The sequence below is a fragment of the Staurois parvus genome, unplaced genomic scaffold (assembly GCF_062004578.1).
Source record: "Staurois parvus isolate SC_StPar_1 unplaced genomic scaffold, SC_StPar_1.0 ptg002297l, whole genome shotgun sequence".
NCBI classification, from domain to species: Eukaryota; Metazoa; Chordata; class Amphibia; order Anura; family Ranidae; genus Staurois; species Staurois parvus.
Window position 1 is genome coordinate 1 of NW_028320093.1, and position 110,725 is coordinate 110,725.

Sequence of the window (110,725 nt, forward strand, 5' to 3'; positions counted from 1 at the left end):
CATCTACAATAAGGAAAACATTAAACAAGAATGGAGTACATGGGAGGACACCACGGAGGAAGCCATTGCTGTCCAAAAAGAATATTGCAGCACGTTTGAAGTTTGCAAAAGAGCACCTGGATGTTCCACAGCACTACTGGCAAAATATACTGTGGACAGATGAAACCAAGATTGAGTTGTTTGGGAAGAACACACAACACTATGTGTGGAGAAAAAAAGGCACAGCACACCAACATCAAAACCTCATCCCCACTGTAAAACATGGAGGAGGGAGCATCATGGTTTGGGGCTGCTTTGCTGCCTCAGGGCCTGGACAGATTGTTGTCATTGATGGGAAAATGAATTCCAGAGTTTATCAAGACATTTTTCAGGAAAACGTACGACCATCTGTCCACCAACTGAAGCTCCGCAGAGGATGGGTGATGCAACAGGACAATGACCCAAAGCATACACGTAATTCAACAGAACAATGGCTGCAACAGCACAGAAAACGCCTTCTGGAGTTGCCCAGTCAGAGTCCTGACCTCAACCCGATTGAAATGCTGTGGCATGACCTTAAGAGAGCGATTCACACCAGACATCCCAAGAATATTGCTACACTGAAACAGTTTTGTGAAGAGGAGTGGTCCAAAATGACTCCAGATCGTTGTGCAGGTCTGATCTGCAACTACAGGAAACGTTTGGTTGAGGTTATTGCTGCCAAAGGAGGGTCAACCAGTTATTAAGTCCAAAGGTTCACATACTTTTTCCTCCCTGCACTGTGAATGTTTACATGTTATGTGCAATTAAACCATGGCAACATCTAATGTTTGTGTAGTATTATGTTCAGCAGACTGTGTTCTTCTATTGTTGTGACTTAGATGACGTTCAGAGCACATTTTATGCCCAATTCATGCAAAACTCCACATAATCCCAAGGGGTTCACATACTTTTTCTTGCAACTGTACTTCTGGAGTCTTCTGTACTGGGTGGAGCGCTGAGCAGGTTTGCGTGTGTTGTGTGTTGGTTTTTTCGGGTTTTTTTCTTCTTTTAATTTGCTGTGAATCGTCCAGTTGGCGTGTCCCTCTGCTAGTTATACACTATATGTTCATAAAAACTTATGGAAAAGATGTGCAGATTTGACTTGCATAGAATATTTTGGGCTTGTTCACACCATGTGCAGACACGTATTTTTCTAAGGTAGGTCTCTGCAAGCACACACAGAATGCAGTTGTTTTCTAAGTGCCCTGTTAACACCATAATGTTGGTGTCATGAGGTTTTATTTTTTTCTGTGCATAAATGTACAACATAAAGGCCTCTGCGGGTGTACAAAGACATCTGTTTTTTTCTTTGTGCTGTGTTCACACCACAGCGTTGGTGTCGCATGTTTGTGTTTTTTTTTTTTTCCTGTGCTGATACATGTTGCATATTTCTGAGCAGAAAAATCTGCACATGATACCAGTGTTGTGATGTGAACGGGGCACATGGAAAACAACATTTTTATGTCTCTGCACATGGTGTGAACGAGGCCATGGACTTACCTGTGTGCCAGTGGTTTTTGTGATTCTGCACCCTGGTAGTGGTGATATCACTGGTAGTGGAACTGACACTGTTCAGCTTCAATGCCCAGCACAGTCAGGAATTCCTTGAAGTTTTCTGAATTTTGTATAGTTGCATCATCATCACGCAGTACCATCTAAGCTGCCATATCACCACACTGAATTGCACAGTGAGCAACAAAAACTACTACAAAGTCGCGCTCTTGTTTCAGCGGTTTCTCATGCCCCTTCCCAACCATCCCCCTGTTCTGTCACTCAGCTGTTATAGAGAATGATGAAACAAGTATGTATATTGTGCTCTCCAAAGTGGCAAATGGATGTATATACCTTATTTCTCCTGGATAAAGATACTCTTCCCAGCAGCCCATTACTGGTTCCTGACGCAAGAACAAGTATTTTCTTCCATAAGGTTGTCCTAAACCAGGGGTCTCAAACCTTCTAAACCAGGGGTCTCAAACCTTCTAAATCAGGGGTGTCAAACTGGCGGCCCTCCACCTGTTGCGAAACTACAAGTCCCATGTCTCTACCTTTGGGAGTCATGCTTGTAACTGTCAATCTTGCAATGCCTCATGGGACTTGTAGTTTGGTAGCAGCTGGAGGGCCGCCAGTTTGACGCCCTTGTTCTTAACAAAGGGCCAATTTTAAGCTATGATTAAGCACTGATGGCAGGATGATGGCTATTAGCTGGAGTGCTATGTTCCCTCTTTTGTACATTGTGGAGTGTCTTTTTTTTTTTTTAAGTATGTCCAAATAAATTTGATTTAATCGGATGTGTGAGCAACTGGATTTTTCTTCTTTACTATGATGCCTGCAATAAATAGAACTAGCACCTGCTAGTGTGCGGTGGAGGTGATACAGGTGGAGAGCAACCTTGAGCAGTGATTACTTTTCATTCAAAGGGCCAATTCACTGTCCTTCATTCTTTAGGGGGGCTGGACTGTGACCGGTAGGAGTAGAAAATGTCCTAATGTTGGAGCAAACAATACCCCGTCACTGGTGTGGGTGGGAGGGAGGAAGAGTCCCCCGTCACTGGTGTCGGTGGGAGGGAGAATCCCCCGTCGCTGGTGTCGGTGGGAGGGAGAATCCCCCGTCGCTGGTGTCGGTGGGAGGGAGAATCCCCCGTCGCTGGTGTCGGTGGAAGGGAGGAAGAGTCCCCCGTCGCTGGTGTCGGTGGGAGGGAGGAAGAGTCCCCCGTCGCTGGTGTCGGTGGGAGGGAGGAAGAGTCCCCCGTCGCTGGTGTCGGTGGGAGGGAGGAAGAGTCCCCCGTCGCTGGTGTCGGTGGGAGGGAGGAAGAGTCCCCCGTCGCTGGTGTCGGTGGGAGGGAGGAAGAGTCCCCCGTCGCTGGTGTCGGTGGGAGGGAGGAAGAGTCCCCCGTCGCTGGTGTCGGTGGGAGGGAGGAAGAGTCCCCCGTCGCTGGTGTCGGTGGGAGGGAGGAAGAGTCCCCCGTCGCTGGTGTCGGTGGGAGGGAGGAAGAGTCCCCCGTCGCTGGTGTCGGTGGGAGGGAGGAAGAGTCCCCCGTCGCTGGTGTCGGTGGGAGGGAGGAAGAGTCCCCCGTCGCTGGTGTCGGTGGGAGGGAGGAAGAGTCCCCCGTCGCTGGTGTCGGTGGGAGGGAGGAAGAGTCCCCCGTCGCTGGTGTCGGTGGGAGGGAGGAAGAGTCCCCCGTCGCTGGTGTCGGTGGGAGGGAGGAAGAGTCCCCCGTCGCTGGTGTCGGTGGGAGGGAGGAAGAGTCCCCCGTCGCTGGTGTCGGTGGGAGGGAGGAAGAGTCCCCCGTCGCTGGTGTCGGTGGGAGGGAGGAAGAGTCCCCCGTCGCTGGTGTCGGTGGGAGGGAGGAAGAGTCCCCCGTCGCTGGTGTCGGTGGGAGGGAGGAAGAGTCCCCCGTCGCTGGTGTCGGTGGGAGGGAGGAAGAGTCCCCCGTCGCTGGTGTCGGTGGGAGGGAGGAAGAGTCCCCCGTCGCTGGTGTCGGTGGGAGGGAGGAAGAGTCCCCCGTCGCTGGTGTCGGTGGGAGGGAGGAAGAGTCCCCCGTCGCTGGTGTCGGTGGGAGGGAGGAAGAGTCCCCCGTCGCTGGTGTCGGTGGGAGGGAGGAAGAGTCCCCACCACCCCCCCCCCCGGTCCGTCGGTGGGAGGGTGGGAGGAAGAGTAAAACCCCCCCCCCCCCCCCCCCCCCGTTGGCGGGAGGAAGAGTTCCTTTTATCATTTGTCAGTGGTGTCGGTGGGTGGGAGGGAGGAAGAGTCCCCCCGTCGCTGGGGGGGGTGGGTGGGAGGGAGGGAGGAAGAGTCCCCCCCACCCCCCCCCCCCCGTCGGTGGGAGGGAGGAAGAGTCCCGTCCCCCCCCCCCCCCCCCCGTCGGTGGGAGGAAGAGTAAAACCCCCCCCCCCCCGTCGGTGGGAGGGTGGGAGGAAGAGTAAAACCCCCCCCCCCCCCCCCCGTCGGTGGGAGGGAGAGTAAAACCACCCCCCCCCCCCCCCCCCGTCGGTGGGAGGGTGGGAGGAAGAGTCGCCCCCCCCCCCCCCCGGTCGGTGGGAGGAAGAGTTCCTTTTATCATTTGTCAGTGGTGTCGGTGGGTGGGAGGGAGGGAGGAAGAGTCCCCCCGTCGCTGGGGGGGGGTGGGTGGGAGGGAGGGAGGAAGAGTCCCCCCGTCGCTGGTGTCGGTGGGTGGGAGGTAGAGTTCCTTTTATCATTTGTCAGTGGCAGTAATTCTGGCTAATTTTTTTGTCTGTGGTTGGAATAAGTTCTCAAATAAATGGCAGAAAGAGTGCCCCAAAGAACGGACAAAAGCAAGCAAAGGGCCAGTTTTATGCCAGGAGATGCTTTTGCTGCTTTGGAGTTTTTACCTTTTGGCTGCGATAAGTATATGTTCTCTGTCTGGACTCCAGGAACCCCTTTCTCAGTGTCTTTGACCTGTTGGATAATGGAAAGGAGGAAGGACGGAGTTTTAGAATTAGCTCTCTTTTGTGTAAGGATGCTCAAAGACATGTAGATAGGACTTTGGACCAAGAGGTAAAGGAGGACACAGATTATGTGACTTTTCTTTCCTTCCACCATGAGTCCCTAGTCCCTTCTGAACAAGCCAAGATTCGATCCATCTATGGCTGGTTTAAGAATCAACAAATCCAGTTTTTTGAAGCTAATCTCTGTAAACCTAGAGATTTTAGGAGCAGTCTAAGGAGTATATAAAAGGATGAGAGCACCACAAGCCTAGCAGACGTAAAGGTTTTATTTTTCACAAGCAAGAGGTGAGAAAGTGGATCCAACATGTTCCAGAGGCTCACAAATCCCCCTTCATCAGGGCTTTATGTTGATATTTACAGATGTTTGTAGGTAATACTGGACAGGTAATTGCAGAACATGAAGAATACAGTGAAAGCTCTGTGGGTTGCCTGTCAGACATATACTTTTAAAGAATAAATATAATGTTTATTTCATACCGAACACTTCTCCCACTTGTTCTATGATTAATGATGACTATGATCAGGTATTGTTCCGTAATCTACAGTGTATTACTCATTCCAGGAATATTCCATTGTTCTGTGCATTGATGATTGTAAAAAAGTAACATTATTCCGCTAACACTGAGCATATGAGTAACCTGCCCTTGTTTTATGTAGGACTGGCACATAAGACCATGCTGAGTGAGGCTTCATAATGTATCCACTTTCCATGAGATGCATTGAAGTAAAAATAGACATACAGCAATTTCACAATGAAGTGTGTGGGGAGATGTCACCGCAGTTAATTTTTTTTTTTTTTTTTTTTTTTTTATCTAATTCCATGACACAAAAGAAGTCATGGAATAAAGGTTTTCTTTTTTTTCTTTTTTTTAACCCTTAATGGGTTATGTCACGATCACGGTGTCAGACCCCAGACCTTCTCACCCAAACTCGTGACCGCAGGACTAGCCGATCTAAAACCGCGTACGTGACGTGCGTAACAATGCCACACCCAGCTGCACCCTGCACAACGATTTTCCAGCTAATGGGCCACAATCAATGTACCGGCAGCCTGGGCGATTTGTTTCTGGGTCAGGTTAAATACGCAATTAACCCTTCACACTGCCACCACCTCCTTTTTGTACAGAGAAAGAGGAAACTCGGCGTTATCAGCTATAACACTATGATTGAGATAATCATCTGTATAAAACAGTCATAACACAGGCCTGTTATACAAAGGGTTAAGCAAACAGTAGCGTTCTCTTTAGAGGCAGGGATTTATAAATTGCAATACAGAGCTATAGAAACAGTTCAACACTTTCAGAAAGAAAGCGTTATTACTAAAAGGTCAAACGGGTGCAATAAAAATATTTACAGAAAAAGGATGTAACTAAGATATATATATACGCCATGGACCAATACCCCGTGTAGGCGTGGAGGTCTGGGTGTCGACCTAAATTAGGGCCAAAATCTTGTGTAGTTCCTATTTGGGCTCATGACTTTTCCTATGCACAAGTGTCTTTCCACCTGCGGGTAGATTATTATGCAGACAAGTCTGAGGATTGATTAGATATGAATTATGAAAGTGTACATTGAACGCTTTGCGAGATCTATTTTTCTGCTTTCCTGTGTGTCCGAGACAAGGCGAGTGACTCATCAAACTGGTCGCCTGCTCATCATCCATCTGACGATATGTTCGGTTTTTATGTCTCTCTCATATTCCAAGATATGAGACATAGGGGAAAAATGGTTTTAACCAAGGTTATCTGATTCTGTCACCTATTCTGAGTTTAATGAGGCTGGAATCTCAACTCTGGAGAAAGCTTGCCTTATCTCTTCTGAGGTGTGAAATGGTACAGCTTTCTTGGGACAGTGAGGCACCTCCTGGCTCCCTGCTGGGACACTTCTAACACACACATATACTGCCATATGTCACTGTGCATCTCACAGAGGGGGGGCGGGGCAGAATAAGGGAGAAATATATTTGTCAGGACAGTTAACCCCTTTGCCAAGATGGAGGTTGAAACCAAAATAGTTGAACCGCGTCCAATTCTGGGTATACGCTGTTACAGGTTATACTTTTACAACTGAAATAAAAATCTGAATATTAATAATCCCTTACAGCCCACACGTCATAAGAACTGTAAATGTCTTCCTCCTCCCCTTCTGTCTTTTATAAAATGGCATGAGAGGGGCTGTTACACTGCATGGGATCAGTTTACACCAGCCTGGAGTGTTTGCTCCGTCTTAAATGTCGGCAGGTCCACAGGGGGTGTGTGTGTGTGTGTGTGTGTGTGTGTGTGTGTGTGTGTGTGTGTGTGTGTGTGTGTGTGTGTTAAAAAAAAAAAAAAATTTTAGACCTGAAGATTCCTTCAAACCCCTTTTCTGTTTACTTAAAGCAGACACCCTGGAGACTAACATAGTGGTAGTGTACAATCCAAACGCACACGTTCCTGCGTTATAAATGGCGGTGTGTATAAGTGAGTGCTGCAGCGACTGTCGGCTGGAACCAAACCGAATCGGCAAGGGAAAATGTCACCAGCACACCGAGGATCACCAATATGGGTCCAAAAGTTTTAATGAACGATCACATAGTTACAGCAAAGCAACGTTTCGGAGTCTCATAGGACCCCTTCAATCAGGCATGTGATGGTCGCATGCCCGATGAAGGGGTCCTGCGAGACTCCGAAACGTTGCCTTGCTGTAACTATGTGATCGTTCATTAAAATTTTTGGACCCATATTGGTGATCCTCGATGTGCTAGTGACATTTTCTCTTAACATGATGGTAGTTCTCACATGATATTTGCACAATGTCCTATCTGGTGCATATTTTGGTAACAAATACACTAAAGTTCATTTTAGGGTACACAAATGCAATATATTGCTTAATTTGTTGTAAAACATAAAAAAATTAGGATGCACCGAGTAAATAGATACCCAACATGTCAAGCTGTTAAACTGTGCAATCCAGTAAAACAATGAACTTTCAGTGCCCTGTGTTTTACATGTAGGCAGCACTTTAGAGCTAACGGAGAAGGATCTACTTCTTATATTGATCACAGGAGTTCACTTTGTTCTGTGTTCCTGTGATCTGTTTTCAGCCAACAGCGGCTAAAGCCCATACAATTATATACAACAAATTAAAGCCAAACTCCAGCTAATGCTTTATAAGCAGTTACAGCAAAGTCTTTTTTTTTTTTTTTTTTTCCCCTGGGATAGTTTTTACATAAAGTACAGCCAATCATTGTAAGCAACCCAGTTAGTTTTAAATGGTTTGTCTCCTCTCTGTAACTGTTACATTCTGCTGGAGAGCATGTTCTTTTGAAAAACGACAGACTTACTTGCTGGATCGCCAGATGAAATTAGAAGGAAGAAAGCCTAAAAAGAAAATGAGCACAGCCATCTCATCTAGGAATTAGTAAGTTGCAGTATAATAAAATGTTTGCTTTTGGGGTTAATACTGCTTTAAGAGCCGCATGCCTTGTTTCCTTCCATTAGTAATGACTTGTAATACTTCCCTGTGAGCACACTGTGGTCTGCCTCATTTTCAGCTGATGGGTGTTTGGCCTTTGTGTAATTATTACCTTGTATACTGTACAGAGGACTGGAATGATTAGAAGGGTGCACTGGAGAGGTATGAAGCATGTAGCAATCCCAGAGAAAGTACAGGGTGGGGCGATGTCTTGGTTGCATTTTGGCATTCTTGCAGAAGAGACTAAGGCTCCATGTACACTGGAATACTTATTCTACTGACAGCAGAAAAACTCTAAACATGGCAAATATGTGTGTAAACGCAGTACCACGCTTAATTTCATCGCCCAGAGTACTTGCCTTTGAAATGAATAAATGCCCAAGTGCTAAATGCGGTTCACATGCGTTTTTTTGCCACGTTTTAGCGTTTTTTTAAATTTTTTTGGCCAAAACGTTCCTCTCCTGAACGCCAAAGAATTTAACTGTCCATAAGCTCTGCATGGACACTGAGCCCTGGTTCACATATATGTGACCGTGCGGGCCGCACTTTGCGCAGGCAAGCGAGCCCATTCATTTGAGTCCCTGCACTTCTTCTGAAAACGCAGCCCACACGGGAATCTCTGTTCCCAGTATGATTGCGTTTTCCAGTGCGGGCGGCGTGCCTTTAGAACTAATGGCACGCGCCCGCAGGACTGCATCCCTCTTGTGTGGGTGGTGCAGCTGCATGGATTTTCGTGCGGATCCACAGTGGCACCACCCGCACAGAATTGAACCCTGGTTTTAGGCTTTTGAGTTGAGTTCAGGGGCTTTGGCAAAAAAAAAACCGCCAGAAGCTCCTGAACTTGCGTTTTTAGAAGCAGCAGTGTGCATGAGGCCTTAGGCCCTGGTCACATTGGATGCGATTTGGTACACGATTTGCATGCCAGCAACTTGAAAATTGTATGCCAAGTCGCACCCTATTGCCCGCTATTAGAGCGGTCATATTGGTGCGGTTCTGACTTGGTCGGAGCCGCACCGATTTCTAAAGTGGTACATGCACTACTTTTGGTGCGATTTGCATAGACATCTGTGTCAGATGTCTTGCAAATCACAAGGAAATCGGCAGGTCACTCGATTTTGAAATCGTGCAACTTCATTGTTTCAAAATCGGCTTTGATGTGACTGGGTGTTATAGAATGAAATTGAGACTTGATTTGTGCATCAGGCAAGCCGTAACCCTCGGATCACATATATGAGACTGTGTGGGCTGCATTTTGCTTGGGCACGAGAGCCCATTCATTTGAATGGACGCCCATGCCCCGTGACACGCAGGGAAGAAGTCCCTGCACTACTTTGAAAGCCGCAGCCCACATGGTTCCCAGTATGGTTGCGTTTTCCAGTGCGGGTGGCATGCCATTAGAACTAATGGCACCCGCCCGCGGGTCCGCATTTCGTGTAGATCTGCAGTGGCACCACCCGCACAGATGTGAACCTAGGGTAATACACGATCCAGCCATCGTGTAGCCACTTCCAGACCAGGCCATTTCTTGCACTGTATACGTGTAAAGTCCCTTGAAAAAGTCTTCACACCCCTTGAAATTTTCCACATTTTTTCATGTTACAACCAAAAACGTAAATGTTTTTTATTGGGATTTTATGTGGTAGACCAATACAAAGTGGTAAATTTTTTTTTTTTTTTTTTCCAAAAAATTTCAAGGAGTGTGAATATTTTTTCAAGACACTAACAATCCGTATTTATTGCTGGAATCCGGACTGCGTTTTCTATGGTGTGGACCGGCCCTGAAGGATGACAATCTAGAACGTCTTTTAGCTTATCTTTTAACAGATGTTTGCTCTCTCCAGAGTCAAATGCCTTTCTGTTTCGGTGATATGACTCTGATACTGAAGCTTGCCCATTGAGAGTTGGCACGGTTTGCGGCATTGTTGGTACCAGACAGCTGGGAATGAGAATGTTGTGCTCATGTGACTAAGTGACTTCCCCATTCCCAGCTGTCAGCCACTAGCAGTGTCATGGACGGCCCTGGCAAGCCTATGAGATAGCTGCAGATTGTGGCCCCCCCCGTATCCATTACATTGGGAGAACCTTGGTACAGTAGAGTGCAGATTTGATGCACTTCACAATGTGTGCCGGACGTGGTGAGAAGAACAAAAACTAAAGTTGTGTATTCCTTTTAGAAAATAGAATATATATATATATAGTGGGTTCGAAAGTTTGGGCACTCCAGCTAAAAATTTGTATTAATGTGCATAAAGAAGCCAAGGAAAGATGGAAAAGTCTCCAAAAGGCATCAAATTACAGATTAGACATTCTTATAATATGTCAACAAAAGTTAGATTTTATTTCCATCATTTACACTTTCAAAATAACAGAAAACAAAAAAATAGCGTCTGCAAAAGTTTGGGCACCCTGCAGAGTTAATATCTTGTACTGCCCCCTTTGACAAGTATCACAGCTTGTAAACGCTTTTTGTAGCCAGCCAAGAGTCTTTCAATTCTTGTTTGAGGTATCTTTGCCCATTCTTCCTTACAAAAGTCTTCCAGTTCTTTGAGATTTCTGGGCTGTCTGTCACGCACTGCTCTTTTAAGGTCTATCCATAGATTTTCAATTATGTTGAGGTCAGGAGATTGTGAAGGCAATGGCAAAACCTTCAGTTTACGCCTCTTGATGTAATCCCCCGTGGATTTCGAGGTGTGTTTAGGATCATTATCCATTTGTAGAAGCCATCCTCTCTTTAACTTCAGCTTTTTCACAGATGGCATCAAGTTACCATCCAAAATTTGCTGCAATTTTATTGAATCCATTTTTCCTTCTACTCGTGAGATGTTCCCTGTGCCACTGGCTGCAATACAACCCCAAAGCATGATTGATCCAACCCCATGCTTAACAGTTGGACAGAGGTTCTTTTCATTAAATTCTGTGCCCCTTCTTCTCCAAACGTACCTTTGCTCATTCCGGCCAAAAAGTTCAATTTTAACCTCATCGGTCCACAGAACTTGTTTCCAAAATGCATCAGGCTTGTCTATATGTTCATTTGCAAAGTTCAAACGATGATTTTTGTGGTGAGGATGTAGAAGAGGTTTTCTTCTGATGACTCTTCCATGAAGACCATATTTGTACAAGTATCTCTTTATAGTGGAATAGTGTACCACAACTCCAGTGTCTGCCAGATCTTTCTGGAGGGATCATGCAGTCAAACGTGGGTTTTGAATTGTTTTTCTCACAATCCTGCGAGCTGTTCTGTCTGATATTTTTCTTGGTCTTCCAGATGTTGCTTTAACTTCCACTGTTCCTAATGATGCCATTTCTTAATTACATTCCGAACAGAGGATATTGACATCTGAAAACGCTTTGCTATCTTCTTATAGCCTTCTCCAGCTTTGTGAGCGTCAACTATTTTCAGTTTCAGTTTTCTAGACAACTGCTTAGAAGAACCCATGGTGCTGATTGTTTGGGCAAGGTCAGATGAGTCTGGGCATTTAAAACCTTTGAGATTGACATCACCTGGTCTTCCCAGACGATGATTGAGAACAATCCATGACACTGGCAGGTCTCAGCTTGGCAAAGGGGGCAGTGCATGCTATAAATTCTGCAGGGTGCCCAAACTTTTGCAGACGCCATTTTTTTGTTTTCTGTTATTTTGAAAGTGTAAATGATGGAAATAAAATCTAACTTTTGTTGACATATTATAAGAATGTCTAATCTGTAATTTGATGCCTTTTGGAGATTTTTCCATCTTTCCTTGGCTTCTTTATGCACATTAATACAAATTTTTAGCTGGGGTGCCCAACCTTTCGATCCCCACTGTGTGTGTATATATATGTGTGATATATATATTCTCTAATACTGTAGAGTTAAATAGTACTAGCGCCTGAATCCGTCATCCTGATGGCTTCAGGTCACCTCCTTAAACCCTTAATGGAGGAGTACAGCCAAAGCTCTTTTGGCTGTACTTCTGTAGATCACAGTAGTGCGGTTCATTCTGACCCATTCTCAACTGACAGTGGGCTGAAGCCTGCTGTAATCTGACGTCACTCAGCCGGCCCAGGCTGGGGAAAGATTCCAACTTTAAAATCGAGATCCACCCCAGAGTCTGGAACGGCACTTGGCTCAGCCTCTCAGCGATCTGCTGAGAGCCTGAGCCAGCTGCTACCTCCTCCACAACCCTGAACTCCAGTGAGCAACGGGGTGGCAGAGCAGAGAGCGGTGACTGACCGTCACCGCTCTCTGCTAAGAGCGGCTGTGAGAATTCAGCAATCATGAGATCGCTGAATTCTCACACTTATGCAGGCCATACATGGATCGAATTCCGAACAATTTTTCATCCGAAAATCAAACGTTCTCTCGGTAATCCGATGGTGCCATCAATGATTTCGAAAAGCAGCCGACCAAATTATAAAGTTTACCCCATATAACAGGCAAAACTTCTATTCCTTCCAGGTCACGGCTCATGCGCATATTCTTTTCGGAAAAGCGATCGTACGATTTGACCATCATTGAGCCGAAAATCGCTAGTTTTTCACAAATTTTCCAACATGTCCGATCACCAAAAAGGTGACGAACCACGAAAATTACCCGGTACCATTGACCCACTAACAGAACAAAAAGTGGCCGATTATTCTTAGGTCTGATTTTGGATGAAAAATCGGTCAAATTTCAACCCATGTATGACCGGCATTGGAGCCCACGGGGGACTGATGCTGTGGACTGATGCTGTATCCACCTAGGTAAGTATGATTTTTGGAGAAAAAAAAATATCCCACACTTCTCTTGTAAAGGTGAAACTTGTTTTTTTTTTTTTTTTTTTTTTTAAGTTTTGGAGGGGTTAGAACCCATGTCAGTTTTTATTGCTGTATGTGCCCCCTGTCAGGGAGATTCATCCTCTCTATTTGTCCTGTTTACCATCATCATTGAAAGTGGGGGGAGGAAGGAAAATCCCCAAATTTTGGGTTGTCCCCAGGAAAGTAAGAGGGGAAATCTTCCAATGGGGACACTTTCTGGTGACCTGAGGGTCTCCAAAGAATTGCCTTAATTTGCAGGGATTTCCTCACCTCCTGTTTGGCCATGGGACAAGAAGTGAGGGGAAATCTCCCCAATGGGACACAGCTGGCAAAAAAAAAAATCTGATGGGTTATAACCCTCCCTTACTCTATCCAAACTGGGGGGGGCGGAGAATGTTTACAAGTTGCTAAACTTTTAAAAATTGATTTTATATAGAGGTGTGTGTTTTTTTTAATAAACATGTCATACTTACAGTGAATGAAAGTATTTGATCCCCTGCTGATATAGAATGTTTGCCCACTCACAAAGAAATGATCAGTCTAAAAATCAAATGGTAGGTGTATTGTAACACAGAGACAGAATAGCAACACAAATTTCAAAAGAAATGCATGTCTAACAAATGATGCACTGATTTGCATGTTCATGAGGGAAATAAGTATTTGATCCCCTTCACAAAACATGACTTGGTGGCCAATCCCTTGTTGGCAATCACAGAGGTCAGACATTTCCTGTAGTTGGCCCCCAGGTTTGCACACATCTCAGGAGGGATTTTGGCCCACTCCTCTTGGCAGATCCTCTCCAAGTCATTAAGGTTTGGTGGCTGACATTTGGCAACTTGAACTTTCAGCTCCCTCCACAGATTTTCTAATCGGATTCATAGAGAGAGAGAAAATAAGCACATGCGGGTTGGGCTGTACAATGACTGATCACTGTGATAGCCAATCAGAGGCTATCACAGCGATCATGTGACCCCGAAATTGGGAGTCCTGGGACCCAGGGCTCTGTGACACAGCAGTCTTTGTGCTGGGAGCTTGCTGTGCGGCGTGCTCCCAGCAGAAAGACAGGTGTGCAAATATGCAGCCTCACAGAAAAAAAAGCCCGGTTCTGTGAGGCCACATATTTGTTATGTCAGCGTCAAGGGGTTAAAGCAAAACTTAACTGTATCTGAGCATCATGAGTAAGAGCAGATGATTCATCTAGCATTTACTTCATGGAATCCATCTGCCCCTACCTCAGACATGCAGGCAGGACGGTGTGCTTAGATGAGAAATCCTTTCATCCCCTCCTCTAAAGGAAAGGGAAAAAAAAATGCCATGAAGACTCCTGGGATTTGACATTTTGGTCTAGGCCAGAAACCAGAAAGCAGCAAAAATTAGGACAAGTAAATATAATAAACCTTCCTATTTACTAAGACTAGTAGCATAAGGCCCTTTCACACATGCGTTCCGTATGTCTGTTTTCATCTGTCCGTTTACGGATGAAAAACGGACCCCCGTGTATTTCTATGGACTTGTGAATGTAAACGGATGAACATCTTTTTACATCTGTTAATGTCCGCATCCGTTAACATCTGTTTTTTTGATGGAAGAAGACCCTATTTTTCTTCTGTAAAAAAAAACCCCATAATGGATGAAAAGCGGATGGTAAAAAGACTGAAAAATGGATGGTAAACGGACTGAAAAATGGATGGTAAATGGATGTAAACGCATCCATTTTTTTTCTTTGAAAAAACGTGACTGAACTGAAGAAAAAAAACAGAACACCCGTGTGAAAGGTCCCTTTAGGTTTAAAAGATCGTTAATGTTGATCGAGAGTTTAGTTCCTCTTTTTGGTTGCAAAATAACTTTAGAACATGTTATAAGACAAAAATGATACACTTGTTAGCATAAAAAATAAGCAACCAAAACCATCCTACCTTCCATTCAGGCTGTTCCCCATCTCACTTAGGAACGGGGCCAGACTCGCCACTGAAAATCAGGCCAGCTCTTTCTATATAAGGAGAGGGCTCTGAAAATAACCAAACTTCATTTTTATTAAAAACATAATGGAAAATACTGCCTCAACCGAAATAAGATCTGTCTATGGGAACTGCAAAGAGGACCAGTCACTCTAAAGAAAGTATGTACTGAAACAATATGTTGGCTGCCATTGCTGAACTTTCCTGCTGAAAATGCTAGTTATCTGGCTGGCATTTTGAATCAATCGGTGGTTTCAGTACTGAGTCATTGACCCGAAGCAAGTTTATAGACCAGGAAATCTGACTTTCTGGTTCTACACATGTATTGAAACCTGTGATCCAGCATGATAGCCAGGTAAGCTTGAAACATACAAAAGTAACCACAGAAGTCGTCCATCAAGTCTGCTTCCACTTTTTTTTCTTTTTCTCTTTCTTTTTCTTTTCTTTTTTTTCTTTCTTTCTTTTCTTTCTTTCATTTCTTTCTCTTTTTTTTCTTTTTTTTTTTCTCGTTTACTTTCTTTTTTTTTTTTTTCTTTTTCTCCTCAGTGTCTATAACTTCACATATTGTTTCCTGCGCTACCTCTGCTCAAAGTCTGCTCTAAGTAACCACTACACTTTTGGTAAAATAACACTTTGTGCTGTTAATTTTGAAAATTCCACCTGCTAGTTTGAGGTCAAATCCCTGCGGTCCTGACCTTCACTTCATATTTAAAATACTGCCTTCCTGAACTTAATGAATACCCTTAATAATGTATAAAGATTTCAGTCATATCCTGCTTTTTCCCTTCTTTCCCCAAGACTATACTTTTTAAAGATCAAGTCCAGGCTTGGGGGGAAAGTTTCAAAACTACAGCTTCCCAATTGGCAATTTTAACACAGGGCCACCAATGGAAGCCTATACACACTGCTCAAAAAATTAAAGGATCACTTTGAAAACACATCAGATCTCAATGAAGTAGAATCTCCAGCTGGATATCTATACTGATATGGACGGGGTAATGTGTTAGGAATGTAAGGATGTCCCATCGTTTGATGGAAATGAAAATTATCAACCTACAGAGGACTGAATTTATGATACCCTGAAAATCAAAGTGAAAAAATTATGCAGCAGGCGAGTCCATTTTGCTGAAATTTCATTGCAGCAACTTAGAATGGTCATCAGTGGTTTGTATGGCCCCCATGTGCCTGTATGCATGCCTGACAACGTCGGGGGAGGCTCCTAATGAGATAATGAATAGTGTCATGGGGGATTCCCTCCCAGATCTGGACCAGGTCACCACTGAGTTCCTGGACAGTCTGAGGTACAACCTGGCGGCGTCGGATGAACCGAAACATGATATCCCAGAGGTGTTCTATTGGATTTAGGTCCGGCTGCTCCAGCATAAGGTCTGACAATGAGTCCAAGGATTTCATCCCGATATCTAATGACTTGTTTCAAGGTTCTTATATGGTGAGTGGTTGCCTTTTCTTAGATTTCCCAATCACCGCAGGACATTCTCACACATTTAGGGGCACATGCAGATCTTAGTCTGTTGTTTTTTTGTTATAGAATACAATTTTACTAAAGTGTGACACATATCAAAATACAAAACCTATTGCAGCATCTTCAAGATAAAATGTTGTTGGAAGTAGTAGATATCACAGAGAATCATAAACAGATTACGTCAAGGATTTAAACAAATGGGGGCACTCACTGGTGGTGGGCTCAAGGGTCCACTTAGACGGCCTCTCGTAGGACTGTTGTATTTTTTTTTTTTTTCATTGTGCATTGTAATCATTTGAATGGCTTCAACCAGGGGTGGACTGACAACTCATGGGGCCCCGGGCAATAGGGGATCATGGGGCCCCTGTGTCCTTGCCCACACTCCAAGCACACCCAAAAAAGCCTATAAAAAGGTACCAGGGGCATTTCATGGGGCCCCCTACTGACCCCGGGCCCTCGGGCAGTGCCCGAGTGCTCACATGGTCAGTCTGCCCCTGGCTTCAACAATCTGGGCAGAAACTGAGAATTTGGGAGATTGTTCGGTTGTGATTTTCCCATACAGGCTCAGATTGGCCCAGGGTTGATTTGCTTTTCTATGGATGAGGGTTTATTTGAACGTTTTAGATTGTACACCCCTTGAGGGTTAGGGACTGATGTGAATGTACAATATATATGTAAAGCGCTGCGTAAATTGACGGCGCTATATAAGTACCTGAAATATGGGCAGCACAGTGGCTAAATGGTTTCGCCTGGCAGTACTCAGGTCGTTGGTTCGATTCTCAGCCACGGCACCAGAGTTTGCATGTGCTCCCTGTGCCTGCGTGGGTGTCCTCCAGGTACTCCGGTTTCCTCCCACACTTCAAAGACATGCTGGTAGGTTAACTGGATCCTGTCCAAATTGACCCTACTATGTGTATGTATGAATGTGAGTTAGGGACCTTAGAGTGTATGCCCCTTGAGGGTTAGGGACTGATGTGAATGTACAATATATATGTAAATTGACGGCGCTATATCTGAAATACTAAAAATAAAATAAACTTTTTTGGAATTTATAATTGCAGCTTAAAGCTTCTATTCTGCCACCTAGTGGATGCAGTGTGCTAGTGCAGCCCTAGGCATATGATCATACTGCAGAATATAAGAACTCTGACGTCAGGCACCCAGCGGCTCATGTGTACTTCAGTCATTTTTCAAGATGTTTCAATTTGTGTTTTGTAGCATACTTGACATTTTACAGTATCAGAAGTGGCAGTATACTGCAGCGCTGAGTATTCTAATCCCAGTGCTGGAGGATTTAGATTTAAAGTAAACCTTCCTGAAATAAACGCCTTTGCTTCCATTGCTGACCTTCTGAAGATGAAAGGTGCCTGGCTATTACCTGGACCCGCCGGTCACCTCCATATGGTCACTATGTTCTGAGCCCCTGACCTGGAGCAAGTATCCCGACCAGGACAGTCAGAGGAAAAAAAGAATTCTGATTGGTTTACTTCTTCTAGATCAGAGACTTGCTGAAGCCAGAGTCTCAGCATGACAGCCAGGCTACCGGTATTTTCATGATGAGGAAAGGCAATGGCAGCCTGTTTTTTTTTTTTTTTTTTTTTTTTTTTTTCCCCTCTGGAAAGGATGCCTTCATCTAGACCAGTGGTCTCCAAACTGCGGCCCAGGGGCCAGATTGGTGCCCTTTGCTTGACTCTGTCCAGCTCTGGGAACACTATTCCTCAAATTGACACCAATGATGAGGCACTATTCCTCCCACTGACACCATTTAATGGGGCACCATTCCTCCTACTGACACAGTCAGCGGGGCACTATTGTTCCTGCTAGGACCAATGGGGCACTATTCCCCCCACTGACACCGTAAATGGGGCACTATGCCTCCCACTGACACCATTTAATGGGGCACCATTCTTCCTGCTAGGACCGATGATGGGGCACTACTCCCACCCCCCCACTGACACCATAGATGGGGCACTATGCCTCCCATTGATACCAACATTGGGGCTCTGTTCCTTCTGCTAAAACCAACAATGGGGCATGGATTACTCCCTCTGATGCCGAGACATTTTCTACTCACACTTGCCACAGTCCGGCCCCCTAAATCCTGAAGGACATTAAACTGGCCCTTTTCTTAAAAAGTTTGGAGACCCCTGATCTAGACCCAAACTGGGCAACACGTATGGGCAGATTTATAAAGCCGTGAATGTGACTTTCATCCAACACTGGGGTTGATTTACTAAAGGCAAGTACACTGTGCAGATGCTCCAGTAGACATGTGCAAAATGAAAAAATTTGTTTAGTTTTGGCTCAATTTGTTAAGTTCCTAATTTCATTTCGTTGCATTTGTAACAAAATTAGTTTAGTTTAGTTTTTGACTGGATTCAGATTTTTTCAATGGATTCAAAGTATTTGAAATGACAATATTGAATCGATCCGAATGCATTGTGAAGAATAGATGGTTCTATTCTATTTGAAATTTAGAATTTCAGAAGACCGTAATATTCTTTCTATTCTACTTTATTCTAGTCTGTTCTATTTTTTTTCTATTCTGTTATTTTCTACTCTATTCTGATCTATTTTCTTCTATTATATTTTTTTTTCTATTCCATTCCATTATTTTATTCTATTCTTTTATTTTCTATTCTGTAAATTCTAAATTCGAATTATTGAAGATGGCTATATTCTTTCTATTTTGTTGTTCCTTTATTTTTTATTCTTTTTATTTTTATGTTCTATTTTTTCTATTGTATGCTATTCTGTTTTATTCTATTCTTTTGGAGTTTTGGAAGATGGCTATATTCTAACACTAATACACATAGTCTTTTAGTCTTTGATAGAAATCAACAATATTCAGCGATCTGTATATATTTTGAATTTTTATTTCAGTTTTATGTACAATTTCGTTTTCGAAGTTGATTCGAATTTCAGACCGTGTTTAGTTATGTTATTTCAGATTCATTTAAATTCATTACTATTGGAATTCGAATACATCTGCATAACAAAACTTTTCATCCGAATTTCGATTTGGAACAAAACCCAACACACAAGTGTATGCTCCAGTGCTTGGTAAATGAGGTAAAGCTTCACTTTGGAAAGGAATGTACAAGAGAAGAAAAAATCCACAGCTGTTTTGCTTGTATGTGATTGGATGATAGAAGTCATTCAGGGCTGTACACATGTTGTGGCCATGGAACTTGCAGCAAGAATTAAAGGGCATGTTGCAGTCGGTAGGCAGTGCTGCTGCTGAAAACAACTCATTCAAGTTAATGGGGCAATCACCCTGCAGGGGACACAGTTGCAGCACAGTGGGTCAGCATTTTGAGGGTTAAGTGTCCTCTTAAAAGCGATCCACTGTAGATAACTTTTCAGAGGTGTGGCAATAATAATCATGTAACTGATTCTTTAGTTTTGCTAACACACTGTTTTGTGGTTTTTTTTTTTTTTTTGTTTGTTTTTTTTAATCTTGCATCTCATGCTGATCTCCTTCAGCTTGTTTCAGTCCCTTGCTGTCCATGTGCGCACACTTGGATCATTGCCCTGGTCCGGCTTGCTACTAGGGACCGTGGTGGACCATGTTTCAGCAATGTGCCCTTGCTATAGGTGTAGGCCATTTACATACCTCTTGAGCACACCAAGAGATGGAGTCATCCCATCCTGCCTTGTTACTAGGATTCTCACCCCCACCATTGCAGAAGTGCGCTCTCAAAAACGCGGACGCTATCTCTTCTGTCACAGCTTTGCTGAGCACAGAACTACAGCAAGAGCAAGTGCATGTGAGGGGGTTTGAATCAGCCGGCAGTGTCTTGGCAACGTCCTAGCAACAAGGCAGGGTGGGAAGATGCCATCCCTGGGAGTTTTTCTGGCTAGGCTTCAGAAGGTACGTAAATGGGCTACACCTATAGCAAGGGCATTATTTAACTTTGGTCAACGCTGTACAGTTTGTTTTTATCAACAATGTGAATGTGTGTGTGTGTGTATGTATATATGTATGTGTGTGTGTGTGTATATATATATATATATATATATATATATATATATATATATATATATATATATATATATATATATATATATATAAATATAAATAAATAAGTATTTGATCCCATGCTGGTTTTGAATGTTTGCCCACTCACAAAGAAATGATCAGTTTAAAAATGGAATGGTACGTGTATTGTAACACAGAGACCGAATAGCAACGTAAAAGGAATAGCAAAGGAAGTGAGGGGAAATCTCCCCAATGGGAAAGAGCTGGCAAATAAAAACTGACAGGTCATAACCCTCCCATACTCTATCCAAATTGGGGGGGGGGGGATGTTTACAAGTTGTTAACATTTTAAAAATTGATTTTGTGTGTGTTTGTTTTTTTTAACAAACATGTCATACTTACACTGAAGGAAATAAGTATTTGATCCCATGCTGGTTTTGAATGTTTGCCCCTCACAAAGAAATGATCAGTCTAAAAATCAAATGGTAGGTGTATTGTAACACTGAGAGACAGAATAACAACAAAAAATTCAGCAGAAATGCATGTCTAACAAATGATGCACTGATTTGCATGTTCATGAGGGAAATAAGTATTTGATCCCCTATCATTCAGCAGGATTTCTGGCTACCAGGTGTCTTTCATACAGGTAACAAGGTGAGATTAGAAGCAGTCTCTTAAAGGGAGTGCTGCTAATCTCATTTTGTTACCTGTATAAAAGACACCTGTCCACAGAAGCAATTAAACAATCCGATTCCAAGCTCTCCACCATGGAGAAGACCAAAGAGCTTTCCAAGGATGTCAGGGACGAGACTGTAGACCTACACAAGGCTGGACTGAGCTACAAAACTATCGCCAAGCAGCTTGGTGAGAAGGTGACAACAGTTAGTGCAATCATTTTGCAAATGGAATATATATATATGTATATATAGTGTAAAGCACTGTGTAAATTGACAGCACTATATAAGTACCTGTAATAAATAAATAGGTGCCTCTTATCTGCATACACAGTTTTTTGGTAAAGATGAATTAACCCTTTAAGAATATCTATTATTATTATTATACAGTATTTATATAGTGCTAAAGGGTTTGCTCAGCGCTGCACAGTAGCGAGGGGGACAGAACATGAGACCATACAGTAACAATACAATACACGAGGGGTTCGAGGGCCCTGCTCTTTCCAGTTTACAATCTAGGAGAATGAGAATATTATTAATTTTAAGAATAGAGGAAGACCTTTTCTCATCAAGCTGTAGGCTGGAGTAATTGTATCTGTGTAATATATTATGTAAAGGATGTGAAAAAGAATGCAACTATTTTGCTGATCTTTCTTTTTTCTTTTTTTTTTTTTTTTTTTATTAGACGAGGGAAATAAAGATCTGTTTCAAGCTATCATAGAGCTTATGTATCACTGAGAATTTTAATCCAGTGGGAGCAGAGCTGACCTTTTTTTAAACGTTGCCATTTAGTCCTCCAGTCTACACCTGTAGGTTTATAATAGGAAGCATTTTAGAGGAAGATCAGTTACCAGACCGCGGCCTCTCAACACGGACTGAAGTTGCCCTTGCCCATTGCACAAGCTGCTTCTTGTGTTACTGGCATGATTGAGAGCTTAAAGCTAAAGTTTAAATTGCATATATTCCCCCCCCCCCCCCCCCCCCCCCAAAATGCTAATGACTTTTTTTTAATAAAACCTTTTTTCGTGGCATACTTTATAGACCTAGTAACATAATCGCTAGATCTCATTGCTTCTCTATGCAGTGTAGGGGCCAGCATGGTGGTGGGAGGGGCCAGCTGGAGGGCTGGTGGGAGGGGTCAGCACAGTAAGTACATAGCTTCTTGACAATGGCACAATGTCTCAGTACTCAAACGGACTCAGGCTTTGATGCAAGCAGTTGGCTGGTTGTTGGGAGAGGTTATACAAATATATCCAAGTGCCTTGATTGGGAATGTTGGTCTTCAGAAGCTCCCAGTGTGCGGTGATATCTAAGTAAGCAATTTCAGCACAGGAGAGGAGCCTGTACAAACTGTAAGGTGGAAGGTAAAGCAGGGATTAAAAAAAGTGTGGATGCTGCATTTGTCCCCCATTGGGTCTGCAGTAAGAACGGAGCGATCAAACACCTCTGATCGCTCAATTCTCCCCTCCTCTCTGAGTAGAGAGCTTTAACTGTCAGTCTCCAGCTCACTGCTCTGCCACTCCTGTGCTAACTGAAGCGCTATGCTAATGAGGAGGTGGGAACGGCTATCAGCGGATTGCTGAGAAGCTGAACCAGGTGCCGGTTCTGGGTGGATCCCAACCATATGGTCGGGATGTTTTCATAGCCTGGACCTGCTGAGTGACATCAGCTGACTGCAGCGAGTGAAAACGGGTCACAGGAGGGACCTTTTAGGCTTTAGTTTATTACTTGGGACAGCCAACATTTTAAAGGGATCCTAAACAGAATGATACATACTAGACTAAAAATATTTTAAAGTGTTCATTTAAAAAAAAAAAATAATTGTTTGCAAACATGTCATACTTACCTGCTCTGTGCAGTGGTTTAGCACAGCAGCCTCAATCCTCTCCCTCTGGGATCCCTGCCTGTGCTCTTGAATCCTCCTTTTAGTTATACTTTAAGAATTTGGTGTCACTCCTCTCTCTCCTGCTATCAGCATGCTCCTTGCACTGCAACAAAACTTACTGGCTTCACAACAGAACTTGTGTTGCTTCTCGCTCTTCAAGTCTGAGCTTTGCTGTACAGGGACTGCAAAAGGTTAATAAAAAGTAAAATGTAAATGCTTAAAGCAAAGCTTCACCCAAAAAGCGACATTCTGGTCTCACATGCATGTGCAGGTGACAGATTCTCTTTGCAAAGACATCTTAGGGTCTATTCGATCTCCAGTGTCTCCTTTGCCCTCCACTGCAAACGTTTTCAGCACAGATCTGCTATAATAGCTGCATCCTAGGCTACACTAGCTGAAGAATGACAGCTGTGACCCTGGAAGTGTCATAACACACATCACTTCCAAGGTCATTTGTCGCAAGAGAGATGGGGTAACGGATGTTCTCTGAGTTCCTCTTGCTGGGGATTTAGTTTTCTGCTGTCCCAGGATCCCCAGTCAGGGAACCAATGCTGATACTAGTGGGGGGGGCACCCTTTTGAGAGCTCTGTAAAAGTAATTGGGTGGCTCTAGAGCCACCCAATTACTTTTATCTGAAAGCCCTTTTACTGGCTCTTGAAGGTCCACTTTAATCTTTTTATCCAAGAAGCACCCAGGTCTCAGTGAACACCTGCTAAAACCAGTCATTTGGAGGCCATTGGAATTACTGTACCTTACATAGTTAGTCTGGCTGAAAAAAGTCTAGTTCAACCAAAAAAAAAAGTTCTAATCCTATTCCTGCAATTGATCCAGAGGAAAGCAAAAAAAAAACCAGCAAAGCATGATCCAATTTGCTCCTTCAGTTGAAAAAATTCCTTCCTAATCCCCCGAGAGGCAATCAGATATTCCTTGGATCAAATTTACCTATAAATGTTAGTATCCAGTTATATTCTGTGTAATTTATCAAAGAATCCAGGTCTTTTTTAAAAGCAATCTACTGAGCTGTCCGGAACCAACTCTTGAACTCTTTTTACATTTTCACAGCTCTTACTGTGAAGAAACCTTTCCATATTTGGAGATTAAATCTCTTTTCCTCTAGATGTAAAGAGTGCCCACTTACATTTGTGGTAAGTGGAAAGATGTCCTAACTGTGGTGGTCAGAATGCCACCTGAAAAGAACTCTGGTGTCATGCCACTGGATTTGGTGGTGCTGGACCTGGAACTGTGTAGGCACCATCAGATGGGAGGTCAGTCATCCACAACTAATGGAACCCCTTTCCACCTCTGGAGGAGCACTGCCTGAGAACGGTTAACCCAAAGCTGTTTGAGAGTCGAAAGAGAAACCTCATTTAGTGCCAACACTTATTTTTATTCAGCCATGCGCTCTCCAAAGGGTTAAATGCCTCTGTACCTTTAGGACCCTTGCATACAGGACCACCCAGATGCACTATGTGCCTCTTCAATCTTCTGCCTTCCAGGACCTTGTCCCTGAACAGACGGCTCTAAACGCCGGTACCCCTTGGTACAACATTCAGCCCCCTCTAACTGCAACCTACCTACCTACCTATCAGCGTTTGAGAGGCTGCACATTGTGGACCGAGAGGGACGTGCTGAAACTGAATGACCCCATGTGCAAGGGGCCTTAGAGGTACGTTTTTATCATTGGCTATGACGAAGGCCCATAAAGGGCTGAAACATGTAAGTTGTTGGGACCAGTGATAAATTATTCGTCTTTGACAGGCCACAAATTGAAGACCAGGGGGGGACGTACTGCAGCTGAACAGCTCCATGTGCTAGGGGTGTTGGAGGTACCTTTTTATTAAATCATTACATTTTAAAGAATTTTTTTATTCATTTTTTTTTTTATTTACTTGGGTTTGGTTCCCAATGCCGCGACCCCAGTATCTTGTGACTTGCTTGTAACTTTTGTAATTTAACATTGCAGTCTATAGTGCTCAAGTTGCATAAAAGTAATTCTGGAGCCTTTTTCTTTTTTTTTTTTTTTTTTTCTGTTGCTGTGACTTGAGTCGCATTGATTAAAGTGATTGTAAAAGTTCAGATTTTTCTCTAATGACAAATGTCATATCTTTTCTTTGCAATGGTTTAGCACACAGCAGCCCCAATCCTTCTCTTTTATTATTATTATTATACAGGCTTCATATCGCGCCAACAGTTTGCTCAGAGGTTTACAATATAAAGGGAAACCATTCAGTTCAATACAAGAGGGTTAGGAGGGCTCTGCTCCTTGGAGCTTACAATCTAACTCTTCTTTCCCCACCAGCGCTTCAGGCTCCTTCCCCCTGCTGATTGCCCCCAGAGCAAGCTGGTTGCTCTGGGGGCACTAGTCTATGCTCACCTCCGATTCACCTCTGTGTGTCTCGGCCCCCCCACTCTCTCCTCACTGGCTGTGATTGATAGCAGCAGGAGCCAGTGGGCCAATGAGGAGGCAGAGACCTAGGATAGCTTCTGCACTCGTGTACAGCACTGGATCGAGATCAGGCTCAGGTGAGTGTAAGTGGGGCTGGTGGGGAGAGAGCTGCACACTGAAGGTTTTTTTTGTCTTCATGCATAGAATGAATGAAGGTAAAGAACCTACACCCTTTTAAAGCCACTTAAAGATGGCAGCCATCGAAATGAATGTGTTTTTTACTTGTCGTGTGACTGTTGCAAGCTGCATATTAAGTGTCAGCAGTGTTACCCATAGGGGTCACTCAGCCTGTCGTGTTTAATACAGATATATGCACCAACATGACGGAGAAAGGGGATCTGGAAAATGCATCTCAGAGGGGCAGTTGGAAGTTAGCTGCATACGTTCTTGGGGCTGGTACAGGAACCAGGGGGTATCTGCAGAAACACTTCTATGCAGGGCATATCAAGCTGCAAGGCACAAGTGGAGAATAGATCCATGCCATAAATGACCCCCCCCCATGTGTCCCCTGCAATTAATTGTGATCTGAGGCCAAACAAGTGCAGGGGATGCTTTGGGGACATCATTATGTTGACCAAAGCACCCCCCTTTATCACCTCTCTTCCGCAGTATTCCACTAGCTCTTTTACTTGATGTACTCTACCCAAACTTCCAGTGGGCCCCAAGCATCTAAATTCCCACCGCCAGCTAAATTAATTTCACACTTGTCATTTTTCTTTATGATCGATTTTTACAGTCCTATTTAGAATGTTCTGAGATTATTTATGTGTAACTTTGCTTTATTTTAGTCATTTTGTTCCTTTTTTAACTCCTCTGACTTTATGAATAAGCCCTCTGATTTATGATGGATTCTTCAGATGTCTCTCCAAAAAGGCGTGACACTTTCCGAAGGGTCGATGCAATTTAATATACTGATTGCAAGTCACCCTCCGGGTCTCCGGCCCTGGCCCACTCCCTCATGACAGGCCGATTTATGAGTCATCAGGGATTGCTGGCTGGTGGCACTTGTTTGGGAAAGAGGGAGGAGTGCTGTAGGTGACTGACATCACTGGGCCGAGGGTGGCAAAGGCGTCAGGCTGGACACTGCTATATTGGGGTCTCCATATTTAGTCGAGCGTCATGTGAAAGTGAGTGTGCGTGCTTAGTGTGCAGCTGCCACTGACTGCTCATCTTCTTTCTGCAGATTTGGAAGAGCACAGGTCTGTGCAGGTCTGCCTCTCTCCCCCTCCTCCTTTTCCTGAGGATCGTCTTCTGGCTGGAAGGTATGTGACTTGAATACAGTCTGCTGTTATGTAGGAAGCTCTGCACTTAGCTGGGGTGTCCTATGCAGTCGGAACCTGGGTGCCCTTTTCGGTGAGTTCTGTTCATCTAGGGGGTATGGGTTTAAGGTGCAAAGGAAATTGTCAATTTATGTACCAATGCCCAGACATGCATTTTGTGCAGTCTGAACTGTTCTGGGGTAGCTTTGCAACACGTGAAATCAAAGGAAACGCAACGAGTGTTACCGGTCAGGTCGTTGGTCCGAAGGATTGGTCAACGGCTGGCTGTTCTTGATGGCGATTATGCAAACATAAGCAGGAATCGCAAATCTACATCTCGGGGATCATTTCCGACATACACTATCCCTTGGATGTCGCATGAAGAACCAATTGCTCTGGGACCTGGTCATTCCTTGCAGAGCATTTAGAAGCTGTTCTGTATTGAGATATAAATGTCTCGAGGATTGCAATAATGTGCAGAAACCAGTTAGATTTTATTGTATTGGTAAAAGGAGACGATTGCTGATTGGCCGCTTTCAGGTATGCACCTTTCACATTGAGCATCATCCTGTTAATCAGGGTTATTACTTGAGGGTTTTATAATACATTCAAACTGGAAATATGTGAATCATTTAACAGTTTTTGCAATGTAATGGTAATAAAAGGGAACAAAGTACAATATATTCAAGTTTTGTATAACGTTGTTATAATATTTGTATTGAAGTGATACTTTAGCGAAAGTAATTTTTGATGTGACTTTTATATTTGATATTTTTTCTTGTGCGATATTCTATATTTGATTGTTTTTTCATAATTGTATAGTTCTTTCTCCAGTCGTCATTATCATATTATGAGATTTGCATGGCTACCTAATGCAAACCTCTCATGGCGTTCAAATGAAGGTGACAGCAAATATAAAAGAGAAGGTACCCTACAGTTCTGTGACCTATCGCCTTGGACTTTGCCCCATTGTGCCTCAGTATCCCCATCGCATTAAGGATAAGAAATAAAAAACTTGGAGCTTCTGTATATGGGGCAACGTCTTGACCCTTCTATACTTCCCACAATGCAACTCTGTGCTTGTGTAGTCTGTCTCAGGCCTAAGCACTGACCCATGGGTGGGAGGGGGTGCCTAGAGAAGAAAAGATACCATGTATGTATAGTATACAGCTACACAAGTTTCTGGGGATTTATTTATACAAGATGTGGGTTGGTTGGGTATTGGGGCCCAGTCCCTTGGTCATGCAGACCTGGATGATGCTTACTGCTAGGGCAGATAAAATGCAGAAGGGGTTCTTCATAATGTCCTAACCATGCTTCTGGTTTATAAGGGGTTCCAAGCAGCAAGCACCTCTACTAATCCCTGCTTGACCAGCACTGGATATATGAATGCCTCTTCCATTTCCTTTTGGACTGGAAGTGAAAGTTAGACTCTGTGGTCTTTCTCAACCAGTGTTCCATGAAACCCTGGGACGCCTCCAAAGATTGCTTGAGCAGCGGTGGATAGATTTCCCATCTGATGGTGCCTACACATTTCCAGTCCAAATATCACTCCAACATGAGGCATTACATTGGCCATGAGTGTCCACACTCCTTATTCCTTTATTGCCATGTCTAAAATGTACTGATCACGTTATTGTACTATGCTCTGTAGATTACGTTTTTAGCAGGGGTTCCCCAAGACCCATAACTTACAGAGAAAAGGAGGAGAAAGTCTGTTTTAGGGCAAGTTTGGAGTTGTGTGTCATCGTTTATCTATACACAGTGAATAATCTATACATTTGTTTTAAATTTATTACAGGTATAGCACTGTCAATTTACGCAGCTCTTTACATACATACATACATACATACATACATACATACATACACACACATGTTAGGGCCAATTTAGATCGGATCCAATTAACCTACGAGTTTGTCTTTGGAGTGTGGGAGGAAACCGGAGGAAACCCACAAAGGTACAGGGAGAACATGCAAGTGTGCAGGTAGTGGTATAGTTGGGATTTGAACCAACATCCCTAGTGCTACCATGGGGACGTGCTAACCACTTACCCACTGTGCTGCGTTGTGTATAATGTTGGTACTTGCATAAAGAAGATCTTCACTTTTCGTCACCCATCCCCTCTTTCCTGTATTGCTGGACTCTCATTGGAAAGCATTGGGAACCCTATGCGTTCCAACATTATACTACTGTGATTGTCTGATCAGGTGTCTCAGGTCCATGTCCTGCACTGCAATCTTGGTCCATTCAGTCATTTGGAGCCTGGCTACCTCTTCCATTTTCAGCCAGCCAAGTCTCCAATGACTTAGCCCAGGTCACTCTGAATGGGCTCCTACAGCCTCCTGGGTTATATAAAGAGGATATGCAGGAGTTGGGCATGTCATTCTCGCCTTGGGGAGAATGGTGGCGGGGTATGAGTTTCTATGAGTTCGGGGGGGGGAAGCCCTGTTTAGATTGAAAAAGGGGTGGCCAAGGTAGGACACTTTAAAATGTTCCCGCATGGGGCCCTTTGCTGACCAAGTCTGCCACTGTGCCTATAAATATGCAAATGTCAGTTTTTGCTTATTATATTTGAGGACTTCGGGGGGGGATTGGGGGGAGTGTCCAAGATTGCTGAAGGTGCTACATGGCTCTAGATGGGAGGCCTGCTGGTCATCCTTGGAAAGCGATGTGACAGGTGTGCATTAAGGACTGCTGGCATGAGCCAAGTTCATTTTATCCTCAATAGATGATTGAAGGACAGATATGCTCTAGCAAGCAAAAATAAAAAACAAATCTCCCACTGTGGTATCTTTTCACTGCACTACTTATAGCAAGATAGTCCAGAAACAGCCCACTACTTGCTAACATTAGCACGTATGCCTTTCAGATCTAGGGTCCTCTGTTTGAATCCCAACCGGGACACTACTTGCATGGAGTTTGCATGTTCTCTCTGTGCTTGCATGGGTTTCCTCTAGGTACTCCAGTTTCCTCCCACACTCCAAGGACATGGCATATTGGCTCCTGTCTAAATTGCCCTAGTATGTGTATGCATGTAAGATAGTGACCTTGGATTGTAAGCTCCTTGAGGGCAGGGACTGATGTGAATGTAGTAGGCCTCATGTACAAAGGGCGTTTTTGCAGCCACTTTTAGGGGCGTCAGGCAGTTTTGTTTGTTTTTTTGTACTGCTTCCAAAAGGCCCGTCATGTTATCTTATGTATCCATGTACACATAAACTTTTAGAAGCTTTTAGTAGCAGTAGCATTTACCAGCTGGAAAGAAAAACCCAGGGCCAGTGCATCTGGAAGCAGCAGCATTTTGGCAGAAAAAACACTTGACGTATGTAAACGCACCTGAACGCGTGATAATGCTAGGTGCCTGTCGTGCTTGAGCGGGAATTCATTTCGATGGCCAGAATGAATTATTTATATATTAAATTATTATTCTGGCCAATGACATTAACGCCCAAGTGCTTGATGATCGTAAACACTCCTAAATGCTTGTAAAAGAGTTACACTTTGACAAGCGTCAGGTGTTTTTTTTTTTCTGCCAAAACACTGCTGCTAAGAAGAGGAGTGTTTTTAAAATGTCCTGTGTGCTAAATTAATTGCTGGGGTGATTCATAGGGGTCCTGAACCAGTCTCGGGAAAGCTGGGCAGCACAGTGGCACTTCTGCCTGGCAGTACTCGGGTCGTTGGTTCGTATCCCAACCATGGCACCACCTGCCTGGAGTTTGCATGTTCTCCCTGTGCCTGTGTGGGTTTCCTCCCACACTCCAAAGACATGCTGGTAGGTGAATTGGCTCCTGTCTAAATTGTCCCTAGTATGTGTATGTATGAATGTGAGTTAGGGACCTTAGATTGTACACCCCTTGAGGGTTAGGGACTGATGTGAATGTACAATATATATGTAAAGTGCTGTGTAAATTGACAGCGCTATACAAGTACCAATAATAATATCAAGTGTTCTTGCATGGCAAGACCACTTACACTACATAGACAGTAATATACCGAATTGTCCGGATTATTCCCGATTGGTGTGCTATTACTTTGTGGAACGTTTCGCCGAATGGTTCACGAATATCGGCGTTTTTGTGGTGAAATTGGTCCCATAGGAATGAATGGCGGAATGTTCAAAACTAGAAACCATGTCCTGAAAAATCAGGACATGATTTCTAAACTGCCATCGCTCCCTCATTTTCAAGCCCACCCACACAAATCTTATATCAAAACGTTCAGCTATCCCTGCTGCCACTAAACATGTCCACGACTGGTGGAGGCAAGAACACTTCACACAATTTCCCCAGAAATTGTAGCTTTTCTAGTTATTATTATTATTATTACCTATTGGGGGGGGGGGGGGGGGGCTCTGCTGAAAACAGATGTTTACCTTCATGCATGTAGGCAAAAACCTTGAGCCTTTACAATAACCACTTTAAAGTGACACTTTTTTTCAATTTCAGAATCCAATGGCATCGCCTTATTTTCTTTTTTTTCTTTAGCAGTGTTGCCTTTTGATTCTGATATTTTGACTACTGACAGCCACTTTAAAGGGAATCATAGGTTGTTTGTGTGGGTACATATTAAATAATCGAGCTGATGTAAAACTACGTTTTAGTATGAATTGACATTTCTTATTTTTCATGTAGACAATTCAATTACAGCTTTGCAGGTTTTCAATTAATGGTTTTCAGAGAGTGTCAGCCAAACCCAGCAGGCTGAAGGACCAAAAAAACCCCCAAAAACCAGACAGCCTGTCCTACCAACATGAGTGATGTTTATACAGCGATCATCCCCGCTGTGGTATTGTATTCTGACAGGGAAACCCCCCCCCCACCAAAGACTGCAAGCGGAAATCGGGTGTTAGTTTTGTAGTATGTCCCTTCAACGAAAGCCCATTGTTGGACTGGCTTCTGTCGGACAGACTGCTGTGCACATTGACCGAAAGTCATCTGGCTCCTGCTCAACTGGACGATTTTTGGACCACTATTAGAAATTCTGTTTTTATTGCTGTATTGTATTGTGGAGACTTCACCTCTTGCCTACAAGGTCAGGCAGCCTGTTACACTTCACTAATACAGGGCCAGTCTTCATTTCTGTACATTTTTCTTGCACTTCTGTCCTATATATACTACCCCTGTCATACCCCTGTATCCCTCTGTCACAAAAACTGCCTGCTGTCGTACTATACTACGCATACTGCCCCTGTTATACCTATGCACTCCTTTCCTGTACATACTGCCCTCTGTCATACTCCTCTCCTGCACGCTCTGTCCACAGTCACACTTCTGCAATCCTTTCCTGCACATACTGCACTCTGGCATGCCCTACGTACTCCTCTGCTGCATATATTGTCCTCTAATATAAAGTTAGGTCCATATATATTTGGACACAGGCACAATTTTCATTCTTTTGGCTCTGTATGCCACCAGAATAAATGAAAACAAAACAATCCAAATGAATCTGAGGTGCAGACTTTCAGCTTTAATTCAAGGGGTTGAACATAAATATCAAGTACAAATTTTAGGAACTGCAGCCATTTTTATACACAGTCCCTCCATTTTCAGGGGCTCAAATGTAATTGAACTAGTTAATATAATCATAAAATGTTTAATATTTTGTTGAGAATTCTTTACTGGCAATGACGGCCTGAAGTCTGGAACCCATGGACATTACCAAAGACTGGGTTTCCTCCTTTCTGATGCTTTGCCAGGTTCTAACTGCAGCTGTCTTCAGTTGTTGTTTGTGGGTCTTTCTGCCTTTTTAGTTTTGCCTTCAACAAGTGAAATACATGCTCAATGGGGTTGAGATCAGGTGATTGACTCGGCCTTTGCAGGATGTTCCACTTCTTTTCCTTTAACCATTAGCCGCCCGGCCAATGGCCGTTTGGCAGCTTCAGATGTGCCTCTTCATTCCGAGTGCACGCCATTTGGCGTGCTCCCGCACATGCGCCGTTTGCGGTAATGCAGAGCGGCGCAGCAGCGGGATCTGTCACGGGCCGTGCACCTCGGACACGGCCGATGACAGATCCGAGTACCGATTCCCGTTGCTGGTTCCATGTGACCTGCTGTGACCAAATCACAGCTAAGCACAAAAAAAAAAAAAAAAAAAGCAAGCTGAATGAATCGATTTCATTCAGGTAAATGCTTGCTTATAGCAAAGTAACTCTTTGCTATAAGCAAATTGTGTAAAAAAAAAAAAAAAAAAAAAAAAAAAAAATACTGATCACTTCCCCAAAGTAGTACAGTGTTACTATGGTAACATTGTACTACTTTGGTCATAGTAAAATATGAAAAAAAATCTTAAAAAAGTAATAAAAAATTAAATATAATAAAAAAAAAAAAATTTTTTTTTTTTCATACTGTCACCAGTCAGTGTCCCTGTTAACCGCCATGCCAGTTATATGATGACGCTGTACTGCACTGGTGACAGTATGTAAAAAAAAAAGTAGTGAAAATAATTTTTTAAATTTTTTTCATTTTCCGAAAAATTATGACATAAAAATACAACTTCAAAAAACTCGCCATGCCTCTTATGAAGTACGTCGGACTGTCTACTCTGCAAAAAGGGGTCATTTGTGGGATATCTGTACTGTTCTGACATTCTTGGACCTCAAGAAATTAGATTGGCTGTCAGTACTTCAGGACTGATCAATATTCAGATCTATACCATAGTTTGTGAACTCTATAACTTTCCTACAAACTAAAAAATACATCCTAATTTGGGTTATTTTCACCAAAGACATGTAGCAGAATACATCTCGGCCTAAATTTATGAAGAACAATTATTTATTTGTAAACTTTTATAACCGAAACAAAGAAAAATGTTTTTTTTTTTTTTCAAAATTTTTGGTCTTTTTTTGTTAATTTAGCAAAAAATAAAAACCCCGGCGGTGATTAAATACCACCAAAAGAAATCTCTAGTTGTGTGAAGAAAATTATAACATTTTAGTTTGGGTACAGTGTTGTATGACCGCGCAATTGTCATTCAAAGTGTGAGAGCGCTGAAACCTGAAAAATGGCCTGGGCAGGAAGGTGTAAAATTGCACGGTATTGAAATGGTTAAAAGCTCCTGGGTTGCTTTTGCAGTGTGTTTTGGATCATTATCCATCTGTACTGTGACTCCGTGTCCAATCTTTGCTGCATTTGGTTGAATCTGGGCTGACCGTATATCTCTAAACATTGCAGAATTCATCCGGCTGCTTCTGTCTTCTGTCACATCAATAAACACCAATGACCCAGTGCCACTGGAAGCCATGCATGCCCATGCCATCACACTGCCTCCACCATGTTTTACAGATGACGTTGTTTGCTTTGAATCATGAGCTGTTCCAAGCCTTCTCCACACTTCTTTCTTCCCATCATTCTGGTACAGATTCATCTTAGTTTCATCGGTCCAAAGAATGCTTTTCCAGAACTGGTCTGGCTTTTTTAGATGTTTTTTGCCAAAGTCTAATCTTTCTTTTCTATTCTTCAGGCTTATGAATGGTTTGCACCTTGTGGTGAACCCTCTGTATTTGCTCTCGTGAAGTCTTCTCTTGATTGTAGACTTTGACAATGATACGCCCACCTCCTGGAAAGTGTTCTTCACTTGTCTGGATGTTGTGAATGGGTTTTTTTTTTTACTATAGAGAGGATCCTACGATCATCCACCACTGTTTGTCTTCCGTGGACGTCCATGCCTTTTTATGTTGCTGAGCTCACCAGTGCGTTCTTCTTTCCTCAGAATACCAAACTGTTGATTTGGCCACTTCTAATGTTGCTTCTATCTTTTTGATGGATTTGTGTCATTTTTGAAGCCTTACAATGGCCTGTTTCACTTTTATGGACAGCTCATCTGAACACATGATGTAGGTTCACAGCCATAGATTCCAAATGCAAATACCACACTTAGAATCAACTCCAGACCTTTTACCTGCCTAATTGATGAAGAAATAACGGAGTAGCCCACACCTGGCCATGAAACCACTTTTGATTCAATTGCCCAATTACTTTTGGTCCCTTGAAAAAGGGGGGATGGCTATTCTTAAGATCTGTAATTCCTAAACCCTTCCTCCAATTTGGATGTACATACCCTCAAATTAAACCTGAGAGTGTGCACTTTCAGTCCATATCCATTATATAACTATAACCGATCTTCGGCAAAATGGCGGCGGCAAAGTGCACACGCGCCGAGCCTATTTAAACCAGCTAAACTAGGCATAGCAGTGTTGATATTCCTCTGAAGACGTGCTGTTGCACGAAAGGCCTAAGGAATCAACACGCTGTGACGTCTAGCCGCCGGAGCCACGTGTTGGTCCGGCGGCCATCTTAACTACTGGTCAGTGCAACCTATTTTCACTTTTTGGCAATACTACACTATGGGCGCTTTTTTTATGACTCCTTTATGGAGCCTTTAAGCCTGCAGAACCTGGGAAGATCACCATTATCCAGAGAAGGAGAATTCCTGTAATCAGGTGGTGGACCCTGTTGATCCTTAAGGAGACCTGGAGCAGACATCATCCATTCACTGCAGAACTGCCCAATATTAGACAGATGTCCCAGATACATACATCACTATTCTGGAGTTTCTGTAACGGATATATTAATGCACATAATCTATGCGCTTCTGGTAAGCTCATAATTTTATCATTTCCTCGGAGCACAGATAGATTGATATTGGCACTATTCATTGTACTCCTACAGACTGATCTCATTCAATTTAAGCGCTGCACTTTATTATTTATTATATAACTATAGTTTGAATATGTTTTGGTAAATAACTGAAAAACCTACAATTGTGCCTGTGTCCAAAAAATGTATGGACCGAACTGTACCAACCGCACTCCTGTCCTACACATACTGCCCCCTGTCATACCCACTGTATTCTGTCCTGCACAAATTTCCAGCTGTCATTCCCTTTGCACTCCTCTCCTGCACATACTCCCCACTAAAACACTTCTTTAGCTTTGTCTGTTATATCCACAACCTTTCCCTTTCTGGAAAAAGGCACATTTTTACTAGTGTACAATTAATTTAAAGGCAACACATCACTATCTTAAGCTGACCATACACATGCCAATTTTTAGATCTGTCATCTTCAGACCAGATTGATACCATCAATGTCATACAGTGCAACCCTTCTATGAAAGATCGCCACCAGTGAAATGGGTTTTACTCATCTGCCAATCGTTATTTTAAAAAAAACGGCAAACTAAAGCAAGCTATAGATGAGTTGAGAATGGAGCGAAAATTATTGGTCCTTGGTTTTTGCAGCAATAGTGTGCCAGCTAAGACCAGCGATTTTTGTGTCGCAATCGAAAGTGCCTGATCCAACATGTTGGATTTTGTTTCATAAAACAGAACAAGTGATGGCACAATCCTATGCACCATTTTTGTTTTTTGATCGACAGAACGTTCTGTTTTCAACTTGTCTATGGCCTGTTATTGTAACATGAGAGACCAGTATCGGCATAGGAGGTGCAGCCTACAAAAAGGTCTGTTGGTTTCCTCCTCTTGGCTTTTTCAACAATTGAACATGGGCTTTGAAGACTGGCTTCAGGTTTGTTAGAATATAGAGCATTCTACTGGCTGGGTTTCTTTGCCAGACTTTGCAGTTCTTTCCAACTGCATCACCCAAAGCCAAGTGTTGGGGTTTCCCAGCTCTGATGGATTTTCCATAATGTAGAATGAACAAATAAATCCACCTGCCAGAACATTGCAACACGGCCATGATTGCCATGTGAGAAGGTAAAGGGATAAAGTGTTGGTCAAAAGTCTGCATACCGTTGGGGAATTGGTAACGTACCATTTTTTAAAGAAAACATGAGCGAGCTGACAAAACACATTTCTTATGAGATTCATATTCAACTGTAGGTCATAACAGAATGTTACAATTATAAAACATAAGTAAACAAATGAAATGCCCCCTATTCAAAAGTCTGCATATCCTTCGTTCCTAATACTGTGTATTTCCCCCTTTAGCATCAATGCCAGCGTGCAGTCTTTTGTAGTAGTTGTCTATGAGGCCCCGAGTTTTGCAGGTAGTATAGCTGCCCATTCCTCTTGGAAAAATGCCTCCCAAGTCATGCAAAGTCTTGGGTTGTCTTGCATGAACCACAGGTTTGAGATCTCCCCAGAGTGGCTTGATATTAAGGTGAGGAGACTGTGATGGCCACTCCAGAACCTTCACCTTTTTCTGCTGTAACCATTGGAGGGTCAACTTGGCCTTGTGCTTAGGGTTATTGTTCTGGAAAGCGCAAGAGTGCCCCATGCACAGCTTTCCTGCAGAAGAATGCAATTTGTTCACTGGTGTTTTCTGATACCATTCTGTGTTCATCTTGCCATCAATTTTCACAAAATTTCTTGTGCCTTTTAGAGCCCCCCCAAAACATCAGTGAGCCATCGCCATGCTTCACAGTGGGGAATGGTATTCTTTTGCTATAGGCCTCGTTGACCCCTCTCCAAACTTGGCGCCTATGGTTGTGACATCTTTTTATATCTTTTTCCATCTTTATAAAGTTCCATTACCTTGTTACACAGTTTTGGAGTTCTTTTCTTCTCCCCATGGCTCAGTATCTAACCTACTCAGTGCATCCACATTAGTGTCTATATAAATAGTCATTGAGTTTGTTAGCTCTAATTGCAATTTAAAAAGCCACAGATGTGGGGAAACTTGCCTTTTAATTGCTATTTTAACCTGTATGTGTACCAAGGCCAAACATTCCAGGGTATGTAAACTTTTGATCATGGCTACTTGGGGGATTTCTGGTTGTCATTCAAAAAAGGAGCCAAACAACTATGTGATAATAAATGGCGTCATATGATCACTATCCTTAAATAAAAAGATGATTTCTTCCAGGGTATGCAGACTTGAGTATTTGAGTACAACTGTATATCAGAATCGAACTCTCCACCATATAGGAAACGGAGTGGTGATCTGATTTGTCATCACTCTCCTGAAAGTGAAATAGTTGCTTTTGAACGTTTGATTTTGATCCGCTTGCACCAGGAATGAGCAAACTGGTTGTGTTGCTGTGAATCAGGTGGATTGGTTTTCAGTTTGCATATTTCTGAAATAGTAAAGCATAACCACCCCTATAAAACATTTTTGATGAGTCTAGTTAGGCGAGTTCAGATGAGCCATGAACAAAATAGCTGTTGCAGTCTTTGGCATCCTGAGTCCTTCATAACCCCGTAGCTCTGATCTAATCACCTGTCTGCAACTATTTTTAAAAACTAGGATATAGGTAGGTGATGTGCTAACTCTGGGTCAGAAATCTCCAGCAGTTCAGATGCCACCTCTCCAGCCTTAGGGAAGGGCAGGGGTTGGGAGAACTGAGCTACTACCTGCCATGGCAAACCTTGCTAAGTTGTAAGTTGAGGACACATGTTGCAATCTGACCATTAAACAGGATAATAAATTTGAAAAGTCCTCCAAATAAACCCATTTTATCCACCTTTAATACATCTATAATCTAGATCTCTACTCCCAGATGCAGACAGCTTATGAGGCCTCAATGGATATGGAAACTGGTGAAGCAATGGCACCCGTGTGCGTATCCGCCATAGAGCTGGAGTACAGACCCAAGCAGGTAGACAAGTTGCCTTTTGACAATTGCCAACCCTATGGAAATTCATAAGCCATGACCCTCCTCGGGGAGATTTTCAGTCACTTCCTGTGTTCGTGACACCTGTTCGACAAATGTTGGGGTTGTCAGTGGGATGAAACGGCACGAATGGAAAAAGAAACTCCCTCCACGCTACATTAAATGTGGATTCACACATTTGTGGTGTGCATTGAAGCTCCGTTTTTACAGCTGATTTACAAAGTAGTTGTTCAGGTCAGGTTTATATCACGATCAGGAGGGAAAACCGGCCTGAAATCATTTTTACAAACTCATGACATATGAGATTCATTAATGGATGCCATAGAAGCAAATGAACCTGTCATCCACACCTGAACCAGACTGCACTGCTCAGAAATTGGACAGGAGTTTTTTTTTTTTTTTCAATCTGCACTGCCAGTGCACCCGACATGTGAACCATACCATAAGAAGAAATGTTATTTCACACGTCATGTAGATTGGATTGGTTCTTTCTCTTGGTATGTCTTTCTTTCCCAAATGGAAAGATTTTCTATCACTTCTTGTCCTGAGGGACAAGTAAGGGAAACTCTCCCCACAGGGACACTAAAAATCTGATGGAGGCTCTAACCCTTTACTGCCTTAAGAGTTTGGAGTTGGGGTGGTAAAAATACCCATCTAGTAGCTCTGTAAATGTTTAAAAGGCAGCATCTGCTAAAGTCAACTCATTAGGTGATGATCACCTTTGGCAGCCATTCTCAACTGGGTTCTGTGAAACCTTAGAGTGCCTCCAGGGTTTGCTTGGGGATTCCTTGACCTGTAACTGATTGACCTCTTATCTGATGTTATCTGCATAATTTGGCGGTAGTTCTTCCCACTGAATGCTGATAGAAGGCTGGCCATACATTATTCTATGCAAATCGCTCAATTTCCCCATCAACACAATCTGTGCTGATGGGGGAATCCTCCCCGCTGAGTTATTCTACTGTGACAATGGGAGGTTTCCCTGCCATCAGAGTACAGTAATCACTGCTGCTGGCTATAGGCAGCATCCGTGATCATACAAAAAAAAAACCAGGCAGAATGGTTGTTATGAAATCGATCAATAGATCAACTTCAGTACAACCAGCCTGCCCAAATTTCGATCTGTCTATGGCTGACTTAAGCTTCCTGCTGACCTGCCACCAATGTAAGGGGCATTCTTCCCCCTGATGAATTAGTTTTAGCATGGGTTCCCTGAGATCTAAATATTATTTCAAGGGTTCCTCAGGGGTAAAGGCATTGAGAGAGTCTGGTTTAGGGTGTACAATATGTAATTTTGACCTTTGTACCAGTTCCCTCAAGGTGTAGGCTTGCCTCTTCGTATCTCGTGTAGACTACCGGACTCCTTTTATAGGGAGTGGGGGTAATGGAGGGCTCTGTGTCATAGCTGGCAGCAGGTGCTGATATTTTAGGCCTGCGTTCAATGTTTATTTTGGGAGTGAGAACAGTTTCCGTTCTTGGATTGTCTGAGCTTTTAATAACGTGTTGGGAAGGGGGCTGCTGAATCCTCTTATTAGTGAATGTGAGCACAGTCATTCTTTGGTCTGACACATAGCCATGTCTCTGGGGGTTCTGTGCATGCCTGCCCAGCGGGGGTGCCATCAAACAGATCCCCCCTCCCTCATTACACGCAAATCACACCAGGACTCAAGATTATATGGCCAGGCGTGACTAATCTGATACCCTATATACAGTACTGTTGGATGCCCAAGTTTGCAATGTCATTTCCTGCCATGAGTTTGTTCAAAGTCGTAGCTATCCAGACTTGGTTTTAGTATGGATTGAGTGGGAAAGAATTAGAACCTCTGTTGGGTTTTATTTAGTAGAAAGTGAATGTCCGGCACCAAGTCATCTTAAAATAAAATCTTGAACTTTACTGAAGACATAGAATCAATTTCTGCAGTGAAAATAAATGTTTCAGCCATATAGACCTTAAAAAGAATTTCCTACAGTGAAAATAAACTCATTTCAGTCATATAGGCCTTAAAAAGAATCAATTTCTACAGTGAAAATAAATGCGTTTCATCCAAGTAGGCCTTAACAAGAATCAATTCCTACAGTGAAACAAACGAGATCCCTGTGCTCAAATCCCAACAGCTAGTGCATGCATTTATCCATCAGGTGCTTAAAGGGGTGTAACCACATATTAACACCAGAAATTCTGAAGGACCCTCTGCACACTGCTATATACCCTTTCAAGCAGACTATGCAATAAATAGGGATATTTAGTTCATACATATTGCAATACATGCTTAAGCTGGCCAACTGCATCAAAGTAATCCCTCTGTCCAGTCCTACTCTGCCCTGCCTACGCAAATGCTACTGTGGACACAATGCTAGCATAGGGGAAAAGACACAACGGGGAGATGTGTGAACTAAATATCCCTATTTATTGCATAGTCTGCTTGAAAGGGTATATACCAGTGTGCAGAGGGTCCTTCAGAATTTCAATTCCTACAGTGAAACGCGTTTCAGCCAAATAGACCTTTTAAAAAGAATCAGTTCCAACAGTGCAAATAAACGTGTTTCAGCCAAATAGACTTTAAAAGAATCAATTCCTACAGTGAAAATAAATGCGTTTCAGCCATATAGGCCTTCGTCCTAAAATGTTTTTCACCTGCTATGGGGACACCCGAGCAGGTGCACTCTTGGGCCGTTACTCTGCGTGTCCATTCACACGCAATGCTCAGCTTGGCCCCGTCCTCTCCCTCTCCTGATTGGCTCACTGGCTGTGATTGACAACATTGAGAGCCAGTGTCTCCCACTGCTGCCTCAGCCAATCAGGAGTGAGAGTCCCTGGAGAACCGAGGCTCTCGTGGACATCGCTGGATCAAGAGGGGGCTCAGGTAAGTAATGGGGGAGGCTGCTACACACAGGAGGTATTTTACCTCATGCATAGAATGCATGAAGGTGAAAACTTTGAGACTATATTACTACTTTAAAGCTGATCTCCACCTTTTTGATATACTTTACATAGTTTGTTTGGGCCAGCTTGGCCCAAACAAATTCTGTCCCTCACTAACCTGTAAGGCTGCTGGATGTCCGGTATAAACTGTATACAACATACCGCACTGTGTTCTGGATTCGAGCCGAGACTTACAGTCTCATACCCAGAACACAGTAAAGTCTATCACAGTGGTGCTCAGCCATTCAGAGTAAGCAATGTATTTTATCAATGAATACAAACCTTCATCTGACTGGCTTAGTCAGAGAGGCAATAATAAAATACAAAAATCCCCCTGCGCTCCACAGAACCTAGTGAGTAAGCTGCTATCACCTGTTCTTTATACCGCAAGATGTGTGAAATCAAATCATATAAGTGGTGAAGCGCTCAACTTATAATTACCTAGTGAATACACAAATCATAATAATACAAATAATAATTATTATTATATAAAACTAGTGCAATATCTTCATACACATAACAAATATATATCCCTGGTGATATAGTGAAAACTTATATCTTTTAAACTGTGCAGAAAGTGAAAAAAATACAATAATTAAATAAATGGTGATGCCACACTGTGAAAATAATGGCAAAAGTGTTCAAAATAATGTCACTCCATGCTGCAAATAGTGCTTTTCGTGTAAATCTTGACGTGACTCCCCTCAATAGCAGAAATGCCCCCTCACCTTCCAAATTCGACCCTTGCGGGTCACAGAGCCTTTTTATATATATCTCTCTGTTAGATGTCCTCCACTGCCTCCACCGACCATGATCCACCTCCAGGCAGTAAGTACACGAATTTAGATATATCTATGGATATGTCTAGGTGGGAGGGGAAGTATTAAGAGTAGATTTATCCCCTGATTTTTATTGTGTTTTTATGTCAATTACAATATTGAACTTATGGGGTTTTTTGGGTCTAGTATATCTACCTATGTGGTGTAATAAAAGGTTTTTATGGGGAGTTGTTTATATTTTTGAGCAAATTGTCCTATATACAGGGGGTCCCACGAGAGAATATATATGCCCCATGTAGTTTTCGTATATATGGGTAATTCTTATGCCCTTTTAGAGTTTGTAATTAGGGGAATCAGCGGCGGATCGCGGCTGTCTCTGTATAATGGGCTCCATGAAAATGGAGGTATTGTACACGCCCCTTGTAGATTATGTAGAGGAGTTAAAAGGAAGTGCGGCCATCCAATACGGTATCCTGAAGAAGCCACGTGACAGTGGCGCAACGCGTCGACGTAGGGGTGACGTACTTCCGGTTCCGGGTTCGGACGCCATCTTGGGACTCCTGTATACACCCATAGCATATGGGAAACTGCTTGTCAAATTGTGAGGACATGTGAGTGCAATATTCCACTGTATTGGATTAGCTTAATAAAGCGATGTTACACTATGGAGGTCTGTTTTATCGTTTTATATGAATCGCTCTGAGCCTGAGTCCATTGTGTGAGGGGTATTGGATAATATTTACTGCCTGGAGGAGGAACTTGGTCGGAGGTGGCAGTGGAGGAGAGGTTTACCTGGCAAAGTTCGGTGCATGAGGGGAGTAATTGGAGAGGTACTTACTGCCTGGAGGTGGATCATGGTCGGTGGAGGCAGTGGAGGACATCTAACAGAGAGATATATATAAAAAGGCTCTGTGACCCGCAAGGGTCGAATTTGGAAGGTGAGGTGGCATTTCTGCTATTGAGGGGAGTCACGTCAAGATTTACACGAAAAGCACTATTTGCAGCATGGAGTGACATTATTTTGAACACTTTTGCCATTATTTTCACAGTGTGGCATCACCATTTATTTAATTATTGTATTTTTTTCACTTTCTGCACAGTTTAAAAGATATAAGTTTTCACTATATCACCAGGGATATATATTTGTTATGTGTATGAAGATATTGCACTAGTTTTATATAATAATAATTATTATTTGTATTATTATGATTTGTGTATTCACTAGGTAATTATAAGTTGAGCGCTTCACCACTAGTCAGAGAGGCAGGCTGATGATGTGCCAACCTCTCAACCTTCATGGATGGGAATGAATCGCTTTGAATGGCTGAGCACAGCTGTGGTAGACTATGTTCCGAGTATGAGACTGGAAGTCTCGGCTCAAACACAGAACCCTGTATGTAGCTGCAGCTACATACAGTTTATACCACACATCCAGCGGCCTCACATGGTACTGAGGGATATTGTAAATTTTGGCCAAGCTGGCCCAAACAAACTAAAGTATATCAAAAGGTGGAGATCCATTTTAAATCTAGAGCAGAGTGTCTCAAACCTTTTTACCCAGGAGGAACCCTTAAAATAGGTCTCTGCTAGAGTTAAGTCAGTGGGAAGAATGCCCCCCCCCTTAAAGCCAGCCATAGATTATGCAATTATCTTTCCTGCAACCACAGGTTTCAGCAGCCAGCATCATTCTGTTCACCTAAACACCCTTCTTTATGCAAAACCGTTCTGCCTCTGCAGTAGCAGATTGGGCGATGCATACCTAATGCTGTTTGGTGCTTGGAGACTCCCCATAATGTGTCGTCCTTCTGCTTCAGGTGTAGGGAATGTGCTGATGTGGCTGCTTCATACTCAGGAATTTTCTTATTCTCCTTGGGCGATATTTTATATAGACATTAGTGAGATTGTTCCTGCTCATGTCACATAGGTAGACATTCTTTATTTTACAAGTATGTAGGTCGTTTGATGATTAAAAGAAAAAAAAAAAAACTTGTGATGTAACAAACCTTTTCACCAGTGTCTCTCTCTATTACAGTGCCAGGCTAATCTGCAAAAATTCTGTGCTGCAAGAAATCCGCGGTAATGACAGACGAGGGAGGGGGGCCTGCCAGCGGCAGCTTCTGGGAGGTGAGTGCTGCAGACTTTTTCCTCCTCATCCTTCGGTGAAGGAATAACGCTTTATGCAAGCAGACACCGCTTACACAATCTATACACCGCTGAACATTCTGGACGAGCTGAGCCAAAGCGCAGATGGACTAAGTCGGGTCATAAATACCCGAGCAGTCTGGATAGTAATAGCATTGTGTTTGGCTATATGTATCTGATTGATTTATTCATATATTATACAGGATTTATATAGCGCCAACAGTTTACGCAGCGCTTTACAACAAAAGGGCAGACAGTCCAATTACAATACAAATGAATACAGGAGGACTCAGAGGGCCCGGCTCGTTAGAGCTTACAATCGAAGAATATTCATGGTATTATTGCACTATGAAGTCATGATCCTTGTGGCACTGGATCCAGAAGAGTGCAGGTTGTTTTCAGCTCCCAGTATTGGTTTGTTACAGGTGAATAGGTTTGCATGGAGTGTTTTGGGCACCACAATGCAATAGCAAAAAAAAAAGGGAGGCTGGTATACTGAGTCACGAGGTTCTGTACACTTCATCTTACTTGGCAGTTGGGGAGATGCTGAAAATGCATGCTAATTGCTCTCAGGGCCAATTTACACCCTTGCATTGCATGTTACATGCGTTGCTGCATTGTGGTGCAATTCATTGACCGCTCAATGAACTACAGTGCAAATGTGATACGTCGTTGCTGAGCGTCGCCTTGCCAAAAATGGTGCATGTCCGATTTTCAACACATATGGGTGCACTGGCAGCACCTTAAATTCAGTGTGCTGCTTTAAAGCTGAATTCCAGGAATTGGGCAAAATCTACCCTTGTTGTAGGCCCCTTCTAGCTGTGGCATCTAACAGTCCATAGTAGGGGAGTATTTGTAAATGTTTTGCAGAATGGATCATGCAGTGCAGCATTTAGGTCCAATTTTGTGGCTAAATTTTTTCATTTTGCTATTTGCAAAAAGCGGTGACCCATAAGGTTACACTGTGTCCATACATGTTAAGGTTCCTGATCTTATTTTAACTGGTCAGATCGTACAAGGTTGATCTCTTGTCTGTAGCACCTCTTTAGAAATATATATATACTGCCAAAAATGGTGTACGCCCGATTTTCAGCACATTCAGGTGCACTGGCAGCACCTTCATTTCAGCGCGCTGCTTTAAAGCTGAATTCCGGGAATTAGGCAAAATCTATCCTTGTAAGCCCCTTCTAGCTGTGGCGTCTAGATCTTGACTGCCACTAGAGGGTCAAGGGGCTATGGTCAACAGACAGGAAGTATGTTCAGGCAGAGCCATTGATTGGTTGAAGGCTGCCACATGATCCCCCACTGTGACTCTAGCCTAGCAGCCTGGAGGAGCCAGACTGTTAGTAGGGGAGTGTTGTAAACGTTTTGCAGGAGGGTGCATGCAGTGCAGCATTTCAATTACCTCTTTCTCTCCCACGCCCCTCAACCTTCTTGCTGTTACTGAAACCTGGCTCCAGGACTCTGACTCTGTCTCCTCAGCTGCACTGTCCCATGGCGGCCTCCTCTGTACTCACTCGCCGAGACCCAGTGGACGAAAAGGGGGCGGAGTCTGACTTCTTTCCCCACAATGCACGTTCCAGGTTCTTCCTGCCCCCCTGTCTGTCCCCCCACTCTTTCGGAATGCACCGTATTCGTCTCTTGTCTCCCATTTGTCTGAGGATTGCAGCCATCTACCAGCCCCGGGGCCAGTTTCATGCTTTCTCGATGACTTTTCAGCATGGCTACCGTACTTTCTCTCCTCTGAGGTGCCATCCTCGGCGATTTTAACATTCCAGTCAATGCTCACACTCCTTCCACCTCTCAACTACTCAACCTAACTTCCTCTTTTAACCTAACACAATGGTCACAATCCACCACCCACAGCAATGGCAACACCCTTGACCTTGTATTCACCCACGTATGCACTCCCAGTAACCTCTCTAACACCCCTTTTCCTCTCTCTGATTACAACTTTATCAGCTTTACACTCTCCCTGCCTTCTACCCCCCATGCCTCCAACCTGCAAACCGTCACCTGTAGAAACCTCCACCACCTCAGCCCTGACCTTCTTCACTCCGCTACTGAGCGCCTCTATGATGAAATTGCACCCCTGTCCTGCCCAGAGCTGGCCACATCTGCCTACAACAACTTTCTATCATCCTCCCTGGACGCTCTTGCTCCTCTCTCTACACGCAGAACCAGGCCTCGTCTGTCTCAACCCTGGCAAACAGATGACACCAGAAGTCTCAAGAGACGCAGCCGCACTCTTGAGCGAGCATGGCGTAAAACCAAATCCCTGAAAGACTTTACCCTCTACAAATCCGCTCTTAAATACAACTCCAGCCTCCACGCTGCTAAGCAAACCTACTGGAACACTCTCATCAAGACCCCCTTATCCAATCCTCGTTAACTCTTCTCTACCCTTAATTCCTTACTCCACCCCCCACTGCCTCCACCCACCAACTTACTTACAGGAGATTGCCAGTCACTTCAAGAAGATCAACACAATTTGTGATGAGATCTCCAGAGCCAAGCTTCCTCCTCTAACCAATATACCAGGCTCAACACTCTCCTCCTTCGACCCTGTTTCCTCCAAGGAAGTTACCAATCTCCTTTCCAGGGCCCATTTCACCACCTGTCCCCTGGATCCTGTCCCCTCACGACTGTTGCAGCCTCCTTCCTGCTCTATCCTAAACTCTCTAACCCACATCTTCAACCTCTCACTCACCATAGGCACCTTTCCCTCCCCACTCAAACTTGCACTGGTTACCCCCATTCTCAAAAAACCCTCGCTGGACCCCACCTGTTTGAATAACTTAAGACCCATCTCTCTGCTCCCGTTTGCCTCCAAGCTTCTCGAGCACCTTCTACACAGCCGTATGAACTGGTACCTCACCGACAACAACCTTCTTGATCCCCGACAGTCTGGCTTCAGCCCACAACATTCCACAGAAACTTCCCTACTAAAACTCACTAATGACCTACTAACTGCTAAAACCAATGGCCATTACTCCATACTCATACTCCTTGAACTTTCCGCTGCCTTTGACACAGTCGACCACCCGCTCCTCCTCAGTAAACTCTACTCCATGGGCCTCCGTGACTCTGCTCTCTCCTGGTTCTCCTCTTACCTTTCTCAGCGCACTTTCAGTGTCACATATAACTCCTCCTCCTCCGCTCCTCTTCCTCTTTCTGTTGGGGTACCCCAAGGTTCTGTCCTTGGGCCCCTCCTTTTCTCTCTATACCTCCTCCCTGGGCCAACTGATAACCTCCCATGGCTTCCAATACACCTCTATGCTGATGACACCCACATCTATCTTTCCACTCCCCAGCTCACCCCCTCAATCTCCTCACGTATAACAAATCTACTAAGCGACATATCAGCATGGATGTCACATCACTGCCTCAAACTCAATCTTTCAAAACTGAGCTTGTAATATTTCCTCCTCCCCGATCCCCCACTCACGACTTTACCATTAAGATCAACTGCACAACCATTGGTCCTTCCCCTCATGCCAGGGTGCTAGGCGTAATCCTAGACTCTGACCTCTCCTTTGGGCCCCACATCCACTCACTGGCTAAATCCTGCCGCCTCAACCTCCGGAACATTTCCAAAATCCGCCCCTTCCTGACCAATGACGCCACAAAACAACTTATTCATGCCTTGGTTATATCCCGCCTCCATAACTGCAACCCCCTCCTCACCGGTCCACCGTTACACAGGCTATCCCCCCTTCAGTCTATTATGAATGCTGCTGCTAGACTCCTACACCTTACCAACCGATCAGTGACTGCTGCCCCTCTCTGCCAATCCCTTCATTGGCTTCCACAAACCCAGCGTATAAAATTCAAAATACTAACCACAGCTTACAAAGCCATCCACAACACTGCCCCTAGCTACATCACCGACCTCCTCCACAGATATTGACCAAATCGCCCATTCCGCTCCTCCCATAATATCTTCCTCTCTAGCTCTCTCATCACCTCCTCCCACGCTTGCCTCCAGGACTTCTCCAGAGCCTCTCCCATCCTCTGGAACTCCCTACCACAGCATGTTCAGTCAGCCCCCACCCTGTCTGCCTTTAGGCGATCTTTGAAAACGCACTTCTTCAGGGAAGCCTACCCCACCTCCACCTAAGAACTGTCCTTGAATCACCTCCACCAGATCATCCCCAGCAGCTATCACCTTTTGTATCATCTCCCCCTTCCTTTAGATCAGGGGTGGCTAACCTGTGGCTCTCCAGCTGTTGTGGAACTACATTTCCCATGAGGCATTGCAAAGATGGGAAGTTACTGACTTGCAGAGGCATGATGGAACTTGTAGTCCTGCAGCAGCTGGAGAGCCGCAGGTTGGCCACCCCTGCTTTAGATTGTAAGCTCCATGAGTCTTCACATTCCTTCTGTACTGAAATGTATTGTAGTTGTAATTTCTCCCTTATATTGTATAGCGCTGAGCAAACTGTTGGCGCTATATAAATCCTGTATAATAATAATAATTTAGGTCCAGTTCTGTTTCAAAATTTTTTAATTTTGCTATTTGTAAAAAGCGGTGACCCATATCAAACTGGCGGCCCTCCAGTTGTTGCAAAACTACAAGTCCCAACATGCCTCAGCCTTTGGGAGTCATGCTTGTAACTGGCAATCTTGCAATACCTCATGGGACTTGTAGTTTGGCAACAGCTGGAGGGCCGCCAGTTTGACACCTGTGGGTTACACAATGTCCATACATATTAAGGTTCCTGATCTTATTGGTCAGATCGCACAAGGATTATCTATTGTCTGTTGCACCTTGTGTTTCTTTTTAATAAGGAAATAAAAAAAGACATTTTCAAATTACCATTTCCAACCTTGTCACGAGAAAAAGAATCCCCTTTCTCTACATTATTCTACAGCTGTGAAAGAGACTTGGTTAGCAGGGAGATAAGATTACACAGACTGTAGTTAGTGAATAGGGGTACACCACTGCTGTGTTAGAAGAGACATGACACCCCTATGGTCCATACACACCATAAGAAAGTCAAACGTATGAGGAGCGATCAGCCAATTATCCGATCGTTAGTATAGTGTTTTCGACAGCCAATTTAAACTTTTCGGAGGACCGAGGATGCAAGCTAGAAATCTGTTATCGTATGTGAACACAATGTCTGATTTTTATTCAATGCAAACCGTGATCATATGTAAATGATTGAATAGAAAAAAAACATGCATAAAGCTAAGAACGACCCTACACTTCCTCTTCTTCTACACTAGTATGCACCTTTGTGAAAAATCTATTGTTCGTCTGATTTTCTCATAGTGTGTAGTAGGCTGTAGTCCGTTATGTTCAGTGGCTTAAAATGTTTGTAATACCCTTACATATACCAAGTGCAGTGACTGGTCCCAGGTGATACACAGAGATGAAACAAATCCTCCCACATACACTATTTTGCCAAAAGCATTGGTCGGCCTGCCTTTACACACACATGAAGTTTAATGACATCCCAGTCTTTATCCGTAGGGTTCAATATTGAGTTGGCCCCGCCCTTTGCAGCTATAACAGCTTCAACTCTTCTGGGAAGGCCGTCCACAAGGTTTAGGAGGGTGTCTATGGGAAGGTTTGACCATTCTTCTAGGAGCACATTTGTCAGGCACTGATGTTGGGGGAGGAGGCCTGGCTCACAGTCTCTGCTCTAATTCATCCCAAAGGTGTTCTTTCGGGTTGAGGTCAGGACTCTGTGCAGGCCAGTCAAGTTCCTCCACCCCAAACTCGCTCACCATGTCTTTTATGGACCTTTCTTTGTGCACTGGAGCGCAGTCATGTTGGACCAGGAAGGGGCCATCCCCAAACTGTTCACACAAAGTTGGGAGCATGAAATTGTCCACAATTGTCTTGGTATGCTGACGCCTTAAGAGTTCCCTTTACTGGAACTAGGGGACTAAGTCCAACCCCTGAAACACAACCCCACACCATAATCCCCCCTCCACCAAACTTTACACTTGGCACAATACAGTCAGGCAATTACCGTTCTCCTGGCAACCGCCAAACCCAGACATGTCCATCGGATTGCCAGACAGAGAAGTGCGAGTCATCACTCCAGAGAACACATCTCCACTGCTCTAGAGTCCAGTGGCGGCGTGCTTTACACCACTGCATCCGACGCTTCGCATTGCATTTGGTGATGTAAGGCTTGGATGCAGCTGCTCGGCCATGGAAACCCATTCTATGAAGCTCTCTACGCACTGTTGTTGTGCTAATCTGAAGGCCAGATGAAATGTGGCCAAACTACAGACAGTTGGCGCTTCAGCATGCGCTGACCCCGCTCTGTCATTTTACATGGCCTACCACTTGGTGGCTGAGTTGCTGTTGTTCCCAGTTGCTTCCACTTTGTAATAATCCCACTAACAGTTGACTGTGGAATATTTAGTAGCCAGGAAATGTCACGGATGGACTTATTACACAGGTGGCAACCTATCACGGTACCACGCTTGAATTCACAGAGCTCCTGAGAGAAACCCATTCTTTCACAAATGTTTGTAGAAGCCGTCTGCATGCCTAGGTGCTTGATTTTATACACCTGTGGTCATGGAGATGATCTGAATCCAATGATTTGGAGGGCTAGCCCAATACTTTTGGCAATATAGTGTTAAGTTGCACCTGGTTATCTGCAGTCTTCTCTTCTCTACATCTGTTCAAAGTCCAAAATGTATAAAGCTTGTCTGAGCTGTAAGAAAAAAAAAGGGTGTATAGAACTGACAGTTCAGTGTGACAAGCTTTAAAAGCTGATTGGAGGGAAGAGACAGCCCCCCCACACAGCACAGAGGAATAGAGCTGAGGCTGTCAATTAGCTGGAAATTTTAAATTGTGAAATCTAGTGGGCAGGAAAAATCCCCTGCTAGCAGTCACAATGGGAAGCGGGGAGGAGCAGGGGCCGGTCCGTTCATAACATGTTACACCCTGAATATGGTTGCAACGTAACCTGTTACAAAAAGTGAACTTATCCTTTTAAGGCAACCAAATATTAGCTGTGCTCAACCTGTGCTGACGGAATTTATTTACATTGTTCCCAGCTATCTTTGTGGACTACAAAGCTCCCCTTTATGTTCTGGAGATAACAGGTGGAGCCAATAGTCTTAACACACTTTTGTCCCATGGAGAGAATGCTGCGTCTCCCATACACCTCCAGCACAATGAGTGTGTTTTGTCACCTAAGGACAAGAAATTGTGCAGAATTGCTAAACAGGGAGCAGAAAAATGCATACAGGCGTACCTCGGTTGACGAATTGAATTAATTCTGCGGGACTTTTTGTATTGCGAAAAATTTGTAAACCAAAACAAAGTTTCCCATAGGAATGCATTGAAAACCAATTAATCCGTTCCGAAGGTCAGAAAAAAGTAAAGAAAAGTCTTTTATCAGCTCAAAGTGCACTTCAAAGGAATAAATACTGTACAGGGACATGATTAAAAATGAATTTATAAATGCATTGAAAACCAATTAATCTTTTCCAGAAGTCAGGAAAATTTAAAAATAAGTTTTATCTGTTCAAAACTTCTCATAAAGTGCACTTTAAAGGCATAATACTGTACAGGGACATGATTAAAAAAAATTTTGTAAATGCATTGAAAACCAATTAATCCGTTCTGGAGGTCAGTTAGTCTTCCGTTCAAAACTCCTTATAAAGTGTACTTTAAACGTATTGTACTGTACAGGGACATGATTAAAAACATGTGTAAATGCATTGAAAACCAATTAATCTGTTCGTATTGCGAAAAAATTTCGTAAACCAAGCCTTTATTTTCAATGGATTTTCATTCGTAAACCGAAAATTAAGTTAACTGAGGCGTTCGTAACCTGAAGTATGCCTGTATTTAATAGGTTCCTACCTACCATGACTATATAATTAAAACTATATATACTTTTTATGATTTATAAGGGACATCCTGTGCTCTCTGCTTGTGCTGTAGTTTTGTTATGGAGACAAGGGTAGAGGAAGAGGCTGCAGTCCTAACGCACTTTCTGTCCTCGAGTGACAACACTGCTACAGTACATTGAGTTAGTGTTGTCACCCTAGGACAGGAAGTCTGTTAATGGTAGGATCACCATGAGAAAATTAAAGGCAGAGTGCCTGAGATTAGAAACAATTGCAGCCATCTCAACTAAGGACTTGTATGTTGCAAAATATTATATTTTTGTTCTTTTGTTTAGGTACACTTTAAGCTGGTCATTGTCAAATTCTTGAATGCCCTTCCTTTTCCGCCCCGACGTTTTGGTATATATGTGAAATGTATTTGTTGCTATAAATGATTGTGACATTTATACATTAACGAAAGAGGCACAATGCAGAAATCAATGGAAAAAAAAAAAAATTGTTAGTCCTTATTTTTGACATAGCGAAAACGGAATCGAGTTGCTGTGGAAAACTGCTAATTATTTCTCTTCTCATGCTCTGACATAAATGAATCCCCTATGTTGTCATCTTCTTTATCCAGGCTGGTAATTATCGGCGCACGGTGAAACGAATTGAAGATGGGAACAGACTATGCAATGACTTGGTCACCTGCTTCAGAGAGAGGGCCAAAATAGAAAAGGCCTATTCCCAGCAGCTGACTGACTGGAGCCGCAAGTGGAAGAGCAACCTGGAGAAGGGTACGTGGCTGTTCACAGCAGCCAATCAAATCCTTTTTCTGTATTTTCATGATTAGAATTAATTTATTAAAAATGTAACAGTAGAAATGTGACCAATCTAGCAATCTAAAGCAAGTACAGTCTATGGTTATAAAAAAAAACACACATATCAGCATAGGGTATTATTATTATTATTATTATTATTATTATTATTATTATTATTATACAGTATTTATAAAGCGCCAATAGTTCGCTCAGCGCTGTACATTACAAAGGGGGACAGAACATGTGACAGAACAATACCAATACAATGCAAAACATGAGGGGATCGAGGGCCCTGCTCTTTCAAGCTTACAATCTAGGAGGGAGGGGATAGTGGCACAGGAGGAGATAGCTGTGGGGGATGGAGTGGTAGGAAGAGTGGAGGAGGTCGGCAAGTTAGCAGGGGGTGGGGTAGGCTTCCCTGAAGAGATGGGTTTTCAGGGTGCGTCTAAAGGAGAGGAGAGTAGGTGATAATCTGATGGGTTGGGGCAGGGAGTTCCAAAGGATGGGCGACACCCTGGAGAAGTCCTGGAGGCGGGCATGGGAGGAGGAGACCAGGGAACTAGAGAGAAGGAGGTCTTGTGAGGAGCGGAGTGTGCGTGTTGGGCGGTACTTGGATATTAGGTCAGTGATGTAGTTCGGGGCAGTATGGTGGACAGCTTTGTACGTTAGCGTTAGGATTTTGAATTTGATCCGTTGCGCAATCGGAAGCCAGTGGAGGGATTGGCAGAGGGGGGTGGCGGAGATGGAGCGGTTGGAAAGGTGAATGAGTCTGGCAGCCGTATTCAGGATCGACTGAAGCGGGGATAGCCAGCGGCGAGGCAGGCCAGTGAGGAGGGAGTTGCAGTAGTCGAGTCGTGATATGATGAGGGAGTGGATGAGCTGTTTAGTGGTTTCTGGGGTTAGGAACGTGCAGATTTTGGCGATGTTGCGGAGGTGGAGTCTGCACGAGTTTGTAAACATTGGACTTGGGGTTGAAAGGATAGGTTGGAGTCCAGAATGACACCCAGTACTCTGGCCTGCGGGGCGGGTTTGATGGTAGCGTTGTTGGATGTGACGGAGAAGTCAATGGGGGGTGGTGTCCGGGCTGGGGGGAAGACAAGAAACTCTGTTTTGGAGAGGTTCAATTTAAGGAAGTGGAGTGACATCCAGTCTGATATGTTGCTCAGTAGGTGTGTGATTCGGGCTGAGACCAAGGGGGTGAGGTGGGGGGTTGAGAGATAGATTTGTGTGTCGTCGGCATAGAGGTGGTAGTTGAAGCCGTGAGAGTGTATGAGTTGGCCAAGGGAGGAGGTATAGATGGAGAAGAGAAGGGGCCCAAGGACAGAGCCTTGAGGGACCCCAACAGAGAGGGGGAGTGAGGGGGAGGTGGTAGCATTATAGGTAATGCTGAAGGAGCGTTGTGACAGGTAGGATGAGAGCCAGGAGAGAGCAGAATCTCTGAGGCCGAGGGAGTGTAGTTTTTTGAGGAGGAGGGGGTGGTCGACTGTGTCGAAGGCCGCAGAGAGGTCAAGGAGTAGGAGCACTGAATAGTGGCCATTAGCTTTGGCGGTTAGCAGGTCGTTGGAGAGTTTGAGTAAGGCAGTTTCGGTGGAGTGTAGGGGACGGAAGCCGAACTGTAGGGGATCGAGGAGGTTGTTGTCGTTGAGGTGAGAGCATAGGCGGGTGTAGACTAGGCGCTCGAGGAGTTTAGATGTAAATGGGAGCAGGGAGATGGGTCTGAGGTTGTTTGGGTCATTAGGGTCCAGGGAGGGCTTTTTAAGTATGGGGGTGATGTGTGCATGTTTCAGAGGGGAGGGGAAAGTGCCGGAGGAGAGGGAGAGATTGAAGATGTGGGTGAGGGAGCGTAGGATGGAGGGGGAAGGAGGTCGTAGGAGTTGTGAGGGGATAGGGTCGAGGGGGCAGGTGGTGAGGCGGGCATCAGAGAGGATCTTGGAGACTTCCTCGATGGTAGTAAGGTCAAAGGTGCGGAGTGTTGGGGGAGCTTCAGTATGAGGAATGTAGGGTGGGGTGGAAGAGGAGGTCAGAGCAGTGGTGGGGCCGTAGGAGAGGGGTGATGAGGGGGTAGCTGAGTGAGGGTGAAGGGGGTTGGAGAGAGTTTGAGCAGTGACGAAGTCCCTGCAGGTTATGTCGAGGGGAAGGGGGGATAAGGGGGTAGCTGTGTGAGAGGGGACGGGTTGAGAGGGCGTGTGAGTTGCGGTAATGTCCTTGCGAATTGTGTCAATCTTGTTTTTGAAGTGATTGGCAATCTCAAGCACTATTGTGAACTCCAGGTCTTGATTAATACTTATCAGCTATCCCAGGACTCCCTCTCCTCTTTAGCTGAGACAGCAGCAGGAGCCATTGACTGTCACTGCTGTCATCACAGCCGGTGAGCCAATGAGAAGAGTGAGGGGGCGGGGCCAAGCCTCGGCTCCGTGTGTGAATGGATACACGGAGCAGCACATGCCCCCCCATAGCACACTGCTTGCTTTGGGGACACCCAACAGAGGGGGCAGGAGCACCGGTGGGGGACCTGAGAAGAGGAGGATCTGGTCTGTTCTGTGTATAACCAGTGCATTCAGCAGGTAAGTATAGACATGTTTTGGTGTGTTTTTTTTTTTTTTTTAACCACTTTACAACCATGCAATAGCCGAATGACTGACTACTTCAGATCGGTTGTCCAGTTCTGGGAGGGCGTCATGACATCCTCCCAGCAGCTTGCACCCGGCACTGTCAGTTCCGCCCATCAGTGCCCATCATTGCTGCATATCAGTGCAGCATCATCAGTGCCTCCTTATCAATGCCCATCAGTACTGCCTATCTGTGTCACCTCATCAGTGCAGCCTCATCAACGCACATCAGTGAAGGAGAAAAATTGCTGTCTGCAAAATTTTATAATAAACAAAAAAACTTTTTTTTTCCAATTTCTTGCTATTTTTTTGTTTATAGTGCAAAAAATAAAACCCCCATTGCCAGTTAAACACCATCAAAAGAAAGCTCTATTTGTGTGAAAAAAATTATGAAAATTTCATATGGGTGCAATGCTGCATGACTGCGCAATTGTCATTCAAAGTGCAATAGCACTGAAAGCTGAAAATTGGCCTGGGCATGAAGGGGGTAAAAGTGCCTGGTAGGCAAGTGGTTAAATACAGATTCTGCCCAGATTCTTCTTTAAATACACAATAATATACAACAAACTGCAGCCAAACTCCAGCTAATACTTTATAAGCAGTTACAGCAGTCCTTCTTCTTTTTTTTTTTTTTTTTGGATAAAGGTTTTACATAAAAGTACAGCCTATTATTATACAGTATTATACAGCCTATCATTGTAAGCACCCCTTCTAGTTTTAATTGGTTTGTCACATCTCTGCATCTGATGCTGAAGGCTGAAAATTTGTCTGGGCACAAAGGGGGAAAAGTGCCCGTTAGGTAAGTGAATAACTAAGCTTTTTGAATCACTTGAAGCAATTAGGATCAAGCCTAAAATTTAGCTTTAAAAAGAAAAAAAAAAAACCTCCATAGGAATGTCCTTAGTTGAAATTCGTTGGCAAAGACATATTGACTAAGATTCACAATTTAACTTCTGCATTTTCCTTTTATCTTTGGCATTTTGATAGAATTTTGGAGGAAAAAATAATTACTTTTCGTGTTGAATGAGTTCAGTTTCACACCCAGATAATTTTCTAACCCTGCAGTTTAGTGGTGAGGATTTGGTGCCATCAGCCAATCAGCAGGGGTTTAGATTACATCATCTGTTACTTCTGCTGGCTCACCAAGACCTCAGAGGAGTGGAGGTCTTTTCTTAGCAATGACCTACCACACACACACACACGAAAGCTTAAATTGTCTCCAGGCGAAAATAACGATGACAGACATGAGGTATATATCAGATGTTCAGCAGGCCACTTGCTAATGGGAATGTTAGAATGTCTTTATTTTTATTGAAGATCTTTAACCCCTGTTGGTTCATTTTGCCCTGCAGGCCCTCAGTATGGCACACTGGAAAAGGCTTGGCAGGCATTCCTTACAGCTGCGGATGCCCTCAGCGAGATTCACACGGAGCTTCGGAATCAGCTGTGGGACGAGGACGGTGGGAAGGTGCGAGACTGGCAGAAGGAGGCCTTTCACAAGCAGATGATTGGAGGATTTCGGGAAACAAAGGAAGCTGAGGATGGATTTAGTAAAGCTCAAAAACCCTGGGTGAAGAAGCTGAAAGATGTAAGTATGTCGTGATAAATTACAACTAGGAATAGACAACATCTTCTCAGAGCTCCACCTCCACAAATTAAAAACTTCAACGTAAAGCTGAAATGAGAAAAAAAAACTAAAAAAAAGTAAACGGTACCCTTCACCCCAACCCCAGTGCACTAGAACCCAAATCCTGTGGGAAGGCGTGCTGGCACAGTACGAGGCGGCATACTTTAGGGATTTGGGATACTCTGCCAGGGTCTACTTTTTCATCACTTCCTGTCCAAAAGACTTGACAGCAAGTGAGATGAAAACTCTACAAAATGAGGGGAAACCCTCTCGCGGTTGGTTGTCATTGGAACAGGGGATTGGAAGATTTACCCTTACCTCTTGTTTTGGTGACAACCTTAAAATGTTTGGTTTTTCCGTCTTTCTGTCTGTTTGACCATGGTCCCCAGAACAAATAGGATGAATCTAGCCAACAGAAAGACAGCAATAAATTCTTTCCAACTCTATTCAAAGTAAAAAAAAAAAAAAAAAAAAAAGGTTGGGCTATACATGGTTTGATGACCTTCTCCACTCCCATGTGACTTCTTTCAGGCTTGAATATTGGGTGCTCATGAGCACTGCTTCCTGGGAGTAAGGGGGAAAAGGGCACAGGGTTCCCCCATACTCCAGTATTTCTGAGAGCTCCAACAAGAGCTGAGTGATGATGGAGAATGGCAGAAGATCAGGCCCTCCCATGAACAGCTCAGTTTACCTGACCTTCCCATATTCTCTGTTTATTAGAGCTTTCACCCAAAAATGTGCTACCACAATTTTTTATTTTTATAGATAAACATGCAGACAATACATGCAAAGATATTTTTTTTACCAGTGTTGCAAAGGAAAGGCTTGTGCTATCTAGCTTCCACAAGGATCTGGACTGGTTTCATTCCTAAGCGACAGCACAGAGTGCCTAAGGACGCAGCTTGTTTCCTTTCCCTTGCAAAATGGGGCTGATGATTGGCGACTGGGCTCTGACACCCAATGCGGTCATATAGGTTCAAGAGGAGAATTCTGGACTGTATGGAAGCTCCAAAGCCCAACAGTGCTTTCTCTCCATTTCCTGCACCTGAGGGAGCAGTTTTAGAGCAAAAGAACGGCAAGTGTAGGCTGTTGATGGGGCCACCCTTTAAAGTGATGTATTTTTTTGTCCTGTGTGGACAAGTGATGTATTTTTTTTTTTTTTTTTATGTGGACAAAGCCGAGTTTTACTTTCAATGTAAACTGAAACTCAACCCTTAATGTACCAGAATTCGATATCTTTATTTGTGTTGCCAGCCTAAAAGCTATACATGGCCTGTTCTTGGTAACAGACAAACTCAATTTGAGTTTCATTTGCGACAACTTGAAAAGGAGGACCATGCCATGCAGGGCTTACCTATTGCTATAAGCAGCATTTAGTGGCTATATTATTATTATACAGTATTTATAAAGCGCCAACAGTTCGCTCAGCGCTGTACATTACAATGGGAGACAGAACATGAGACAGTACAATAATACAATGCGATATACGAGGGGTTCGAGGGTCCTGCTCCTTGGCGCTTACAATCTAGGAATGGTTGGCATTCATGACTTTCAACAGTGACTCAACCACCAAGGACTATCTGCATAGAATGTGTAGGTTTTCCCCATGTATGCAATATGGATTTCCTCCATGTGTCTAATCTGCCACAATCTTAACCACCAAGGACTAACTGTATAGATTGTGTAGGTTTTCCCCATGTATTCGATATGGATTTTCTCCATGTGTCTAATCTGTTGCCACAATCTCAACCACCAAGAACTATCTGCATAGAATGTGTAGGTTTTCCCCATGTATGCAATATGGATTTCCTCCATGTGTCTAATCTGCCACAATCTTAACCACCAAGAACTATCTGCATAGATTGTGTAGGTTCTCCCCATGTATGTGATATGGATTTCCTCCATGTGTCTAATCTGCTGCCACAATCCAAAAACTATTTGGCAGGGTAATTGACTTCTGCTCACACTGACTTTACCCCTGCGTTCTGGTACATATGGCAGTATATCTCAACTCAAAGCTCCTTCAGGGCATAAACAGAATAAATTAGTTTTCTTTGTAAAGCAATATGGATAAAGTTTTGGCTACATACATGAGTGATAGACCTAACATAAAAAGTGTTATCATGCAGAGATATTCAAGTTTGATGAGGCTTTATTGGTCATGCTGTTGTAGTTGTTCCCCTTTTCTGTTTGTCTGGGTTGGGGAACAGCGACTGGGAACTGGCAAAATTCCCAGCATCTGACATCCTCTGAGTGAAGGGTAGCCGTAGATGGCAGTTGCTCAGCTGTTTTTAATAGTGTGACAATCCAATGGTTAAGGGGCTTCTGCATAATGACACATAGCAGGAATAACTAATAGGACAGATTAGAACATTTGCTCTGATTTGTTGTTCCTCCCTCTCATAAACCAACTTCCCATTCTTTCCTTTCCAAACACACACACAGCTATGAGGCAAGCTTGCTGCTATGCTATGGTCAATTTAATTTTTTCAGAGATTGGTCAGATTTGAGTGCAGCCACTCACTTTCAAGCGGACTTGGACAAAGTAATCGGCTCAACTAGGTATATGACTAAATGATGTACATGTACTTTCTTTCCACCCATTGCCAGCCTGGTCACTATTCCAGGGGGGACTTTGAGTTGATGAGCATAAGTTGAAACTTGCATAGGGGTTGTGCACACCCCACCTGTCCCTACTTAGGCCCCAGTCCCTGCATTTGGGGGATGCAGGACCATTGAAAGTTTTTCCTGCAGCTGGCAGTAGATTATTATTATATTATTATTATACAGGATTTATGGCGCCAACAGTCTGCTCAGCGCTTTACAATATAATGGGAGACAATACAGCAATACAGTTCAGTACAAGAGGGTTAGGATGGCCTTGCTCTTTGGAGCTTACAATCTAAGAAGATGTTTGTTTTCTGAGTAGGCCGATCAACCGCATCCGGGTAATTGGTAAAAGGAACGTACCTACACCTTATACCCGAAAACTGCCCAGGCTTGCATAAAACATGTAAACCCAGTAACAAAAATGAAATATATTGCAGCTTACCAGGCTTTAGATGTCCTGGCTGCATTCGTTTTTCCCCTTTTATTGTCAACTGATTGTCCTGCCAGTAACACACTTCCTCTCCTAGGGTGACTTGTGACTAACCTCACTCATTGTATACAGCAGCAGTATTGTCACCTTAAGAACTGAAGAACCCCCCCCTCCTCTTCCCAAAACATATGGGGGAGCTGTTGTGTAGTCTAGACAGAGTGCTGAGAAAAATGTGACTGATAACAGTGCAGTAGAGGCAGAAAGCACAAGTTATAAGCTCACTAGATTTCTGGCAGATCAGTAGGTATATTTATTTTTCTGCATCCTGCAAACAGAGGATTTCCCAGCAACACTTGCCAGCCAGTCTGCAAAGCCACCAATCTGGCCCTGTCTAACAGTTTGCGTTAAAAACAGAGGGTTTTGTTTGCACACATTTACAAATAGACATGTAAGCTACGTTCCCGGGGTCAAGGGTCCCCCTATATACTTTGAACCGAAATAAAATTTCCAAAGCCTCCATAGTAGGAGCACATGTATCAATGGATGGGTTAAGGGCAGGTGTGCCTGGAGGAGCCCAGGGACGCACGTGACGTCCAGCCATACCAAAATGGTAGCAAAGGCATCCAGTGCATCCCTGCATCTAAATTAGCCAACTACACAAATAATGGCAACCGCCCCAACTTATCCTAGCCTAGCCTTAGTAGTAAGGTGCACATGGAAGGGCATGCACTTCGCCAGCAAACCAGGGATGCACGTGACATCCAGCTATACAGGTCCCTGTACCTTCAGCCCTGGTTCACACTGATATGGTATGGAATTTGCAGCTTTTTCTGTGCGAATTCCACACCGCATCATAATCGCACCCCATTCATGCAGGTGTGCATGTTAAGTTATCAACACCCCGAAAGCGGTCCGAAAAACACGGTGTGATGTGCAGAATCGGATCGCATAGGTGTGAATACCCATGCGATCCGATTCTAGTGCGGACCGAAAAAAGGGTCCTGCATGTTTTTGGTGTGGTGCGATTAGAGCCATTCAAAATATATGGCTCCAATCGCACCGCACACAAATCGCATGTGATTTGCACAGGAATGCGGTGCGGTTCCTGTGCGAATCACGTGATATACCGCACCGCATATATGTGAACCCAGGCTTAAGGAGGGATGGGCTCCTCCAGACACACCTGCCCTTAACCCATCCATTGATATGTGTTCCTATTATGGAGGCTTTGGAAATTTTATTTGGGTCCATAGTACACAGAGGACCCTTGACGCGAGTCTGTGGATTATGTATGTGTTTGGAAATGTGTGCAAACAAAACCCTCTGTTTTTAATGTAAACTGTTAGAGCCACTTTGGTTGTTTTGCAGGCTGGCTGGTAAGTGTTGCTGGGAAATCATTTGTTTGCGATGTGCATTGCCCTTCCATGTGCACCTTACTGCTAAGGATGGTTATAGGTTGGGATGGTTGCCATTTTTTGTCTATATTTATTTATGCATTTACCAGACAGATATAACAAAATACTTTTAATAGTATAATTTAACAGACCAAAATGGAACCGCAGATAGGATAATTGTGAGGAGATCCAGAACTCCACGGCAAGCATTGATCCCAAAACAACCACCAATCACAGGAGCTGGTTCCCTGTAGTCGTCGGCTACTCAGAATGTCCACAAAAGCTCCAAAAGAGAAAAAGGGGAATCGCTCCTCATATTTAAAAACAGTTTTTTGATCCCTCTTTGTACATACCACTCCTAGTACAAACACTAATGCATTTCACTCTGTTGAGCCCTTACAACTAAGGATCGCAAGCTCCCAAGGCCAGTGGTGTATTTAGGTTTCGTGCTGCCCTAGGCAACACAAAAATCAGTTCCCCACCACGAGAGATCCTGACACTGATAAACACCCCCCTCCCCCACAAGAAGATCCTGACATTGACCAACAACACCTCACCTGAGAGATCCTTCTACTACCACTTTCCCCCCATGCACTGGCAACCCCCCCACCACCACGGTGAGAGAGAAGACACTCACCTTCACATCTCCGGACATCCCCGGGAGCAAGAGTCAGGCTCTGCATACACCATCAAGTAGCCCTCAGCCTCCCTCAGATTCCACCTGGTGCCCATGATGTGTGTGTCTTTTCCTCCATCCCTTCTTTCAGGGGGTGGCACTGCCCCCCTGAAAAATGCTGCTGCCCCCCCCCTGGAAAACAAGCTGCCCTAGGCAAGTACCTTGTGGTAAATAGACCCCTGCCCAAAGTAGTGAAATGCATATGAAGTGATTGTACCCGATGGAGTGATCTGTATATTAGATCACTAAACAGACCCTGAGGGTTTTAATATGGCGGGCGGTTCCCCTTTTTCTTTTTTTTGGAGATCCTTTCTAGGCCTTATGCACACTTTGATGCTTATAGCTAGCTTTAGAGCTTTGCAACTTCAAGCTATTTTCTAGCAGAAACAGAATTGCTCTTCGTAGTGTTTATGTTCCCAGGAAAAAAAAACTGAATTACAATCAGTGACAGGTCTCTGCTGCAGCACTTACGATGATTTGTAGCTCAGTCGCTGAGCAATTGACTTTTTGCAGCATTTGGAGTTAGCTACAGAATCGCTGGCTTCAAATAGCTACTCCTTTTATCCAATTCATCTTCAAGTGCTTGCAGCATACAAGTGATTTGTGCCTGTATAGGGAAGGAGAGTAAGCTGAGAAATGTGTAGTTGCTGCAGATCTCTGCTATCTCTGTAGTTCCTGCTATGGTGTGGCTCTTCTTTGAGACTGGGACACAATGGTGCATTTTGCAGGAACTTCCACCAATCGTTCCCGCACTTTCTTAGGTCACGGTTTTTAGTAAACAGTGACTTCCCGATGGTATGAAAATATTTATGGAAATGCATTGAGCAAAACAGTTGCTCTTGAAAAGCAGGATGCCATTGGCTTGGAAAAGATTTCCTGAGATATTAAAAACCGGAGACTAGTTATTAGTTTATGACTTTCGGACATAACAGCAAGGTTCCAACCTTTCCCCAACTCCAGAACGTGACTCCAAAATGTTTTGAGTTCAAAGTGTCCAAGATTTTCATCTGCTTATGTTCCGGCGACACACAGGGTGATGCTGTGACTTAAACTTGTTCTGCTTCTCCTTGGGATTGTATCCCATATATTTATCTCTAGAGCTGCCTTTCTCAACAGTTTTTTACCCTGAGGAACACCTAAAATACACATGTCAAACACAAGGCCCCGTGGGATGGAATCAGCCCGCCAGGCCATTTCGTTCGAACCCACCCACCTCTCCTGCAGCTACCCTCCTTTACACCCCCCCCCCTTCTCTAGTCTCTGCAGTTGACAGAGAAAAGTACAGAAATCCTACAGATCCTGCACCTCTCTGTGCAGCTTCAGCACCCCCTTGCCTGCACCTCCCCTGGTCTCAGCATTTGTCAGACTCCTACTCTCCTCTGGTCTCTGCATTTGTCAGACTCCTGCCCTCCTCTGGTCCTCCTCCAGACTGTGCACTTTTGCTTCTCAGCTTTGCCCCCAGCTTCTTCTTGCCAGCAGCACATGGTAAGGGGGGAGAGGCGCACTGTGATGTAAGGGAAGGTGGGGGATCCTTGACTTCTGATGGTGGGGGTCCCTTGACTTCTGAAGGGGGGGGGGTTCTTGACATCTGTGATGTAAGAGGATGGTGGGATGCTCTGGACATGGGGGGCAACCATAACGCTGATGTGGCCCACGATGAAATTGAGTTCAACACCCATACCTTAAAATGATTGACTGTGGACTATGGGGAACCCTTACTAAAACCAGTTTATTGGGTGTCAGAAAGAATGCCCCCCTTGCAGCAATGGTCTGAATGCCACTCTTACGGAGGGCTAAAGATTTGTCATGCTGCTTGTTTTCCCAAGTGGCGTTGGCCTGGAGCTGTACCATCAGATGGGATGTCCATCAGCCACAGCTCGAAGAACCCCTAGCAACTGTATGGCTCCACGGAACCTTGGTTGAAAATGGCTACCCGAGAGAAACCACAAGGTTCCTGTGATACGGTTGCTGGCCCCGGTGGCTGCCTGATATGCTACCTTCATCAAAGTGTCTCAAATAAACCCTTTGCATTAGCTATACGACTCAAGATTTCAATCTCTGGTTTGTCATTTTACAGGGCAGGTTTGAATCGGATTGGTAGATCTGAGGCAGGGATGGTCAACCTGTGGCCCTCGGAGCCCTCTGATGTGGCCCTCCACCTCCAACCAGGGGAATTCATGCCCAGGGTTGGCAACCTGTTGATCTTGAACTGGGCATGATGATCCACCATCCCAGAGCATCAGAATGCATCAAGCTGGTGACTGCAGCAGAGGAAGCAGGCAGCTGCAGAGAGAGCAGAAGCCGCATAACACAATGCTTCCTCTGTAGCTAAATGAGATGAATAAAGTGAGCGCTCTAGATCAGCAGCTGAAACACTAAAGGTAAACCTTCAAATATACAAAAATATTTAAAGTGCAGCGCTAATATACGTGGATAAAAGGTATATTAAAATGTACAGGACATCCAATATATAATAGATCAGAAAGTTCATGTAATATATTAAATGGATGATCCTCTCAGCAGCAGATTTCTAACAAGCTTGTGACTGCAACCAATGATAAAAACTCACCGGAAGCGCATAGGTAATGCGCACGTAATTTATAGCCACCAGGATCTCTTAAGTAGGCGGAATATATAGGTGAGCTTCCTTCTATGGATTGGTCATCAAGTCTTGGGATAGTGTGGAAATCTGCTAGGTCCCCTTAAGGATGGATGGGTGCTCAGCCTAGATACAGGGCTCCCTTCCTCTGGATGTTGAAATTCAATGTAGGTAATCTGCAAGTTTTAAGCTCCTCCACTTCTATAACGCCAACCCTGGTGGCAACGTCTCCCAACGTCACTGGTCGTGCGCCATAGTGCCAATAGAGTGAGTGAGCGGGCGGGCGGGCCTGGAACAGACACTGCTTGTGCGTGCTGCATGCACAAGCAGCATCTGTTCCAGGCCCCGCCCACTCACTCTATTGGCACTATGGCGCACGACCAGTGACGTTGGGAGACGTTGCCACCAGGGTTGGCGTTATAGAAGTGGAGGAGCTTAAAACTTGCAGATTACCTACATTGAATTTCAACATCCAGAGGAAGGGAGCCCTGTATCCAGGCTGAGCACCCATCCATCCTTAAGGGGACCTCTGGACCTAGCAGATTTCCACACTATCCCAAGACTTGATGACCAATCCATAGAAGGAAGCTCACATATATTCCGCCTACTTGAGAGATCCTGGTGGTTGTAAATTACATGCGAATTACCTATGTGCTTCCGGTGAGTGCGCAATTTTATCATTGGTTCCAGTCACAAGCTTGTTAGAAATCTGCTGATCATCCATTTATTATATTACATGAACTTTTTGATCTATTATATATTGGATGTACATATTAATATACCTTTTTATCCACGTATATTTATTAGTGCTGCACTTTTATATATATTTTGTCTTCCTCTGTAGCACGGACTCCTGTCCCAGGCAGAGTGATATCAAGTGCACTTCACCTGGTACCTTTCTAGCAGCCAGAAGATGAAGAGAGATTCAAGCAGAAGCTGAAAGGGGAAAAGATCAGTATAATAAGCAATATATACACTGGGTATAATAGCTTTTGCGATGGGCATATTAGCACTTATAAAAGGGTTAACTATTAGGCTGCTTTCAGACTGATCTAGGGGTGCAGCGCAGTGCACTTGCGGCTTTCCTGCGGAGTAGCTGCACTGAGCCATAGATTTCTATTATATCGTGAAGCTTTGGTGCACTTTCTGAAAATGCTTCAAAATTCCTGCGCTTTCAGAAAGTGCATCTCACCCACAGGATTTAAGTCTATGGCAAAGTGCAACTAACCCTCAGGAAGAGCCGCAGGTGCATTGCGCTGCACCTGCAGATTAGTGTGAAAGCAGCCTTATAGAGGGCGCAGGACAGTAAGGGTTGTTTACATTTGCAGTTTGGGAGCGGTAAAACCCCATAGTTGAGACGTGTTTTACCCACCCTCAGCCAGCCTCCCTGTCAGATTCTGTTTCCCACTTGAACAAGAGGGAAAGCATATACTGTACAGGAACTGATCCTCCATTTTTCTCCTGCAACGCAGAAAGCTGGCTTCTCCCCTACTCCCTCCCATCAGCACTGAAAATGTTCGTTATGCTATTCAAAATTAAAAATGTTTAAATTATGAACCATTTCATTTCATGGTGGCCCTCAACTGGTTATTAAATCACTTAAGTGGTTCTCACAAGAGTGGGGGGTGAAAGATCATGTGAAGCTGGGAACACAATCTTTCACTTTCCATAGTACCAGCGACACCTAGTGTACATACATTTCATAGCTAGGCACACACTTAACCCCTTGATTTCCCTACATCTTAACCCCTTCCCAACCAGTGTCATTAGTACAGCGATCAGTGCATATTTGTAGCGCTGATCACTGTATTAGTGTCACTGGTTCCCACAAAGTGCCAGTTAGTGTAAAAATGTCCGCCCCAATATCGCAGTCCCGCTATAAGTTGCTGATCGCTGCCATTACTAGTATAAAAAAAAAAATTCTAGTGTGTGTATGTATATGTGTGTATGTATGTGTATGTATATATGTATATGAGTGTGTGTGTGTGTGTGTGTGTGTGTATATATATATATATATATTTATATATTGCCATTTATGTAGACTATAACTTTTGCACATATTAATCAGTATATGCTTATTGGGTATTTTTGTTTCACAAAACTATATGTAGCAAAATACATTTTGGCATAAATTTATGAAGAACTGTTGACGTTTTAAATTTTTTTATTGGATGTGTTTTTATAGCAGAAAATAAATATTTTTTTTTTTTTTTTTTTTTTTTTTTTTTAAATTGTCGGTCTTTTTTTTTGTTTAAAGTGCAAAAAGTAAATAACTCAGAGGTGATTAAATACCACCAAAAGAAAGCTCTATTTGTGAGGGGGAAAAAAAGAACACAAATTGTATTTATGTACAGCGTTGCATAACCGCACAATTGTCAGTTAAAGTAATGCAGTGCCGTATCGCAAAAATGGCCTGGTCGGGAAGGGGGTAAATCTTCCGGTGTTCAAGTGTTTAAAAAAAAGTGCGTTTTTGTTACATTTAATTGTCTGAGTGCGCGAGAAAAATCATTGTTGCAAGACAATGTTCACGAAAACAAACAACTTGTTTGTCCTTTAAAAAAAAATTAAATGTATGTTGTGTTTTACGTTTTTATCTTGCGTAATGACAAAATGATCACTGAATAAACGGGCCCATAACAGAAATTTAAAAATTGCTCTGCTCCATAGAGGATGAACAAGTGTAGGAGATGACGTGGTTAAAGTGATCATGTCAGGTGGAAAAGAAAATCCAAATGTAGCATCTCTATAAAAGCGGTTTTACACTCCCCCTCCCTAGTGGTCCTGGCATCTTCCACACACTTTCAGAGAGAGAGATCCAAAAATGCGCCTGTAACAAAAGCGCATTTGTGTTCAAGTAGATCTGCAGGTGATTTGCACTGCAGCTGCTCACTAGAAAACTGAATAAATTTTGCACCGTATATGTCTGAACCTATCCTTTGGGCCAAACCATGACTGCAGCCAATGTTTGGGTATCCTGACAGCTGTGGGTGCCAGCTGTCACAATATAATCGACAATAGGGAGATTCCTCCTTTGAGCTGTATCGTGTGGATGGGGGTATCTGTTAGATTTCTTTCATTCTGGATAATCTTTAAAGATCTGCATATAATACTTGGCTTCATAGAAAAGTCAGAATAAACATTTAAGTTAACTAATGTTTTTAAATCCTGTCACTGTAGAGTTGGGTATTCATTATTTTTTGCGTTGCTTTATTGCTTTTCTCTGTCCAGGTGGAGACGTGTAAAAAGAAGTACCATGGAGTTCGGAAGGATGAGCGCGCAGCACAAGTACGGGAGGATCACGCAAAGGCAGATGCATCGGTGTCACAGGAACAGCTTCGTAAACTACAGGAGCGTTTGGAGAGATGTAACCAGGAAGCAGAAAAGGTTAGAGGCAGGGGCGGGCTGACAACTCATGGGGCCCCCGGGCAATAGGAGATCATGGGGCCCCCGTGTCCTTGCCCACACCCAAAAAAGCCTATAAAAAGGTACCAGGGGCATTTCATGGGGCCCCCTACTGACCCCGGGCCCTCGGGCAGTGCCTGAATGCTCAAATGGTCAGTCTGCCCCTGGTTAGAAGAGAGCACAATTAATAGGATTTAGGAAAATAGCATATCAAATGTGTTTTTGTAAAGCTTTTTTTTTTTTTTAGTTTTATGCAAACAAATTCATTCATTCACTTCCCTAACCTGTGACTGGAAAGTGAAAGGAGAAATGACAGATGAGTTTGCACAACTGATTGGATCCTTGTGATGCTTCTACCTCCCCAATTTTGAGCTCTATACATTGAAAGTAGAACTATAGGCAATGTTTTTTCTTTTTTTTTTTTGGGTAGAGTAAAGGAGGTTTATAAAACCTGTGATGTCTTTTTCTCGTTGGGGGAGATTACCTTCACTTCCTGTCCCATAGCCAAGGTAATCCCTACAAATTAAGGCAATCCCTTAGGGACCCTCCAGGGCACCAAAAGAAGTGTCCCTGTGATGGAATGCCTGGCACCCCGCCTGGGTGCTTCCATCAGAGAACTGCTTCCTCATCGCTGGAACATTAGAACTAGATAACACTAGCTTAGGTGCAACTGGAACTCTTTATTGAGCAAAAATACAGAATTTTATACACGTAAAAAATAGGGGCAGTCCTCACATGAACAATAAAAACAATCATTGCACATTGGGATAAACCTCTCACACTAATTAGATAAGGATGTAAAGTTGACTCAAAATTAACCCATCCTGTTGGAACCTCCAGGAGAACTAGCCAACAGACAGAAACAATAGGTGACTCAACTCGATTAACAATGGGAGAAAGACACCATAAACACATCACACCTTGATAATCAGATTACAGCAAGAGACTTAAGTGCCAGGTTGTTTTGAGCTGATTATATTAACAGCTGTTTATAGTCTGGGAGGGGGGGGTTGAAGCAGTCAATGCTGGTTTGGGCACAGAGACCCCAAATCTGTGACCAGGTCCTCCAGTTCTGTGTGTTTCAGGGAGACCTGGACTTGAATCCTAAGTAAAACTACTCCAAAGGTCCCCCCAGGCACACATCTCCCAAAGTATAGAGCCCTTTCATATGTTTGGGCTCATGGTCAGTAGGCAAGAGGCTGGCCTGCGGTCCCCTCCAAGAGCCACTGTTCCGGTTCAGTCTGTCGCAGTCCTTATTGGAAGATTTCCCCTGTATTACATTTCTGAGGACAACCCAAAGTTTGGTATTGTCTTTTACATTCACTTTCAAGGATAATGTCAAACAGGACAAATAGGGTGAATCTCCCTAATGGGGACACACAATAATAATCCATCTCCACTCTGTCCAAAACAAAAAAAAAAGCTTTGCCTTTAGATATACTTTAATGAGGCAACAATAAATTACAGAGCTACGTTAATCTGTCTCTTTTTTTGTTTTAATATATATCTGCCTCGGGTACTGAGAGAAAAATATTTACTGCAATTGCTGACCTCCTTCTGTAAATGCTCATTACTGGCTTGTTTCTCGCTTAAAGTGGTTCTAAAGGTTTAAGGTTTTTTACCTTCATGCATTTCATGCATGAAGATAAAAATCCTTCTGTGTTCAGCACTGATTAACAATGGGAGAAAGAGACACCGTAAACACATCACAAGGTAAAAATCCTTCTGTGTTTAGTATCACCCCCCACCCCCCCCCAATATTCCCCTAAGCCCCCTCTCCATCCAGCAATGTGCACTGGAGTCTCTGCTATCCTGGGACTCCCCCTTCTCACTGGATGAGACAGAAGCGGGGGCCATTCTCCCACTGCTGTCAATCACTGCCAGTGAGCCAATGAGGAGAGAGGGCGGGCCCGAGCCGTAGCTCCATGTGTGAATGGACACACGGAGCAGCAGGTGCCCCTATAGGATCCTGGCTGCTGTATAAAAGCACTGTAAACAGCAGTTAAGTATAAACATGTTTGTTGTTTTTTTTTTTTTTTTCTTTAAAAAAAATAAACCTATAAAATCACTTTGAATTGAATTAAAATTTCCTGATTTGAATACTAGTCCTAGGTTACTGACACACATACTGGAAACAATGGATCAACATGGAAGTCGAGTAATTACCATTTTTAGGAGAGGAGGTCAGGAATGGAATGCATAGGTGTCATAGTAGCGGCAATGCATGCAAACATGCTCTTCTTGTATTACAATAGCTCTCTCTCGTTCGAGAGGTCCACTTAAACTTTGTATGTATTATACACACGCATAATACATACATACACGTATGTATGTATTATCTGTGTGTAAGTATCTATCTGTGTGTGTGTGTGTATACAGTGTGTATGTATGTATATAATATATATTATTTTTTTATTTATTTTTTTTCTATACACAGTTTATACATTTTATTTATGTATTTTTCAGGACAAAACTGCGTATGAGAAGGCTCTGGATGAGTTGAACAGATACAACCCTCGCTATATGGAGGACATGGAACAACAGTTTGAGAGCTGCCAGGAGGCTGAACAGAAGCGCCTCCGTTTCTTTAAGGAGATGTTGTTGGACTTTCACAAGCATCTCGATCTCTCCAGTAAGGACAGGTAAAAAAGAATTGGCATATCTATATGGCTGCTACTGATGGTCACAAACGTTTGCAGAAGAACAGAGCTTAGTTTATAATAGAGGTGCCCCCACTCCCATATGCAGCGGAGCTTTTGCTATGGTCTGCAGACGCTTGCTAGGATTGGGCTGGATTTGGATCATCAGGTTTACTTGTTCTCTGATCACGTTACCAACAACGAAGTCTATTCTCCACCTGGATCACATCCATCATGCTTTTTTCTTTTTTCCTGTTTCCCTTCCTGCAGCTTCCATGCTTTGTACAAAGACTTGCACCAAAATATCCAATCCGCTGATGACCAGCAAGATCTAAAATGGTGGAAAAACACCCATGGACCAGGCATGGCCATGAACTGGCCCCAGTTTGAGGTATGTACCGCAGTTGGTGAAATGAATCGTCACATTTTTCTTGGATTTTGCTGTTTAATACCAATATGCTTTTTGGCAGGACCAAACTGTAAAACTCTTTGCAGCGTTCTTTTTATTAATGTTATGATAGGGGATGTTCCATCAGGGCTTTTCTTTGTAGAGACTTTGCCGGTTTGCAGCCATAATAACATGATGCTGAAAATTGGGAAGCTGGGTGGGGAAGCTTGTCACACCATTGTATGATTTGTTCTTAAAGTGTTACTAAACCCAGGAGCCTGCATTCACTAGATCTGGTTCTCCACAGTACACAGAACATAGAAATGCAATTATTTAAGTAAATAGAAACTGCTAAACCTCTTTTCTCATCAGTAGTTAGAGCAGTCCTGTGACGTCTATCAGTGTCTGGTAGAGCACTGGTTAAAGCTTGTAGGAGGTGTTTTCATTCTCCCCTTATTGTCCTATGAGGCTGCACAACCCTTGACCCTCTGTCTGGACAGCGCTAATTGGCCCGGTGCTGATCACATGCTCTCTCCTAAGGAAAAAAAAAACCTCTCTAGTAATACACACCAAACTGAGTATGTGCAGCTTGCCACCAAGGCTCTGTTCTATCAGCAGATAGATTGTGGACAGTAGAAGGTGGGGATCAGAGAAGACAGGATCAAGCATTCTTTTTTACAGAATGCTGAGGATTAACCCCTTAGGTTCCACAGTGTGTATATATACTTTACTGCATATACAGACTGATTTTACTGTTGTTGATTTAGTAACACTTTAATATCAGTGTGACTGCATAAAATCTACAGTTGACATGACAGTGAAACACAGCTGATTGGCCAGCTGAACAGAAGTCATCCAATCCTTTCAGCTGGGATCATGAGACCACTGGGGAATTTGGCCAATTGACTAAAATCTGCTGCTACTTCTCTAAATATATTTTAGATGAAAAGTGGTAAAGCCTTACAAGGGTATGATTCTCTATTGCAGGGGTGTGAAACTATGGCCCTCCAGGTGTTGAGGAACTACAAGTCCCATGAGGCCTTGCAAGACTCTGACATCCACAGGCAAGACACCCAGAGGCATGATGGGACTTTTAGTATTTCAAAAGCTGGAGGGGCCATAGTTTGGACACCCCTGCTCTATTGAATACCCATAACAGACTGTATGGCATTTACAGTTGTGACCAAAATTATTCAACCCCCAATGCTGTAAAGGGGTTTAGGGACTATAGTGTACATTTGGAATTGTATTCAGAATCAAATCCTACAAGGACGTTGTAACTACCCAAATGCAACTAAAATGACATCAATTGTTTATGTAATACAGTAGTAAATGGTTCTTATGTGGTTTCTTCATTGCCACAATTATTCAACCCCTTAAAGACTACCACTCTGAAGAACAGAGGTTCATACAGGTGCTTTCCATCAGGTATTGAAAACACCTGTGGATGTCACCGAGCAGCAATCAAGCATAATAAGCACCAATTAGGCAGCTTTAAAATGACTGTGATACTCAGCTCCTTCTAGACATTTACTGGTGTGGTTACAAACATGGTGAAGGCAAGAGAATGGTCCAGGAAGACAAGAGAAGAGGTGATTTCTCTTCACAGGAAGGGCAATGGCTATAAGAAGATTGCAAAGATGTTAAACATACCAAGAGACACCTTAGGAAGCATCATTCGCAAATTCAAGGCAAAGGGCACTGTTGAAACGCTACCTGGTCGTGGCAGAAAGAAGATGCTGACTTCGACTGCTGTGCGCTACCTGAAGCGTAGAGTGGAGAGAAGTCCCCGTGTGACTGCTGAGGAACTGAGAAAAGATTTGTCAGATGTGGGTACAGAAGTTTCAGCCCAGACAATAAGACGCACACTGCGTAATGAAGGCCTCCGTGCCAGAACTCCCAGGCGTACCCCCTTGCTGTCTCCAAAGAATAAGAAGAGTATGCCAAAAGCCATGTGGACAAACCACAAAAGTTGTGGGATAGTGTTCTGTGGACTGATGAAACAAAATTAGAACTGTTTGGGCCCATGGATCAACGCTATGTTTGGAGGAGGAAGAACAAGGCCTTTGATGAAAAGAACACCTTGCCTACTGTGAAGCATGGTGGAGGGTCAATCATGCTTTGGGGCTGTTTTGCTTCTGCAGGTACAGGGAAGCTTCAGCGTGTGCAAGGTACCATGAATTCTCTTCAGTACCAGGAGATATTGGATGGAAACGTGATGCAGTCCGTCACACACCTGAGGCTTGGGAGACGTTGGACCTTTCAACAGGACAATGATCCCAAGCATACCTCCAAGTCCACTAGAGCATGGTTGCAGAGGAAAGGCTGGAACATTTTGGAGTGGCCATCGCAGTCACCAGACTTAAATCCGATTGAGAACCTCTGGTGGGACTTAAAGAAAGCAGTTGCAGTGCGCAAGCCTAAGAATGTGACTGAACTGGAGGCCTTTGCCCATGAAGAATGGGCGAAGATACCCGTAGATCGCTGCAAGACACTTGTGTCAAGCTATGCTTCACGTTTAAAAGCTGTTATAACTGTAAAAGGATGCTGTACTAAGTACTAAGATTGAATGTCACTTGGGGGTTGAATAAAACTGATAATGCTGTGAGCACAGAAAAGACATTTGTGGTTATTTCATTATAACTGTTATGTTATATTTGTCTGACCTACAAGTGCCTCTTTAATGTAAATGTAAGCAAGATGACTGAATGATCAAAAGCAATGTCAAACTGGCCAAAACACTCAATTTCAGTGGGGGTTGAATAATTTTGGTCACAACTGTACTTCCAAAATTCAGGAAAACATTTATGGTTGGTTATCCGTTCCTATTTATATTGGTTGGGTTTCCATCATTGAAGCTTGAAGGCCTACAACCTTCTGTGCCCAAAGTACCACTCCTGCTAAGATGGCCTTACTTACACGGAGCATTTTCACGTATGTTGGTCCTAACCTAGCTTGGCATATTCTGTACCTAGCTTTTTGTCAAAGTGATGCCCAGTTTACCATCTTTTTTTTTTTCTTTGCTTGCTACAGTGTGTACCTAAATCTGAACTCTGGGAAATTAACAAATGCTCATTTAGTCTAGGGGTTCAGCTATGCGTTGTATTATACTTACTCTACCCCTTGGTCCAGCCCCAGTGCTGTTCTCTTCTGCCCAAAGCTGTCAGGTGGGTTATCTCTTGACGTCATCGCGTACAATGCAGGGCTATTAACCCTGCATTGTACATGGCAAAGGTGAGCCTTTAACTGCAGGTGAGAGCACCTTAGAGAGCCCACAGTGCTGGACCAGACACATTAATGAAGGGAGCTTTCTGGAGTCAGGAATGGAGCAAATCTTGCACCTCATTCCTCTATTACTAGACTAAATAACCATTTATGCCTTGCAGTGTTGGATAGGGGGGGGGGGGGGCTTAAAGCAGAACTTTACCCATAACAACCGGACAAAAAATGTTCTTTAGCAAGGAGCATACATTCCACTTTAGTCATTTTGCTGCCACAATTAGTGCATGATGTAAATTGCCTCCAGCATTGTTCCGGTTTCTTCTTGCTGGAGGCTTCCATTTTTGCTGAAGCCCAGAGCAGCAGTAAATCTTTAGACTGTTAGCAGATCGGCCTCTATAAATTCAGCACAGTGCCGAAAAAAATACTAACCAGGGTGTGACAGTGTATTACTGGATTTTTAAAAAGATACACACTTCTTTTTAATAGTTTACCTAGCTATACCTGCGAAAGAGGCCAGTCTGAAGTGATGTAGCGGGACTTCAATTTCTGACTAAAGCTGGGGGACAAAAAAAAGAACATAACAATGGTGGGAAAAGCCACCCCTTTGACCCTTCCACATGTAGGCATTGGTCTACCGTGCCTAATGGTAGGTCCTGCCTTGTCCAAGCACATGCACCTTGTAGGAGTGTGGTAGGGACATTAAACTGTGTAAGGTAATTTGGGGTACAAACTGATGTGACCGACTAGGTTCACACCTATGCAGGTTGCGTTTGAGCCGTTTCTGCATTGCGTTTTTGCCGTGTTTTTGATGGGTGTTTTTTTTCTTTTCTCGTTGCTAGGCAGATTTAAAACACAAAATGAAAAACGCAATACATGCTTTTCTACAGCTTTTCCATTGAAGTCTATAGAACCAAAAATACAACTTTTTGCATTCAAAAAGTCCCTGACCCTTTCCAAAAACACACCGGGTGAAAACACGCAGATGTCAACATGTCCCATAGGAAATCATGTTAAATGAACTGTACTGCGTTTCTGCAAACCACGGCAAAAACCGCTTGGGTGTGAACCTGGGGTCAAGTACAGAGAAATATGTTATTTTTAAATAAAGGAAATAAGTTGCAGTGTTTGAATAGTAAATCAAAACCTTGACAAAGGTATTTCCTTCTAGCCAGTAACTGGAAATATAATGTTCGTTCTTGTACTAAAAAAAAAAATAGCCATTACAGTAATGCAGAGATAAACATCCTCCATTGCTTCCTGTGTTAAACTCGCACTGGGGGCCCTGAGAACTCCTAAGTGGGCTGAGCATTTAGAATTTTTCAGGTAACGAGAATCTCTTGCATTTACCCACAGAATATTGATATTCTTGTATTCTGTATGCAAAAGTAATTCTCTGTTTTTCTCATTTTTTTTTTTCTTGCAGTCTGTTGCATTTTCAGGAAGATATTTCATAATGCTCACCCTGAGGCTATGTTCACACTAGCTTTGTTAGCAGGCGTTTGTGAAGCGTTTTTACCGCTCCTCAAACGCCTATGAAAATTCTACACATGGCAGCACACAGTTCTGTTCACACTGAAGTGTCAGCGTCACAGCAAAATCGACGCTGACTTGCCTTGTAACAATCTTCAGGAGGACTGCCTTACAGGGAGCTAGTGTAGTTCTGAACCAGACCGCATAGCACAGAATAACGGGCAGGAGTCTGCAGTCCCATCAGAGGCTCGTTAAAGGCATATTTTATGGGCAGCACGGTGGTTAAATGGTTAGCACTTCCACCTGGCAGTACTAGGGTCGCTGGTTCGAATCCCAACCCCGGCACCTCCTGCCTGGAGTTTGCATGTTCTCCCTGTGACTGCGTGGGTTTCCTCTGGGTACTCTGGTTTCCTTCCACACTCCAAAGGCATGCTGGTAGGTTAATTGGCTCCTGTTTAAATTGTCCCTAGTATGTGTATATATGTTGCAAGTTTTATCTGTCTCAAATAAATGCTAAATAATTCATATGGGTACAGTGTTGCATGACTGCGCAATTGTCATTCAACGTGTGATAGTGCTGAAAGCTGAAAATTGGCCTGGACAGGAAGGGGGTGAAAGTGTCCGGACTTGAAGTGGTTTACTTATAAATAAATAATCTTAAAACTGCTTTTTATTCCCTCCAAAATCTGTACTGATAGGACACACTGGGTACAGAAGTTTCTTGGTACTTACTTGTGTTTCGGTTACAGGAGTGGTCTCCAGAGACGCAGAGGCCAATCAGCAAGAAGGAGCGTACCAGTAAAAATGTCGAAGAGGTGACACTCACTGGCATTGTGCCAGCTAAGGATGGAGTCTCTGCCGGGACCCCCACCCAGCAGCTGAACAGAGGGTAAGAGGTGATCTTTGATTCCTCATTTCATTTAAGGGTAAATATAAGGATTTTGGAAATCCTGCCATATCAACAAAGGGGGGGGGGGGGTTCAGAATGACTTGAGTTTTTGACACCAGGATTGCTGTACTGAGGCTGTTTTTCTTGTAAGGTAGGTATAAGCTTTTATGGGATTAATTTAGCATTAGACAAAAGGATAAGGTAGAACTTTGGATAACCCCTGTCAGTGTCCCCATTGGGTAGATTTTCCTTTGCTTCCTGTTCCATAGTGGGAAATGAGAGGAAATCGCTCCAAAGTGAGGGAATCCCTTGTTTGTACCAGAATTGGTGTCCCCATTGGAGGATTTCCCCTCTGTGTCTGTTCTTGTGACAACTCAAAATGTGGGATTTTTTTGTCATTTGATGAAAACCAGAAATAAGACAAAAACAGGGTGAATCTTCCTAACACAGACACAAACAACAACAAAAAATACCCTACAGATGTTGTAATCCCTCTCTATTTTATCCAAAACATGAAAAAAAATGGATCTGCAGGAAAATTGCAAAACAAACAATTGAAATGCACATTTGTGACTTTTTTTTTTTCCTTTCAAATGATGTGTAATTCTGTTCAGCTGCTTTTGTGATTGATATGATTGATAGACCAGACAGAACAGGCAGAACGGCGATACCACTTTCTCAGAAGAATACTTGGGTGTCACTTTCCTGCCTACTGATAGGACAATGAAGGAACAGTAACACTGATAAGTCAGAAATTGTGCAATCTCCTCCTGATAGGACAATGAAGGAACAGTAACAATAAGTCAGCAACTGTGCACTCTCCTTCTGTCAGCGTCTTCCCTGCCATCCCGTGTGCACTGCAGTTGGCTCTTACTGCTGTCCCTCCTTTAACCGGTGTAAGTGCTGCTGTGTAGGGAAAGGCAGGGACATTACGGGTTCATGTACTCGGGACATTTGGGAAAACTCTTCTGAACGATTGAAACTGACTGCTGGAAAACGTAGGTTATAAAATTGCCATGTTTGCATACCGCGTTTATGAGCGTTTGCGTTTTAGAAGCATTTTTTTCAGATGACCTCAGGAGACCTTCCAAAATGCCCAGAATGCACTGAAAAACAGTAAAAAAAATTTGGCTATTTCAGATATTTTGAGAGAAATAGAGCAGAAGCAGAGAGGGCAGTATGTGTTGAGATGACCTGTCTTTTCTGGTTGTATTCACTATGGATTCCACCATGAACATAATGCGGCACGTTCTACCATTTTTTCCTTCACGCAAAACCTGGAACTGACTGCAGTGGTGTTCCCGGTCCATTTGAATACATGGAAAACACTTTGCATGCATTTCTGATGATGAAAAAAGACTCTGGACAGCATCTGGATATGGAACAGTTCAAAAACGCCTCTAAATGCAAACGCTTATAAACGCGGTTATCCGCGTTTACAAGCGTTTGGCGTTTGAAACGCTGATAAAATCTACTCCTGAACGCAAGTTTGGTGCGTTCAAAAAAAACCACTGTAAACTCAACTGCCTGTAAACGACTGTAAATGTGTACATGGGCACATAGGAAAACATTAGGGAGAGTTCAGGGGCTGCTGGAAAAAACGCAGAAAATCTCCTGACCATGAGTTTATCAGCTGCAGTGTACATGAGCCCAAAGACAAATTGATGTCATTTTATATAATTGTGTTCTATAAAACAAGAGCAATTTAACATCTACTAGAGTTTATTTTAAATGTGAAGTTATGTTTGGGGTTAAGCTCAATGGGTAAGTGCATTTTAAGAATAAATCAGGTTGGGGGGTCAGTTGGGGAATTTTTTATTAACTTCCTGACCATGAATAAGAGTAATACCATGTATTAACATAAGTTTCAGGTAAGGGGTTGGTGTTTAAAATCTAAATACGAACTTCTGCAGGCAAAGAATATTATAGAAGTCTCCTGTTTTGTGGTCTTCAAGAACTTTGGTGGCTTCAGAATTTCCCCAGACACTTTCCAGTATGCTGGATGCATTGCAACCCTGCAGTGCGCTGTGGTTCCTTTCCCTGACCTTTATGTCGCTACTGTGTCCCGTAATGAGTTGGGGCCAGTGGGAGGAACCATGGCTGACAGCTGCAGCAGTCATGTGGGCCCCAGCAGAGGGTGACTTTAAGGTACAGTCAGCCAGCCATTGGCTCTTACTCAATACAGAGCGTTCCCTTCATCTGGAGTGATTTGGTGTGTTAACTTTTTTTTTTTTTTTAATTTTAATAGAATATCCTGCCAGAACCAACAGATTGCCTTAGCTTGACAGTCTTAGATGTCATTCAGCACCTCCAAACATTGTTGTGACCCCAAACTCTCCAACATCCCATAGTCTATTGTAGCCTTTCCCAACCTTTTCAATGCAGAGGAACCCTTGACATAACTTTCCGATCTCAGGGAACCTCTGCTAAAATGACTTTATAACTCATGATACATTGGTGTGATAGTCAGAGGTAAATGCTCCTTACTCTTGTGGTCACTGGGAAGAATTACCCCCTTACAGATTGCTAAAAAGATCAATGGTGTCAGAGAGAACTTATCTGAGAGGCAAAATTGTTCAAGGAACCCCTGGCAACCTCTGGAGGAACCCTAGTTGAGAAACCCTGCTCTAATGTATGGCCACGTTTAGTATGGAAAGTAGAGCATTTTACCCACCATTTCGAGACACCCAAAATCCTTTGTCATTGAGCAAAATGAGGGTGATGCCTACCTTTCTCGCCTGCTTTCGAGAATGTAATTTTTTGCATGGCCACAGGTGCCATTTAGAACAATTCAGGTATGACTTAAAACAAATTGGGGCATTTAGGACCACTGGGTTAAAGCGGTTCCAGAAGTGATTAAAGGATTGAAGTTCTAGAATCCGTTCACATTTTGTTTGACATCCTCCTCCCAGGTTTTCCTACGGAGATGAAGACCAGGATTTCTATGCCACCCTAACGGAGACCCAACACTCAGAGTTAGTACAGCTCTCATGTCGAGCCCATCCAGACCATGGAGGTCTTGTCTAAACTCCTTTTTCCCCCCCAATTAACCTGGAATGTCTTTAGCTAATAATGGTGATGGGTTTCGAGAGCCTCTTCCTTTCTAATTAGATGAAGAAATACATTTTCTAACATAATGCCTTATTCTGATTTCTTCACTTGTATCTTTCTTTTTGGTGTTGGTCACAAGTACACTTGGGAAGCTTATGGTGATCAGATTAACCGGTTTTCTGTTTCTTGAATATCCATCAGGCCTGTTAATTGATATAAACTGTTAAACACATCTACGCAGCTCTTTGCACCATATTGCAGCTCCAGCTTTTTATGCCTTCCTAAATAAGCCTGTATGTATCTAATTAGAGATCTTCTTTTTTTTCAATATCTTTTATTTGAAGCTAAAATTGTGTTAAGCTACAGGCTCATTCAGTAAGGCCGTGTGAGCAGCAAGCTCAAAGGTAAAGTGCAGTAAGCTGTCAACTGATTGCTAATGTTACTGTACTTTACCATCTGATATTTGACTTGATCAGGAAACTTCAAGGATCTGTCCATCCATAACTGATGTTCGTCATCGGTAGAGCATAGTGATCGGATTCTCCTCCTGCATTTTTTTTTATGTCTTGGTATACTCCACTGGTGAAACCTCTTTCCCACAATTCTGTCCACTTGGGTGTTCCCGCCTACCATTTGTGTGCCTAAGGTCCTCCTTTTCCATTCTCTCGTGTAAAATAAATAAATAAATCCACTAGGAGGAACCCTTCATAATGGCCTGCAGGTGTGCCAACTTGGATATCTAAAGCAGTATTATACCCCAAACCAAAATGTAAAATATTGGCGTATAATATTAGCGCTTATCAATCATTAGATGTGATGGCTGCATTAACTCTCTTTTCTCAGTATATTTCCCTGTGTTTTCATTTGGTGATATGGTCAGTAACCCAGCTTGTTTTATAGTACCCCCATTCTGGATGAATGCACACAGGGGGGCACCTTGGCACATGGAAGGAAAATAGATTTTAAAAATATTCTTCCCAAATATATTGACATATATTTGAAATACTACAATTCTGGCCATATTCAATATATTTCAAAATATATTTCAATGGAAAAAAAAGGGTATGTATGTGTGTGTATATATGTGTGTATGTATATATAATGTTGAAATGCGTTTTTATTACAAAATATTTTTAAAAATACATTTTTGGAATGCATTTACAAATATATGTAAAAATATGTTAAAATGACTTTGTTATGTTCAAAAAAATCCTGAATATAATTAAAAAAAAAAAAAAAATTTAAATATTTTTCATATATTTTGTTATACATAAAAAATGCATTTCAACATGCAGTGTATGTATGTATATGTGTAAATATATATCTCCAAAATTGTAGTGTTTCAAATATGTGTCAGTATATTTGAGAAGAATATTTTTTAAATATATCTAAAATATATTTTCCTTCTATGGGGGGGATTGGGGGGGGATTTTACATAAATAAAGGTTGGTCGTTGTAAGCACTCCTTTCAGTGCTAAATTGTTTGTCTCATCTCTGTAACTGATACATTCAGCTTGAGAGCTTGGTCTTTTAAAAAACAGACTTGCTGACTGGATCACCAGATGAAAATGAAAGCCCAAAAAAGAAAACAAATGTAGCCGTCACATCTAATGAATGGTAAGCTGCAATATAATGCGGTAATAAACCCAAAATCAAACATTTAAGCGCAGAGATCTCACCAACAGAGTCTCCGAGACGAGAGGGGGTGGTTGAAGGTTAAACCTCCCCAGCATCTACCAAAATCTGAAATATCTGTTTTTAGGTGGACTGACCCTTTCATTTCTCTCCGTGTTTTGGAATGTTTTCATTGCTCTTGGAAGTTTTAATAACGTGTGTGTTTTTGCAGTGGTGCAAAGGACGATACATCTGAGTGGTCGGAAGATGAAAGCCCCAGAAAGTCCCTGGACAGTAATGGTCGGGAGGCGTCACAGGTAGAGGGCGTGCGTGTGCGGGCTCTGTATGATTACTCTGGACAGGAAGCTGACGAGCTGAGCTTTGTGGCAGGTACAGAGCACTAACCTTCCCTTAACAACCCTTCCTTATTCCTCTCCACAGGCACGCCTCCCCTCCCCCACCTCCTCTCCCATACCTCCATCCCCTGGTCAGGCCATAGTGCATGAATCTGACTACAGGCAGAGCATGCAGACTGGCACCTGTGCATGAATCCTCCTTTGTGCTACCCCCTCCATCACCCATCAATGCACCATTAACGTAACACTAATTCCAGCGTGAACAGGGTCATGTCTCTGAGAAATGCTCCAGAAAGCCCTTTGTGTAATGGGGATGAACAAAGGCCTTTGTATGGAAGTATGTGTAGAGTTCTGGGGACTGACCCCCCAACTTCAGCACTGCGTAAGTTCTTTCCACAAATCTTGCACTCTATACTAAAACTCTGATTTCTGCAGCTTAAGTCATGCAGATTTTTGCTTAGCAGCTGGCAGTATTAATCCACCAGAGCACCCAAGTACAGGGATTGTGTGACTTTGAAAGCTGCAAATGTACATGGTAAGGATTTTATGTCTGTTCTTTCCTTAGGGGCAATACTTGAACTAGGTTCTTCACTCAAAAAATGTACTTTAGCTTTTGTAAAAATGCAGGAGTTCCTAAAATACAACCCCTGGCAAAAAGTATAGAATCACCTATCTTGGAAAATGTTCATTCAATTGTTTGTGTAGAAAAAAAAACAATCGCATACATTTATTTTTTTTCATTTATTTCAGGTACTTTTATAGTGCAGTCAATTTACGCAGCGCTTTACATATGTAGGTGTACCTCGGTTTACAAATTTAATGTATTCTCGGGGGCGTTTCATATTGAGAAAAATTTGTAAACCGAAACGTGGTTTCCCATAGGAATGCACTGAAAACCAATTAATCCATTTCGGAGGTCAGAAAAAAGTAAAAATAAAAAGTCACTGTCACTATAGGTCAGTGCCGGTTTTTAAAAGTAATTACCAGCTTTTTTTTTTTTTTTTTCTTCACTATAGCTCACAGAATCAGCTGTCACTTTCTCACCAGCTAAAAAAGAAAGTTTCTTTTTAGTTTATTTCCCTGAGTTAAAAGAAACAATGTTTCCTTTAGCTCCAGGGAAAGTGACAGCTAATTCTGTGACCTATAGTGAAGAAAAAAAAAGCCAGTAATTACATTTAAAAATCGGCACTGACACACACTTCGTATTGCGAAACAAATTAGTAAACCAAGACATTATTTTCAATGGATTTTCATTCATAAACCGAAAATTACATTAACCGAGGTGCTCATAAACTGAGGTACACCTGTATATTGTACATTCACATCAGTCCCTAACCCTCAAGGGGTGTACAATCTAAGGTCCCTAACTCACATTCATACATACTAGGGACACTTGACCTCAAAACTATTTTAATTAACCATTCCAGCCTTCTGGCTTTAAGAAACATTTAAAAACATAAAAAAGAAAGTAAACTGTAGTCCATTGCAACTGTTTTTGCAGAGGAAAAAAATATGGAATCACTTCATTCTGAGGAAAATAATATGGAATCACCATGTACTTTTCAGTTCTAAAACAAACTCATGCATCACATTACAACTGCTAAATAGTCTGCTGTTAAAGAGTGCTTTCACACCTTGGTGAGCTGTTGCACCAAGCTGATTTACATGAATCATGGCTCCAACACGAGGGATGTCAGTTGAAACATAGGAGAGGATTATAAAACTTCTTCATGAAGATATATCATCACGGAATGTTGCAAAATGTTGCTTGCTCCCAGTCAGCTGTGTCTAATATCTGGACAATGTACAAATCAAATGGAAAGGTTGTAAAAGAAGCGTACTGGTAGACCAAAGAAGACATCAAAGCATCAAGATAGAAAACTTAAAGCAGTATGCCTTGAAAACAGAAAATGCACAATAAAAGAAATGAGGAACAAATGGGCAGAAACTGGAGTGACCGAACTGTAAGACATAGCCTAAAGGAAATGGGATTTACATACAGAAAAGCCAAACGAAAACCATCATTAACCACTTGCCTTCCTGAGGATTTACCCCCCTTCTTGACACTTTTTGCATTACGGCGTTGCACTACTTTAACTGACGATTTCGTGGTCATGCAACGCTGCACCCTAATGAAATTTGCGTCCTTTTTCCCCACAAATTGAGTTTTCCTTTGGTGGTATTTGATCGCTTGTGTGTTTTTTTTTTTTTTTTTTTTTTTTATTATATAAAAAATTTTGAGAAAAAAAAACATATCTTTGACTTTTTGCTATTAAACATGTCCAGTAAAAAAAAATCTAATTTCGTCATAAATCTAGGCTAAAATTTATTCTGCTCCATGTCTTTGCTAAAAAAAAAAAAATCCCAATATGTGTAAGTTTATTGGTTTATGTGGAAGTTGTAGCGTTTACAAATGGCAGTATAGATACTGTAATTTTTTTTTTCTTAACTAGTAATGGCTGCAATCAGCGACTTATAGCGGGACTGCGGTGGACATTCTGACACTGGGGAGAACTGACTTTGTGACACTGACATCCCCTGTGACACCAATACAGTGATCCGTGCTAAACAAAAAAGCACCCTCACTGGGCAGGAAATGGCTAACATGAAGGGCAATCAAAGGGCTAACTGTGTTATGTTTAACTGTAAGCTCTGTTTGTGCACTTCACTGTAATCACACTGCTTTGGATGGCAGTTCTGTGCACAGCCATCCAAGGCAGTGTGCAGGAGCTGACAGGGAGGAGAACTGTATTGTTTACATACAGTTCTCCTCCCCGTCAGAGATGCTCGACAATCACCGGCCGGCACCCAGTGATTGACGGCCACAAATGGCAGCGCAGGTAGGGCACATGCCCACTTCCTACCCGTAATTGCAAAGTCACGTATATATACACGAGATTTTGCGCACTTGTGCCACCCAGTAGAAGTATATCTACTATAGAGTTGTTGGGAAGCAGTTAACACCGAAACAGAAAAAAAAAACAAAGGTTGCAGTGGACTGTGGATAACTGGATGAAAGTGATATTCAGTGATGAATCAGGAATCTGAATGGGGCAGGGTGATGATCCTGGAACTTTTGTTTTGGTGCCATTCCAATGAAATGTACAAAGATGACTACCTGAAGAAAACATGAACATTTCCACAATCATTGATGATATGGGGTTGCATGTCAGGTAAAGGTACAGGGGAGATGACCGTCATTAGATCTTCAATAAATGCTCAAGTTTATATTGAGATTTTGGACACTTTTTCTTTGCTCCATCAATTGAAAGGATGTTTGGTGATGATGGCATCCTTTTTCAGGATGATAATGAATCTTGCCATAGGGCAACAGCTGTGAAAACTTTCCTTCAAGAAAGACATATAATGTCAATGGCATGGCCTGCAAATAGTACAGACCTCAATCCAATTGAAAATCTATGGTGGAAATAAAAGAAAATGGTCCATAAGACTCCAACCTGCAGAGCTGTTCTGGCAACTGCAACGAGAGAAAGTTGGAGCCTGATTGATGAAGAACACGGTTTGTTAATAGTTAAATCCATTCAGAAAATTCCAGTTGTTATAAAAGCCAGAGGTGGTGCAACAAAGTACAAGTGGTGTACTGTAGTGTTTTTCTTGTTTTGTTTTTTTTTTTTTCATGATTCCACAATATATTTCTCCAGAATTGAGTGATTCCATATTTTTTCCCTCTGTTTGATCTGCAAAAACAGTTGCAACTGGCTACAGTTTTCTTTTTTTTTCTTTTTTTAAGTGTTTCTTAAAGCCAGAAGGTTGGAATGTTAAATGAAAATAGTTTTGAGGCATGTCTGTGATTTTAGTTGTTTTTTTTTTTTTTTTATTCTTTTTACACAATTAAACAGTTGCATGAACATTTTCCAAGAGTGGTGATTCCATACTTTTTGCCAGGGGTTGTACGTCAGCTCAGTCTTTCTCAAAAAAGGAGACAACTCCCCATTTACTTTGCTATGATGCTTGGAGAATTCAGGGTAGATAACCAGGTCAAAGCTGCGAAACACAGAATCAATGGAGGTCAAGGGCCCCCGAGGGGATGTAACTGGATCAGAGAACAGTGCTGAAAAGATCTAGGTTTTAGTGACTAACATGTGATGTGCCCCCATGTCTCTGTGCCAGATCCAGGGCTGCAGGGTTGTTGGTAAGTAACTGAATAGCACTTCAGGTGTATATATGATCTTTGGAAAATTTCTGGGTAGCAGACCATCTTGACAGGACCCTCTGTGACTAGCCAAAATCTGAGGATAAGGGGCCAATCTGTTTTTGACCCCCATACAAGAATGGACTTGGTGCTGTTGTAGTGATCCCCACCCTGTGCTGTGGGGACCCCCTACTTCCTTGACTTTAAAAAGGGAATTCCTGCCTATGCATCCCATCAGGAAACCCGAATCAATCCTTTTTAAAGGATGGTCACTGCTGACATGCCTTTTAAAACAAATCTCTTGTTCCTGTCCTTCATATACCGGAGTTTGCTGGAGTGTCAACTCCTTTTAGCACATTGATGGCTTTTAATTGGTCTGCACTTGCAGCCAATCAGAAGCATATTACATAGTCACACTTCCTGCTGGAGAGAGGGCTACCCACTAAGCTCTTACAGTTAGGAGAATGTTTTGAGAGATTATACATTTGTAGTCATAATAATGGTGTGTATAGGCAAGGAAATTCTTATTCGGTGATTCCTTTTTTTTTTTTTTTTTTTTTATCGGGGGGAATAGGTTGAAAACCCAACTACAGTAAAAAAAAAAAAAAAAAAAAACCTCTGGTGTGGAGAAAAAGTTGCACTTGTATGTAGTGTGGTCTCCACTGCATTGCATGGATTAAATGCTTTGGGAGACTGGTTGCACAAGATAAGTATTTCACCTGAATCCTACACCTCTAGTCACAACAAACAAATTGTGGAGGGGACCCCACTGCAAGAATAATGGTTTTTGTGTTCAACTTTAGAGTCCATTCACACTTGTGCGACTTGCCATGTGACTTTGGTGTCCAAAGTCACGTGACAACTATTGAGCGAAGTCCCTAATTGTAAATAATCATCTTTGGCAAATAACAAATCTATACTGGACGAGGGTGCGGTTTCCCTACACACCATTTGTCCAATTGATGAATCTAAGATATATAACCTTTATTCAAATATATAAAAAATGTATGCTCAGCTGTAATTAATGCCTATTGGAGTGGAAATGTACTGCGCACGACAATATAACTGAATACCATTGCAATTATTTACCTTACATCCAAATGGTTAATAACACCTGACCAAATCAAATACCATACCGTTTTAGATGAAGTGACAGCATACAAAGAGGCACTGTAGTTTGATCCTAAGCCTATCAGCTGGAATATATGAGGAAATGGAGTTACCCCATGGACAAAACCAATTAGTATAATGCAGTGTTTCTCAACTCCAGTCCTCATGGACCCCCAACAGGTCATGTTTTCAGGATTTCCATTATTTTGCACAGGTGATTTGATCAGTTTCACTGCCTTAGTAATTACCACAGCTGTTTCATCTGAGGGAAATCCTGAAAACATGACCTGTTGGGGGTCCATGAGGACTGGAGTTGAGAAACACTGGTATAATGGATAAGCCCCATACATCACCATATTCAGTCAAAAATACCTCACTGGCTTGAGGAATGCAAATGATGCACTGTAAAACACAGTACAGACCTCTCCAAAAAAAGTTGTACCCCTATGTTTCCCAGTGAGTACCATTCCAATGTGTGTGACTTGAAAGTAGTTCCTGCACTACTTTGGTATGAATTTTACAGTGAATGTAAAATCGCACCAAAGTTGCACTTCAAGTTGCACGATTTTGGAGATGCGCTTATGTGAATGAAGCTTTTAGGTTGGCCATACATTAAGCAATTTTCTTTTCAACCACTGTGCTATTGTATTCTGACATTGGGAGGTTTCCCTGCAATGAATACAATGATTACAGCTGCCAGCTATAGATGGTTGCAGTAATCGTATAAAAAAATAAAAGCGGACAGGCTGGTTGTACTGAAGTCAGTTGATCAACTTCACTACATCCAGCCTGCCCATCAAATTTCAATCATCAGTGTATGACTGGTTTAAAGTAGAACTATAAGCAAAAAGGTTTTTTTTTTTATTTTTTATTTTGGATAAAGCAAGGTAGGGTTATAACCCCTATCAGATGCTTTTTTTTCACCATCTGTGCCCCATTTCGGAGATTTCTCTTTACTTCCTGTCCCATTGCCAAACAGGAAGTGAGGAAATCCCTGCAAATTCAGGGAATTACTTGAGGACCCCCAGGGTCCCCAGAGCTACTGTCCCTATTGGAAGTTTTCCCCTCTATTACTTTTTTGGGGAAAACCCAAATTTTGGGATTTTCTTTACTATTATCAGTGAAAGTAAAACGGGACAAATAGAGAGGGTGACAAACTGATCGGGCTCTGACGTTTATTCTTCAATTGCTTTGTTACTGTAGTTTTTTGAAACTTTGTAAGGAACATCTATTCATTGTTCATCTTGGTAGTACTGCTATGACTTTCAAATGAGATGTATTATCTCGAAGGAATCCACTTTGGGACCGTCCTCTTCTTCTTTTTTTTTTTTTTTTTTTTTTAACAAGGAGTTGAAAATTCTTCCTTTTTTAAATGATTACAGCTGTTTTATAAAGGAAAATTTTAACTATCAGGTAAGTGAATCTATCTTAATGATGATGCAAAAAAAAAAAAAACAAAGTCTACAAAACTGTTTAAATGCTAAATCTAAATAAAACTGATGTTTTATTGTTGGGTAGATCCAAACTCTTTGAAACCCCTAAGATATTTATACCTTTTATACCTGGTGGTAGAATTAATTTTGGTCCAAAGAAGCCTTGGATTCAAAGTGTACATTCCTCATTACCTTGACTCCGAACTGGAGGACTGCTGGGTTCACTGAAGTTGCTTAGATGGTTAACCAAGAAAACTTGTAGGCATCATAAGGTACCTATACATTTGCAAAATTTTTAGCCTGTGCACATTGGTGGACCTCATGGCTTCCCTTCATTGCAAACCTGTGCTTTGCTTTAAACCCCCTATCCCTAGTGGTATACTTACTTTGTTCCTCTGATTCATTCAGCACCAGGTGCTGAACAAAATACCTGATATGTTTGAGTAAAGAGGACTCCTTCCCTGTGACGGCTCTGAGCCAATACCAGACAGGTTTTTATTGTTGGCGTGCAAAGAAAAAAAACACTAAAAGCAGAATGTATGAAGCACAGATTTAATTGTGTTTAGTTTTGTGTACAGCATGCATAAGGGATTCAGAGTATCCCCCCTTTTCAGAGTATCCCCCCTTTTCAGAGTATCCCCCCTTTTCAGAGTATCCCCCCTTTTCAGAGTATCCCCCCTTTTCAGAGTATCCCCCCTTTTCAGAGTATCCCCCCTTTTCAGAGTATCCCCTTTTTCAATTAATTTATACTCTTTTATAAAGTAAATTTGTACAAAACACAGCTTAGTGGGCATACCCAGGCGTAAAGGATAAGTTCACCTTTAGACCAAAAATAATAAATGCAAATATTTTTGCAGGTAAAAAAATGTGCATTTATTATTTTTGGTTGCAGGAGCCTGTAAAGCATGGCATCATCGATCAGCAGATCAGTGGTGTAATACAGGTCTCCTACAGACCTGTCAGTATATCTGCTTGCCCGTATGGGATGTACGGGAAGCAAAAATACTGACAGAATCCATTAACTACAACGGCGCTCCACAGTGCCGTGGTAGTTCATTGAGAACTACAAGCCAACAGCCGTTATAGCTGTTGGAACTTGTAGTTCATTCATTCACAGAACTCTTTGAATAGAGTGTGGCCTTGCGTGGCTCTGCCCAAATGGCCACGTCATTCATTTACAAAGTGACCGCTTGTATGGGGAACTTCTCCCTGTACTGTTACAGGGAAGAGGGGGGATCGAGAGGCAGCTGCAGCATGGGAAACATGTTACATGTTCCACCCTAAAAACGGGTGAAACCTGTTCCCAAAAGTGAACTCATCCATTAAGGTACCAGAAAGGAAAAATCAAGGTGTTAACAGTTGTCAAGCGAAGACCATATACTTTAAAGGAAATATAAATAAAGCTTCCAGTAAGACCTTGTTACTCACTCTCTGAAGGGGAAAAGCTTGGAACGATTGAATGAAGTGCATACCAAACTGCTAAAATTGGAGGGATCCTCCGTTTGCTTACCTGGCATCTGGAGCAATCATACGAATTATCCCTCAGGATCCCTCTAATTTAATCAGTACTGTTGAACAAAGCATATAATGGACTAAGTCCTGATGAAGGTTGTAGGTTTCTATTGTAAGTGAACACTGCTTCTAAAATACAGTTTGAGATTGACATGCCTTGTACATCCATCAAAAATTCTGCACATACTCCCAGGCTAGCCGGGGCTGGCCTTGTACTGTCAAACCCACGATTTTGCAATATATGACTTGACTTTACCCCGATTGTTTCTTTTTTCACTTTTTAGGGGAAGAGCTCGTAAAACTAGGCTCAGAAGATGAACAGGGCTGGTGCAGAGGACGCCTCCTCTCCGGGAAAATCGGACTTTATCCGGCAAACTACGTGGAGGATGTTGTGTCCTGAGACTTGACCAAGCCTTGCGTTTCCATTAAGCTGTGTGCGCGTGTGGCCTGAGTAGTCGTGAAGACTGGGGCAAACTTATGAACATTGGATCCTAATAGTGAATCCATTGCTGCTTTTACCATTTTATTTTAGACATGCAGTTATTTCTTTTCTTTTTTTTTTTTTTTTCTTAATAAAACAACCCAGAAGATATTATATCTGGATGTTCTCAGCAGCATTATGAGAAATAAAGGGAAAGTTCACCCAAAACTGAAATTTTAGTGATGGGAGAATGCTAGAGGAGTGACTCCAGTGTGTCTCTATACTGTATAACTCACTCAAGCAGTGAGAGATCTCTTCTTGAGTTCCCAGCTCTGCCTTCCCGCCATGGTTGATGAGAAGCCTCACGTTGGCCACCATATTCTTCATAAAGATGATGGATAATACAGCAGGAGTAACGATATTCCTTTTTGTTTCTATAAAGTGGCCGGGGCAGCTCTCTTACCAAAGGAAATAAATGAGTGGGTATCTAAGCCCACCTGTATCCACCAAAAACTAAGATCCAGTTTTGGGTGAATTGACACTTTAAAGTCATTCAAGGGTGTAAATACTTAGTTCTGGGATATGGAGGATGTTGAAAAAGTTGAGAAATTTCCAAAAGCATAAAGATCATGCTAAACGCCATTATAATTGGTGTCAACATACCGTCCTCTTAAGGTTGTGACCTGTAACGATGTATTATCAGATATGTAAACGCCAAATGGATAAAGCCCACGGGTGCCAGCCTCTTTGCCCTTCATGTCAGGGATTAAGCTGTAATGCCCTATATGTCCAAGTTTGCGCAGCTAGCGAACAACTTTGTGAACAAATGGACAACTTTAAAGGCCGATGCCAGAGTTCAGTTTTGTACAGTTACTGGCACACGTACTTACTGGCTTCTTGTATATCTTGGGGACTCCAGTTTAAAGGTATCCCATCTAGAATTTCAAATCCAAGTCAAAAAAGAGGCCATTACAAAGCCAAAGTTACACGTCTGGGATAAGGTAGAATAAAGACATAACTAAGAAATCCAAAAGAGCCGACAACTCCTTTTTATGTCCTCATTAGTGGGGACACTTAAATTACCGTCCTCAATGGACTTTCTAGAAGACATACTGAACTAGAATATTCCACTTACCGATGCCAACCCAAAACTGAAATCCACGTTGGATGGTGTTGGCCTTTAAATTTCCCACCTTAGCACAGCAAACACCTTGTAGTCTGTTACGAAGGATTTTTAGTTAGTGTACTATTGCCTTGGTTGCTGGCAGAATTGGAAATGCATTGATCTACAAAGTGTCTCCAGTCTCTGGTAGCCAATGGATTTAAAGGATTCCCAAATAGTTTTTTTGATTTTAGGATTTTTTTTTTCCTGATATAATTTTGGGATGATAGGTGTCTGTTACTTATTAAATGTTGAGATTGAATGATTTATTCGAAAAACTGTTATTGAAGAATAACTCCTCCGAGTGTGTTTTCTCGCTCGGTCAGTGGTCAGGTATTTGTCTTTTGATAACCCCCCACAATTCAGGAAGCCAATGAGATTAGCATGAGGCTTTTAGAAGCACTTTTTATGCTGGTGAGACACACGAGTAGGAAGATTCAATATTGTGCCATCGCATCATGCAAGTGACCTTATTGTGAAAAATGTATTTTGTATTTAAATAATAATAAAAACCATATTGTTTTTATCCACAGTTTTCATTTGCTTTTTGTGTCTCCTGAGATCCTACATGAATGGTGTGAATGTGAAAGATTCTGGGCAATGTGTCCTTTAAAGAAGTAATATACATTATATGGCCCAAATGAGCTTTCTGGCCATCGCATTCCTAAATTATGGGACCCCGCCCCCTATTTTGCGGATGTAACCTCCTCCACCCTTCTGGGAAGATTTTCACAAGGTTTTGGAGTGCGTCTTTGGGAATTTGTGCCTACTTAGCCAAATGATCATTTTGGATATCCGGAACTGATGTTGGATGAGAAGACCTGGCTTGCAGTCAGCATTCCAATTCATTCCAAAGGTGTTCAGTAGGTTTGCGTTTAGGGCTCTCAAGATCCTCCACACCACACTCCTGAAACCATGTCTTTACAGATTAAGTTCACCTTTCGTTAAATGTTACACCCTGAATATCGGTGTAACATATTACAAACTGGCCCCGCACCCCCCCAATCCCCATTGTGACAGCTAGCAAGGGGATCTTCTCCCCCATTTGGAAACTCGGGCACTGCCCGAGGGCCCAGGGTCAGTAGGGGGCCCCATGAGATGCCCCTGGTACCTTTTTCATAGGCTTTTTTGAGTTTGGGCAAGGACACAGGGGCCCCATGATCCCCTATTGCCCAGGGGCCCCATGAGTTGTCAGTCCGCCCCTGCCTCCGCCCCACACTATTGTCCTCTGCCCTCTCCTCGCATCACAAATTCCCCCTCCCCCCCCCCCCCCCCCCCTTTAAGAGTAGTGTTTTCTGCCCTCCACATCAACCCTCCCACAGCACTGCCCCCCCCCCCTTTACATCACCTCTTTGCAGCAAAGCCCCCCATCACAGCACTTACATCACCCCATCACAGCTCTTCCCCTTTTACATCACCCCACGACCACATGCACACAGCACTGCCCCTCTGTTTACATTTTGCACCCCCCCCTATACATCACCACATCACAGCACTTCCCCTTTTAAATCACCCCTCATCCTGTACATCACCCGACCACCACATGCACACAGCACTGCCCCTCTTTAAATTTTGCCCCCCACCCCCATTTACATCTCACACACATCCAGAGTGATGTCCCTGGCCCCCCTTCACTCTCCTACCTTAGAGCGGAGAGCAGGAGGCAGAGCATTTCTGGATCGGGTGTGGGAAGCACAGCACATTGAACAGACCTGCTTCTTCCCCCCCCCCCCCCCCCCCCCCCCATCCTCTTCCTCTGCGATAACAGCAGAGCGGACAGCAGGAGACAGAATGTTTCTGGAGTGAGTGTGGAATAACCGCACAGTATTGAACAGAGCATGGGAGCTATCCTAACATTTCTGGATCACATGCTGGAAGCACACCATTGAATTGAACACGGGACGGCGGGGGTTAACTTTTTACTTTGACCAACAGGTGATTGGCTGCTAGGACTGCCCTGCGTCCAATCAGCCGCTGGTTAACTTAAAAAGTTAACCCTGGCAGCTCCCGCACTCTTTTCAGTGCTGTGCTTCCCGCATCCGATCCAGAAATGTTATGACAGCTCCCGTGATCTGTTCAATACTGTGCTGGTATTCCACACTTGCTCCAGAAATATTCTCCTGCTGTCCGCTCTGCTGTTATAACAGTGGTGGAGGATGGGGAGAAAGAAACCGCTCCTAAATGGTGTGACCGGAACCAGATGAAACAGTGGCTAGGTCCGCATCCGGACCGCGGTCCGCCATTTATTGATGCCTGCCTTAAAGGATACATTCACATTTCAGGCTATGTGGCTGTCTGCTTGTAGTCCTCAATGAACTACCATGGTGCTGTTGAGCACTGTGGTGGTTCATTGATTCTTCCTGTTGGTTTAAAATGATCTGCCTGTATGAGATACGAGCAGATTACACTGACAGTCTGCAGGAGACCTGCGTGGCACCAGCGATCTGATCACCAGTGCAATTCGTTCCAGGCTCCTAAAATAAAAAATAGTAAGTCCTCATGCACACTGGACGTTTTTACAGCGGCTGTTTTTTGGCTTTTTAGGTTTTTTTTGTTTTTCTTTTCTACAGCCAGTAAACTTCCCAGCATGTTACTCTGTGTCCATGCACACATAGACTGTGATCAACGTTTTTTGGCTGGAAAAACCCCCCAGGACTAGTAGGTTTCTAGAGGAGTTTTTTTTTTTAGCTGTAAACACTCTAACGCTGAAAAATGCGGTAAATTGCGGCAAACCAGCATTTTTGGATGTCTTTTTAACTTAGAAAAAAAATTATGCAGCATTGTGAACTGATACTTTTTAAATAGCATTCAAGGATGTATAAGAATGTGTATAAAGCCAAACTCCATACAGATGTAATGTTTTTGTGTAAAATGTATTAAACACAAGCAGTGTTGTGTAGCTGAATTTAGATTGGTTTCAAGTTCTTGTATTGTTTTGTACTGCAGAGCTCAGTGTTAAAGTAGTGTTACTAGGCCCTGGACCCTGCATTTACTATATCTGGTCCCCCACAGTACACAGAACATGAAAATGCAGTTAATTTAGTAAATGTAACTGCTGCTGAGAAAAGGTTTTTATAGCGGTCTTGTGAACTCTATTATTATCCAGCTGAGCACTGGTTAGAGCATGTAGAAGTTTTCATTTTCCCCTTATTGTCCTATGAGACTGCAGGACCCCTGACGTTTTGTCTGGACAGCGCTGATTGGCCCTGTGCTGATCACATGCACTCTCCCAAGAGAAAAAACAACTTTCTAGCAATACACACCAAACTGAGCATATGCAGCTTGCCCCCCAGGCTCTGTTCTATCAGGAAATGGATTGGGGACAGTATAAGAAGGGGAGGATTAGAGAAGACCGGATCAAACATCCTTTTTACACAATGCATAGGATTAACACCTTAGGTTCCACAGTGAGTATAACAAGCGTGCTTTACTGCATATACAGACTGTCTCTTAAAGTGTTACTAAGCCCATAGCAGTAAAATCAATCAGTTGTTCTGCAGTGCTCATTTATTGACAAGGAACATGCTGACTGGGAGAGAAGGTAGAGTGACAGAGCATTGAACTGCTGCTGTGTCTATACTGTCCATTCACAGGCTGGGACAGGGGTGTGGGGTAGGATTCTTCACTTATCTACTGAAGAGAAAAGTCAGGTCTCTGGTTTGGCTGTGCTGTACGAAGTACAGTGAAGGAAATAAGTATTTGAACCCCTGCTGATTTTGAACGTTTGCCCACTCACAAAGAAATGATCGATCTACATATCGAATGTTCGGTGTCTTGTAACACTGAGAGACAGAATAGCAACAAAAAAATTCTAAAGAAATGCATGTCTAACAAATGATGCACTGATTTGCATATTCAGGAGGGAAAGAAGTATTTGATCCCCTTCACAAAACATGACTTAGTACTTGGTGGCAAATCCCTTGTTGGCAATCACAGAGGTCAGATGTTTCCTGTAGTTGGCCACCAGGTTTGCACACATCTCAGGAGGGATTTTGGCCCACTCCTCCTGGCAGATCATCTTCAAGTCATTAAGGTTTGGTCGCTGACATTTGGCAACTCGAACTTTCAGCTCCCTCCACAGATTTTCAATCGGATTAAGGTCTGGACACTGGATAGGCCACTCCAGGACCCTAATGTGCTTCTTCTTGAGCCACTCCTGTGTTTGGAGTCATTGTCATGCTGGAACACCCATCCACGACCCATTTTCAATGCCCTAGCTGAGGGAAGAAGGTTCTCATCCACAATTTGATGGTACATTGCCCCGTCCATCATCCCTCTGATGCGGTGCAGTTGTCCTGTCCACTTAGCAGAAAACCACCCCTAAAGCAGAATGTTTCCACCACCATGTTTGACAGTTGGGATGATGTTCTTGGGGTCATAGGCAGCATTCCTCCTCCTCCAAACACGGCAAGTTAAGTTGATGCCAAAGCGCTTGATTTTGGTCTCATCTGACCACAACACTTTCAACCAGCCCTTCTCTGCATCATTCAGATGTTCAGTGACTATTTATCAGTCTAGCAGACTTGTATGGACAGAGAAACTGTAAGGTAGGACTACTAAGGGGGAAGGAGAAAGTTGCCAAAGAAAAATTTCAGAGTATTTAATTTATAATGTCCACTATGCCATACTGCTTGGTTCACATTGAGAGCAAGAGAAAAGACGTCAAGCTATTCCACACCATAGACATGAACACCACGGTAAGTCCAAACAAAATGGTAGTTTAAAGGGTCATCTTATCCAATTTTATTCCTGACAGTTGTACATGGACTTTCCAGACTGGGTAGGCGATGTCTAATATAAGATTTTATCATGCTCCTGGCCAAGAGTTATAAACCTGTACAGCTTGGTATAGAAGATTGCTTGCTGGCTCACAGTCTCCAGCACAGCCTTTGTTGGCCATTGGTTCCTTTTTCAACTCTGAAAAACTGTACCTCCAGTCTGCCACCTATAGACTGCCACCCAGGTACCTAAAATCCAAGTTGGCATCCTTCACCTCACCCTGAGTACGTTAACTCCATCTAGATCACGGGGTGTCAAACTGGTGGCCCTCCTGCTGTTGCCAAACTACAAGTCTCATGAGGCATTGCAAGATTGACAGTTACAAGCATGACTCTCAAAGGCATGATGGGACTTGTAGTTTCGCAACAGCTGGAGGGCTGCCAGTTTGACACCCCTGATCTAGATCAGCCCTTCTATAGGGCAGCCTTTCCCATGCTTTTTACCCCAGAAGAACCCCTAAAATGTTCAAGTCTCAAAGGCACCCTTACCAAAACACATTCATTAGGGGTTAATGGCAAAATTGCCCCTTACATTAGTGGTCAGTAGGAAAAACGCCACCCCTCAGCTAAAGAGATCTTTGGTATTGGGCCACTGGCTCTGTCAAATGATGATGGACCCCAAATTATCCAGGCACCATCAATCTCCCACTCTTTGTATATCTACTCCAATGGTAAGACTAGTGCTGACAGGTCCACCTGCACAACCTGCCTGTCCTCCAATGGTAAGACTTGTGCTGACACTTCCACCTACACACCCTGCCTGTCCTCTAGTGGTAAGACTTGTGCTGACAGGTCCACTTGCACAGCTTGCCTGTCCTCCAAGGGTAAGACTCGTGCTGGCATGTCCACCTGAACAGCCTACCTGTCCTCCAATGGTAAGACTTGTGCTGACACGTCCACCTACACACCCTGCCTGTCCTCCAGTGGTAAGACTTGTGCTGACATGTCCACCTGCACAACCTGCCTGTCCTCCAATGGTAAGACTTGTGCTGACATGTCCACCTGCACAGCCTACCTGTCCTACAGGGGTAGGACTTGCGCTGACATGTCCACCTGCACAACCTGCCTGTCCTCCAATGGTAAGACTTGTGCTAACACATCTACCTGCACAGTCCACCTGTCCTCCAATGGTAAGACTAGTGCTGACACGTCCACCTGCACAACCTGCTTGTCCTCCAGTGGTAAGACTTGTGCTGACAGGTCCACTTGCACAGCTTGCCTATCCTCCAGTGGTAAGGGTAAGACTTGTGCTGACAGGTCCACCTGCACAGCTTACCTGTCCTCCAATGGTAGGACTTGTGCTGACACGTCCACCTGCATAGCCTACCTGTACTGCAATGGTCAGGTTATGCGATCATTCACATTGCCCAGGATTGTGACCCGGGATAAGAAAACAACTGCTGCAGAAGTGATTGCAGATCTCAGTCTCAGTCTTCACCGGACTCTGCTCATGGGACTGAGACTGAGCGCTGCAGTCATGCTTGCAGCAGTTGTTTTTCTTATTCAGGGTTACAAACCCCCGCAATGTCCTATTATGTCTCTCGGTCAGTTATCCATATCCACCGCACTTATGCCTATCAGATGACATTTTCCTGGAAACTATATATACCCTTATAACCTGTGATGCCGTACCTAGTGACACGGCACATATATAGGCAAAGGGCGGTATGAATGCCACTCAATTGCAGGGTTTTACTGTTCCCCAACCTCATTTGTGAATGAGCCCTCAGAGCAGGGTTTCTCAACCAGGGTTCCCGCAGAGGTTGCTAGGGCTTCTTTGAGCGATTTCTTCCTCTTAGATTTGTTCCCACTGACTTTATTTTGTTAAGCTATCTATAAGGAGCATTCTTCCCACTGACACCATTGGTCCTTTTAGCTTTCTGGAAGAGGGTAATTCTTCCCCATGACCCTAAGTGTAAGGAGCATTCTTCCCCCCGACCATCACACTAATGTATCATGAGTTGTAGATATAGTCACTTTTAGCAGAGGTACCCTGAGACCGGAAAGGTATGTCCAGGGCAAGGGCAGACTGACCATTTGGAAACTCAGGCACTGCCCAAGGGCCCGGGGTCAGTAGGGGGGCCCATGAGATGCCCCTGGTACCTTTTTCATAGGCTTTTTTGAGTTTGGGCAAGGACACAGGGACCCCATGATCCCCTATTGCCCAGGGGCCCCATGAGTTGTCAGTCTGCCCCTAGTCCAGGGTTTCTCTGTGTTGAAAAGGTTGCCTTAGGCATTTCAGTGTATTACTGCATCTACTGTCACCAGTGCTGGGTGTTGTTATTGTATCCACTGACACCTTATTATTGCATAAGCCAGAGTTAGGGCTTTTTATTGTGTCCACTGACACCAGTGCTGGGGGTTATTGCATCCACTGATGCCAGTGCCGGGGGTTATTGCTGCGTCCACTGATGCCAGTGCCGGGGGTTATTACGGCATCCACTGATGTCAATGCTAAGGGTTATTATTGCATTCACTGATGCTAGCGCTGGGGGTTATTATTGTGTCCACTGACACCAGTCCCGGGTTATTATTGTGTCCACTGACACCAGTCCCGGGTTATTACTGCTTCCACTGACGCCAGTGTCGGGGGTTATTACTGCATTCACTGACGCCTGTGCCGGGGGTTATTGCTGCAGCTGCAGACACCAGTGCCGGGGGTTATTACTGCGTCCACTGACACTAGTACCGGGGGTTATTATTGCTTCCACTGACGCCAGTGCCAGGGGTTATTACTGCGTCTACTGACACCAGTGCCGGGGTTATTACTGCGTCTACTGACACCAGTGCCGGGGGTTATTACTGCATTCACTGACGCCAGTGCCGGGGGTTATTACTGCATTCACTGACGCCAGTGCCGGGGGTTATTACTGCATTCACTGACGGCAGTGCCGGAGTTTATTACTGCAGCTGCAGACACGAGTGCCGGGGGTCATTACTGCAGCTGCAGACACCAGTGTCGGGGGTTATTACTGCATTCACTGACGCCAGTACCGGGGGTTATTACTGCGTCTACTGATGCCAGTGCCGGGGGTTATTACTGCGTCTACTGATGCCAGTGCCGGGGGTTATTACTGCAGCTGCAGACACCAGTACCGGGGGTTATTGCTGAGTCCACTGACACCTGTGCCGGGGGTTATTACTGCGTCTACTGATGCCAGTGCCGGGGGTTATTACTGCGTCTACTGATGCCAGTGCCGGGGGTTATTACTGCAGCTGCAGACACCAGTGCCGGGGGTTATTGCTGAGTCCACTGACACCTGTGCCGGGGGTTATTATTGCATCCACTGATACCAGTGCCGAGGGTTATTACTGCAGCCGCAGACACCAGTGCCGGGGGTTATTACTGCATCCACTGACACCAGTGCCGGGGGTTATTACTCACCACTGACACCAGTGCCGGGGGTTATTACCACTGACACCAGTGCTGGGGGTTATTGCTGCGTCCACTGACACCAGTGCTGGGGGTTATTGCTGCGTCCACTGACACAGTGCCGGGGGTTATTGCTGCGTCCACTGACACCAGTGCTGGAGTCATTACTCAGTCCACTGCCACCAGTACCAAGGGTTATTACTGAGATGCCCACTTTACAGGCTGTGATTGCTTACCGGGCACAAGGGGCGGGACCTTGCTGTGATTGGTCAGACATGGGAGCGGACTGTTTATTAGAGCAACGCGCACCTGCCGGCGCTCTCAGCAGCCAATGGCAGCGAGGAAATCTGTCCACAGCAGGTTCCGCTACGAAGGTTTGCTGACATTCTTACAGAATACAGCGATGATATCTCACGGGGGAGTCTGATAACATGGGAGTGTCGGGAGGCGGAGCCTGAATGGAATGGTCTGTGGGCGGAGAGAACAAGGAAAGGAACATGAGAGGGGCGGGGTCCAGTGAAGATGATATACAATAGGGAGTGACTTTGGATGGTGTGTGGGCGGAGGATATTGTGTTCTGCGGGATGAAGAGCTGGGGGGCGGCGCCCAGTGAAGATGATGGGCAGCAGAGTGACTTGATTGGTCTGTGGACGGAGAGAATTAGGAAAGCAAGCTGATGGGGGCGGCACCCAGTGAGCATGGTGGGCGGGATGGTGTGTGGGCGGAGGGTTTAGTGCTCCTGAAGGACCCCGTGTAGATAATGGGCGGGGGGAGTGGGCTTGGTTGGTGTGTAGGCGGAGGATGCTTTGTGCCAGGGAGGCTGCGAAGGCGGGACCTAGAGAAGATGATGGGCGGGGGATGTAGCTTGGTTGGTGGGTGCGGAGGGAAGAACTGAAGTTGAGGGGCGGGGCCAAAGGCAGTAATGGGGGGGATGTGAAGTGATTCATGAAGTTTATCGGTGCTGATCGAGGGGGTGTGGCTTGTAAAGGGACGTAGGAGGGAATAGTCATGTGGGCGATTGGAGACTAGAGATCACGGAGGGGAGTGGCTTGTGTTCAGGTGGTGGCAGGTCTGAAGCCGCCATTGGCTGCGATGGCAAAAAGCAGTGATTGGCTGACGGCTAACTTCGTTGTGGAGAATATTCCGAGATCTCTGATTGGCCGGCTGCCTGTGTGGCTGTGTAGGGTGTGCTGAGCACTGTGATTGGAGGAGAGGCGGAAGGGCCGTATAGTGAGGGAGGAAACATGGCTGCCGAGCCGACTAAAGCGGAGATTCAATCCGTGTTCAAGAGGCTGCGGGCTGTACCTACCAACAAGGTGAGGGGGAGAGGAGCCGAGGCGGAGGGGAAGGCCTGGCCAGCACATGGTGGGCCTTTTAGGGTGTCATGGCCTCCATGTCTGCCAGGGACTGGTCAGCCAGGCTGTGAGCCTGGACTCTGCTGCTGTCAGAGGACTACAAGTCCCAGCATGGAGGGGGTGCATGTCAGGCCTCTGTAGTAGGGTGTCCTGTGGGAGGAGTACTCTTTTTAACCCTTCCACTGCCGGGCCTGGCAATCCCCTGTCGTGATCTCTGTCCCGGGGGCAGAGACCCCCCCCCCAATCGCGATCTCTGTCCCGGGGGCAGAGACCCCCCCCAATCGCGATCTCTGTCCCGGGGGCAGAGACCCCCCCCCAATCGCGATCTCTGTCCCGGGGGCAGAGACCCCCCCCAATCGCGATCTCTGTCCCGGGGGCAGAGACCCCCCCCAATCGCGATCTCTGTCCCGGGGGCAGAGACCCCCCCCGATCGCGATCTCTGTCCCGGGGGCAGAGACCCCCCCCAATCGCGATCTCTGTCCCGGGGGCAGAGACCCCCCCCGATCGCGATCTCTGTCCCGGGGGCAGAGACCCCCCCCAATCGCGATCTCTGTCCCGGGGGCAGAGACCCCCCCCGATCGCGATCTCTGTCCCGGGGGCAGAGACCCCCCCCAATCGCGATCTCTGTCCCGGGGGCAGAGACCCCCCCCCAATCGCGATCTCTGTCCCGGGGGCAGAGACCCCCCCCCAATCGCGATCTCTGTCCCGGGGGCAGGGACCCCCCCCAATCGCGATCTCTGTCCCGGGGGCAGGGACCCCCCCCCAATCGCGATCTCTGTCCCCAATCGCGATCTCTGTCCCGGGGGCGGGGACCCCCCCCCAATCGCGATCTCTGTCCCGGGGGCGGGGACCCCCCCCCCAATCGCGATCTCTGTCCCGGGGGCAGGGACCCCCCCCCCAATCGCGATCTCTGTCCCGGGGGCAGGGACCCCCCCCCCCCAATCGCGATCTCTGTCCCGGGGGCAGGGACCCCCCCCCCCAATCGCGATCTCTGTCCCGGGGACCCCCCCCCCAATCGCGATCTCTGTCCCGGGCTCTGAGGCTTTTGCTAGGTTCACACCTATGCGTTTTGCTCGAGTACGAGAGCCCATTCATTTGAAAGGACTCCCGTGCCCGTGACAAGCAGGGAAAGAAGTTCCTGCACTTCTTTGGAAAACGCAGCCTCGGTTCCCAGTGTGGTTGCGATTTCCAGTGCGTGCGGTGTGCTATTAGAACTAATGGCACCCGCCCGCGGGTTCAAATTCCTCTGTGCGGGTGTGTGTGTGTGTGTGTATATATGTATATATTTTGAAATTTTTATTTATTATATACTGGTAATGGCGGCGATAACTAATAAAAGGCACTGACACTGTACTAATGACACTGGGCAGGAATGGGTTAACATCTGAGGCGGTCTGTTTGTTAGGGGGTGCTTTTATTGTGTGGTGTATTACTAAGGGATGTGCTGCTTTTTATCTCTCTGCTTTGCACATTCACAGATCTCTCTCCTGTCAGCTGCCCCACTGATCGCCAAGTCCTGCCAATGAATTGCTGGCTGGGACCCAATGATTGACATGTACGGGAGCCAATGACAGTGCGGGCAGGCAGGCGCACACTCCCCACCCAGAAATGCAGAATCGGGTATATATACATGATTCTGCACAGAGCGGCCGCCATGTAGCCGTCAATCTGCTATAGGGCGGTTGGCAAGCAGATAAAGACTGATCACTGCGGATCTCTCTCCTTGTGCAGGGTGACTGGTCTTGTCTCCACCCCCTGCTGTAGATCTCTGCACGTTAGCCTGTAGTGGGTGGAGCCTGCTGGGCCCCTCCCACAGCTCTCCACTCTGTACAGCCCAGTGATAATGTCACTGCTTTAACAAGGTCATATCTGGGTTTGCAAAGGCATTTTGGCCTCATGTGCACTGGACATTTTTAACACAGCTCTTAGGGGCGTCTGGCATTTTTTTTTTCTTTCAGCCTCTAAATGTGTGTGCATGGTAGCCTATGTGTCCAGGCACATACAGGCAGTTAAAAAAAAAAAAACACTGACCGTGCGTCCAGGAGCAGCAGAGTTTTGGCAGGAAATATGCTTGATGCATGTACATGCTGGGCGCGTTTAGCACTTGAGTGTTAATTAATTTCACTGATTAGAAGAATAATTTATTCTAGCCACTGAAATGAATTACCGCCTGAGCATTTGACACGCCTCAATGTGTTGCATGCATTTACATAGTTAGTCTGGCTGAAAAAAGACAAAAGTCCATCCAGTTCAACCATAGGAAAAAAAAAAAAGTTGATCCAGAGGAAGGCATAAAAACCCAGCAAAGCATGATCCAATTTGCTCCTGCTGGGAAGTTTACAGGTGTCAAGTGTTTATTTCTGCCAATACTGCTGCCAGGAGGATGAGGCCTAAATGCACACAAAATGGATTTTATATCCTTTGTGGCTTTTGAGGGGTTGGCCAAAATTTGGAAACGCTCCATGATTTGCAGGTGTGAAAGTGGCGACGTGTTTCACATTGAAAGCGGAGGCGATGTAGCAGTCTTCTGCTTCCGCTGTGTGACGAGACACCTAGCTAACAGGTGGGAAGTCTCACTTTCGTCATTCACTGCATGCGCTGCTAGAGTCATGTCAGAGCTTACTGAGCTTCAAAGAGGGCAAATTGTTGGTGTCACTCAGCTGGTGCCTCTGTGACTGAAGTTGCCAATTTATTTGCCATGTCGGGAGGCACAGGGTCAAAGGTTATGACGGCGTATACAGATTCCGGGAAAACGGCGCCTGATATTTATAAGTGCGGTCGACATGGTCAACTGACCGAAAGATATAAAAGGACATTGCGCAGGATTGTGACCGGGAATAAGAAAACAACCGCTGCAAAAGTGACTGCAGAGCTCAATCTCAGTCTTCACGGGAAGCCATGTAACATGCATGCAGTAGCGGGGGCATGGATCTGAGCGCAGATGGTGTGTTTTCAGGTCCATGCCCTCTGATCCTGCACACGTGTCAGAGCTAGCCTCAGGTATCTGTTTATTATGTGATCACATCATCAACTTGCCTTATCCTGGGGTAGAGCCGTGACCAATCAGGAAAGTCCAGCTCAGGTCTGGGAGTATTGGTGGCCGGGATGGGTGACAAATCCTCCTGTATTAGTGCACAATGTAAGATTTACTGTTCTGATGGTTATCAGAGGAGGTGTGTCACTTCCTTCCTCCCCCCATTCAGAGTGCAGTGTCACACAAAGGCTGCCATTGATTGCTCATGACAATGCAAAGTCCCCTCATCAATGGACTCCATAGCCTGATCTGTTGTTCCTTTTTAGGCCTCATGCACATTGGACGTTCTAAAAACGCCAGTTGCGGTAGCTGTAAAATGCCGCGTTAAAAGTGCGAGTTTTGTTGTGCTTTTTAGTGGTTTTTGTGCTTTTTAGCAAAATGTCACTCGCTCATAAACGCTCATGAACACCTTATGGGGACTACACACATCCTGAGTTTTATTAGAGCAGCCATTCCCAACCAGGGACGGACTGACCATTTGGAAACTGGGGCACTGCCTGAGGGCCCGGGGTCAGTAGGGGGCCCCATGAGATGCCCCTGGTACCTTTTTCATAGGCTTTTTTGAGTTTGGGCAAGGAAACAGGGGCCCCATGATCCCCTGTTGCCCGGGGGCCCCATGAGTTGTCAGTCTGCCCCTGTTCCCAACCACAGTTCTTCCTTAGTTTGTTAGGGGTTCATGGAGTTGTGGTTAATCGACTTCCTATTCGATGGTGCCTGCATAGTTCCCAAGCCAATACCACTTCAATACCGGGCACTTTTACCCCCTTCCTGCCCAGACCAATTTTCAGCGATGTTGCACTTTGAATGACAATTGCGCGGTCATGCAACACTGTACCCATGTGAAATTTTCAACTTAACCACTTGCCTACCGTGCACCTATACCCCCTTCCTGTCCAGGCCAGCTTTCAGTGCTGTCGCACTTTGAATGACAATTGCACGGTCATGCAACACTGTACCCATGTGAAATTTTCAACGTAACCACTTACCTACAGGGCACTTATACCCCCTTCCTGCCCAGGCCAATTTTCAGTGCTTTTGCACTTTGAATGACAATTGCGTGGTCATGCAACACTGTATCCATGTGAAACTTTCAACTTAACCACTTACCTACCGGGCACTTATACCTCCTTCGTGCCCGGGCCGCTTTTCAGCTTTCAGTGCTGTCGCACTTTGACAATTGCACGGTCATGCAACACTACCCATATGAAATTTTTATAATTTTTTTTTCACACAAATAGAGCTTTCTTTTGGTGCTATTTAATCACCGCTGAGTGTTTTTTTTTTTTTTTTTTTTTTACTTTTTTCTAAATAAAACAAAAAGCACCTGAAACTTTTGATGCACTTTTTTCATTTCTGTTATAAATTTTTGCAAATAAATAACATGTCTTCATAAATTTAGGTCGAAATGTATTCTGCTACATTTCTTTGGTGAAAATAATAATAATTGAATTTGTATATCTTTTCAAATGTTTCTATTTTTTTTATTACAGGTTTTCTTTTTTTTTACTATTTTATTTTTCAGCACACTGTGGCCAAAGCAGTACTATGTTACCATAGTAATATTGAGCTACTCTGGGCAAGTGACCAGATTTTTTTTTTTTTTTTAACACATTAGGATTGCTAATACCAATGTATTTCATTGATATTTGCAATCATTGTTACTGAATGAAACTGATTCATTCAGTCTTTTCTTGTGATTAGCTGTGCTTAGGCAAAGTTGATCACATGATACAGATGGACTGTGATTGGCCCTGTCTGTATCATGTGACTGCCTTGACCAGTCACCGCTAATATAATTGTATACAATGGATGCATTACAGGAAGCCATCCATTGTTTACAATCGACATGTAATCTGCTGTGATTGGTCACATGACACTGGAAACGGGCCGGTGTAGTGATATGTCATGGGCTGTGTCCCGTGACAGATCGCGCGGCTGCGTGAGCGGCTCGTTTTGACAGGACGTCATATGATGCCCAGTCACAAGGAGGAATGTCCCGCCCGGCCGTCAATCTGCTATAGGCCGGGCAGGAAGGTGTTAAGAGTCAGTGGCACAACACCAATGAATATTTTTTTTTTAGCAGTTTGTGGTATTCTGATCACCACTGTAAGGGCTTGTTTATAGTTGCAGTCGTGGGGGACGGGGGGTAAAACGCCACAATTGAGCCGCATTTTTACCATCCCTCAACCGTTCCTCTTTAGCAAAAAAGGCCCTGGCCAGGGATGTACACATGCTGCGGCAGGAATTATACCCTCTGTTGGGCTTGATGGATACTGTTGCCTGCCAGAAGACATCCATTCAAGTGACCAGAGCTGTGCTGCAACCGTGCACAATGTACACAGTTGCAGTGCAGTAGACCAGCATTTAGAAGGTTAAAACAAGAGGTGATACAATGCCAGTTTAATGCCTGCCCAATGCTCTCTTAAGAGTGATTCAAATGTGGATTGCTAGTGTTTAAGAGGCTTAAGGTAAACATTCTTCCCACTGGCAACCATTGAATGTTAGCAGGTGTTCCCCCAACCCTGAATCAATTCATGGATTCCTCTGGGACTAAAAGGTTGAAAGGCTGCACTGGATGGCCAGTCAATGCATTACTAATGAAGGTATAGTGGAGGTGGACCAACCCTCATTACTGCTTTCATCCAGGTCCTGCCAACTCCAGACAGTGACATTTATTTATTTCAGGTACTTATATAGCGCCGTCAATTTACGCAGCGCTTTACATATATATTGTACATTCACATTAGTCCCTAACCCTCAAGGGGCGTACAATCTAAGGTCCCTATCTCACATCCATACATACACATACTAGGGCCTCTTGAATTCCGCCACCCACTTTTTAATGGTGGAATAGGAAGGGGCATCCTCCCCTAATGTTTCCATCATGTCCTTGTGGATGTCCTGTCCATTCATTCCCTTTTTCAGCAGGTATTGGATAACTGCACGTTTGCTCACTTTCTCCATCTTTCAGACAATGGTGACCTTCTGCACTTCCGTCTTCAATAATTGAAACAAAGAAAAAGCTATTTGTGACAAATTTGTTATGGAACCTTGCAAAGATATGTACTATTAGTAGCAAAAATAAAATTGGGCTAAGACAAATGCTTCATGGATAGGCCGAAAACCTTTCAGTTGCCCCTCGTAGGTTACAGTTGTTTTGCACTGGTTTCTTCATCTGTTTTTCTTCTTGTTTTTCAGTCATGCTTTGACTGTGGAGCAAAGAACCCCAGCTGGGCCAGTATCCCCTATGGAGTGTTTCTATGCATTGATTGCTCTGGAATACATCGATCTCTTGGAGTTCATCTCAGTTTCATCAGGTAGGTAATTAAACAAGTGGTACACCAGAGGCGAGCAACACATCAAAAAGCGTTTGAAATATTTGGATATTTTATGCATGGGTCCAGTTTGCAGCTGGCCAATGCTCTGGGAAGCTGGAAATCACTAAAGAAGACACTGCTACTCCACTGATCTACACTTGCTTCCAGGTCCCATGCCAAGCAGAGGCCCTGCATTGTGAACACAGGAGGTTGGCCACCCAGGACTGGCGCCATTCAGATAATGCGTCTTCTGATCTGATGAAGTGGATGTGACATCAGTGCCCTGCCTCTCCACCTCATCAAATCAGAGAACACTTCTCATTCATTCAACAAAATGCAAAACATTCTCTGAATGGCGTCCATGCCATGTGGCTGACCTCCTGTGTTTGGAATGCAGCAGGGCAGCTGCTCAGGACAGGACATGGAAGCCAACACAGATCAATGGAGGAGCTGTGTAATTTCAGTGTTTTCCAGCTTCCAGGAAAGCCAGGTATGGTATATGCATAGTTACATTGGTCAAAACTGTAAAACTGAAACTATGCATAAAATACCCATTACCACTAAGCCACTGTGTTGTCCAGTTTATAGAAATGGAAGCAATGCTGACTTATGTCTCTTCTTTAGGTCAACTGAGCTGGATTCTAACTGGAGCTGGTATCAGCTGAGATGCATGCAAGTTGGAGGAAATGCCAATGCTGTAAGTAACTGTTGGTAACCGTCTAATTATGGTGTGGCAACATCAATTTTTCTTTACAGTGGCCTGTCATAAACAGAGCTTATTATTTATTTCAGGTACTTATATAACACTGTCAATTTACGCAGCACTTTACATATATATTATACATTCACATCAGTCCCTAACCCTCAAGGGGTGTCCAATCTAAGGTCCCTAACTCACATTCATACATACACATACTAGGGACAATTTAGACAGGATCCAATTAACCTACCAGCATGTCTTTGGAGTGTGGGAGGAAACCGGAGTACCTGCAGGAAGCCCATGAAGGCACAGGGAGAACATACAAACTCCAGGCAGGTGGTGCCGTGGTTGGGATTTGAACCAATTACCCTAGTACTGCCAGGCGGAAGTGCTAACCATTTAGCCACTGCGCCGCCCCAGCTTACTGGAGAAAAGAGAAAAAAAAAAACACCTTTCAAACAACAACAATCCGTTTACCTAGATATACAGGCAACCAAAGGTACTTGCAAATCTCAGCTTTGCCTGCTCAGAGGTGCGTTTGACCCTGCCTCAATGCTTCCCAAGCATTCCTACAGTTTGTAAATGTAATAAGCAACCTCACTGACCAGTGGGGAAGAGCTTAGACCAGTTGGAGTTACAGAAGTACACAGTGAGGCAGGTATTGTACTAACAGCTCTCACTTTCATCAGCTTGCATCCACCTTCCTGTTATAGCAGTTGCACAATCACACGGACATCAGAGTTTGACCACACTGCCCAGTGCACTCTACAGATCTTACAGACTTGGTTAGGCCTTGTACACATGATGAGAATATCAGACGAATGATCGTTTGGGTTTTTTTTTTTTGCTTTGTTTTTTCTGCATGCTAGTCTATTGAAAATGTAAAAGTTGTGACAATTCTCATAAGACAGACTAAAACTTCAAAAGTGATATGTATTGTATTGTAATGCATTCTCTTGTTTCCGATCATGTGCGGTCTTGGTCACTTGATGATGATTTTTTTTTTTTTTTCCTTTGCTGTACTGAATAAAAGAAAATTGTCCATTCTGGTATACAAGACATTTTTGTGCTTGTCCCTTTGGATAATTTTCCATGAACTGATCCGCTTTTGAATGCAGTGTGATCAGATTTTTGGACGATCTCTCTCAAAGCAGTATTTTTCATCTGATATTCTCATCATATGTATGAGGCTTTAGGCATGCCTCTCTCTTCCTCTGTGCTAAACGTTTGCATGAGGAAACTTCTAGTGAGGGATGGGGCTGTTACTTGTTATGTCCGCACACAGCGCCAAAGTCGGAGGCGGGAAAGTGCAATGTTACTACAAAAAAAGGTATTTTAGGACCTATCCAAGAGAAAAACCATTTAAAATTTAAATTTCATTGTAATGAGATCATTACAAATTACTTACAGCCTAACTCCAGCTTTACTATCATTTTATATAGTTCTTGTAAAACAAGTTAGCCCAAACAAACTATTTCCTTTACTAATTGATGTGGGTATATGTAGCGTATGCACAAGACACACAGATTTACCTGGTGAGAGCCTCTACTATACTCAGCATTTTTTCTATTATATGCTCGGTTTAACTGGCCCAGGGTTGTCGTTATTCACCTAATTAATTTATATTCTTGCTGCAGAATGCTTTCTTCCATCAGCATGGCTGTGCCACTAATGACACCAATGCCAAGTACAACAGTCGTAGCGCTCAGATGTATCGTGAGAAGATCCGGCAGTTGGCCAGTGCAGCCATGTCCAAACATGGCACCGATGTGAGTATTTCCAGGGGATTTATGCTGCACTGGGATTTCTTATGTAAGATAGTATTACACAACATTGTATTACTGGAGTACAAAGTTCAAGCATGTACATGAAATGAAAATATAGGTCAGCTTGCTTTTCTGTACTACCCTTCTAGTGCCTCTGAACCCGGTATGTTCGTTACTTGACTGATCCAGTGTCATATTATTGGTAACTCCAATGTCTCTGCTCAACCCTTGAACCTCTGTACATTCAGGTCCATAGGAATCTAGGTTACAGAGTAGTGAAGCCATTAGTCAGTACACAACTTAACTACAACCAAAGGCGGTTTTCACAATAACATAGCAACTGCATTGTACTCCATTAGAGCAGGTTGTCAGTGAGGACCTTCCAAGCTCCCTGGGACTCTGATGCCATTGGAGATCATATATACTCTGGGATGTGAGGAACATATATCTATGCAATGCTGGTTGATTCTTACCGTCTGGTAAGGTGCATAATATATTAGATGGCGGTTTATGTGTTCACATACACTGGTGATTTGTGGAGACGTGAGAGGAGCACAAGAGTATATACATTGACTTAAGGATATTACACTATATTCCAATTTTTGGAGGTGTATTTCCTACACTGAGGAGGACGGATTGAGAAGTGAAGTCACGGAGTGATTTAAAGGTGGAATTGATTAAAGCTTTTTCCAAGTTTAAATACGGTAAGAGTAAGGATGACAGTTATTTAGAAGTCACAAGGTGGAATTTTTGCGCGATTTGTCACGAGTTTGGAAGTGCGTTTTGTGAAACATATCACATGCTGGGAATAATGCACTGTGCGAATATAATTTTTTTTTCTTGTGAGGTTTATTGAAATAAGAAGAATTCTCACACTTTGGAGGAAGAATATTAAAGAAGAAAATTATCATATTCACGGTTTTTAGGACATTTGCACATTTAGACGCTAAAATACTTGGACTGTACAACCAAAGGCTGCGAATGCTGTGCTTATGCCACTAAAATGTGTTGTGTAAAGTCAACTTGTTCAGTGAAAACGTTTTTTGAACCACTTACTGTTTACAGTGAGGCTATACACTTGTTCTGCTTGAATATAAAACAAATAATCATGTCCTGGAAAGAACGTGAACAATAATTTGTGTACTTTCTCTTCTAGCTGTGGATAGATGGAATGAATTGCGCCCTTG

At 43.8% G+C, this 110,725-nt stretch overlaps 1 protein-coding gene across 5 annotated transcripts; it reads left to right on the forward strand.

Annotated features, from left to right (window-relative positions):
• Nucleotides 1-26,248: 26,248 nt before the first annotated feature.
• On the forward strand, nt 26,249-91,741 carry LOC149431300 (protein kinase C and casein kinase substrate in neurons protein 3-like). 5 transcript variants are annotated; one of them, XM_089665688.1, is made up of 11 exons: nt 26,249-26,408; nt 43,709-43,800; nt 52,268-52,424; nt 56,410-56,645; nt 67,622-67,777; nt 70,262-70,437; nt 70,705-70,825; nt 76,264-76,403; nt 79,316-79,378; nt 81,301-81,458; nt 89,917-91,741. In XM_089665688.1, the coding sequence occupies exons 2-11, from the start codon at nt 43,756-43,758 to the stop codon at nt 90,030-90,032; spliced, it is 1,368 nt and encodes a 455-aa protein (XP_089521814.1). In that variant the 5' UTR covers nt 26,249-26,408; nt 43,709-43,755; the 3' UTR covers nt 90,033-91,741. The 5 variants fall into 5 exon arrangements, with proteins under 5 accessions (XP_089521814.1, XP_089521817.1, XP_089521816.1 ...); XM_089665691.1 differs by having other exon boundaries at nt 81,301-81,385; XM_089665689.1 differs by having other exon boundaries at nt 26,403-26,499.
• The last annotated feature ends 18,984 nt before the right edge of the window (nt 91,742-110,725 follow it).

Coding starts and splice junctions, on each gene's coding strand:
- LOC149431300 (XM_089665688.1), top strand. CDS start 43,756: ATGACAGACGAGGGAGGGGGGCCTGCCAGCGGCAGCTTCTGGGAG. Junction 67,778..70,261: donor GTAACCAGGAAGCAGAAAAG/GTTAGAGGCAGG, acceptor TGTATTTTTCAG/GACAAAACTGCGTATGAGAA. Junction 70,438..70,704: donor GATCTCTCCAGTAAGGACAG/GTAAAAAAGAAT, acceptor CCCTTCCTGCAG/CTTCCATGCTTTGTACAAAG.